General features: G+C 40.9%; 1 protein-coding gene across 4 annotated transcripts; it reads right to left on the minus strand.

Annotated features, from left to right (window-relative positions):
- Positions 1-908: 908 nt before the first annotated feature.
- Positions 909-76,619, minus strand: mapk10 (mitogen-activated protein kinase 10). 4 transcript variants are annotated; one of them, XM_060935358.1, is made up of 13 exons: positions 76,554-76,619; positions 69,906-70,075; positions 59,525-59,654; positions 58,307-58,365; positions 56,188-56,326; positions 52,896-53,061; positions 52,474-52,545; positions 43,465-43,647; positions 40,428-40,552; positions 39,006-39,029; positions 34,903-34,966; positions 33,912-33,989; positions 909-1,065 (listed from the first exon to the last, which is right to left on the minus strand). In XM_060935358.1, exons 1-13 carry the CDS (start codon positions 76,617-76,619, stop codon positions 923-925), a joined length of 1,419 nt encoding a protein of 472 aa, XP_060791341.1. In that variant the 3' UTR covers positions 909-922. The 4 variants fall into 4 exon arrangements, with proteins under 4 accessions (XP_060791341.1, XP_060791340.1, XP_060791339.1 ...); XM_060935357.1 differs by lacking the exons at positions 39,006-39,029; positions 52,474-52,545 and adding an exon at positions 48,454-48,525; XM_060935356.1 differs by lacking the exon at positions 39,006-39,029.
- Between the last annotated feature and the right edge of the window lie 67,560 nt (positions 76,620-144,179).

Consider the following 144,179-nt stretch of genomic DNA (forward strand, 5'->3'; position numbering starts at 1 on the left):
GGACACACATACACACACATGCGACCACTTCGCCAGCGTAAAACCCTTTCATTCGCTTCGCAGCTTCCAGCAGATTTCATTTTCTTACATGGTATACAAATATACTGGGTTATGTTTATATTTAGAGTTTCGTTTTGTTTTTTTCCCTCTGTTCATGCAAGAAGACTACAGGCAAGGGCAACTAAAGGTCAAAGTGGAGATGTGGCAAGGTGCGCAAGACAACTCCTGATACTGGCCATCAGTCCCATTCATGCCTTGCAGCTGTACAGAATTACATATATACAAGAGATCGAGGGGTTTTTTTCACGTTCGCACCCAGGGGAAAAAAAACAAACAAACACAAACCATCGTCTTCGGTCAAATTCCGCTGTTTAAAGAGGTTCAGGATAAATAAATCCGTCGTATAACGGGATGGGGGTGGGGTGGGGAGGAATCATATCATATTTATTTATATATATCCGAGTAGTGAGAAACACAAAAGCCCACCTTGCCACATCGACTGAAGGAGCACAGAAAGCTTGCAGTTTACTCAGGATCATCCAGGTTAATGTATTAACGTACACTTCACAGAGATGCCTCGGTAAGCATTAGGGTTTTTTTTTCATTCTGAAGGGAGTATAAAGCAAAGCAACTAGTGAGGGATTCATAAATATACACATACAGTACATCAGCAACTTTTTTTCCATTTTCTTAGTTTGCTTTGAACGATAATGCAGGCTTTATTATTTATTCCTAAATTTATCGTTAAACAGAATCCAATCTGCGGATTACAATGACAATATTTGAGCATCTTTCTTTTTGCAGACAGAGTAGTGGATCGGATAGGCGTCGGATAGGCTTTATTTATTTATTTATTTTTCGTTTTGTGAACTCATTCAGATCACCTCCTAAAGAAGGCGGGGTTGCGCAGGCAGGCGGTTAGTCACCTGCAACAGCCGAGCGGCCCGGCCGAGGTCTCCAGGCTGCTGTCCGTGTCGGAGGCCAGGGTCTGGTCGGTGCTCATGGACGAGATGTCGTTGACGGATGAGGATGGAGGGAGGCTTTCGCTGCTGTTCACGGCTGCACCTGTGCTACGGGGAAGGAGCGGAGAGAAGCAAATGGTTATAACGATAATAATGGAAGAGCTTCATGAGGTGGAGGGAGGACAAAGACACACAGTTGGGTGACGTGTTTCATGCCATCAGAGTGGTTTCGTTGCATCGAGAAGCATCTTAAATATGATTTGAACTCAACTAAATTGAAAAAACAAGTGGAAAACTGTATATTCTAACAACCTCACGAAATTTGACTTGGCTAATTAGTGAATTAGCATGTGTGTTCATGGAAACACATGAAATCATCCAAATACACGTTTTCCAACTGCTAATGCAGCGCCACCTGGCTGTGTAGCACACTCGGAGGAAAGCGCTATCTACCCTCTTCTCCATACATAAGATTACAGACACCCACGATTGCCCAGCGTCACTCTGAATGACAGGCTAGACAGTGGGAGGATGCCCCTCCCACTCAGAGTGCACAGCCAAATTTTTGCCCCTTTGGACTCCAGATCATGGATGGCTATAGCATCTTAGGGGTTTGTACTTATCACCTTTTGATGACAGTGCGAAGAGCAACTTTAGAGCCCATTCTTTTATTACTCTGAATATCCTCATGCTTTTCTTTCTTTTCCCCCAAATTGCTGAAATATTGTATGAGAGGCCTCATAATATTTTCATAAAAGACAACTACAAATATACAATACCGCACTTGTTATAGTGTAACAGTCAGTGATGTGATGAACGACAACGAATGACACGTGAGAAGAAAAACAGAGATGACTGCGACGATGAAGGACAAGATCACGGAACTCTGTGAATCATGGCTGCTCAATAAACTCTCAAAAGTTTGTTTTTTATCTGCTGTGTATTTTCCACCAATGCTAACTAGTGTTGTAACTCGAGACCGGTCTCAAGATCACTTTTTGAAGGTCTCGGAATCGACCGTATTATTACTCTGTCTTGTCTCGGTCTCAGACGTAGAGACTCGGGATTTTATTTCAAGACTGGTCAAGACCACAACTGTGGGATTTCACTAAGCTGCCTGTGTATTGTCTGATTTATTTGTTAACATCATTACTGTGATTGGATGGAAAATCTCCTGCTTCAAATGCAACCAATAATGTGACTCGTTGCAAATTCGAAATTTTCGTTACTGTTAACGTCCGTCACCCCTCCCCCTGCCCCATTCACACCCACTGGTCTGGTCCTGGTCTTGACTCGGTCTCACTCTGCTTTCATCTTGGTCTTCACTTGATCTCAACCCCTCAGAGTCTTGGTCTTGTCTCGGTCTCGATACACTCTGGTCTTGGTCATGATTCAGGCTCGGTTTAGGTGGTCTTGAGTCCAACACTATCACCAACATTCATCTTGTGTGTTTTGAACAAAAGATGCAGATCCCAACAGGAATTATGGCTCATTTCAGTGAATCAGTGAGTCAGATTAATTGACTCTGCTCACCAATAAAAGTTGACTCTTGACTCCAAAATGGCATCTTGCTATTTTGTTGTAAAACAGGCAAATTTTGAAAGAAGTGTGTCAAGGTGCAGGCACTTACGGATGCAAGCGCAGGGGAGAGCAGGTGTGTCGCAAGCTGGTAACCAAATCCAAAACAGCAAACTGAAATTGTAGTCGGGGCCAGGCAAGGGTCGGTCGATTTGCAAACAGAATGTCAAAGGGCAGGCAAGTAAACAAATGGCCCTTTTCCACTACCCTTTTTCAGCTCACTTCAGCTCGCTTCAGCTCACTTCAGCCCGACACGGCTCGCGTTTCGACTACCAAAGAACGGCACGACTCAGCTCGCTTCAGCCCTGCTTAGCACCCAAAACTCGCACGGTTTTGGAGTGGGGCTGAAGCGAGCCAAACCGAGCCGAGTGAGGCTGGGGGCGTGAGCAGACACTCCCCTGTGCACTGATTGGTGAGGAGGAGTGTCCTCACATGCCCACACATGCCCCGCAAGCACGCTGGGATCTGTAAACACCGTAAACCCGGAAGAAGAAGAATTACGAGAATTTCTGAAGCCTTATGCGCCTCGCCTCATCTATACGCTCTTGCCAGTATCTGTTGGCGTTCTCGGTGACAACAAGCCACAGCACCAAGACCAGCAACACTAACGACTCCATGTCCTCCTGTTAGGGTTTTGCTGGGATTCGAACCTGGTTCGTTGGTGTGATAATCCAGCAAACCCCCACTAGGCCACCAGGGGGATGACTCAAATGCAGAGGCGTGAGGCGGAAGTAGAAAAAGAATCAAAAGGTTTATTTAAACTATATACACTATATACAGGGCAAAACAAAAGACAAAAAAAAAACCAAAGAGTATAATCCAAAAGAAAAGCAAAGTGCAAAAATACAAAAGCTAAGAAGATCAAAAAACACAGTACAAAGGAAACTGGAGATAAACATAACAGCACAAAGACTCCGTGACAAGAGGACTGAACTCAGGGGTATAAATAGACAAACTAATTAAGGACACAGGTGAAGATAATTAGGCAATTAACACAAACACAAAACACAGGAACAGTGGCGGCCTCTAGAGGCCAAAATAAACACGACATGAAAAGGAAATAACAGCGGCCTCTAGAGGCCAAAACAGTCCTAGTCCTAACAGGACCCCCCCCTCTAGGAGCGTCTCCTGACGTTCCCAGGGCGATCCGGATGGGCCGAATGGAAGTCCCAACATAGTTCTTTATCAAGGACATCCCGAGCAGGAACCCAGCAGCGCTCCTCAGGACCATAGCCCTCCCAGTCCACCAGATATTGCAACCCGCCGCGGACCCGGCGGGAGTCAAGCAGGCGATTCACAGTGAACACAGTCTGCCCCTGGAAGATGCGGGGGGGTGGGGGGTTCCTAGGGGCAGGGGCATACGTAGACGTCAGTACGGGCCGTAACAGGGAAACATGGAAAGTGGGGTTGATCCTCAGAGTCCGGGGCAACTGGAGCCGGTAGGAGACAGGGTTCACCCTGCGCACCACCTTGAAGGGGCCAATGTAGCGAGGAGCAAGCTTGCGGTTCTCCACCCACAGTGGAAGGTCCTTAGTGGACAGCCAAACACGCTGCCCAGGGCGGAAAGCGTGTGCAGGTCTTCTATGGCGGTTGGCCTGAGTCTGGTTGGTTCTGGAGGTCTGTATGAGGGTCTTCCTGACCTTGCTCCAGGTCTTGCGACACCGTCTCACATATTGGTTGACCGAGGGCACCCCCGCGTCTTCCTCCTGGTCCGGGAACAGAGGTGGCTGGAACCCGAATTGGCACTGGAATGGCGACAGCTTGGTGGCCGATGACTGCAGGGTGTTGTGGGCGTACTCCGCCCATGGCAGCCAGGTGCTCCACGATGTCGGGTTATCCATAGCCAGGCCTCGCAGGGTGGTTTCCAGGTCCTGGTTGAGCCTCTCCGTCTGACCATTGGACTGTGGGTGAAACCCAGAGGAGAGGCTGGCAGTGGCTCCGATGACCTTGCAGAACCCGTGCCACACTCGGGAGGAGAACTGGGGCCCTCGGTCTGAGACGATGTCCTGTGGAAGACCAAAGACTCGGAAGACATGATTAAACAAAAGTTTCGCAGTTTCAAGAGCAGAGGGGAGTTTGCACAGTGGTATGAAGCGGCAGGCCTTGGAGAATCTGTCAACTAAGACCAAAATGACCGTGTTACCTTGTGACTCAGGGAGACCCGTGATAAAGTCGACTGCCACGTGGGACCAGGGACGCTGGGGAATGGTCAGAGGATGCAGGAGACCCTGGGGACGCTGTCGTGGGTTCTTGGTTCTGGTGCAAACCTCACAGGACAGGACAAATGACCTTACTTCCTTCTCCATGTTAGGCCACCAGAAGCGTCTTTTCAGGAAGTCCAGGGTCCTCCGAGCTCCCGGGTGGGCGGTGAGAGGGGAAGAGTGACCCCACTGGAGAACCTTGGCCCGGGCTTGATGTGGGACGTACAAGAGGCCTGGTGGCCCCGTCCCAGGACCGGGGTCCTGGCGTTGGGCTCGTCGGACAGCCTCCTCAATACCCCAGCGGACAGGGGCCACAATCCGGGACACAGGGATAATAGGCCCGACTTCATTCTCCCTGTTAGTGGCAGAGAACAGTCTGGACAGTGCGTCAGGTTTGGTGTTCTTGGAGCCGGGGCGGTATGAGAGGGTGAAGTCAAACCGACTGAAAAACAGGGCCCACCTAGCCTGTCGAGGGTTCAGTCTCTTGGCTTGCTGGAGGTACTCCAGGTTCTTGTGGTCAGTCCAAACCAGGAATGGATGTTGTGCTCCCTCCAGCCAGTGCCTCCACTCCTCAAGGGCCAGTTTGACCGCTAGCAGTTCTCGATCCCCCACATCGTACCGGGACTCAGCAGGACTCAGGCGGTGGGAGAAGTAAGCGCAGGGGTGCAGCTTTCCTTCCGAACGTTGAGAGAGCACCGCACCGACACCACTGTCCGAGGCGTCCACCTCCACGATGAATGGTTGGGAGGTGTCCGGGAGAACCAGAATGGGTGCCGTGCAGAAGCGGTCCTTGAGGTCTTTGAACGCCTTTTCTGCCTGAGGAGACCAGCCATAAGATCCACCTGTCCCTTTGGTGAGGTCAGACATGGGTGCTGCCACAGAACTGAAGTTCCTGATGAACTTGCGGTAGAAGTTAGCGAATCCTAAGAACCGCTGAACCTCCTTAACGGACTTGGGAGTAGGCCAATCCCGGACGGCCAGGGTCTTGGCAGGGTCCATTTGGAGTTGGCCTGTCCGTACAATAAATCCCAGAAAGGAGACCTCGGGAACATGAAATTCGCATTTCTGGGCCTTGGCGAACAGATTGTTCTGTAGCAGCCTCTGGAGAACCTGGCGGACATGGTGGCGGTGCTCCTGCACGGTCTTGGAAAAGATAAGGATGTCGTCGAGGTAGACAAAAACGTATAGGTTAATCATGTCCCTTAAGACGTCGTTGATTAGGGCCTGAAAAACAGCTGGTGCGTTGGTGAGTCCGAAGGGCATCACCTGGTATTCGTAGTGCCCAGACGGGGTGTTAAAGGCAGTCTTCCACTCGTCTCCCTGTCGGATACGGATGAGGTGGTATGCGTTCCGTAGGTCCAATTTGGTGAAGACGGTGGCGCCTTGGAGCAGGTCGAAAGCTGTGGACATCAGCGGAAGGGGATATCGGTTGCGCACAGTGATCTTATTCAGGCCCCTGTAGTCAATACATGGTCGAAGCCCCCCATCCTTCTTGCCGACAAAGAAGAAGCCGGCACCAGCAGGTGAGGTGGAGGGTCGAATGAACCCAGAGACCAGGGCGTCTTTGAGGTATTCCTCCATAGCCTTGCGTTCTGGCTGAGAGAGGGAAAACAGTCTGCCATGAGGAGGGGTAGTCCCAGGGAGCAAGTTGATGGCACAGTCGTAGGCCCGGTGCGGAGGAAGAACGGCGGCCCTGCTCTTGCTGAATACCTCCTTGAGATCCCAGTACTCTGTGGGAACTTGAGATAACTCGGTGAGATCAGGGGGCTCAGCAGGAGACACAGGAGAGCTAGAGAGCAGACAAGAGGCATGGCATGCAGGGCCCCATTCCACAACCTGGCTTGTTACCCAGTCTATGCGAGGGTTGTGGCGAGTAAGCCAAGGAAGGCCTAGAATAACTGGGAACTCAGGTGAAGGAATCAGGTGCAGGGATATTTCTTCCTTGTGACCTTGAGACTGGAGGAAGACTGGAGAAGTAACTTGGGTGACTCTTCCATCACCTAACGCTTGGCCATCGAGGGCAGACACAGACAGAGGGACTTCAAGAGGTGCAGTAGGTATATTGATGCTTTGGGCGAAGTGAATATCCATAAGGTTCCCAGCCGCCCCTGAGTCTATCAAAGCTTGACAAGAGTGGACAGACTCACCCCAGGAGATGGAGACCGGGATGTAGATTCCTTGGCCAGGGAGTCCGGGAGAGAGGGTAGGCCCCGTCACAACCCTCCCTCGGCTGGACGGGGCGGTCCTTTTCCCAAGAGTTCGGGACATGATGCTCGGAAGTGACCAGGCTTGCCACAGTAGATGCAGCACTTGTCCCTCCTTCTGCGCTCCCTCTCAGATGCGGAGAGGCGAGTACGACCCACTTGCATGGGTTCTGGACAGTCACTGAAGGAGGTAGACGGTCTCCAGGTAGAGGTAGGGAGGCTGGGGGGGCTCAAGGCTTGGTGGCGTTCTCTCATCCTGTTGTCCAGACGAATAGCATGTGAGATGAGGGTTTCGAGGTCACTTGGGCATCCAATAGAGGCCAGACCGTCCTTGATGGGGTCAGACAGACCATGGTGGAAGGCTGACACCAGGGCAGTCTCGTTCCATCCACTTACTGCTGTGAGTGTTCGGAACGAGATGGCGTAATCTGCGACGCTTCCTCCTTGCCGGATGGACATGAGCTTTCGGGCTGCGTCGGTACTGATGTCTGCCTGATCGAAGACCCGAAGCATCTCTTCAGAAAACAGCTGGAAATCAAAGCACTCAGGTCCCTGTCTTTGCCAGATAGCAGTAGCCCAGGCTCGCGCCTTACCAGCTAATAAGGTGATCACAAAGGCAATCTTGCGGCGATCCGTAGTGTAGGTGGTAGGCTGAAGCTCAAAGGTGAGTTGACACTGGGTAAGGAACTCTCGGCACTCACTGTGCTTGCCGTCATACCTCTGTGGTGCAGGAAGGCTGGGTTCGCGAGGTGAAGAAGGCAGCATTGCAGGAGGCACTGGAGCAGGAGTGGGAGCTGGATCAGGAGTGGGAGCTGGATCAGGAGCAGGAACTGGATCAGGAGCAGGAGATGCAGGCAGAGATGTCAGCTGTGCCAGGGTTTTCCCAATTTGCTGAAGCAGTTCCTCGTGGCGAGCGAGGGCCTCACGTTGGCTGGTGAGCGTACGTCCATGAGTGTCCATGGTCGCTCCGAAGCGTGTCAAAGCTGCCATAATTCCCTGAAGGTTGGCCGGGTAGACAGTTGAAGCAGCCTCTGCTGAGTCGGTCATGACGGAGTCTTTCTGTTAGGGTTTTGCTGGGATTCGAACCTGGTTCGTTGGTGTGATAATCCAGCAAACCCCCACTAGGCCACCAGGGGGATGACTCAAATGCAGAGGCGTGAGGCGGAAGTAGAAAAAGAATCAAAAGGTTTATTTAAACTATATACACTATATACAGGGCAAAACAAAAGACAAAAAAAAACCAAAGAGTATAATCCAAAAGAAAAGCAAAGTGCAAAAATACAAAAGCTAAGAAGATCAAAAAACACAGTACAAAGGAAACTGGAGATAAACATAACAGCACAAAGACTCCGTGACAAGAGGACTGAACTCAGGGGTATAAATAGACAAACTAATTAAGGACACAGGTGAAGATAATTAGGCAATTAACACAAACACAAAACACAGGAACAGTGGCGGCCTCTAGAGGCCAAAATAAACACGACATGAAAAGGAAATAACAGCGGCCTCTAGAGGCCAAAACAGTCCTAGTCCTAACACCTCCATGTTTATTGTTTACTATTCGGGTCGTGAGACTACCGCTTAAAAGCTCACTGATGTCACTGTTTGCGCTGCGTAACGACATCACGTGACGTCCATCCACTTTCGCTAACTCCACCCAATGTGTCCACCCACTTCCAGCCAGCACGGTTCAGCGCGGTTGTAGTCGAAATGCAACTCCAACAGCCCCACTCAGCTCGACTCAGCCCGACTCAGCACGGCACGGCTCAGCCCGACTCAGCCGCGTTTGTAGTGGAAAAGCGGCAAAAGTCGGAAATAAACGTAAACAAAGTCAAAAGCACTGGTAGTCAGGCAAAAAGCCAGAAGGCTCAGTATGATCAGGCACAGGGACACAGAACAATACTTCGCAGTGAGTGTTTGTGAATGCTGAGCTTATATAAGGAAGTGACTATGGGCCAATAGGAAACAGGTGCACTTCCTAGTACTCCGGAGCTGAGGGACCCTGTGGCGCTTGGGAATTGTAGTCCAGAGCGGCCAGGTTTGTAGGCTTCTCTGAACTCAGATTTTCAGTGCTATTACCGACAAAGGGATTTTTAGAATAAATGATAATGTAGAAGACATACGTCGCAAGTTTCTGCCACAACCGACACTCTCTTCCTTAGGCAGATGAAAAGCAAAAGTTTTATCTGATTTAATTAAAAAGAGCAGCATCAAATGACTTGAATATGAATGAATTCTAATACAACAAACGGCTCACGCACTGACACGAGTGTTCCAAACATTCTGATCAAATTCGCCTGCAGGAGTGATTTCAACTCAACATTAAGAGCTAATTCAAAGAGCTGACTCATTCTCGAATCTGCAGATCCTGAATCATCCTGAAATAGGAATTTCTGAAATGCTGCCGAGGCACAGAGACACTAGATGGAGCTGATACACTGCAAGATAAATATCAAGCCTAATCCAGAGCTCCACTGAGCTCTCAGAACAGCAGGACAGGAAAATAAACGAGGCTGGAAATGGGTCAGAAAATCAGTGACTGCTAAATAAACACAAGATCCTCACTGGAAACTAGGAAGAGGGTCACGGTTCTGGTTAAATAGGTTAAAATCATTTTTGCTGGTCAAATAAGCTAATTAAACGTGTCACTACTGCACATCATTAATTTCCTTTAATGGTGTCACATTATACTACACCTTATACTACTGAATCCTGGACTGTGATTGGTCAGGAGGTGTTGATTAATTTTTAATAACAGCAGTGCTGATATTCAACAAAGGAAAATATGGTATGTTTTCTATAAGGAGATGTTTACCGTGGTGCTTGAAAGTTTGTGAACCCTTTAGAATTTTCTATATTTCTGCATAAATATGACCTAAAACATCATCGGATTTTCACACAAGTCCTAAAAGTAGATAAAGAGAACCCAGTTAAACAAATGAGATAAAAATATTATACTTGGTCATTTATTTATTGAGGAAAATGAGCCAATATTACATATCTGTGAGTGGCAAAAGTATGTGAACCTTTGCTTTCAGTATCTGGTGTGACCCCCTTGTGCAGCAATAACTGCAACTAAACGTTTGCGGTAACTGTTGATCAGTCCTGCACACCGGCTTGGAGGAATTTTAGCCCGTTCCTCCATACAGAACAGCTTCAACTCTGGGATGTTGGTGGGTTTCCTCACATGAACTGCTTACTTCAGGTCCTTCCACAACATTTCGATTGGATTAAGGTCAGGACTTTGACTTGGCCATTCCAAAACATTAACTTTATTCTTCTTTAACCATTCTTTGGTAGAACGACTTGTATGCTTAGGGTTGCTGTCTTGCTGCATGACCCACCTTCTCTTGAGATTTAGTTCATGGACAGATGTCCTGATATTTTCCTTTAGAATTCGCTGGTATAATTCAGAATTCCTTGTTCCAACAATGATGGCAAGCCGTCCTGGCCCAGATGCAGCAAAACAGGCCCAAACCATGATACTACCACCACCATGTTTCACAGAAGGGATAAGGTTCTTATGCTGGAATGCAGTGCTTTCCTTTCTCCAAACATAACGCTTCTCATTGAAACCAAAAAGTTCTATTTTGATCTCATTTGTCCACAAAACATTTTCCAATAGCCTTCTGGCTTGTCCACATGATCTTTAGCAAACTGCAGATGAGCAGCAATGTTCTTTTTGGAGAGCAGTGGCTTTTTCCTTGCAACCCTGCCATGCACACCATTGTTGTTCAGTGTTCTCCTGATGGTGGACTCATGAACATTGGCTAATGTTAATGTGAGAGAGGTCTTCAGTTGCTTAGAAGTTAACTTGGGGTCCTTTGTGACCTCGCCGACTATTACACACCTTGCTCATGGAGTGATCTTTGTTGGTCGACCACTCCTGGGGAGGGTAACAATGGTCTTGAATATCCTCCATTTGTACACAATCTGTCTGACTGTGGATTGGTGGAGTCCAAACTCTTTAGAGATGGTTTTGTAACCTTTTCCAGCCTGATGAGCATCAACAACGCTTTTTCTGAGGTCCTCAGAAATCTCCTTTGTTCGTGTCATGATACACTTCCACAAACATGTGTTGTGAAGATCAGACTTTGATAGATCCCTGTTCTTTAAATAAAACAGGGTGCCCACTCACACCTGATTGTCATCCCATTGAATGAAAACACCTGACTCTAATTTCACCTTCAAATTAACTGCTAATCCTAGAGGTTCACATACTTTTGCCACTCACAGATATGTAATATTGGATCATTTTCCTCAATAAATACGTGACCAAGTATAATATTTTTGTCTCATTTGTTTAACTGGGTTCTCTTTATCTACATTTAGAACTTGTGTGAAAATATGACGATGTTTTAGGTCATATTTATGCAGAAATATAGGAAATTCTAAAGGGTTCACAAACTTTCAAGCACCACTGTATTTATCATTTATGGAAATCAGTTTCAGCGATCTGTAACAGCCTGACGTGAAGCTTCATCTTCGCTTTATCTTCTTTGCAGTTTCTCGGTAACAGGAAAAGTTGCGTCTTTTATTTTATTAACTCCCAGACAGAGAAGGAAGAGAGGCTGGTGAGGGAACGACTGTTTATAGCTGCTACAATGTGAGAACAGGAACTGATCTGTTTGAAATATAACTACTGTATAAATGGATAAAAAGTATGATGTATCACGCTCATAATAACTGATTGCTTGTGTTGAAAAAATCGCTGTGGTATAAGAGGAAATAAACATGCTGTTAGAGGAAAAGAATGAACGTCATAATGTTAACAGTAACTCCACTTCACTAATTACTGTAATCACCAAATTACTGTAAGATTATTGAACAGATATGTAGATTTTGGAAGCGGAAATAATGTTTTGTCAGTGCAGTAAGACAGTAAGATTTCTTAAATTAGTCAAAAACTACGTAGAGATATAGATTAAACAAGACCGTCAGTGATGGTGTAGCTCACTCCGGCCCCGTATAGTCCAGAAGAAATGATCTAAAGTGGGCCACCTTTCTTGCGCAATAAATGCTGCGAGCTATATACACTATATACAAGCTATGTAAGAATTAACTGGCCCAACAGCAGTGACAAATCTGCTTGGTCAGGCATTGATCATGATTTTGCAGTTATTCTCCGTCAAACTGTAAGTGGTACTGTTGAACAACGGATTGACACCTTCTGCAGGATAATGCATGAGTTCTGCTTGGAGAAATTTGGTCAGGTAGCTCGCAGAGAGAGCAAAAAGAACGGAAAGAAACCTAATCGGAGGCAGGTGGAAAAAGGCCAACTGTGTGCCCGGCAAAGATGGCTAAAGGCCCAGCTAAAAGCAGCTAGTCCATCTCAACAATCAGGATTGCAGGTCCTTCTGGACGACATCAAGAAAAAGATCTTGACGCTAACAAGGGCAGAGAACAGGTGTAGGAGGCAAAAGAAAAATCGAAAGCCACGGATGGCTTTCCTAAAAGACCCGTATACATTCGCAAAGGGCCTCTTTGAGGAGGCGAGAAGCGGGAAACTTGCGGTATCTAAGGAAGACCTGGAGACGCACTTAAGATCTGTTTACTCCGACAAATTATATAGTGTGCCATTGCCCCAAGTACAAGGCATCCCGCAGCCCTCAGCACCTGGAGTTCCGTTCGATACGTCGGAGTATCTTTTTTCAGAAGTTCAGGAGTTTGTTAGGAAGGCGAGAGCCAAAAGTGCTCCTGGACCAAATGGCATTTCATATAAGCTGTATAAGAACTGTCCATGTGTACTGCGTCAGCTCTTTCAACTCCTAAAGAGAGCCTGGAGCGAGAACAGTGTTCCTCGGTGCTGGTGTCTTGCTGATGGCATATGGATTCCTAAGGAAAAGGAGGCTTCTGGTATAGGGCAATTTCGTCCTATATCCATGTTGAACATGGAGGGGAAAATATTCTTTGGGGTGGTGGCGCGGCATGCAACGTTTTACCTCTTAAGCAATGGCTATGTCAACACCTCTGTACAGAAGGCAGGTGTTCCAGGCTTCCCAGGCTGCCTTGAGCATGCACAGATGACCTGGAACTCAATCCAAATAGCCAAACAATCCAAGAGCAAGCTACATGTGGTGTGGTTAGATCTGGCCAATGCTTATGGCTCAGTACCGCATGAACTCATGTGGAAAGCACTTGAGTTCTTTCACGTTCCTTTAAAGGTTGAGGCAATCCTAAGGTCATACTTCAGTTCAGTGTGTATGCGTTTTACAGCAAGTGAATATACAACAAAGTGGCAGCCTCTGCAAATTGGTATTATGATGGGGTGTGTGATCTCCCCATTGCTTTTTGTTATGGCGATGGAGCTCATCCTGAAAGGTTCAGAGGCTTCCGCAAAGGGTCAATCTCTGGGAGATGGACTTGAACTACCACCTAGCAGAGCTTTCATGGATGACATTACTATCTTAACACCATTACAAGCAGAGGCTGAAAGGCTGCTGCATCGCTTTGGCGAACTGTTTGAATGGGCTCGAATGAAACCAAAGCCACAGAAAAGCCATAGCCTATCCCTTGTTAAAGGTTCAGTAAAGGAGGTATACTTCTATATGGGTGGTGAGAGAATTCCAACAGTGAGAGAGAAACCTGTGAAAAGCCTTGGCAGGTGGTATGCTTTCCCAGTCACCGATCGCCATCGTGGTGTCGAGGTTGAAGAGCAAGCTAGAAGAGGGTTACAGGCGATTGATAAGACTTTACTTCCAGGCAAATTTAAATCCTGGTGTTTCCAATTCGGCCTTCTACCAAGAATTCTCTGGCCATTGCAGGTGTATGAAATCTCTCTGTCCAGAGTAGAGATCATTCAGCGTGTTATTAGTAAGTACTTGAGAAAATGGTTGGGTGTTCCCCCAAGTTTCTCCACCCCTGGTCTATACATGAAATCAGGAAAGCCGAGTTTGCCGCTGCCATCACTAACAGAGGAGTTTAAGGTCACTAAAGCACATTTCCATCTTATGTTGAGAGACTCACCGGATAAAGTAATTCGTGATGTGCAGTCAACGATTCGCACTGGCAGGAAGTGGTCTGCAGAGGCAGCAGTAGACTGTGCAGAAGCAAGCCTTCAAACTAAGGAAGTTATTGGAGCAGTGCAGGTGGGAAGAGCAGGATTGGGCACTGTTTGCCATGGATGGTTTTCCGAGCAAGGTGCTCAGGGTCGCAGGGAGATGGTGGTTGAAGAACTCCGTGAGTTGGAGGAGGAAGCCCAGCTTACAACTGCAGCAGGCTTCGCCAAACAGGGAGCCTGGCTGAGATGGGAAGGAACTGAACCCAGAAAAGTGGCATGGGCGGATTTGTGGCAGATGAGCCAGCCTGCAATTGCTTTCTTGCTGCGCTCAGTGTATGACCTTTTACCAACACCTGCAAACCTCAAGCTGTGGAAATACTCAGATTCGGACCTGTGCGCCTGCTGCGGTATCAAGCATGGAACCCTCTGCCATGTACTCTCTGGCTGCAAGCAGTTGTTACAGATGTACACATGGCATCATAATCAGGTTCTGGACATGCTGGCAACCTTAGTGAAAGATACAGCAGGAGGTAATAAACAAGACACCTGTGAAACAAGCATCCCTTGATGTCATCTTTTGTAAAGCTGGGGAGCGTCCTAGAGAAATGAAGGGCACTAAGCAAACAAGGCTTCTACATGGTGCTGCTGACTGGCAGGTCGCTATTGACCTAGAGAAATCTCTCAAGTTCCCTGCCCATATTGCTATCTCTAATGAAAGGCCAGACCTAATAATATGGTCAGACTCTGCAAAGAGTGTAATACTCATCGAACTTACTGTTCCTTGGGAGGAAAATATGCAAGAAGCATTTGAACATAAGAAAGCAAGATATGAGGACCTTCAAGCCACCTGTATTGAGAACAACTGGAAATGTTCAGTGTGGCCAATTGAGGTTGGCTGTCATGGCTTCGTTGGCCGCTCCATGATGACGTTTTTGTCCTACCTTGGCCTTGGTGGCCGTAAATTGAAGTCAGCAAAGAAATGCCTGCAAGCGATAGCGGAGCAGGGGTCGAGTTGGATATGGGCAAAAGCCCGCAACAGAAGTGTAATGACCACAACATAGTACCGTGTAACCATCTAAACCATCTTAGACGCCCCCCGGTGGCGTGAAGCTGCTGGTGGCACCAGGGATGGCAGTACCGCCTTAGCCACCGAAACTGTGTGATCATCCCTGGTTGGCGGCTGACGAGGGGGGCGTCGAGCAGCACACGCTGTATGTTTTTGAACTATATAGAAGCAATATCCACCCTAGGAATACCGACCTATTTGCCAGAAAGAATCCAAAACAGCGAGGAATTGACAGAGAAGAAGCGATTTTTGTTGAACCGCTGTTGAATTAAGGCTTAATTAGTCCATAACTTCATTAAAAATTGTAATTAAGCAAATCTGTGGAGAAGTTATATGCACCCTAGGTCCCCCTACCTTCATGCCAGAAAGAATCAAAATCGGTGAATTATTGAGGGAGAAGAAGCGATTTGTGTGGAAACTGCTCGTTAGGGATTGATTGATTACTCCAGATCTTCATTATTAATTGCAATTACACAAATTTGTGTAGAAGCTACTGTAAATGCACCCCAGGCAGACCTATCTTCCTGCCAAAAAGAATAAAAATCGGTGAAGAATTGCGAGAGAAGAAGCGATTTTTGTGAAATGTGGACGATGCTGGACAGACGGATGACGGACAACAGATGATGGCATAAACTCATCACCTGTCAGCCAGATGAGCTAATAATCTTATCATTCATTTATTACAGGGTCCTAATGACAATTATTAGCTAATTTTGCCAAAACACTGTCGCAAATAAGGGTACAGTAGGAGTCCATTTCTGTACCCAAGGGTACAATTTACACTAATGTACCCTTTAGGGCTCATTATTGGACCTCAAGGTAACTATGTGGACTTTTTAGGACCAAAATGGTACATTTATGTTCCCAAGTGGTATATAAAGGGTACAAATAAGTACCTTAGAGAGGGCACTGATCCAGTGTCAAGCTGTTGTACCATTAAAGGGACAATAATATACCTCATTTTCTGAGAGTGAAGGTGTTTGCATTTTTCAGTAAAATCTATCATCTAACGAGGGACGTAATAATAATAGATAGATAGATAGATAGATAGATAGATAGATAGATAGATAGATAGATAGATAGATAGATAGATAGATAGATAGATAGATAGATAGATAGATAGATAGATAGGGGACAATCTGGTTTGCAACCACTGAACTAAATCTAAACTGAAATTCACATCACTATCTGTTTCCACTCAACTAGTTTGATTTAAATCAGATTCGACACTTCAATGAGAGATCAGACCAAAGCACATCCAATCAGCGCAAACCAATTCCCCGTGTTTTATCTGTCTACCTCTCTTCCTCTTCCTCCATCCTGTCTGAATAAACGATGCCATATACAGGATGTGTACGGTGGCCTGACCCGGCCATAAATCTGCCGTTTTTATGAGTTCAGCGCCACAAGGGACACGAGATGCAGCGGCCCCAATAATATCCAAACGAGAAGCAGAATTTACGAGGGATGTCAGTTTTATTTGTGTGGTTTAAGAGCGTTAAACACACACTAGTGTTTAGTCGGGTTAACACATGGGGCAGAACTGACGCCAGAGGGGATACAGAACACCACTCTGCCTCCAAGCCTCAGGCAGCAGTGTTTGTAGAACTGACGCAAAAAAGTACGCTACAAGCCCATGATACGTCATAACTTGTCATATATGAGATATTATTAAGATATTATTTTAACTTAATATCTCCTTATTTTGGGCGGCACGGTGGTGTAGTGGTTAGCGCTGTCGCCTCACAGCAAGAAGGTCCGGGTTCAAGCCCCGTGGCCGGCGAGGGCCTTTCTGTGCGGAGTTTGCATGTTCTCCCCGTGTCCGCGTGGGTTTCCTCCGGGTGCTCCGGTTTCCCCCACAGTCCAAAGACATGCAGGTTAGGTTAACTGGTGACTCTAAATTGAGCGTAGGTGTGAATGTGAGTGTGAATGGTTGTCTGTGTCTATGTGTCAGCCCTGTGATGACCTGGCGACTTGTCCAGGGTGTCCCCCGCCTTTCGCCCGTAGTCAGCTGGGATAGGCTCCAGCTCGCCTGCGACCCTGTAGAACAGGATAAAGCGGCTAGAGATAATGAGATGAGATGAGATCTCCTTATTTTATACATTTGTAATTCAAAATACTGTAATGAGATAATAACATGTTGCTATGTCAACATGATGAGATATTCAATCAAAAATGAGACAGTGTCAGGAAAGAACAAGTTAGTAATTTGAAATAATGAGATGATATCATGAAAGAGAGTTACAGCAGTAAATCAAAATAGATTACTCAAAAAAATTAGACATAATGGTCAAAATGAGACTAATTTGAAATAATAAGATGGTATCTTGAAATAATGTGCATTATGTCAAAATGATGAGATGAGTTACTCTATCAGAGCAACAAGATGATGTCATGAAACAATGAGTTACTAAGTCAAAACAATGATGAGATAATGAGATAATATCTTGAAATAACAAGATAATAAGTTGAAATGAGTTAGACAGATTGATAGATGGATGGATGGACAGATAGATGTTCTTTATTGATCCCCAAGAGAAATTTGGGGGAAAAGCAAAATAATGAGATAATATTTTGAAAAAATGAGAAGTCAAAATGATGAGATGATAAGATCATATCTTGAAATAATGAGTTAGTAAGTCAAAATGAGTTTCAACAGATGGATGGATGGATGGATGGATGGATTTTCTTTATTGATCCCCAAGAGAAATTTGGAGAAAAAGCAAAATAGCAAGACAATATTGTGAACAATGAGATAACTCAAAACAATTCTGAGATAATGAGACAGTATCTTGAAATAACAAGTTACTTGGTCAAAATGAGTTGATCGAGACACAAAGTATTTTATGTGACTCGGCATAAATAAGTGACACAAGTCTGCACCGCAACATTATTACATTTACATGAAGATTTTGAAGTTTGAGAAAAATTATTGTTTTTAAATATCTCATCTCATCTCATTATCTGTAGCCGCTTTATCCTGTTCTACAGGGTCGCAGGCAAGCTGGAGCCTATCCCAGCTTACTATGGGCGAAAGGCGGGGTACACCCTGGACAAGTCGCCAGGTCATCACAGGGCTGACACATAGACACAGACAACCATTCACACTCACATTCACACCTACGCTCAATTTAGAGTCACCAGTTAACCTAACCTGCATGTCTTTGGACTGTGGGGGAAACCGGAGCACCCGGAGGAAACCCACGCGGACACGGGGAGAACATGCAAACTCCACACAGAAAGGCCCTCGCCGGCCACGGGGCTCGAACCCAGACCTTCTTGCTGTGAGGCGACAGCGCTAACCACTACACCACCGTGCTGCCCTGGCTCAGTGAATATTGGGAATTATTATACACATAGGACATTTTTTCCATGGAATAAAAACGTGTTCTATTCCCTTCCAGCGGGTTTCATTCATTTGGTTTGATAGCATGCAATATTGTTAGCATATCGCTTATCCTACGTGTATTACGTCACTCTACCCAATGGAGAATGAGTGTTGAATATGGTTTACGATCTTGCATGGTCGTCAAGACAACATGACATCACACGTCGGAGACATAAAACTTCCACACTAGCAAGTGAGCGACTGGGACAATTTGTAAACAAACATGGCCGCCAGGTTTGCTTCGTTAAATACAGAAGATTTTGAGAGAATTTTGAAAGAGAAAGACGTGTTGAACACCCGAAAGAAATGTGTAAATATAATAATAATAATAATAATAATAATAATGCACTTCAAAAAAGTTCACACCTTGAGTTTCAGGACTTCTATCAACAGGATGCGAGAGAGAGAGAAAGGGAGGTTTTTTTTTTTTTGCTGTGTGTGAAATGACATGGTCAATCAGGCAGTGAGTTCAATTCCAGCCTAAACGTTGCAGTGAAATACAGCCACGCTGGAGCTGTTGAGCTGCAATGCGTCTGCTCAGCTCAGCACAAGCCACATCCATCTGCTTAATTAAGGCGGGGGGAGTGAGAGTGAGACAGCGAGTGAGACAGCGAGTGAGACAGATGCTGAGAGTGACGCAGAAATGTGAGGATTTTAAAGAAAAGCCGCTGCACAATGAGGTTTGACATGCTCCTCCAGCCCCCTTATCATGACATAGAGGAATCGTGAGAGCACCAGAGCGAGAACGAGGACGGATGTGGAGTTTATCCGAGCTGCACAATGAGACACAGAGTCTCTTTTTTTTCCTGCAGCGCTGCAGCCATTTGAACAGCAGCCAAGAAATAATGCATTCGTCTTCAATAAAACAACGCCCTCCTCGGGCCACATGAGAAAACGCAGGCTGGTGATGAGCAAAGGTGATCAGAAATACTACAACCCCGATTCCAAAAAAGTTGGGACAAAGTACAACTTGTAAATAAAAACGGAATGCAATGATGTGGAAGTTTCAAAATTCCATATTTTATTCAGAATAGAACATAGATGACCTATCAAATGTTTAAACTGAGAAAATGTATCATTTAAAGAGAAAAATGAGGTGATTTTAAATTTGATGACAACAACACATCTCAAAAAAGTTGGGACAAGGCCATGTTTCCCACTGTGAGACATCCCCTTTTCTCTTTACAACAGTCTGTAAACGTCTGGGGACTGAGGAGACAAGTTGCTCAAGTTTAGGGATAGGAATGTTAACCCATTCTTGTCTAATGTAGGATTCTCGTTGCTCAACTGTCTTAGGTCTTTTTTGTCGTATCTTCCGTTTTATGATGCGCCAAATGTTTTCTATGGGTGAAAGATCTGGACTGCAGGCTGGCCAGTTCAGTACCCGGACCCTTCTTCTACGCAGCCATGATGCTGTAATTGATGCAGTATGTGGTTTGGCATTGTCATGTTGGAAAATGCAAGGTCTTCCCTGAAAGAGACGTCGTCTGGATGGGAGCATATGTTGCTCTAGAACCTGGATATACCTTTCAGCATTGATGGTGTCTTTCCAGATGTGTAAGCTGCCCATGCCACACGCACTAATGCAACCCCATACCATCAGAGATGCAGGTGTCTGAACTGAGCGCTGATAACAACTTGGGTCGTCCTTCTCCTCTTTAGTCCGAATGACACGGCATCCCTAATTTCCATAAAGAACTTGAAATTTTGATTCGTCTGACCACAGAACAGTTTTCCACTTTGCCACAGTCCATTTTAAATGAGCCTTGGCCCAGAGAAGACGTCTGCGCTTCTGGATCGTGTTTAGATACAGCTTCGTCTTTGAACTATAGAGTTTTAGCTGGCAACGGCGGATGGCACGGTGAATTGTGTTCACAGATAATGTTCTCTGGAAATATTCCTGAGCCCATTTTGTGATTTCCAATACAGAAGCATGCCTGTATGCGATGGAGTGCCGTCTAAGGGCCCGAAGATCACGGGCACCCAGTATGGTTTTCCGGCCTTGACCCTTATGCACAGAGATTCTTCCAGATTCTCTGAATCTTTTGATGATATTATGCACTGTAGATGATGATATGTTCAAACTCTTTGCAGTTTTACACTGTCGAACTCCTTTCTGATATTGCTCCACTATTTGTCGGCGCAGAATTAGGGGGATTGGTGATCCTCTTCCCATCTTTACTTCTGAGAGTCGCTGCCACTCCAAGATGCTCTTTTTATACCCAGTCATGTTAATGACCGATTGACAATTGACCTAATGAGTTGCAATTTGGTCCTCCAGCTGTTCCTTTTTTGTACCTTTAACTTTTCCAGCCTCTTATTGCCCCTGTCCCAACTTTTTTGAGATGTGTTGCTGTCATGAAATTTCAAATGAGCCAATATTTGGCATGAAATTTCAAAATGTCTCACTTTCGACATTTGATATGTTGTCTATGTTCTATTGTGAATACAATATCAGTTTTTGAGATTTGTAAGTTATTGCATTCTGTTTTTATTTACAATTTGTGCTTTGTCCCAACTTTTTTGGAATCGGGGTTGTAAAAAAAGAAAAGTCAGAGGAAATGTGTTCAAAAATGAATGCGGTGAAGTGTGTAAAAGTGACTGCGGGTCATAAATAAACCTGCAAGCCATAACCTTCGGTTTGAATTAAACATCATTCAAACAAATAAATAACAAATAAGTTCATTAGGATGCTTACATTTTAAATAATGAACCAAATAATAAAGAATGGAGCAAATAATGAAGACTTGCACAGATTTGAATAGAAATAATACTAGAATTAGTTAATTAATATTATTAATATTAATAAAATTAATTGCAGTGGTTAATCATCAAAATTCATAACTGAGCTTGAATCCCAGGTGCCAATATTTAACCACTGACCTGAGTTTTTATATGAAAATTTACTGTAATGGAAAATTAATATAGTCATTTAGTAAATGATTTTGAGGTGTTTACATGAATTATTAGAATTATCATGTCTTAATTACTGTATAATGATTTATGGGAGGGAGGGTTCATGTATTCACACAATTTTTTATTTTTTTTAAATCGAAGCAAATTTATCCAATTCCACATTCACATCAAATCTAGAATACAGGTTTGGTGTCTGAAATTTTTGTATCTGTTCAGCTGTTTGTTTGTTTGTTTGTTTGTTTGTTTGTTTGTTTGCTTGTTTTATTGTAAATGTAGCTAAAAAACGTAACGTATGTGTGGCTCACTCTAACTATTTTGTGTAAATTTCTTCCTCAAACCATATCCAGTTCGTGACTGATGTGGAAAACTTGTTACATAGGTGGCCATCTTGAAATCCTGAAATTCTGTCACTTGTTTTTCTCCACCCTTTTAAGCCCCACCTCCCAAAGCTTGAAAAGAACTGTAGCAGAAAGCTAGCTAAAATGTAGCATGAAGCGAACTGTATCTAATGATTTTTGCATATATGTTTAAATTATGTGAGGTAAATAATTGTGAAAAATATTAATAATTAATAAAAGTCTGTATTTACAAATTGAAGTTTAATAAAGGAGTTAATTTTTCATCTGTATTGTCTTCTGCTACTTTTCCACATGAGGGGACTCCAAGATGGCTGCCTACATAACCCTCCAGCAATCAGCTACATTGTGAAGTTTTATTCATGCTTATGGAGGACAGGAAGCTGTGATGTGTCCCAAACCATGCCACTGAACGTAAGTTACGAAGGTAACTATGGATCTGTGAGACCGAGGGATGACCGTCACGACGGTCTAAAAAAAGGAATGATCACCTTCGTTCTGCCTATCACTGAGACCATATGTCAACAAAGTCATGTCCATGACCTCCGGAAGCAGAACAACTCACGTTATAAATAGCAGAGATTGCTCCCGGTTCAGTCTCCTACCTTGAGCGCCTCAGGATGGTCCGAGCGACAAGGATAGTGACGGTCATCCCTCGGTCTCACAGATCCATAGTTACCTTCGTAACTTACGATCTGTTTCGACCTCGCTCTGATCGTCACTACGGTCTAAAAAAAGGGATGACACATACCAACAGAGTCACGAGGAACCCAGAATTAATCATTAGAACCTCGCTCGGTCATGGACATGAGGGCGGCATCGCCAACCGGAGCTGGGCGAGTTACGTCCACCCTGTAAAATCTAGTAAAAGTGCATGGCGTAGCCCATGAAGCCGCTGCACAGATATCGCCTGCTGCCACACCCCTAAGGGCAGCCCAAGACGTAGCTACACTTCTGGTAGAGTGAGCCCTCGTACCCGAAGGGACCGGTATCCCCTGAGCCCTGTAAGCGTGGGAAATAACCTCCATCAGCCAATAAGACAGCCTCTGTTTGGAAAGCGGCAGCCCGTGCTTCGCCGCCCCATAACAGACAAAAAGTTGAGAGTGCGTTCTCCTCAAGGACTGTGTACGGGCCAGATACGCCCTCAAGGCCCTGACTGGGCACAAAGTGAGCAACTTGTCCTGCTCTGCCTGCAAGGCAGAGGAAGGCTGGAATTGGGACACCTCCAGAACCTGGTTGATGGACTGCTGATTAAGAACCTTTGGCAGAAAAGCTGAATTTGGCCAAAGCGACACGCCAGTGCCTCCTGCCTGCCACCTTAGACAGTCGTCGCTAATGGAGAGAGCACACAGCTCTCCGACCCGCTTTGCTGAACAGAGTGCCAAGAGAAAAGCAGTCTTAAGGGACAAAGATCGTAAATCTGCGTCTGAAATAGGCTCATACGGAGCTTCAGTGAGCGATGTTAAGACTGTGGGCAGATCCCAGCTTGGCGCCCCCAAGGTGCGACCTGGACGCAACCAGCGGGCTCCCTTCAAGAACTGGCCAATCAAAGGATGCCTACCCAGGGGTCTGTTATCTGCGCCCTGGTGAAAGGCTGAAATGGCCGAAGCATAGACCTTTATTGTATTGACTGCCCTGCCTTGATCCAAATGGGACTGCAAGAAGCGTAAAACATGTGGCACAGGGCAAGCTGCTGGCTCACGACCCATGCCGGCACACCAATCTGAAAAGATCCTCCATCTGAGTGCATAGCAAGCTCTAGTAGATGGAGCCCTGGCGTTATTGAGTGTCTCTTGAACAGACTCGTCTAGCCGCTCAGTGATGGACTCTGCAGGGGCCAAACCCATAGACGTAGGGCACCTGGGTTCGGATACCAGAGCCGCCCGTCCGCCTGTGACAGAAGATCCGCTCTGCATGTTAACTGCCATGGCTGACCCTGCAGCAGCCGGAGCAGGTCCGGGAACCAAGGCCTCGACGGCCACCGTGGAGCAACCAGCAGGACTGAGTGTTGGCCCTCTCCGATCCTCCGGAGGACCTGAGCTATGAGAGGGAGTGAAGGAAAAGCATACAGCAAGCTTGTTGACCATTCTTGTGACAGAGCATCCAGGCCCAGACTGCCCCCCTGCCCCGTGAGGGAGTACCATTCCGGGCAGTGTGTTGTTTCTGCTGACGCAAAGAGATCCACTTGTGCAACACCGTGCCGCATCCAGATCTGGCTGATGACGGCCGTGTTCAGTCTCCATTCTCCCGGGAGTGGCCTCGTCCTGGAGAGAATGTCGGCCGCTCTGTTCTCTACACTCAGGATGTGCACTGCCCTCAATGAAGAGAGTCATGACCATGCCCATGTCAGCAACTCCTCCGCCACCTGGAGGCACCGCCGGGACCTCATGTCTCCTTGGTGATTCACATGATACACTGCCGAGGTGCTGTCTGTTCTCACAAGAACATGTTGGTATTGCAACACCGGCAGGAATCTTTGAAGAGCGAGATGGATTGCTTTCAGTTTGAGGATGTTTATGTGCTCCAACATCCATGGGGGTTGCCGCATGCCCCTCACCGACCATCCTTCCCAGACAGCTCCCCAGCCTGTCAGGGATGCGTCCGTCGAGATGACCTGTCTCCTGTGGGGAAGACCCCCCAGTGGGACACCTCGGAGCAGGAACTCCCGGTCCCTCCAAGGACGTAGAGCTTGGATGCAAGCCCGAGACACACACAGCCTCACCTGCCTGTCATCTTTCGGGTGGAGAGGGAAAGCGTTGAACCAGCACTGCAGGGGGCGTGTCCTCAGCACGCCAAGAGGAATTACTGCTGCTGCTGTGGCCATCAAACCCAGCAGCTTCTGGACTCTGTGAGCTGTAACAAGATTGCCCAAGCAGAAATACTTCAGCATTTCGATAAAGCTGTCCACTCTCCGTGGAGTGAGAGATGCAGTCATGCCGACTGAGTCGAGGAAGATGCCAAGGAATTCCACCTGTTGGCGGGGTTGCAGGTTGCTCTTCTTGTGGTTGACAGTGAAACCCAAGGATTGGATGTGGGCCAGAACTGTGTCTGTGTCGCGCACTACATGCTCTCGAGAGGGGGCGCAGATGAGCCAATCGTCCAGGTAGGGTAGGATTTTTAGACCTTGAGCCTGGAGGGGGGACAGCACAGCTGACACCATGTGAGTAAAAACCCTTGGGGCCAGGGAAAGGCCAAAAGGAAGGACCTGGAACTGGAACACGCTGCCCTGGAAGGCAAAGCGCAGGAAGGGCCTGTGTTCTGGGCAGATTGGGAAGTGGAAATACGCATCCTTTAGCTCCAGAGATGTGAACCACTCCCCCTGCCGGATGGACTGCATCACTACTCTTGTGTGGACCATCTTGAAAGGCAGCACCTTGAGATATCGGTTCAAGGGCCTGAGGTCGAGAACAGGCCGATGACCGCCATCTTTGTTGGGAACAATAAAATACTTGGAGTAGAACCCAGTGAGCTGTGCGCTGGGTGATACTTCTAAGATGGCCCCTTTTAGAAGTAGCTCTTGAACCTCCTTGATGAGTACAGACATCAAAGCTGGGTCTTTTACGGATGTTACCCTGACCCCTGAAAATGTAGGGGGTCACCATCGAAATTGCAATCGGTAGCCACAAGCCATCGTAGCCATGACCCAAGGGTCTGGCGCAATCCCCTCCCAGGAGGTCTGTGACAGCTGGGAAGGACAATCGACGGGCGACCCAAGACTCCTATGCAGGACTGCTGCCGCGGCCTGCACCCCTGCCTGTGCCCCGCTGCAGTCCTCTTCTTCCCCTGGGTCGGGGATTTGGGGCCGTACTTCAGTCGGGTGCATGAAATCGCCAGTCCCGTGGGGCCACCGGGTCATTGCCTGCTGGTGGAGGCCAGGTGGGCTGCCGCAGCCTATACCTACCCATAGGCGCCTGGCTGGCAGTTGAAGCCGACTTACGGCACACACACTGGACAGTTTCCCTAGATGCCACAGTGCGTTCAGCACGATCAAGCACCTCCTGGGATCTTGGGTGAAAGACATGCCCAGGGGAGGCTCAGCAGCTCCTGCTTGATGGCTTCCGGCAGGGAGGTTTGCGCCAGCCAAACCTGTCTGCGGCACAGCACCGCAGAGTCCATAGCGTCCCCCACGTCTTGTGTCAGCTGGGAGGGGGAAGAAAGAGCTGTGTCCACCAGGGCCCTGGCATCCTGATCATCTGGGCTCAGTGTCTTCCGTAGAGCCGCCAGGGTGATGGCTAGAGCATTACCCATTCAGGCCGCTCGTGCCGATGCATTAAAAGAGCGAGTGGCCAGGCGGTCCATCTTGGCGCACTCCTTACGAGGGCATCATGGATTGGGGGACACGCGGGCAAGGTCCAGGGACGTCAATGCAGCCATTGATGGCTCAACTGGTGGCATGTCCCCTAGTCCAGTCTCAACCGGGTAACCAGCTGTTGCCAGCTGGCGGCAGCCTGCATGAAACCAGGGGCATTGTGACGACTTATCCCATGTTGACTTGAGCATTGCTGCGTAATCATCTGCCACAGGTATAGGAGGTGGTGGGGTAGCGTGAGAGACGCCCTCCCAAACTCATCCCAAAGGAGCCAGGGCCGGTGCAGGCACCTGAAGGCCCAGGACTTTGGCAGCGCTCAGCACCCGTGACACCAGGGAGCTGACAGGGGCCTCTTCCGTCCCCGTGGAGCCATCAGCTGGTTCTGCAGAGCCAGAATGCAGGTCTCCCCGGAGGCTGTCCCCACCTGTTGTGTTGTCCATCGCTGTGTGGGGAGCGTAGATGGATAGCACATCCACATTGCCCCGCCCATCCTCCTCACCATCGCTCTCAGGTCTGGATGAGAGGGTACCCCCTGGCCCGGGGGCAGGGAAGTAAATGGCAAGCCCTGTTGACCTTCCAGCCTGTCCATCCTCTGTGACAGAGCCTGGAGAACCGAGAGGATCTGGAGCGACTCCGCATTACCACTTTCCGTTACCGTAGCTGAGGCAGGGCGTTTAGCAGGTCTGGGCACCTCTCTTTGGGCAAGCCTGTGGGGAGACTCCCGCTGCCGGTCACGTGAATGCTTGCGTTTGTGCTTATGCTTATTGGAGAGGGATGGCTGGTTGGGGGACTGTCGCCTCTCTCTCCGGCTCTCGCGCACATGGCCACCCACCTGGCTGGCCCGGTGCTGTCTTTCCCCCCTGGAGAGGTCGCAGACCGCACTGCAGGGGTTGTCCACGTTCTCCAGCACATGGGCAGCTCCAAGGCACATTGGACACTCCCTGTGCCCATCTCTGGAACTCATTGAGGCCCTGCAAATCCTGCAGTAGTGGGAAGCCATCATAGCCACACAGAGGCCTAGGCGATCTGAAGTCTGGAGTCCTCCTCTAGCAGTCCACCAAGGTATTATGGTGGCCCGCACCAGCGCACGAATGCACTTAATGGGTGCACACTAGCCCCACCGACTGTGAACAGCAGTATAGGGTATGCCACAGGATCACAATGGTGGCCCGCCCTAGCGTGCGAATGCACTTAGCGGGCGCACACTAGCCCCACCAGCTGCGAACAGGGGTATAGGGCATGGCAGAGGAGGGTGTCGCCGAGGAGCATTGTCATGGCCTACACTTGGATGCACCTGATGGAAACAGAAAAAACACAGTACACAGTATTATGATGGCCCGCACAAATGCAGTTAGTGGGCACATACTAGCCCCACCCGCTGCAGACAGTGGTATAGGGTGTGACATGGGAACACTGCCGAGGCCTGCACAGCATGCAAACGCACCTAGCAGGCTACCCCAGTGAACAACAACAACAACAAAAGCACAACACAATAACAGGTGCACACCAAAACACAGTCTGAAACTCAAATAACAAAATCCACTTACCGTGGCAATATAGGACAATACAAACAAATATAGTGCTAGGTGGCCTTTAACAGCAATCTGACGGGCTCACACGATTTCCGGCTGTGACAACAGCAGTAAAAAACACAGAGCATCGGTATTACGGTGGCTCACACCAGCGTGCAAACGCGCTTAGTGGGCTCGCACTAAGCCCACGGCTGCGAACAGCGGTATAGGCACACAGTGGTAATAAACTCAGATAAACTAGTGCATATAACGTAAACAAAAAGGATACCTGAAAAAACAAGCTTACAGCCAACCGGCAAATGTACATAGCTCAGAAATACCACGCAGGTTACAAATTAGTGGAATGTTAAACAAAGAAATCAGGATTTCGTACCTTACGGGTCTCTTACTTATGGTCTCGTATGAGGCGATCAAGGTGAGAGACTGAACCGGGAGCAATCTCTGCTATTTATAACGCGAGTCGTTCTGCTTCCGGAGGTCATGGACATGACTTTGTTGACATATGGTCTCGGTGATAGGCAGAACGAAGGTGATAATTCCTTTTTTTAGACCGTAGTGACGGTCAGAGCGAGGTCGAAACAGATTAACTGGATATGATTTTGACGAAGAAAAACCATGACAGATTTTGTCTGAGGTAAACTTCCATTAGCTTGAATAGCCTCATAGCTCGAGTGGAAAAACAAACAAACAAACAAAAATAACAACGAAAAAGCAATACATTTGATAAAATGTTCTTTTAAGGCAATGTGATTACAAAAATGCACTTGGAGACAAAAGCACATGATCCTTAAGTCGGCATATCAGGTGAAAATTCAAATATGTTTAATCCGTTCTTGAGATATTACAAATCAAAGATTGAAGAAACGACTTAATTTTTAGAAGATGGCCGTAATATTCTGTCTGTGGATCACATGGTCTAAAATGGGCCTCATTAACCAATGAGATCAAATGTTTTTTCTTCATAATTTTCTATTTTTCAAGATATTTACACGGAAATTGGCAGCACATAGATGGTTGGATACTGAATACAAAGTTTGAAAAATTTGTATAAACAAATTATACAAATTTGTATTTAATTAGTATGAATTATGCTAATTAGGTTTAAAAAACTGTTAAATCAGTACACTCAATAAAAAGGTAATAAAAGATTATTTCTAATCCCGTCTTTGTGCTCTGTAGGCCTTTGTATTTCTCAAAAGTAGGGCCTACTAGTGTTTATATGAAAGAATATAAATGATTATTTCTATTAATATTTACAGCTTTCAAGGCGAACCTCAAAAAAACTGTCTGATCCACATCCAATAAACAATTCACATTAACTCAACTGAAATCGACGCTCGCGTTTCCGACTTCGTTTTTTTTATCTCATTCCAACCACTAAGATCTCAATATTTTTCATCAAAACAACTCCAGTTCTATTCTAAAATATTTATTTATTTATAGTAATTAGTTTCATTTTAGGCGGCACGGTGGTGTAGTGGTTAGCGCTGTCGCCTCACAGCAAGAAGGTCCGGGTTCGAGCCCGTGGCCAGCGAGGGCCTTTCTGTGCGGAGTTTGCATGTTCTCCCCGTGTCCGCGTGGGTTTCCTCCGGGTGCTCCGGTTTCCCCCACAGTCCAAAGACATGCAGGTCAGGTTAACTGGTGACTCTAAATTGACCGTAGGTGTGAATGTGAGTGTGAATGGTTGTCTGTGTCTACCGGTATGTGTCGGCCCTGTGATGACCTGGCAACTTGTCCAGGGTGTACCCCGCCTTTCGCCCGTAGTCAGCTGGGATAGGCTCCAGCTTGCCTGCGACCCTGTAGAAGGATAAAGTGGTTAGAGATAATGAGATGAGATGAGTTTCATTTTAAAAAATAAGTAGGTAAAGCTATGAAAACTCATTTCAAAGTCTCCCATGAATCATAAAATCAAAACTAGCAGATGGAAAATTTTGCTGAATCCTTCATCAGAAACAGTGAGAGTGAGAGAACATCGCTATAAAAGTGATCTGATTGATACTGACAAGTAGTCTGGTTAACACCAGACCATATCACAAGTGAAATATGGTCTGGAATCCGCCTATTGAATTTCTCGTAGGGGAGGTGTGGTTTACGATTGTCAACGGCCGTTTATTGGACGTTGAGAATGTCTATCATTTGGCGTATGGCCAATCATGGCCCATGGCCAATCATGGCAGTTGTACCCGGTGACGTAGTTAGAGCGACGAAGAAGACGAAGAAGAGAAGGAAAGAGAAGGCAAAACAAAAATAGGAAAACAATGGCACCGAACGATTACTGCCGTTTTAAAACAAACTTTCGCTCTAAACTATTCAGAACAATGTCTAAAGCTTGATCGAAAGTTTGGTTCGTATCGCTCGCCGCCATGTTAAATGTGATCCGTAAACAGTCCCAAATAAACTACAAGCTTCCGTTTGTCGAGTAGTACGCGTCACCGTCTTTCCACCCCTCCCCACTCTCTGATTGGCTCCCTAACTCAGGCGAGCCTTTAGACCAGGGGTCATCAAACTAAGGCCCGCGGGCCGACTCCGGCCCGCCACCCCCCTTTGACCGGCCCCCCAGCCCCTCTGCCCCCCACCACTTGAACCGGCCCTATGAGGCAATCCCCAAAAGTGGTCATGGCCTATTTTTTTAAATTGCTTTTTGGCAAATAATAACGTCTGCATCTTGTATTTTGTTGATTTTATCAATTAAAATTGATATTTAGTTATAAAATGAACTATTCATATTTTCCGAATTTTCGTCATATGCTCGCGATCAAGCAGTGACAGGCAGCGCACGCGCAGAGAACTGTCAGTGTTCAGGACAGCAAAATGGCGAGCAGTAAACGAAAAGCTGACAGAGAGTGCAGAGTTTTTAAAGAACAGTGGACCACCGATTATTTTTTCATTCAGTGTAAGGACCGTGCAGTTTGTCTTGTATGTAAAGAAAGTGTGTCGGTTTTCAAAGAATATCATCTGCGTCGTCACTACGAAACCCGCCACAAAGAGTATGCTAGTTTGCAAGAGCAAACAAGAGAAGACAGGATTCGGAGGATGAAATGCGGACTGGCTGCACAACAGAATGTATTCCTTCGCCAAACCCAGATCAACCAGGCTGCTGTCCGAGCTAGCTATAAGGTAGCTCACCTACTAGCTACCCATGGAAAGCCGTTTACTGATGGGGACTTTGTTAAAGTATGCACGCTTGCTGTGGCTGAGGAGGTGTGTCCCGACAAGAAGGATGCGCTCAACGCGGTGAGTCTCTCCGCACCTACTATGACCAGGTGAACCGAAGATTTGGGGGACAACGTGTATGACCAGCTGAATGAGAAAGCAGCAGAATTCGAGTTTTTTGCTTTGGTCATGGATGAGAGCAATGACGTGCAGGACACAGCACAACTGCTGTGATCTATTGCTCATATTATAATTTCACTGTTTTTTAAAATGTATTTATTTTATAGGCCTATTTATTTGACCTTTATTAAGTGCTGCACACAATTATTATTAATAATATCAACAGGCCTACCTACAATTTATAATTTTCCACTCACCTTTGCCAGTGTCAATCACCTCAACTAGGCAGATGTTTCTTACCTTGACAGCTTTGATGTTATTTTTATTAGAAAATAAATAAATGGAATATCTGTGGTATTTCAAATTAAAACAAAGTGTGAAGACTCGATTACTACTTTTGCAAACCACTAGTAAAGATAAACAAATATGTGCCAGGAATCAAGTGTTGATATAGTAGTGTGGATATAGTAGTGGGGATATAGTAGCGGGGATATAGTAGTGGGGATATAGTAGTGTTGATATAGTAGTGGGGATATAGTAGTGGGGATATAGTAGTGGGGATATAGTAGTGGGGATATAGTAGCGGGGATATAGTAGCGTGGATATAGTAGTGGGGATATAGTAGTGTGGATATAGTAGTGTGAATATAGTAGTGGGGATATAGTAGCGGGGATATAGTAGTGTGGATATAGTAGTGGGGATATAGTAGTGTTGATATAGTAGTGGGGATATAGTAGTGGGGATATAGTAGTGGGGATATAGTAATGGGGGATATAGTAGTGGGGATATAGTAGTGTGGATATAGTAGCGGGGATACAGTAGCGGGGATAGAGTAGCGGGGATACAGTAGTGGGGATACAGTAGTGGGGATATAGTAGTGGGGATATAGTAGTGGGGATATAGTAGCGGGGATATAGTAGCGGGGATACAGTAGTGGGGATGTAGTAGTGGGGATATAGTAGTGGGGATATAGTAGCGGGGATATAGTAGTGGGGATACAGTAGTGGGGATACAGTAGCGGGGATACAGTAGTGGGGATACAGTAGTGGGGATATAGTAGTGGGGATATCGTAGTGGGGATACAGTAGTGGGGATACAGTAGTGGGGATAAAGTAGTGGGGATACAGTAGTGGGGATACAGTAGTGGGGATATAGTAGTGGGGATATCGTAGTGGGGATACAGTAGTGGGGATACAGTAGTGGGGATACAGTAGTGGGGATATAGTAGTGGGGATACAGTAGTGGGGATGGCTGTGCCAGGCTAGTAATCTCTGCTACACAATGAGGCCTGCTGGTGGTCATATTTGTCTGGGTCATCCAATTCTATGTTATATAGCTGACCCGACCCCGGCCCCCCATCACAGTCAGGAACGACAATGTGGCCCCCAGAGAAAACAGTTTGGTGACCCCTGCTTTAGACCATAGTTTCCATGCTGTCTTTTCAGATCGGAACGATTGTGCAAAGCAGCATGGGATTTCCCAGGCTAACTGACAAGTAATCCAGTGGGAAACCGATCAGAAGAGAGAGAGAGAGAGAGAGAGAGAGAGAGAGAGAGCCTGACCGCTTTCCAGTGACTCGAAAAGAAAAGCACCAGCAGTTTCCCGACATCCTGCGAGCAGAGTTTTTACTCTGTTGTACCGAATTCAACCTGCCGTTATTCCCAAAGTACTGAACAGATCTTAACCAGATCCATTCCTTTGGAAAGCAGAGATTATACGCTTTTTAATGATAGTATTCACGATAGAAAATATTCAAGAGTTAAGCAATGACAGGTTTAGAAGCTCAGATGAGTATCTGCATGGACAATTTTCACAGCACAGCCAGCGAACGTCTGATACGCCTAGCTTAAATGCTTCGGAAATATATTTTACTAGAAATGTACTGTAAGATCAAATGCCATTGGTCAGATCGGTCCCACTTTTCCATGTACATGATCTCCTCAAGTGTTTTATTCCACTTACACCACACAATTTACCTTTAAAAAAAATAATGTTCTACTTTTTATCCATTTATAGTTACTCAATGTTGTGGAACATACACAAAACATAACACCATGTTCAATAATCTGTTTATTATTAACCTCGCTGTTGTAGAAAAAAAAAGAATCACCACCTTCTTGACCAATCAGAATGGAGAATTCAACATGAAGACACTTAAAGTGGGACTGTAGGATCTCACTGTTGCTGCAGCTGCATTCAATGAGCCTTTAAATCGTTACGAACAGCATCTGGATCTTTTATTTCACACAATGAAACAGTGATGGTTTTGTGTGCACTTGGTATGTTGAGACACGACAGAACGAACATCTGACATGCTTCAGGCAGACAGAACAGCACAGCCTGGTTTCCTGCTTTCATGCTGAAAAAAAGACCCCCCCCCCAAGCTTTAGGTTCTTTACACGTACAGCACGACATGAATAAATAATGCAAATGTGTGAAAAAATCATTGACGGATTTAGCGCAACATTAATATTCACCTTACACGCAATGCAATTATGCAAGTTTTCAAAAAAAAAAAACAATCACGATGAGCTGGTGTTTATTCTTTTATTTAAAAAAAGGGGGTAAAAGATAATTTGGGGTAGATCCCATCCTGAGGAGTAGACGAGAACGTGGGGAGTTTCACTGCTTGGTTCAGGAGTTACTGAGACTCATATCAAGCTTCCTCTCTGATTCTTTTCCAGACGTTGTCTTTAAAGTCTAATCCTTATCGTTTTTGTTGCCTTGGGTTTTGAGACTTTGAGACACAAACTGAATGAGACTCCGCCAAGCCCCGATTGGTTGAATGCATTCCTTTCATGGATGACATATTAAGAAAATTCATCTCTGATGTGAATGTATTCGTTTACAGGATAGTCGTTAGAATAAATGTATTTCCAGATGGAAAAATTGTAAGAATAAACTGCACTGTACGCGTGAAGAGCTTCAGACCAAAAAATGCTTCATTCGGTTTAATCTGAGCGCAGGAAACCACGGTGGCCGTTGTGTCACAGGAAGACGGATGGAGGGAGGGAGGGATGGGATGGGATGGGAGGGATGGGATGGACAGGATGGAGGGATGATAAAGAGGAGGAGGAGCGCAAGAAGCAGCACTTACAGAGAGCTTAGGCTATGCAGTGAGAGTACCTGAAGGAGAAGGCTGTCCCTTCACCACGCCGTTCTTCGTTCGCTCCTCAAAGTTCATCACTTCTTTATAGATCAGCTCTGGGGGGGGTGGAGGGAGAGAGAGGGAAAGAGAGAGAGAGAGAGAGAGAGAGACATAGAGTGACAGAGAGAGACACACAGAGACAGACAGAGAGAGAGACAGAGATGGGGAGAGAGGGAGAGAAAGACAGACAGACAGACAGACAAACAGAGAGAGGAGACAGAGACAGAGACAGACAGATAAACAGAGAGAGACAGACAGACAGAGAGAGAAAGATACAGACAGAGACAGAGAGAGAGACAAAGAGACAGACAGAGAGAGAGAGAGAGAGAAATGGGAAAATCTATTTAATAATCACATCTTTGTTGCAAATAATTGCATAAGATCATTCTCAATCACACACACACACACACACAAAACTGGTAAAAAATACATCAGTCTGAGGTTTATCTAAAAGTGTGATGAGTTTATTGTATATTTTTAGCCTCAGCCTCATTTTATTCAAAAATAGCTTCCAATACTGCAATAAAAAAAAGTCTGTTTGCAAATATGGAATAAAACTGTGACATTAGCAGGTGTTGTATATCCATCCTGAGCATGACAAGTGTTTCTAGTGTTTTATAAAACAATACAATTAGTATTTTATTAATTAACAGGATAAGCAGCTACAGATGATGGATGGATGGATTTTATTAATTTTCATAGAACAGATTCATGAAAAGAGGATGAGCTGGAACAGGGAGCCCATCCCCGTCCTCATGCACTAATACAGATTTACTGCGTATCGCTCCTATTATTTCAGCTGGACTCAATCGTGTTGACATGCAGATCTCTTCTATAACGATTTATTGTGTGATTAAAATCATCTGAGATTTAATCCCTGACGTTCCAACGTGAAATTCCAGCATGATTAACCTGATCTGTGAGGGATTAGAGGAGTGGAGCTGACTCTCAAGCGGATTATGGGTTTACCTTTCCACTCTTCGATAGAGTGTTCTCTCTCATCCAGCTGCTTGTCGTAGATCTGAGGAGGAGGCTGAAGGGAGAGAAAAAGAGACGGATAAGACGCCAAGGTCATTTTATTTTAGCAAACTGAGCTTCAGATCTAAATCGTATTCCTGGGAATAGAAATAACATGGGAACATTGATTTTCTGCAGCATCAACAATGCTTTAATTTATGTTTTGAGATGAATTTTTTTGCACAGTATGGTTTATCACATAACAGGACATAAAATTTATAAAATGTCAAATACGTCTCTTATGTGACATCACTTCTATGCTTCAGTGCACCACTTAGCATAACATAACGGATTTGAGTTTAAAAGTAACTCAGTAAATTATACAGGGAACATAATAATAATAATAATATTCGGCTTGACTGTGCTAGCATTGGCCTGCGCTAACACTACACCGGCTGGAAGGTAACTGGACTGTCGCACTAACAGCACTGAGTCACGGGTAAGCTAGCGTTGGCCTTTGAGAATGCTGATATGAAGAGTGTGTATGTATAATAATAATAATAATAATAATAATAATAATAATATTGGTTGGCTTTTTATCGTGGTCTATCAGATATATTCCATTTGTCTTCAATGCATTCAGTATCATGCTAGCTGAATGGAATATATCTGATATACCACTCAACGCCAGCCAATATTATTTAAATATATTACTAACCTGTTAGCAAAAAACCCTGACTTAATAAAACAGTTATGATAATGCTAGCAAAATCTAGCGTCATTTTTCTTGCTAGCAAACATACTGTAGCTAGCTACTACTAGAGAGGTAAAAACTTTTGATAATCTATACTGGTAACTGATTAATATTAGTACAGTGTTGTGTTAGATAACGTTGAGATGTAATTTTTGCTAGGGATTTTATTCGAAACAGTTTTCCTCGTAAAGTCTAAGATGTAACTCTAAACGGTGGTGATGATGTCATGTGATGATTTACTGCAACTTTCTAATTATTCATTTATGATCTTCAAGTGGGGCGGCACGGTGGTGTAGTGGTTAGCGCTGTCGCCTCACAGCAAGAAGGTCCGGGTTCGAGCCCCGTGGCCGGCGAGGGCCTTTCTGTGTGGAGTTTGCATGTTCTCCCCGTGTCCGCGTGGGTTTCCTCCGGGTGCTCCGGTTTCCCCCACAGTCCAAAGACATGCAGGTTAGGTTAACTGGTGACTCTAAATTGAGCGTAGGTGTGAATGTGAGTGTGAATGGTTGTCTGTGTCTATGTGTCGGCCCTGTGATGACCTGGCGACTTGTCCAGGGTGTACCCCACCTTTCGCCCGTAGTCAGCTGGGATAGGCTCCAGCTTGCTTGCGACCCTGTAGAAGGATAAAGCGGCTACAGATAATGAGATGAGATGAGATGTTTTTTTATATGATCATAGTTTTTTCTTTAAATATATATCACTTTATTCCTTTTCTGGGTCTTTGATTTTCAGAGTCTGTAATAAACAGGTTAGCACACAGAGAGAATAAACAATACAGAATTTTACCACAAATCCCAAACAGTAAAATAGTCCTCCTTATTTTTTAACCAGCTCAGAAGCAACAGCCCCGCCCACTTGTTTTCTATTGGCTCACAAAACTATGGCTTGTGAATTCACAAGTCAAATTTCACAGAGATAAAGTTGGCACAAAGTGAAGGAAAAAGCTACCAGCAGCAGGTGGGTCTGAAACACCTCGCATCCATATCCAATGCTCCAGTTGAGACTGTGTTCACTGCACTGTTTGGGAATCGGGGTGTTTGGTTGATATTTGTTTGTATTTACTGCTGGTGACTGATGGTGAATGTTAGTGTTTGGTGTTTCATGGAGAAGGTTCGTTGGAGATGTGCTCATGAGTCGCAGTGTTCGCCTGAGATTTCTTTCTAGTTATTTTTGAATCTTGGTGTTTGATGGTTAAGGTTTGTTGGAGAGAAATGGTGGGTTTTGTTTGTTTGTTTGTTTGATTTTTTTGAGAATATTGTTTTCAATGGATAATATATACTAGTGTTACTCTAAAGTTGGTCATGAGAAACTACCATACAGTAGTTTGATGATGAATGGTGGTGAATGTTCAATGGTGAATGTTGGAAAATGTTGGTGTCTGATGGTTAAGGTTTGTTGGAGGGAAATGGTGGGCTTTATTTATTTATTTATTTATTTAGAGAATATTTTTCAATGGACTATACAAACTGGTGTTTTATATAAAGTTGGTGATGAGAAAATACCATAGTTTGATGGAGAATGTTGGTCTTTGATGCTGGATGGTGACTGGGGTGTGATGGAGAATGTTGGTCTTTGGTGGAGAATATTAGTGTGTGATGGAGAATGTTGGTCTTTGATGCTGGATGGTGACTGGGGTGTGATGGAGAATGTTGGTCTTTGATGCTGGATGGTGACTGGGGTGTGATGGAGAACGTTGGTCTTTGGTGGAGAATGTTGGCCTTTGATGCTGCATGGTGACTGGGGTGTGATGGAGAATGTTGGTCTTTGGTGGAGAATGTTGGTCTTTGATGCTGCATGGTGACTGGGGTGTGATGGAGAACGTTGGTCTTTGGTGGAGAATGTTGGCCTTTGATGCTGCATGGTGACTGGGGTGTGATGGAGAATGTTGGTCTTTGGTGGAGAATGTTGGTCTTTGATGCTGCATGGTGACTGGGGTGTGATGGAGAACGTTGGTCTTTGGTGGAGAATGTTGGTCTTTGATGCTGCATGGTGACTGGGGTGTGATAGAGAATGTTGGTCTTTGGTGAAGAATGTTGGCCTTTGATGTTGGATGGTGACTGGGGTGTGATGGAGAATGTTGGTGTTTGATGCTGGATGGAGAATGGTAGTGTGTGCTGGAGAATGGTGGTGTGTGCTGAAGAATGTTGGTGTGTGATGCTGGATGGAGAATGGTGGTGTGTGCTGAAGAATGTTGGTGTGTGATGCTGGATGGAGAATGGTGGTGTGTGCTGGAGAATGGTGGTGTGTGATGCTGGATGGAGAATGGTGGTGTGTGCTGGAGAATGGTGGTGTTTGATGGAAAATGTTGGTGTGTGATGCTGGATGGAGAACGTTGGTGTTTGATGGAAAATGTTGGTGTTTGATGCTAAATGTTGGTGAATGTTTGATTTTTTTTTAGAACATTGTTTTGAATAGACAACACATACTGGTGTTTCTCAGAGAAAGTTGGTGGTGCAAAAAATACTAAAGTTTGTAATCAATGTTGAATGGTGGTGTTTGATGGTGAAGAATATTCATTTTGATGGAGAAAGCTGGTGATTTTATAGAACGTTGGTGTTGAGGTATCGACAGTTTGATGACATGTTGGAGTTTGTTGAGGAAATCTCTGAGTTTGATGGAGAATGTTGGTGTTTAGTGGTGTATAATGAAGAATGATGGTGTTTTGTTAAAGTGTGATGAACGTTGCTGCTTGGTAGTGAATACTGTTGGATGCAGAATGTTGGTGTTTAATGATGAATTATGGTGAATGTTGGTGTTTGTTGGAGAATATTTCAATATACTCAATTTAACAGTAAACGTTCACATCACATTTTGATGATGAATGTTGAAGAAATTCTGGAGTTTGAGGATGAACGTTGGCGTTTTGAAATGTTAGTGAGCGTAGGAGAATCAGAGTAGGAGTCTTAAATCAATGGCATGAAGAGTAAAAGGTGCTCAATAATATTCTATTAGAAAGATAAAAAGTGGAGGGAAAAAAACCCAACTGCAAATTACCTTGAATTATTTACGTCAGTCTGGTAAAAGTGTTGTCGGTTAAACTATGCTTGATCTGAACCAAGTGAAAAATCATCTGTTCTTTTTTTCCATGGCTGCTACCGTACATATTCTACATCCATGTTCACCATGGCAACCAGCCTTTCCAGGATGATGTGAAGAGGGAGACACTTAAATTCCCAAAGGGGCAGAATTTTAGCTTAACACTTACTGTAAGGATTTTAGCTCTTTTACTTAATTCTCTTTGCCTTAAAACTCCACTCGATTTGTTTCACATGTAGTGTACTTTTATATATCTTTCCCAATCTGTTGGAGATGTGAGAGGGTTTGTGGGTGCAGAGTGTATTGTTGGACCAAAAGTTTTATTTACCATGGATATCTGAAGATCTTTGGCCTTCATCAGTGAAAGTGTGACAGTGGAGAAGGGGAGAGAAGAGTCAAACAGATGAGTTAAATTTTGTTAAATTTCTATTGACTGTATGTTCATTAAAGTTAGACGGCCTTTCGATTTCATAAAATCGGTGAAATTTAGTTCCCTCTGAAATGTGGTGATTGTGATATCTGTTTATTTCTGTAATATCTCACAAAATATCAGGCCATTCTGTGGCTGGGAAGTTATTTAATTTGAGGGGATTAAAGCAAATAATGTGCATGAAATCGCTCGCTTGGCGCAGTCAAGCAGACAGAGGAAGTCCGTGTGCGCATGCGCAGGTTTACCTTCTTCTTCTTCTTTTGGGTTTTACGGCAGCTGGCATCCACAGTGTTGCATTACTGCCATCTACAGGTTTCCCTTTGAGCGTGCACTGACAGTTCCGTCATTCTGTCACTAAATGAACAGCTGATCACACCGAGGTGCTCGCTGAGCGCCCATATTTATTAGTTTGGTCCTGCGTTTCCTTTCCTTCGTATATAACATAACGTCTTTTCTTCTCACTTTCTTTCCGTTACTGTAGTCGCTCTTTCACGTTTCATTCACACACTCACGTCCTCCATTTTTCTCTCCTGTTTCAAATTTGTATCCCACAATGCCTTGCGTGAACGGGGAAAGCCCACCACGTGATTCATGACGTAGTATCTTGAATTGGGTCATGGTGAAGCAGGAAAAAATAGCAGAGAATTTAGGGCCATGTGGTGTTAAATTCATTAATTGTTCTTTTTTTTTTAAACTAATAAAATTGGAAGTCTGTGATTCGAATTCAGTAGCTTTCGGTCACTAAACAAAAATAATTGAGTGTCGGGAAAATTCTTTTTATGACCTACACTTGAAAAATCTGAAAGGCAGTCTACCGTTAAAGAAATGGTACAGTTATAATAAATAAGCCAGAGTTCACACGAAAAGGTGACCATTTGCTTCCTCGGGCAGTGCAACAGAGACACGTTACGAACAATGAAACAACAAATCTCTGGCTTTGGTAGATTCAAAGAGAGCGGCTCTCCATCTCCACTTTCTCAGCTTGGTTTCAGTAAATCTCACTTTCACTGTGGTTTGTATTAGATTATAGAAAAAAAATCAAAGCAACTTCAGCTACCTTTCCATTTGCAATTAAAGCGGAACGTAGCCTGGGAGTCTGGATTGTGGATGACGTAACACTTTTATGATTATGAGTGAGTTTTCCTTCTTAACATCCAGCTAGATAGTTTGGGATTTTTGTGCTGCTGGTATGTGTATCAGTTGGCGAGTTTATGTAAAATCATCCCACTCTGTTCTGTCTTGAAGCCATTGGGTCAAATAACCGAGCTACGCATGACTCCAGGTTTACGATCAATAATTCTGTGTGGATCTGATACTCACCGCCTCCACCTCAGACGGATCGTACCACACATTGATGTAGGGGTGCTGGAGGGCTTCGTCCACTGATATCCGCTTAGCAGGATCGATGATCAGCATTTTAGAAAGCAGATCTCTGGCCTGACTCGCTGCAGAGACACAGAGAGAGATGGTAGAACGAACACACACACACACACACACACACACACACACACACACACACACACACACACACACACACACATCTATCTCACTGTACTGTCTATTTAGAGAAGTGTCCTCAGTGTGTCCATTTGAGACTAATCTACTGATCTGATGAATCGTTTTATTTTTATAAATTTTATAAATCTGGTCTGATATTTTCTGACAATTTAAAAAACATGGCACAGGAATATTATCAAGTGCTTATACGCATCAACACAAAAACACCAACACAAAGTCACGGTAAAATAAACCTGATTTTCTGTCTTAATAATATGAATCAAATCTGTGGGGTTTTTTTTTCAGGACTGTGTAGATACAAGTCTGATCTTTCATCCCATATAATATTTGAGTGGTGAATATATATATATATATCAGGAGTGAACAAAACAAATGAGTGAAAATGTTTTCAACACGAGAAGATAAACTTCTTATGTTCATGTCACCGTGTAATAGGGATGCGTACCAAAACCCACGTTCAGGTTCAGGTCCGGATTCGAATCCAGAAGTTTAGGTTCAGGTCCGGACCTAATAAGTCCAGACCTGAACCCATGGCATATTTGAATAATGTTATAACAGCATAACGCGAGCAACTTGGCAAATGTCTTGCAATGTTAGAAGTACCTCCAGCAGTGTGGATAACGCTCTCACAAAGTTTACACTTTGCCTGGTTCTGTGGGAGTTTTGTTACATGGTCCCATACCCTGCTGCTAGTACACCGCAGCATTGTGTGAACCAGGGAGGTCAAACAAACATGACCCCGTCTGCTGCCGAGAAAACACAAGACCTCTAAATGTCCAATATGGCGCCCACTGGCAGCCACGCGGTGTTTAGCCAATCACATCGCTAGCTTCCCTTGACGTCATCCAAATCTCACGAGCAGTTGCGACAACTTGCGAGACTTCGGAAATTCAGCAATGGCCGCCATACACAGTGATGCATGAGAATGTTTTCGTCTTTTTCCAGCGCAAATTTCGCGATCTATGGAAGGTTCAAGATGGTCTAGAATGAAAAGGATATATGTGAGTGCTAGATTTTTTACAAGTCCAGTACCGAATCACTGGGGTTTCGGGTTTTTTGGACCTGAACCAAAACGTTTTTACAAGTCCAGAACCGGTCCAGCGTGCTGGTACGCATCCCTACCGTGTAATGTTCTTTATATTATATGGACACATCCACCCACCAAAAAAAAAAAAAGATGCAAGTTAATCACAAGAATTTTAATTTTGAACCGGTTCACCATTTTGACAACGTACATCCAGTCAGCGGGAAAACACTGGAAGTGACATCATCAAAGTGAAATATCGGGAATTATTACACATCCAGGACACTTTTTCCATGGAATAAAAACGTGTTCTATTCCCTTCTAGCAGGTTTCATTCATCTGGTTTGATAGCATGCAATATTGTTAGCATATCGCTTATCCTACGTGTATTACGTCACTCTACCCAATGGAGAATGAGCATTGAATATGGTTTACGATATTGCACGGTTGTCAAGACAACATGACATCACAAGAGGAGATGTAAAACTTTTGCGCTAGCGAGTGACTGGGACAATTTGTAAACAAACATAGCCGCCAGGTTTTCTTTGCTAAATACGGAAGATTTTGAGAGAATTTTGGCTGCCAAGTCGCTCCGTTGTGTGTAGCTGTCAGTGCTGATTTTAAAAGTAACTAAGTAAATTACACAGGGAAATGAATACTGAAGAGAAGTGAAGTGTGAGTGAAAAATACTGTAGCGAGTGTGCGTGGAAACAGAAATCTTAGTTTCTTGGTCATTAGTCTGTGCTGCTTGCTCTCAGTAGCACTGGCTTGATTGCACTAGCATTGGCCTTCATTAACACTACTGCTGAATGCTACACTGGCTGGAAGGTAACTGTACTACCGCGCTAACAACATCAAGTCACAGGTAAGCTCACGTTGGCCTTCAAGTATACTGATATGAAGAGAGCGTGTATGTATAATAATAATCATATTGGTTGGCTTTGTTTCATGGTATATCAGCTATATTTCATTCAGCTACTCATCTTCGACTTGTTCAGTATCATGCTAACTGAATGGAATATATCTGATATACTATGAAACAAAGCCAGACAATATTATTTAAATACGTCACTCAGATCTGTGATGGATTTTGTACGAAAAATGCAAGTTTTTCAACACAGGAAGATAAACTTCATATCTTCAATCCAACATGTGATTTTCTGTTTTAGTATATCGACACAGTCACAAACAAAAAGTACCCAAATTTATCGAAACAACTCACTCATCGATTTCCTCACGAGTGACAGATAGAGATTTACATCACAGTTTTGGTTCTCCACGTCCCGGATGGAGCTCAGATGAAAAATAAGAGTGGCGTATTTCCCAGTAAAACACTTGTGTCTATGTAATATAACGGTGTATTGTGGATGTTAAGAATTTGAAATAATGTAGTTTTTACTTATAAAATATCCACCATGAAGTGGCAGTATGATGATCATGCTAATTTCTGATGGAATGGCTACAGGATTCTCAGTGTTAAGTAGTATAGCTTCCCATAACAAATCATCACATTACAATCCGGTTAATGCGCCAAATTTTAATTTAATATCCCTCAATACCTGATAAGATGCTTTATAAATATAAACATGAGAGATTCTCAAAGGTGCTCCAACAGGGAAAAAATCCCTCACACAGACAGAACTATTTAACGAGTGGGTGTTTGACGGTATTCTATTGTGTTAGAAATGTAATTAATGTTTGAGGTTCTTCATTACACAAGTGTTCATAGAAATGAGTGTTTTACACCCACAGACAGTCAACAAAGCGAACCGAACAGAGAAAAGCAATACCAGCCTCATGATCACACAGATGTACCTTTGAGTTTGTTGTGCTCCGAGTCTGCAGGGAACAGGCAGTCCGGGAACAGCTTAGGGAAAGTTAGGCCGGCATATTTAGGTCGGTTCTCCACGTAGTTCCTCACTGTAGGCTGGAGCTTCTTCATGAACTCGGGCGATGGCGTGCCGAGCTGCTCAATAACCTTATTCCACTGATCAATGTCTGAGCAGGACCACAGTTAGGGGAAAAAAGGCAAAGGGGGGTAAAAAAGCCTCAAACATCAATGCTTTACAAGAAGGACTAATCATGGAGACTTGTAGCCTTCACTGAGGTGAATTTCTTTTCTTCAGTATTCTTGAGAATAATGAGCTGATACACCTTCCACTTGTGAGGTTTGCAGTGCCAACAGGTCAACCCAGACTGCTCTACCCCCCAGTCACAGATTCCAGGGCCTCCTGAGGTAATCCCAAGCCAACTGTGAGATAATCTGTCCAGCAGGCCCTGGGTCTGCCCCAGAGTCTCTGTCCAGTAGGGCATGTCTTATACACCTCTCCTGGGAACCGACTAAGGGGCATCCTCAGCTGGTTCCTCTCAATTCAGAGAAGCAGCAGCTCTACTTCAAGGCTCTCTTAGATCGTCAACCTCCTCACCCTATCAGAGTGCCTAGCAACCCTGCAGAGGAACCTCATTTCTACTTGTGACTTTATTCTTTCAGTGACTGACCATAGCTCATTACCCAAAGGAGGTGATGCGGACGTAGATTGCCTTGCCTGGCAAATAGAAAGCTTCATGCCAAATAATCTGGCCTCTTTTGACTTGATGCCAAAAAGTATCATGTTCAAACAAATGGAAAGTATGTAGACTGGATTAGCATACTCGCATGACCCTTTATAAAGTTGTGCACAATTACAGTAACTATAGTCCAACGCTCAATGCCCTGGGTCGAAGGCTAGTTGTTCCTCTTCAATCCGAGGTTAAATTATCTAAATCCTAGGTTATAAATTGACTCTTCATGGGAGGCCAAGAAATACAAGTTCAGTATCATTGGAATACACCAATTATTTCTTTTTTTAATTGGGACCATCATCCATGTCTGCAAGTCCAATGACACTGCACCAGATCTCCATGTGACACTGAAGAGGTATGTCGAGTACACAACCCCAACCTTGTCCAACATCCAGCCTTTCCACTATTAAGTTTTTTAATTGCCATTGTAACCTTAGCCACAGAGATGGACTCCAAAACACCAGAGATTTCTGGCACTGCCTCCTGAAGGAGACAGCATGTCCACTTGGTAGTGGAGTTCCTGACGGTGCTCCTACCATCACTTAACAATATCCCCAGTAGACATCAACACTCCCTTGCACTTGCTCAGCATAGCTTGTGCATGGATTCATCTCCCCCTCCTGAGGTGTTAAATCTTTGGGGCCATCTCATGGGAATCACCAAACTCATGCTTCTGCAACTGCTTTTAAGCAACCCTTCTGGCTCCCATATTTGGAAGAAGAAGAAGAAACCTTTATTCGTCACATGCACACTTCAAGCACAGTGAAATTCATCCTCTGCATTTAACCCATCTGAAGCAGTGAACACACGCACACACACTCAGAGCAGTGGGCAGCCACACCAGAGCGCCCGGGGAGCAGTCAGGGGTTCAGTACCTCGCTCAAAGGCACCTCAGCCCAAGGCCGCCCCACGTTAACCTAACTGCATGTCTTTAGATTGTGGGGAAAACCGGAGCACCCGGAGGAAACCCACGCAGACATGGGGAGAACGTGCAAACTCCACACAGAACCTTGCTGGCCGCTGGGTTCAAACCTGGAACCTTCTTGCTGTGAGGCGACCGTGCTAACCACTACACCACCGTGCCACCCATATACCTCTCACATGAATCAGGAGAATCCTCCATTAGCATTATTCAATATTATTCTATTTGGCAGCTTCCCTACATTTATGGTTATCATCATCGCAGACACCAACAGCCTTCTTACAACTGTGTTTCCATTGCAAGGATCTAGACTATCGAAGACTGTCCAACATGTGCCTGCATCTTAACTGGCATTGCATCTGACCCCCTTGTAGGTGATGAGCCCACAAAATGGCTACATGTGGCCATTTTGGGTTGAGCATGAATGAGTTACCTGGATGGCATGGACACCAGGCCCCTGTCTATGGACACTACCCCCTGGTCTGGCTCCATGGGTGGGTTGGGTAACACTAATCTGGGCAGGGTTTAGTTTTTTGGTACCGTTTAATGGAGGTCATTAGGATCATTCTTTACATGACCGCTCCCTTCAGATCTACGTCAGCTCCTGGTGATTCTAGTCCGAGGGTTCACCAAAGTACATAAGCACCTTGATCCGCAAAAGGGCTTTGAGATGAATAACTAGAAAACAAGCCAAGATTTTACAGTTTTATGGGTTATGTTTAAGCGACTGTCTTTGGGATTTGACTTCAAAAACTTCTAGCATTGCCCAACAACATATTACACACCACTGCTCCCTGTAAACGCAAGGCTTATGCTTTTTTTTCTGTTACTCGAGTCACAACACCTTTATACAGCCTCAGAATGTGAATAAAGACTTTCACTCTGACTGAATTCCAGACACCCTGTAAACATTTTTCCATGACCGTGTGTTCACCGGGTCTGGGTTTCTTGGGCACAGATTCAAAATTTGCATATAAACGGGTAGATGAATGGCCCAGTACTGATGCCATAGCCATGGTAGATGCCATGCAGGCAAAAACTGGGCCAAATCAAGCATTCTGTAAGATTTATCCTGAGCTTCATCTGCATTGCTAATTTCCTTGGCTCTTTAAGACAGACCTTTTGTCGAGTTTCTGCTCTGACAGTTATTCAGAATCCTTCAGGACTTTCAATTTGGGAGAGAGAGAGAAAGAGAACGAGATAGAGAGTGAAGGAGGGGCAGATACGGTACAGAGCAAGAGAGGGAGAAGTTAAAAAAAACAGACTGAGAGAGAGAAAGAGAGATTAAGGGAAAAATCCTCCACTTGACATCGCTGCTGTTAAATGGCGGATTTTTGGTGAGGTGTGACAAACATGTCTGCTTAACAGAAACACAAAGAGGTATGTGTGTGTGTGTGTGTGGATGCCTAGCAACAGAAGGCCAGAATATACATTGCTAAGAAGAAGAGCGTTGCTGCAGGGATCTCGGTTCCCCTTGGGGAGTCACATGACTGTGTTTTTTATCTTGGTTTCCCATGATCCCACAGATGACACAGGCATCCGAGAACACATTACCTCATCCTGCCGGAATGCTCTCTCTCTCTCTCCCTCCCCCCTGCATCCATCACAGTCTGGTGAAGACATCACACAAATTTCATGCGAGCTGAAAGACATCATCACATCTTCCGCCTGATGGTTTTCTGACTATAATTATTAGCTGTTAATCGAGTTTTGCTGCCAAATTGACAGAAAATGACATAACCTCATATCTGTGATTAATTTCTCACAGAACTGAGTCCTTGGTATGTTTTATTTCTGTGAATCCTGATGTTTGTGTCATGCATGGTCACATGATCATTGATATATTCCTATCTTTATTTATAAAGGGCTTTGAGACACCAAGCTGTCTCTTGGATGCTGCTTGACTTGAAAATGCGAGCTATGCTAGTTTCTAAAACCACAAAATATCCTAAAAAGTCTTACCCCCACCACCACCACCACCACCACTTATACAATATACCAGTTAAATTCTTGATTCGGATTGGTTAGAGGATGTTGGTGAAGGTTACTATTAAATGATCTAGCCAGTGTTACAGGTTAGCTAAACATAAACTGCGAGATATATGGCTGGTGTTACTGAAACACAGTAATAAGATAAAGGTTTGTTATTAGAGCTGCTAGCACTAATAGTTTGATATTTAGCTGCTGTTATTTTTTAATAAGTAAAAATTTGCTAACTGTTTGATAAAGCTAGATAGCTTATTGTTAAATTTTCTCACTAGTGTTGCAATAAGGTTCTGTTTTATGTGTTGGTTAGGAAGCAAGAGTAGATAGCATTAATTGCTAAATAGCTAGCATTGGTATCCATAATATAAGGTATTAAAGCTGTACTGCCTTTCAGATTTTCCAAGTGTAGGTCATAAAAAGAATTTTCCCAACACCCAATTATTTTTGTTTAGTGACCGAAAGCTACTGAATTCAAATCACAGACTTCCAATTTTATTATTTTTTTTCTAATAGAACAATTAATGAATTTATCTCCACGTGGCCCTAAATTCTCCACTATTTTTTCCTGCTTCACCATGACCCAATTCAAGATACTATGTCATGCATTACGTGGTGGGCTTTCCCCGTTCACACAAGGCATTGTGGGATACAAATTTGAAACAGGAGAGAAAAATGGAGGACGTGAGTGTGCGAATGAAACGTGAAAGACCGACTACAGTAACGGAAAGAAAGTGAGAAGAAAAGACGTTATGTTCTATACGAAGGAAAGGAAACACAGGATCAAACTAATAAATATGGGCACTCAGCGAGCACCTCGGTGTGATCGGCTGTTCGTTTAGCGACAGAATGATGGAACGGTCAGTGCACGCTCAAAGGGAAACCTGCGCATGCGCATACGGACTTCCTCTGTCTGCTTGACTGCGTGAAGCGAGCGATTTCATGCACATTATTTGCTTTAATCCCCTCAAATTAAATAACTTCCCAGCCACAGAATGGCCTGATATTTTGAGATATTACAGAAATAAACAGATATCACAATCACCACATTTCAGACGGAACTAAATTTCACCGATTTTATGAAATCGAAAGGCCGTCTCGCTTTAATGAGGTACAGTCATAGAAGTTAGTTAGTTAAATGTACACAGCTAGTTATGTTTTATAGCACTGAAAAATAGAATAATGGTATGCTGTGATAGTATCTGAATCAGAATAATCGCAAAATCATGAAAGATTCCACTAAATCTAGCAAGTTTCAGTCAGAGGTCTGTCACGAAGGTTGATAAACATTAAGCTAAAGAACTAGCTATTGGTGTGTGAGTGTATGTGAAGGATACGATCAGTGCCGGGGAACAGCACACTCCCTCTTATCAGCTCTCCAAAGATACAGCCTACGGACCACATGTCCACTACAACACACACACACACACACGCGCGCACAGAGATACATGACTGACTAGCATGCACATCAGACAGGCTCACAAATGGCGGCCTGATCGGAAATGGCGCCTTCTGACTGAAAGTGACTCTCAAACACACTACTGCTAATCACACACTGCCTCTGCCTGCTGGGATAAATAGCACTGAAGTCGAGTTCACACCAGAAAGTGAAACGTCAATCATGTCTCATACGATTTGTGGGCAGTACAGTCATCAGATGTGAGAGTGTCCTTTTTTTGTCTACAGTTTTGAGGCAGATAAACTCAGAAACTAACCATCATCAGACAAAATTCAGCCAAATTTGTGTACACACACACACACACACACACACACACACACACACACACACACACACGCAGAGGTGTGACCTGGAATATGTGGATGCTATAAATCATATATATTCTTTCAGAAAAGCATTGGGATGATGAGACTTTCAGGAGTGTGTCTGCATGCGTATGTTTGAGACGCCACACACACACACGCAATTAATCCTGCATTACGTCGTATTGCCTCTACAATTACCTAATCACACAGGACCGTAATTAACACATTCCACCCAGCAGCAGGCTGCACTACACACGCAAACTGCTGTGAAAATTAAAAAAAAAAAATTAAAGTGCAGAAATAATCAGCGAGTGACTGGTCTGGATTTCATCCACTATTAAGAGGATTGTTTTAAAAGTGCAATTCGTAAAAATGCACCTTTTAAGATCGTTAAAGGAGCAGTCAGTATATTATAACCTTGGAGAATTTGAGATATCGGTAAAAATTTTCTTCATATTCAGGAACAATAGCTACTCAGCAGAAAAGCTCCGGTCCATTGAACAGCAGGTTGTAAACAGGAAACAAACAAAAACTAAAAACACGATGTGGACCACCAAAATCCAACGAATTGTGACAAAGTGGTGTCAATCATATTGTCAGTGAAATGTGGGTAGGGTGTGTTATGAGGTCTTTTTCGGGGGGGCTGGCTGGCTGGCATGACGTGTGGTGTATTCACAAAATAAATAAATAAATAAATAAATAAATGATGCTGACTGCACTTTACTGTAACGTCATGTACACTCCTAAACTGGCACGTTTTTAGTCGTCTTTTAATGAACGAATATCATTCGATATTGGTTTTGTACACTCTTCTGTGTGTTGTGTTCCCATTTCTACTCCTTTCAGTCAGGTTTGGATTTGTATTACCAAAGAATAATGGTAGTGTGTTAGAGAAATATGATTCGACAAAAATTGTTTTGTCTTTGGGAGCTGATGAAAGATGAGAACAACAGCCAAAAGCAGTACTGCAGAGAAAGACAGGATTAGACCGATTATATGCTAAATCTACAGCTTCAAATGAACTCTCAGTGCACTAAAGAGGGTCTGGAGTTAATTTAACACTAAATGAGTCGAGTTCATTAGTTAGCTATGGATGATAGTGGTGAAGCAGAGACAGAGGTGCTATATGCATGGACACTGATCAGCTATAACATTAAACTCACTGACAGGTGACGTGAATAACGTTGATTATTATACATACAGGACGTTTTTTCCATGGAATAAAAACATGTGTTCTATTCCCTTCTACTGAGTTTATTGATAGCATGCAATATTGTTAGCATATCGCTTATCCTCCATGTATTACGCCACTCTTCCCAGTGGAGAATGAGCGTGCAATATTGTTACAATATTGCACAATGTCAAGACAACAAAATGTCACATGGCAGAGATGTAAAACTTTCACGCTAGTGAGCGACAGTGACAATTTGTAAACAAACATGGCCGCCAGGTTTGGTTCGTTAAAAACAGAAGATTTTGAGAGAATTTTGGTTGCCAGGTTGCTCCATTGTGTTTAGCTGTCAATGTTCATTTTAAAAGTAACTAAGTAAATTACAAAGGAAAAAAATAAAATAAAATAAATAAATTAATAATAATAATAATAATAATAATAATAATAATAATAATAATAATAATAATAATAATATTCGGCTTGACTGCACTAGTGTTGGCCTTCACTAACACTACATCAGCTGGAAGGTAACTGGACTGCCACGCTAACAGCATTGAGTCACGGGTAAGCTAGCATTGGCCTTCAAGAATACTGATATGAAGAGAGTGTGTATGTGAAATAATAATAATATTGGCTGGCTTTTTTTGTGATATATCAGATATATCCCATTCAGCTACTTGTCTTCAACTCATTCAATATTATGCTAGCTGAATGGAATATATCTGATATATCACTCAACACCAGCCAATATTATTTAATTATCTCATCACAATGGCACCTGTCAAGGGATGGGATATGTTAGACAGCAAGAGAACAGTCAGTTCTTGAAGTTGATGTGTTGGAAGCAGGAAAAATAGGCGAGCTTAAGGATCTGAGCGACTTTTTTGGTAAGTGCCAAATTGTGATGGTGAGATGACTGGGTCTGAGCATCTCCAAAATGGCACATCTTGTGAGGTGTTCCTGGTATGCAGTGGTTAGTACCTACCAAAAGTACTCCAAGGATCTGAAGGACAACCGGTGAACTGGTGACAGGGTCATGGGTGTCGAAGGCTTGTTGATTTGCATGGGGCATGAAGGCTAGTCCATCATGTCCAATCCAGAAGAAGAGAAGAGCTCCTGTAGCACAAACTGCTGAAAACATTAATGTTGACACCTTTCTGTTTTAACCAGCATTAACTTTTTCAGCAGTTTGTTCTACAGTAGCTCTTCTGTGGGGTTGGACCATATGGATTAGCAGTCACCACCTTGGATACCCTTTGACCCTGTTGTTGGTTCACCGGTCGTCCTTCGGATCCTTGGACCACTTTTGGTAGGTACCCAGTCGTCTAGCCATCACAATGTGGCCCTTGTCAAAGTCGCTCAGATCCTTACACTTGCCCATTTTTCCAGCTTCCAGCGTGAATAATCAATGTTATTCATGTCACCTGTCAGTGGTTTTAATGTTATAGCTGATCAGCATATAAAGATGCTTGTTCACTTTAATAAGAAAGTAGAAAAAAAAAACCTAATTCACTCTGTCGAAGCAACGAAGTTTGGTTTTGCACTTAAGTAAGTTGCAACTGGTATTCGCTAATGTTGAACCAATAATCACCTGATTTATCTCCACTCCAGCAAAAACAATAGTGAGATAAAGATTTTTTTTTTCTGTGACCAAGAGCCTAATTTTTGTTCTCTAGGTCGCCAAGTGCACAACTCATTTCGCTCATGAATACAGAATGAACGTGTTCAACTACAATACGATGGACACAAGGATACATTAGCTATTTTAAAGGTATCGCCAACGTCACAGTATATGAACACTTCCACACTAGCAGTAGATAAAGTATAGCTGAGCTTACATTTATGCAAATGAGTATACATTGCTTTTAACCAATCAGGACAAAGTAAACAGGCTCAAGGTTTCAAAAATTAACTCAAAGAAACCTTATTAGGGTCCTTGCTAATTGTTCACATTAGCTTGGTAACTTGCCAGCAAGATCAAATAAGCTAGCCAGCCGAGGATACGGCTAATGAACTTTATAATCAAAACGACTTTCAAGTGCTTACAGATTTAAAAAAAAAAAAAAGGAAACTTCAGATTGTTTAGACCCAAAAATATGAGCCATACAGTTTGATAATATTTATTTGATTTCCATATAATAAAATTTATAAGCAGACTTAATTTAAAAGCACCTTGGTAGCTTTGATAAACTTTTCTACATCTGTCTAAATTGGAAGAAAACTAATTTAAAAAATGAGTTAAATTTTTATTTTCTTTGAAATCTCCATGAGCAACACTGGAAATCCAGTCACAGTTTCATCTAAACTAGCTATACCAGTTTAGCATACGGCTAACCATTAAATGATGTCAGTTTTCAGTATCACAGTATATCTTATAACAGCAATATTATATTTTTTTTGTTGTTGTTGTTTGTAAGGATACAGTCTCGGCCGGGGAAGAGGATTTTGTGGCGCACCATTTCACCCATAATGCAACCAACTGACCAAATATCCACTGCAGGGACAGAAGCAGGAAGAAGGCAGAAAAGAGGGAGAAATGAAGAGTTAGCGTTAGCATGTTAACCATGGGTTAGGATTAGCACTAGCATTAGCATGTCACCACTAAAACACAGAGTTAGAGTGAGATTTCTGAAGCAGCACTGATTTTAAATCAATTCAGTGAAATGGTTAATGAGGTTGGGAAAAGTCGGGGGCTAACGACTATTCCGCTAATTAAAGACAGTAGAGCAGTGAGACCTCCGGCGGTCTGGGTTTGACAGGAAATCTATACACCAACCGCATATGGAGCTAAACACACACACACTCAAATTTTACAAATAAAGAGCTAGCACTACTGTGTCCTACCATTCTCTTTATACCCCATGCCCAGAATGACCTCTGGGGCTCTGTAGTACCGCGTCACCACATACGGGGTCATCATGAAGCTGGTCCCGGCAGTCCTCGCCAACCCAAAGTCCAGAATCTTCAGCGTGCAGTCTGACTTCACCACGATATTGCTAGGTTTCAAATCCTACAATGTAGTGAAAGGAAGCTAGCTAAAGTTAGACAGTGAGATACCAGAAGTCTTGCTAGCACTAGTGCTAGGTCTACACTCCATCTACTGCTCTCGAGTGGTTCTTCAATTCAATTCAAATCCAATCCAATTTTATTTGTGTAGTGATTTTAAAAATAGGATTAGCAATATTTGTAAAGATTTTAATACAAAATGTCTACGACTGCCAGAACTTTGTCGTCAGCTGTCATTGGTCACAATGGCACCATGTTGTCCATGTGTTCTGAGACCACTGTTTTCAACTCATGACCAAATAATTTTTACTAAAAGGCAATTTCTATCTGCAAAAAAAAAATGATACAGCGTAAAGCCAGATAGAAAGGTTCTGTGTAGAATCCTTGACAAAAGCTATAACTCTAAAGAGAAACATTTTTTTTTTAAAGAGTGGACAGTCATAGACATTGATGACAAACCTAGTCTTGGAAGCCAGGGCTCCAGCCAGGTTTGTAGTACTCAAGTCCGACTCGTGGCCTAATTTTAAGGACTCGTGACTTGACTTGGACTTGAGCACTGATGACTCGGACTTGGACTCGGATTCGTGCATTAACTGTACTCAGACTCGTAAATTGGATATGGGGACTCTGATTTTTTGTTGATTTTTTGTAACGTGTCATAATAATTTGGTGTAAGGTATTTATTAATTTTTATACTAATTTTGTGCAAGAAAATGCACATTCACCTGTTCATACATCATGTTCAGGAACAAACTAACGTTAGTGGTGCTAAAATGCCTGGAGAGACGCCGCTAGGATTGTCCGCTTTGCTAATACAGACTTCTCGTGCAATGGGAAAAAATGCACTGCTATGTGTTCCGTATGTAGAAGAACTATCGAGGAAATGACGGGGACAACCTCGAACTTCAATCATCATTTGGTAAGACTCCACCCAGAGAAGGAAGTGACACGCTATGTTCATTGCTCTACTGATGGCGGGGCTTGCTAACCGATTAACTAGTTAACCCTCTCTCACGTTATTTGCCCTGTTGACAGTGGGCGGAGCTTGTGTCAGACTCGACTCGGATCAGTAGTGGATTCAACTCGGGCTGGACTCGGATCAGTAGTGGATTCAACTCGGGCTGGACTCGGATCAGTAGTGGATTCAACTCGGGCTCGACTCGGATCAGTAGTGGATTCAACTCGGGCTCGACTCGGATCAGTAGTGGATTCAACTCGGGCTCGACTCGGATCAGTAGTGGATTCAACTCGGGCTCGACTCGGATCAGTAGTGGATTCAACTCGGGCTCGACTCGGATCAGTAGTGGATTCAACTCAGACTGGACTCGGATCAGTAGTGGATTCAACTTGGGCTCGACTCGGATCAGTAGTGGATTCAACTCAGACTGGACTCGGATCAGTAGTGGATTCAACTCTGACTCGACTCGGATCAGTAGTTGATTCAACTCGGGCTCGACTCGGATCAGTAGTGGATTCAACTCTGACTCGACTCGGATCAGTAGTGGATTTAACTCGGGCTCGACTCGGACCAGTAGTGGATTCAACTCGGGCTCGACTCGGATCAGTAGTGGATTCAACTCAGGCTGGACTCGGATCAGTAGTGGATTCAACTCGGGCTCGACTCGGATCAGTAGTGGATTCAACTCGGGCTCGATTCGGATCAGTAGTGGATTCAACTCGGGCTCGACTCGGATCAGTAGTGGATTCAACTCAGACTGGACTCGGATCAGTAGTGGATTAAACTCGGGCTCGACTCGGATCAGTAGTGGATTCAACTCGGGCTCGACTCGGATCAGGAGTGGATTCAACTCGGGCTCGACTCGGATCAGTAGTGGATTCAACTCGGGCTCGACTCGGATCAGTAGTGGATTCAACTCGGGCTCGACTCGGATCAGTAGTGGATTCAACTCGGGCTCGACTCGGATCAGTAGTGGATTCAACTCAGGCTGGACTCGGATCAGTAGTGGATTCAACTCGGGCTGGACTCGGATCAGTAGTGGATTCAACTCGGGCTCGACTCGGATCAGTAGTGGATTCAACTCAGGCTGGACTCGGATCAGTAGTGGATTCAACTCAGGCTGGACTCGGATCAGTAGTGGATTCAACTCGGGCTCGACTCGGATCAGTAGTGGATTCAACTCAGGCTGGACTCGGATCAGTAGTGGATTCAACTCGGGCTCGACTCGGATCAGTAGTGGATTCGACTCTGACTCGACTCGGATCAGTAGTGGATTCAACTCAGGCTGGACTCGGATCAGTAGTGGATTCAACTCGGGCTTGACTCGGATCAGTAGTGGATTCAACTCTGACTCGACTCGGATCAGTAGTGGATTCGACTCAGACTCGACTCGGATCAGTAGTGGACTTGACTCGGACTCGACTCGGATCAGTAGTGGACTTGACTTGGACTCAACTCAAAATTTTCTTTAATGACTTGGACTTGACTCGGAATTGAACACTGGGGACTTGAGCCTGGACTCGGACTCAAGGTTTAGTGACTTGACTATAACACTGGTTCCAGCCAATCAGAGCAACACTAAGAAATCGTACACGTCTGTGAGATCATGTATGCGGAAGAGGGCAGATTTATTTATATTTTAATATTAAGCTTCATGTAAATTAATTCTGAAAAACCCATTTGGGAGAATTAATAAAGGTGTATTGCATTGAAAAAAAAACCCAGAAAGCACCTTCCTCCGAGTGTGTTACATCACGCTGTGATGCAGTTCGAATAAATCAACAGGCTGTCTGATTTGACGTGTCTCAGAGGAAGGATGTGTTAGCTAACATTTGGGATCATTTGTTTAAAAAGGTTTGGGAACCCCTGCTGTGTTTTTTTACGCAACTAGACTATGATTTTAATGGAAGTGTGAATCGTATAGAATGTTTGTTTAGGTTTGTAATTTCAGTAGATTTCTACAGTTTATGATATAGAGCTGAGATGCAAAACGACGGCAGCGTGATGATTTGACATGGACTGGAATGCGACATGAGGCTTCATGAATACTTCACATTTGTTCCTAAGTGTATAATCTGCTTCAGCCGCTAAGTGGGCTGTAGGTGGAGCATCTGAGACTCGTTTTGAACTTTTCATTCTGGTCAAACGGCCTGCTAGGTTTGGTTCTCTCACCCTGTGGATGATGCCGGCTGAGTGTAAGTGTTTGATGCCGCAGAGCATCTGGTAGAGCAGGTAGGACATCCTCTCATGGTCCAGCTCCATCTGAATCACCTGGCACAGGTTAGCATCCATCAGCTCCATCACCAGGTACCTACACCAGACAGAAGTCCATAAAAAGTCCATACTTTTATCTCTCATAACTCCCTGACAATCAGGTCCGGTTTGATAGCAAACTCCTGCTGTCTGTTTTGTTGCGACTGAAACGTCTTAATTTCTATCCTTATCTCAGCACAAAGCCCATGACGAAGATCAATAACGATCTTTATGGCCTCTTGATTTTTACGCCAAGAATGGAGCTGCTGATTAACGACTGTGACCGAGTCAGCAGTAACACGGAACGTCTAACACTGCTTCATTTACAGCACTTTTAAAATAACAAGTCAGCTGAAAATGGAGAGCGACCAATTTGTCTAGTTTCCAGTGGAGCCACAAGGCTCTTGCATGACTGTATAAACAAGTAATGGAAGCTTGAGGGATACTGACGTTACCTCTTGTATACTTCCCACCCCAAATCATACCTGGTGTCAGCTGTCAATCAACAGTATTCTTGGCGCACTTTGGTAGTCGCCTCAACAGCGTCACCTCAAAGTTGAGATTAGCTGAATTTGGGACCCGCCCACTTTGCCTTGCTACCGGTTATTTCACTGCTTATCACTACAAGTCAACAAATTTCACTGACATTCCCTAGTCCCTGGTGTCCCTAGTCTCTTTATACTCTTCAGTATCTTTATACCACAGCGCTCTTGAATTCTCCATTCTGATTGGTCAGAAGGTGTTGATTAATTTTCTTTAAAAATTAGCAGCTCACGGGTTTACTGCTCATTTATGATACATTTGTGGAAGGAGTCTCCAGTGTCAGCGCTTTCTCACATTCAGAGGTGAAAGAGTAAATTTACTCGTGTCATGGCTGTTCCATAATCTCATCTCATCTCATTATCTCTAGCCGCTTTATCCTGTTCTACAGGGTCGCAGGCGAGCTGGAGCCTATCCCAGCTGACTACGGGCGAAAGGCGGGGTACACCCTGGACAAGTCGCCAGGTCATCACAGGGCTGACACATAGACACAGACAACCATTCACACTCACACCTACGGTCAATTTAGAGTCACCAGTTAACCTAACCTGCATGTCTTTGGAGGAAACCCACGGGGAGAACATGCAAACTCCGCACAGAAAGGCCCTCGCCGGCCACGGGGCTCGAACCCGGACGCTTCTTGCTGTGAGGTGACAGCGCTAACCACTACACCACCGTGCCGCTGCTCTCATACTATAAGAGGAATAAAATACTTCAGGATGTGCTGTTCAAAGAACATAATCAACTTTGAGGCGGTAACAGTGACTCTGCTTCGTTACACCGGCCTAGTGTTGATTATGTTCCTGTAACAGCACAACACAGTGTTATTTCCTACAAGTGACCATTTCATAGCTCAGTTCTTCAAAGAGGCGTGACCTGAAATTTTATTCGGACGATTATTTTCTGCACAAATATTGTTAAACCGGTTGCTTTAAAACTTTCTGGCCACATTAGCATTGTAGCACGAGAACGATGTGTACATTTTTATTTTGCTAGCATCCATGGGAACATAATTGTCATTGTTAAATTGAACAATTAACATGTTTTCGAAACAGCGTTTCGGTTTTAAGCGTTCGATTGGAGCTGAAGTCATTTGTTTGGTCTCTAAGTGGAGAAGAGAAGCTTCCCTGATTCTGTGTGTCTACTGCGTGATCCTGTTCATTACCAACAGCGATCGATTCTGCTCTTGATTAAGTCTGAGAAGAATACATTAGTGTGTCGGTGTCGCCACACACATGCTAATGAACGAAGGAAGCGCAAAGACACACACACACACACAACTGTTGGAATAAACCTTTGTGTAAGTTCTGTTAGTTGTGAAGGGTTTATGTCGGTTTAACATAGCTCTGTGATCAATAACACTGACAGTAAACGATTGTGTGTGTGTATAATCTGTAGTTATGTAAATGTACGTGATTCGGGAGAGTTCATGAACGCTACGATACGAGCACATGAAGGTGTGTGTGCAGGAGGACACAAGTCTCTAATGTGTACTTACACATCCTGGAATTCCTCTAAAGATTTCTGTGGTGTGAAAACGTTTAATAAGCTGATGATCTGAAAGAGGAAAAGAGAGAGGGAGAGGGAGGGGAAGAAGGAGACCAAACAGGACCTGGTTAGTAAAATGTGAGAGCAAACAGCCTTCAGGGAGGAAAAAAAAGCTCTTCCTAAGTTCAATTGTGTCCTTTTTGCTATCACGTCTTTTACTGTTTCTCTGTTCTGAGCAAGTGAAGGACACTGCTGATTCATGGGGGAGGGAGGGAGGGAGAGAGAGAGAGAGAGAGAGAGAGAGAGAGAGAGATGGGGAGAAAATAACTGGTGCATTATGGGACTCAGAGAATTAGGATCTATGAAAAGCATGCAAAATTGCCTTAAATCTCTCTCTCTCCATCCATCTGTCTCTCTGTGCGTTTCTGTTGCTCTCTCTCTTTGTCTCTCTGTCTGTATGTCTCTCTCTCTCTCTGTTGCTCTCTCTCTCTCCATCCATCTCTTTCTCTGTCTCTCTCTCTCTCTATCTGCTTTGTTGCTCTCTCTCCATCCATCTCTCTCTCTCCGTCTGTCTGTCTCTATCTCTCCATCCATCCATATCTCTATGTCTGTCTCTCTCTTTGTCTCTCTCTCTGTCTGTCATGCTCTCTCTCTCTCTCTCCATCCATCTCTCTGTCTCTCTCTCTCTCCATCCATCCATCTCTCTGTCTGTCTCTCTTTCTCTACCTGTCTCTGTCACCCTCTTTCTCTCCATCCATGCATCTCTCTCTGTCTGTCTTGCTCTCTCCATCCATCCATCTCTCTCTCTGTCTGTCTCTATCTCTCCATCCATCCATCCATCCATCCATCCATCCATCCATCCATCTCTCTCTCTCTCTCTCTCTGTGTCTGTCTGTCTGTCTCTCTGTCTGTCTGTCATGCTCTCTCTCTCTCCATCCATCCATCTCTCTGTCTGTCCCTCTCTACCTGTGTCTGTCGCCCTCTCTCTCTCCATCCATGCATCTCTCTCTCTCTCTCCCTCCCCATCCATGCATCTCTCTCTCTCTCTCTCTCTCTCTCTCAGGATTGTAACACAATGCTTGTATCTGTATCTGTATATTACTCCAGACATTTCTGTGTCTGTATCTGTGTTTGGATTTACAGAATTCAGTAATTCAGAAACGGGCAGAATTACTGTTATTTATTTTTATTTTTTATTTTTTGAGAGAGAGAGAGAGAATTTACTCACATTTTTGTGATTGACACATTTCATGAGCACCAGCTCCCGGTAAGCACGCTTGGCATGGGTCTGGTTCTGGAAAGGTCTACTGAGCTTCTTTATAGCCACATTTCTGTCCAGAACAGCATCATATCCAGCACTGTCACACACACACACAGTTATCTCAGTATCAGACTTTTCAACACTTAGATCTCAGAAATGTCTGATCTGTAAACAAACAGTTCAGTCAACACAGAAATAAATCCCAGAGCATGGCACGTCTTCGCTGATCGACCGGATCAGGTGAAGGGAGACGTTCTTTGAATTTAATATTTTGCTGAATCTGACATGTTTATAAAACCATGGTTATTAAACCCCAAGATCTACAGTATTAGAAAAAAATGAATAAAACATGAAGGAGGCGTGTACACCACCGTGGGATGTTACAATCGCTCCGCTTCATCCCACCAGCCTAAAGTTGATTATTTTCCGAGAACAGCACATCCCAAAGTTAATTATTCCTCTTATCAATTTACTGTGGTGGAAAATGACAGCTTGATGATCCATTATGAAGTAAAGCAAAGGTGTAATTAATACACACAGGTTTGCTGTGATAACTTTAGGACTGCAGTCGTCATGAACAGTTTTACACTCAAGTCTCCGTCAATGAACAGCTGATAACTTCATGAAAACAGACTTCATGTTAAACTATAATGAATTTTCTGGTTACACAGTTGCACTTTTTGTCCATATAGGACACAGTTATAGAAGTGAGTTATTTATAATCATGCTACCTGTTACCACCCAGATGAGGATGGGTTCCCTTTGGGGTAAAAAGCCATGAGAAGCCATGGTCTAATGGTTAGAGAAGCAGCTTTGCGACCAAAAGGTGACTGGTTCAGTTCCCTGGACCTTGAGCAAGGCACCAAACCCCCAACTGCTCCCCAAGCTGCTGTGGGTATGCTGTACATCACTCCAGATAAGAGCGTCTGCTAAATGCCAGTAATGTAATGAGTCTGGTTCCGCTCACGGTTTCTTCCTCATGAAGTCTCAGGGAGTTTTTCCTTTCCACCGTTGCCTCAGGATTGATCGTTACAGATACATTTATAGAGAGAAATGTATAAATTCATACTTTTAAAATGTATATATTTCTGTAAAGCTGCTTTGCGACAATGTCTACTGTTAAAAGTGTGATAAAAATAACCTTAACGACTTAATGTCAAGAAAGAAAATTAGTTAATTAAGAAAGCAAATAAATAAATTGCAATAAAATAAATAATTGCTCCTGATGATTCTAAAATCTACCAAAAATGAATAAAAATAATTTTAACAAATAAACAAACAGCAACACAATAATAAATAATTAAAAAAAAAATTACAATTAATTTTTCAAACAGCATTATTTACTGACACGACACTTGACAAAGATGTAATTAAATATTCAGTTTGTTCAAACCCAGAAACTCCCTACCACCTCATTACAACCTTCATAAAATGGAACAAAAAAAAATTCACAAAAAGGGATTTTTATTAAATTTTCTCTTCGTTTTAAATTAAAGCGACGTCATTTTGCCAGAGTGGACTGTAAACGTTCTGTCTCTGACTGTAAGAGATAAAATTCACAAAAAGTGCTGCAGGATATCACATTTATTCATCGAGTTTTTGTGCTTGTGATGCAAAACAAAGGAATTTATACAAAGCGACTTTGTTATAACTATAGCAAAGGGCAAAATAACTCCAATAATCAATGTTAAATAAATAAATAAATAAATAAATAAAGCTGGGGAAAAATCTCAACAGCCTTCATTTTTTACTGTTATAATAATAATAATAATAATAATAATAATAATAATAATAATAATAATATAGTTAAGTGCTATACAAATTAAATTGATGATTTAATGTCAAGAAAGAAAATCAGTTAATTAAGAAAATAAGTCAGTAAGTAAATAAGTAAATAAATAGCAATAAAATAAATAATTGTTCCTGATTATTAAAAAATCTACCAAAAATTAATAAAAGTAATTTAATTTAGTTATGACTATAGAAAAGTGCTAAATAACTACAATAATCAATGTTTAAAGAGAGAAAGAATCCCAACACCCTTCAGTTTTTACTGTTAAGGTAATAATAATAATCATAATAATAATAATCATAATAATAATAATATAGTTAAGTGCTATACAAATAAAATTGATGACTTAATGTCAAGAAAGTAAATCAGTTAATTAAGAAAATAAATGAGTAAGCAAATAAATAAATAAATACTCCTGATGATTCAAAAATCTACCAAAAATTAATAAAATAATTTTCATAAATAAATAATTTGCAATACAATAATACATAATTTAAAAAATGACAATTAATTTTTCAAACCACATTACTTACTGACACGACACTTGACAATTTTTTTTAAATACTCAATTTGTTATATGCATATTAAATCACCAAGGGTAAAAACAAATAAAACCCAGAAACTTACTACCACCTTATTACAACCTTCATAACATGGAACAAAAAAAAATTCACAAAAAGAGTTTTTTAATAAATTCTCTCTTCATATTAAATTAAAGTGACATCATTTTGCCAAAGTGGACTGTAAACATTATGTCTCTGACTGTAAGAGATAAAATTCACAAAACGTGCTGCAGGATATCACATTTATTCATCGAGTTTTTGCGCGTAAAACAAAAAAGGAATTTATACAAAGCAACTTAATTTAGTTATAAGGAGAGAAAAGTGCTAAATAACTCCAATAATCAATGTTGAAGAAAGAAAGAAAGCCGGGGAAAAAATCTCAACATCCTTCACTGTTTTACGGTTATAATAATAATAATAATAATAATAATAATATATTTTTAATTCATTAGTATTTAACTACTTTATTAGCCACTACAGATTTCTGGCAGACCAAACAAAAAAAAAAATCCTCCTCTAAGAATAAAGCTCATGAAAATTTCACACACATTTGAATCTTTAGTAGATAAAGAGTTTAATTCGGAACCGTGATGAAAATCTGAAAGGACAGAGAGAGAGAGTACGCTAAAGGATCAGTGAGGTGACCCAGTAAACACTCACACTCTTTAACCTGAGAGCCATTGCTCATCAGAGGAAAAAATACCCCGATTAATATATTTCAGTACTTTTGAGTGAAAATATTACAGTAATTTCTCAGCAATTACAAAAAAAACCCCAAAAAACATCCGGTCTCAGCAACATCCTGTGAGTCTGGCAGGCAGGAAGATGGGAATGAAAGCCAGACGTCTGTGTGGTGGCCACATGAGGATATGGTGTGAGAGTCGAAAATGCACAATCACCACCCCATAATAAATCACACTGACGTTCTCACACACTTTCCCCTCGTACCTTTAACATTAAATATGAACAACGCTGGATTTAATAAAATGGAATAAATAAGTGCACGGTTTCCTAGTAATGTATCCAAACACTGTTTTCTGTGCCACACTGAGACTCTGACCAGCTGCAGTTAGTTATATCTCTCACAGTGCATTCCGTGAATATAAACACTATCTATACACTATGTGACCAAAAGTATTTATCCCCCTTGGTGTTTGTACTGTTTTGTCGTGTTACAAGCTAGAATTAAAATGGATTTTTGGAGGGATAGCACCATTTGATTTACACAACCTGCCGACCACTTTAAAGGTGAAAATTGTTTTATTGTGACACAAACAATAATTAAGATGAAAAAACAGAAATCTGGAGTGTGCATAGGTATTCACCCCCCAAAGTTAATACTTTATAGAGCCACCTTTTGTTGCAATTACAGCTGCAAGTCTCTTGGGGTATGTCTCTATTAGCTTAGCACATCTAGCCACTAGGATTTTTGCCCATTCCTCAAGGCAAAACTGCTCCAACTCTTTCAAGTTAGATGGGTTGCGTTGGTGTACAGCAATCTTTAAGTTATGCCACAGATTCTCAATTGGACTGAGATCTGGGCTTTGATTAGGCCATTCCAAGGCATTTAAATGTTTCCCTTTAAACCACTCCAGTGTAGCTTTAGCAGTATGTTTAGGGTCATTGTCCTGCTGGAACATGAACCTTCATCCCAGTCTCAAACCTCTGGCTGACTCAAACAGGTTTTCCTCCAGAATTGCCCTGTATTTAGTGCCATCCATCTTTCCTTCAGTCCTGACCAGCTTTCCTGTCCCTGCAGATGAAAAACATCCCCACAGCATGATGCTGCCACCACCATGCTTCACTGTAGGAATGGTGTTCTCAGGGTGTTGGGTTTGTGCCACACATGGCATTTCCCATGATGGCCAAAAAGATCAATTTTAGTCTCATTTGACCAGAGAATCTTCTTCTATGTCTTTGGGGAATCTGCCACACGCTGTTGGGCAAACTCCAAACATGTTTTCTTAAACAATGACTTTTTTCTGGCCACTCTTCCATAAAGCCCCACTCTGTGGAGTGTACAGCTTAAAGTGGTCCTATGGACAGATACTCCCATCTCCGCTGTGGATCTTTGCAGCTGCTTCAGTGTTATCTTTGGTGTCTCTGTTGCATCTCTGATTAATGCCCTCCTTGCCCGGTCTGTGAGTTTTGGTGGGCGGGGCCTTCTCTTGTCAGGTTTGTAGTGGTGCCATATTCTTTCCAGTTTGCTATAATGGATTTAATGGAGCTCCGTGGGATATTCAAAGTTTGGGATTTTTTTTTTTATAGCCCAACCCTGATCTATACTTCTCCACAGCTTTGTCTCTGACCTGTTTGGAGGCTCCTTGGTTTTCATGTTGCTTGCTCAGTAGTGTTGCAGAGTCAGGGTCCTTCCAGAACAGGTTGATTTATACAGACATCATGTGACAGATCATGTGACACTTTGATTGCACACAGGTGGATCTTATTCAACTAATTATGTGACTTGTGAAGTGAATTGTTGGGACCAGCTCTTATTTAGGGGTTTCATACAAAAGGGGGTGAATAGTTATGCACACTCCAGATTTCTGTTTTTTTTCATCTTAATTATTGTTTGTGTTACAATAAAACAACAATGTGCACCTTTAAAGTGGTCGGTGTGTTGTTTAAGTCAAATGGAGAAGACCCCCCAAAAAATCCATTTTAATTCCAGCTTGTAACGCAACAAAACAGGACAAACACCAAGGGGGATGAATAGTTTTGCAAGGCACTGTATGTACACCCCTGACCTTCACACCCATATGTCGTTCTTCCCCAAACCAAGAAATAAAAGACCCAAACCTGTTCCATCATGACAATACCCCTGTGCACAAAGCACAGGAGCGCCATGAAGACATGTCTTGCCAAAGATGGAGCAACAAACCACTTTTGAAATCCTTCCCAGAGGTCGTAGATGCAGCCATCGCCAGCTAGCTCTACCGTAAATGTTTATTTTAATGACAGATTTTTTTTTTTTTTTAGCATCATGATTTTGTATCATGTTTGTTTTTCCATTTGTGAACAGAATTTGTGCAGCCTATAGAAATTGTAGCACGGCTCTGCAGGATATGTCAGGCAGCAGATGGCTAAAGCTGTGTGCTTGCTAATTCTGGAGTGTATTCCACACACACACACACACACACTCAACACACACCCTCGCACTCAAACACACTGACGTGAATATATACACTGATGGAAACACACACACACACACACACTACAGTGGAAAAATCTGTCTAGCTTAAACAGAAACACTCGTGTCTCATTTGCACAATGGTGCTTTATTTATTCTGGATTTTTTTTTCTCCTAAATACTAAAACGTGTTCATGTTTAATATTTTTCTCTTTCTTACGTTGCAAATGTTACCCAAGTAAAACAATTAAAGGTCATTAATCAACCCAATTATAATAAAAACAACAGAAGTTTAATAATAAATAATAAATAAAAAATAATAAAATAGCTACAAAACCTCCGCTTATAAAACAGGAGATTGATAAAGAAACAGACTTGGTGTCCATGGAAACAGCAGAATATTCCAGAGAGTGTGTTTTGTGTTTTGTGTGTGTGTGTGTGTGTGTTTTTGGCATCCACAGTGACCCATCAGAGTGAAGTGGGAAGACGCCGGAGATGCTGCCACGTGTATGCGTTACCGTGTGAGGCGTTATGAAGCGTTCTGCTTTATGTCAAGCCGAGACGAGAGAACGCTGTCACGCTCAAGCCGACAAATCAAACCAGAACGCTGTGAAAATAACGGTGTAGAATTTAAAAATGAATAAGTCAATTACAGATTGATTTTTTTTTTACGCCTCAGACCTTGGAAATGCTCATTACAAATCTCAAACACCGTGATTCAGATATTTTTTCTCCTCCTGACTGAGATTCATAACGACAGAATATTAAGAATAAAAATGAGACCCACATCGTTTCGTCCAATGATCAGTTTCTCTCACTCTGTACATTAAAGCCAGTTTAATCTCTCTCTCTCTCTCTCTCTCTCTCCTTGTCTCTTTCTGTCTGTCCCTCTTTCTTAAACCCTCTCACTTTCAATCTTCTTTTTCTTCTTACCTCCGTCATCCTTAACTCTCTCTCTTACTCTCTCTTTCTTCCTTCCTTTTCTTCTTACATCCTTAACACTCTCTCTCTCTCTCCCTCTCATGACTCTTCCTTTTCTTCTTACATCCTTAACTCTCTCTCTCTCTCCCTTGTCTCTTTTTCTGTCTGTCCCTCTCTCTTAAACCTTCTCGCTTTCATTCCTATTTTTCTTCTTATCTCTTTCATCCTTAATTCTCTCTCTTTCTCTCTCGTTTCTGTCTCTGACTGTCTCTATCTCTGAAACCCTCTCTCTTTCCTTCTTCCTTTTCTTTTTATCTCCTTTGTCCCTCTCTCTCTCTCTCTCTCTCTCTCTCTCTCTGATGTGTTCATTGGAATAACCTGGCAGCCATTCAGAGTCATGTGACCGGTGCTGAGGAGACACTGCTAAACTAGATTATGTCTGTGTGTCCACCGAGTTGCTTTAGTCAACCTAACACACACACACACACACACACACACACCACTCCATTAGCTGTCCAGTCTGCTTTACACAACCACCAAAATGCCTGAGAAAGGAGAGCGAGAGAAAATTCAGTGTGACAGGGAGAAAAGGAAGCAATGAAGACGAGGAGGAGGACGAGCAGGAGGATGCTGCATCCACGTGATGGACATCTTCAAAGAAGCAGACAGTCAGTTTTCCCACGACTCTGTGGGAGGAAGTTCGGGGGCTTCAAATGTCATCGCAAGAAAAAAACAACAACAATAAAAGAGAGACGTGCTCGACTAGGATTTTTAAAATACGGTATATATATATATATATATATATATATATATATATATATATATATATACTGTATCTTTGTTAAAATTCTTTATAATAAACCTGCTGTCTCACAGTTATTACAAACACAAAGCAGCACATGCTAACGCTAACACAATACAAGCGTAGACACAATGCTAATGCCCTGTTCGTGCCAAGCACACCTACTGTAAAAACATGTTATAACATGTGCGTCATTTCACTGTAGCTTCATCATCTGCCAGAGGCGAAACAAAACACCACCCTACGCCCTGCAGCGAGGTGAGAACATGTGGGAAGGTGTGTGTGAGCACACTGCTCGCAGGCATTTAATGTTAAACAGTGTTAAAGTGTACAACAACCCTGAAGTCAATCAGAAGAAAATATGTTGAAGTAGCATTTTGATTTTCTGCTCCAAAGCTCTAGAACACACGACCCTGAGTTATCAGTTTTTCAAGAACAGCTCAAAGCTAAACGTTAAGTGGGGCTCTATAGTATGTTCCCAGGATCCTGTTTTCCCAATCTTCTCTGTTCCCAGTGCCTGTGTCCCAAGAACCTTAAGCTCTTACAGTTCTGTATTCCCAGAGTCCCTCTGTTTCTAGGATCCCATGTTCTCAGCATATGATAATCCCTGTGTCCTACATTTCCAGTGCTCTTTGTTCCTGGGATGTTCCAATGGCTCTGTGCCCAGGATCCTACATTTTAGGGTCCTATGTTCCTATGGGTCCTATCTTTTCAAGTTTCAGTGTTTTGGGTCTATCTTCTCAAGTTTGGGGTCTAGCTTCTCATGTTTTGGGTCTATCTTCTCAAGTTTTGGGTCTATCTTCTCACATTTCTATGCTTTGGGTCTATCTTCTCACATTTCTATGCTTTGGGTCTATCTTCTCAAGTTTTGGGTCTATCTTCTCATGTTTCTATGTTTTAGGGCTCAATGTTACTAGACTCCTATGTTCCTCAGGCCTTATATCCCTAGAAATCTACAATTCCAGGATGCTATTTTCCTACAACCCTATATTATTAGGGCCTAACTTTTGATGTTTCCATCTTTTATGGCTCTAGGTTTCCATTATCCAAGTTCAAATAGTCCAATATTCTCAGGGACCTATGTCATCAGTGTGACCGTGAGTTAGCCTAGTGGTTAGCATGTCTGCCTCTCGACTGGGAGATCACGAGTTCTACTCACGGTTGGGTCATACACTGTAAAAAGTCTTTCAGTGGTATTGTCCATTTTACTTTATTTTTAAAAGTATATTTATTCCAATAAATCAATTTTTTTTTCTTTTTTAGTTTTTTGAGTTATCTATAAGTAAAAAGTGTGAATATTTTCGTAACTTACTTTTTTATGTGATAAAATTAATTTTATTGGACTTCAACATAAACTGATTTAACAAAACTCATTTTAAACGTTAATATCAGACGTTCTGCAGCAACAGAAGAACAAGCCCGGGCAGGCAGGCCTCACCGTCGAATGTTCCTGAATGTGGATCTGTGAGTTGTTTAAGTTAAGATGCTTTAATATGATGTACACAGTAAAAAAAAACTGTACTCTGAATGTTCTACTAAGCAGCACATAATAATCTGAGGTCATGCATTCTTGTATGCACTAAATACTGATGTTCTTGACTGTTAATACTGTCCAGCTTATTGACACGGTTTGGATATGGCTTGTGAAAATGTTTTAATAATATGTATACGGTTAAAGAAAGAAAACTGTACTGTGAAGATGTTCTACACAGCACTTTAAAAAGTTGAGGTCATGCATTCTATGCACTAAATATGGATGTTGACTGTTCATACTGTCCAGCTCATTGCCACTGTTTTGATATGGTAATGATTTAATAAAGGTTGGAATTTGATATGTCTTGATTTTTTTATTATTATGCTAACTAATTATTTTAAGCAGTTTCCATTTTCACGGGTGGTGTAGTGGTTAGCATGGTTGCCTCACAGCAAGAAGGTTCTGGGTTCGAACCGAGCGGCCGGCGAGGGCCTTTCTGTGTGGAGTTTGCATGTTCTCGCCGTGTCCGCGTGGGTTTCCTCCGGGTGCTCCGGTTTCCCCCACAGTCCAAAGACATGCAGTTAGGTTGACGTGGGGCGGCCTTGGGCTGAGGTGCCCTTGAGCGAGGTACTGAACCCCTGACTGCTCCCCGGACGCTCTGGGCTGCCCACTGCTCTGAGTGTGTGTGTGCGTGTGTTCACTGCTTCAGATGGGTTAAATGCAGAGGATGAATTTCACTGTGCTTGAAGTGTGCATGTGACAAATAATAATAAAACAAAGAAAGGGTGAATTGTTCAAAATTAATAAAATAGAGTACAAAAATTATTTTTTTCATTTAAATGTTACTTATTTTAATTAAGTCTTGTGTGTTTAATATGCTGATGTTTTTTACATTGCTTTTACTCAATTTCTTGGCTTTTTCTGTAAACGCAACTTAATCTTTTTGCATACATCGAAATGCATATTATTAAGTTCTCCTTACTCAAAAATACCATTAGTTGACTAAACTTACAAAAAGTGGTTGAAAAATGTTGCCTTATTTTTATTGAGTTAGATCTAGGCAACAGCTTTTGCAGTGTACCAAAGACCATCATAAAAATGGTACCTACTGCTATCTGGCAAGGCATGCTGCAATACAGATGCGAGTGAGGAAATCAAACTCTCGTGGTTACCAGAAGACCTGAAATGGAGATCAGTGCCACACCCATGCGCCTTAAAGAGTTGGTTAGTACTGGGACAGGAGACTGCCTGGGAAGACCAGATTCTGGTGTGAGAGGGACTTTGACTTTTGACGTCATCGGTGTCCTAGGTTCCCAGGGTTCGTGTGTTTCTAGGACTCAGTGTTTCACTGGTCCAATATACCATAGACCCTGTGTGACCAGAGTCCTCCAGACCCAGGACCACATGTTCCCAGGGTTCTATATTCCCAGTGTCCAATATTTCCAAGGCTGTATCGCCCCAGAATTTTTTTTTTATGTTTATAGAACCCAATATTCCTCAAGTCAAATGTCATAATTAACTAATTAACCCTTAATCATGTTACATGTCATTATTTCTTGCACTATGACTACTACAGATGTGCTAAAAAAAATAAAATTAATAAAAACAAAAGCATGTCCAACCAAACAAGTATGTGTGGGAACTAAAGGGAACTATGTGTACTCACCATACTATTCCCTGAGCCCCAGAACCAATGGGTTTGAGGTTCTGGTACCGTTTCAGAACCGTGAAGGTGGAGTCTCCAACTTCCACGCTGTAGAACTGGTTGTCCACTTTGCTCTTGCTCATGTTGTAATGCTTGGCGATGTAAGACACATCAACTTGTTTACCAAAACCCTGTGAGGTAAAAGAAACATTCATTAAAATTACAAAACAATTCCTAAGGGTATATCACACCATACCTTTTTTTTTCTTTAAATAATGTTTTTCCTGTCATGAAAACTCCACTTCTCCACCAGAAACCTCATTGGTTTAGTATAGTTTTTGTCCTCTTAGTGTTGTTGTAGTTCAGCATTGCATCATTTTCTAAACTGAAGTGTTTGCTACAATCCTTTCCTTTGTTTGTTAGACTTGATGTCCTCTGGGCCCAGGACCTAATATTTCTTGGACCTTATGTTCCCAGCGTTCTATACTCTTACAGTCCAGTGTGGACAAGGTCGTATGTTCCCAGTGTCCCATGTTTCGAGGTTGTATGTTCCCAAATTCTAAAGTTTCCAGTGTCCTATGTTCAAAGGGTCCTATGTTTTTGGTACCCTATGTTCCCAGAATGCTATTCTACCAGTATCCTATCTTCAGTGTCTAATGCTTCAAGGATCCTATATTTCCAAAGTTCTATGTTCCTAGTGTCTTGTGTTCCCAGAGTCTGCTGTTCCAAAGACCATATGTTTATAGTGTCCTAAGTCCCCAGAGTCCTCTCTTCTTCTTTGCCCATCCATTGTGTTCTGGGTTGGGTCCCTTTCTGCTGCACTGCTTTTGGTCATGGACAATTTAGAGTACCCAGTTAGCCTAACTGCATGTCTTTGGGGGAAACCGGAGCACCCAAAAGAACCCCACGCAGATACAGGGAGAACATGCAAACTCCACACAGAAAGGCCCCTCGTCGGCTGTGAGGTTTGAACATGGAACCTTCTTGCTGTGAGATGACAGTGCTAACCACTACACCACCCCCAGAATCCTACAGTACCAAATTACTTTGTTCCCTTGCTCCTATGTCTCAGTGTCCTACAGTATGTCCTACTGTACGTTTCCTCTATATTTCCAGTATCCTTTATATAAAATGTTAAATTCTTCTGGTCTGACTATGGAATTTTCTTCCCATAACATTCCCATAATTACTGGAGTAGAACGTCTACCTTAAATACATTAATAAATAGGCATAATATGATTACGCTAAGGCAAACATTTACATGTATGATGCTTAGAAACTGCTCGGGGGGAAGATCTGAAAAACTCCTGAAACCAGTGTCTTTAAACCTGAATCAACTTTCTGGCATCTTTTATAAAGGTATTTGACCATCTACATATACAAATTATAGATTTTTTTAAAGCTTAGTTACCATGCATTTCTCTGCATGTATTCATGTGAAAATTTCTTTAAAGGGGATATGATGTGGAAAACGTTTTTCTTGTTGTTTTTGGAATAAGATATATCGATGAGACTTGTGGACATACCGGGCCTTTCAAACTGGACTGTTACCTTCCCAGTCTGTAACAGCCATAAAAAGAAAATAGGCGGAGAGAACGGGGCAGTTAGAAAAGTGCATGCTTCTTACGTAGAATCTCCTCTTGTTTTTTTTTTTTTTTATGGTACCACCCCGTCATTAACATATGACCGCTCTTGGCAAGCCAAATCAAGAAGACGGAGCCTTGTCAACTTGTTGGTGTTCTACAAATTATAAGTAAACTTTCAAAAAATAGATTTCTCCTTTTGGACTGAACAGTAGTTTGTCTGCATGACCAATCAAACCCCTCAGGTAACGTTAGCATTCTTTCCATGATGCTAAATTGACATAAAACATGTAGTTTGATATTTATACATACTGTAGTTTGCTAGGCTACATTATCTGAATTCACCACAGTATTGTTGAAATAAGTAACTTCCTGTTGTGTGATTTTGATCAATTTGTGAGCCGCCGTGCACCCAGGGTTCTTTTTCACCACTTCAGACAGTTAGCTGTTGTTAGTTTGACTTAGCTTAGCAAGATAGCTTACCCAATGCTGACAAAAAGAAATCAGAGAGACGCTATTTCCGTAACCGTGTTTCATCCTATAGCATTTTCATTCCATGCTAAAACAGCATGAGAACAAAAGAACCTGGAAAACTTTATGAAAGCATCTCTGGTAGTATTATAAAATGATTGAAGAGTGTACGACATCTAATATCTTATGTTAGCTTTTTCACATCATGTCCAGTGTTTCTTATCGTGTCACAAGCAAAGTTAGTTGGTTAGTTATTAGCTAGTTGTGTTAGCTTGCTAGATTGTTTAGCTAAACTTAATCAAATTGAAATAATTTACAATATCTAGTATTTTGTGTTGCTGTACAATTAAAATAATTCATTATGAGTATATGAGTGATGAACAGATCAATGAGGCGACTCAGAGAGACAAAGACACAGCGAACAAACAGCATCAACAAAAAAGACATACAGGATATTAAAAAGCTAATGAGTTATCCCCAGTGTAAGTGGTTAGCATCACAAGAGACAGAAGCGAAGTAAAATGAAAAGCGAGTATCAGGTCAGCTGGAAGACGGAGACTAAATATAAACTGCGAGCATGAAATATAGATAAACATACGTGGGTGTTGATGTGGACTTTGGCAAAGGCCATCCAGCATCTACAGCCTCACGACACACAAACACATGACACTGAATCACACCGGATCCTTTAAACACATTGATTTGGAGCAGAAAGTTTTAATACCTCGATTTATTTATTATATTTATTATGTTATATTTATTATATGGACGCTCAAGTATTGATTTGGGATGAAAGAGCACGTGAAAGCACGTGCAGATGCTACGTCGTGTATAAACGACAGGTTAAATGCCTCTATGGTTGTACGACAGCATGCCTGTGGGTTTACGATTGCTGAAGGAGAGAGAATATATTCATCCTGGGACTCATCCGTCACTGTGATGGACCGCCGCTAATTTGGTGGCCGCGCTAATTTTGCCCTGATTAACACACATTTTCTCTAAATGCTATCTCTTATTATAGCGCGGGGAAGGTGTGATTAGAATACAGGCCATAACTTTAAGAGATAACATTCATTACCTGTGGATATAAACAGGGTTTTAATGAGCAGAACTGCTTTGGGGTGCACACACACACACACACACACACACAAAACTTTACTGGATAATTACGCTCACTAACAAGAAATGTTACAATGAACGAAAACCAAAAACAAATAGTACACAAACCACACGGAAACTGTGTTGACCTTGCTGTGACCTTCAGGGTTCATAATCTAATCAGTTCATCTGCTGGTTACAATGAAAATTCTATATAAAGCCGACAAACTTTCAGTCTCTTGTTCTTTTAATCAAAAACAAACATAACGATGCGTAATTGTTCTAGAAAGAAAACGTTATTTTTTTTTAAAGTGTTTAAGCAGTTAATCATGTTGTGTTCCCATTAACATGATTTTAAGAAAAAGTACAAAACCTAAACCTTTTCCAAAAAAACCTACGTTGGGAATTCCTGTCCAGAATTCGTCACTTCCTGCCGCTAGCTAGCCGCTATAGCTGGAATTTCGAAAATGGAATTGAATATGATTCTGCAAGCAACAAATCAAGTAAAAGGATAAACTGAAAATATTTTTAAAATGTGTACATCAATCTATACATCTTTCTAGCTAAAGGCTATATTTGGTTTTATTTACCCCTGACTTCAAGGCAGAGTCGCTATTGTATGTAAATAACATTATTAAACATTATTACCTCCGCCAAGGAGGTTATGTTTTCAGTAGTGTTGGTTTGTTTGTTTGTTTGTTTGTCTGTTAGCAACATTACGGAAAAAGTTATGAACGGATTGCTCTGAATTTTTTTCCAGAGGTGTGACTGGGCACAAGTAACAATCCATTACATTTTGGCGGTGATCCGGATCACCGTCTGGATCCCGGAATTTTTTAAAGGATTCTTGGCGGAGGTCTGCGCTCTCCGAGTGCTTTTCTAGTTTTTATTTTTATTCTAACCAGTTTCCTTCTAAACCCGCACGAAATAATTTGGCTTGAATAAACCAGATTTTGGTCAGATCTAAATTTGGTTTAGTCCCTGTTCTTTAACCAAAATTAATACAAAATTAAGCCATAACCAGATTTTCGCTTGTGTCCCAAAGCCACATTTTGGTTTACACCCTCGCTCAGTTGACCAAATTTTGGTCTCGCTTATACTCTCAGGAATGAAAAGCAATCCCTTAGCCAAATTTTGGTCGAGAGAATTCTCCAGTCTGAGGTGAATCATTACAAGTCCAGAGTTGGAGGATGTTTCAGCTTGAAACATTTCTAAGTGCCACCACATGAGAAAATGAGAATTTTTAAATCAAAATCGAGCCAAAATTTTGCTAAAACTAGACCAAAATTAAGCCAAACTTTAAACCAAAATTCACCAAAGGACTCGACCAAAATTTAAACCAAATGTTGGTCAAGATCATTTTGATATTTTGGCTTGTTTTTAAGGTTTAATTTTGGTTAAAAGTTTAGGTTAAAATTTGGTTAAACCTTCGCCAACATATTTCATAAGGGTACGCTTATCATATTATCAATTATTCAGCCCAACTTTCACTATATTTCGTCTCCACTCAAGATCATTATTTTCGACTTAACCCCATTATTTCAGATATAATGACACGATGTGTAAAATGCACAACTCTACGTGTTGGTGTGTTGGCTCTCTTTGACTAACGAATGTTTGATTAAAGCATTATGAATAATATCTGCTCTTTTATCAGCACCTAAATAAAGCCAAACTTTTAAAAAATTTGCTGAAGGACTCGACCAAAATTTAAATCAAATCTTGGTCAAGCTCATTTAAATATTGTTGGCTTGTTTTTAAGATCTAATTTTGGTCACACCTTCACTGGAGTATTACGTAAGGGTAGAAAGACTGTGTGCTATGAGAGTAAAAATGTAAAAATATTTTTCCTCAATTGAAAAATAAATCTGTTCTAATCCCAGATGAATATTCCTGCACCACTCGTGGTACGCTGAGAGCCCCCTCTTTTAGAGAAGCGGTACTGTAAGCACCTGTAGGTACATGGTATATGAGTAAATACAGTATGTAGTGTATGTTTTACAGGTTTCACAGAAAACTTAACTGTTAAAATGGATAAAAGATTATTTAATTATATAATCATTTTATCTTGCATTCTGAACTTGCACCAGGGTTGCCAGGGTGGCCGTTTTTATACGTTAAATGGACCAGATTTGGAGAAAAAAACACAAGTGTGCATTAATAATCTCATCATCTCATCATCTCTAGCTGCTTTATCCTTCTACAGGGTCGCAGGCAAACTGGAGCCTATCCCAGCTGACTATGGGCGAAAGGCGGGGTACACCCTGGACAAGTCGCCAGGTCATCACAGGGCTGACACATAGACACAGACAACCATTCACACCTACGGTCAATTTAGAGTCACCAGTTAACCTAACCTGCATGTCTTTGGACTGTGGGGGAAACCGGAGCACCCGGAGGAAACCCACGCGGACACGGGGAGAACATGCAAACTCCACACAGAAAGGCCCTCGCCGGCCACGGGGCTTGAACCCAGGACCTTCTTGCTGTGAGGCGACAGCGCTAACCACTACACCACCGTGCCGCCCTGCATTAATAATGATTTTATTTTTAAATAATATAAATTTAATAAAGGAATCAAAGGGAAACTGTAAACACAGATATTGTATCTATTGATTCACACCATTGGCACACTGGCGTAAAATTTCATGATCAGGACGATTGCACTGATTTAAAAAAATGTGGAATTTGGGATGTAATTTGCGATACATCGTTTCAAACATCCTTGCATCAGTAAAATGTAATTTATTAATTTTTAATTATCAGTACAATGCTTTTATCATTTAAAATGTGACCAATAATTTTTAATTTGCACTAGCAGTGCTGGCAAAAATTGTTATTCTCACTCAGGATCTTTCTACATTATTATTAATTTGCTTCCTATTATTATTTTTTTATTTTATTTTTTTAAATTGGCAAAAAACACAGCCTTCCTTCTGTGAGTTTATTTTGGAGTTAGACTCGCTCCTCAACCCCCTCCGTGTTGAGGAGCGAGTCTCAAACATCAGAATTTTTCCCATTCTGATGTTTGAACATTGTGATCATTAACTGAAGCTCGTGATTTGTATCTGCGTGATTTGATGCATCAAGGGATCGGCTGATCAGAGAACTTCGTCAAACAGAACAGCAGATGGATTTAAGGGGGTTCCTAATAAAGTGGCCAGCGAGTGCATTCTTTTTTTTAAATAAAGACAGGATGTGAAATGAATACAAAGGAAAGTCACTTTTTTTTTACGTCAGGTGATTCAAACAATTACTTGCTTTTTTTTTCCGTCAACAAAAAGACGAATGTAATCTATACTCTATTTTCTGTCACGTCCCACCAGGTTTTTAGTGCTTTCTTTCTTTATTTCCTTTCCTTTCCTTGTTTTTAAGATGTAATCAGGCTGAAACCTGGCAACCCTGGTTCTCAGATACATGACCACTTCAGACAAAGACACACTGACAACAAAATGAAGCAGGAGAATGGAAGTGAATGAATACTGTACCTGTTACTTTACCTGTATGGAACACACACCTGACAAAAGGCAATCTTCACGTCCAGGATTGGTGCACTGCAGTTGTATAAGAAATGTCTGTTCATAAATACCTGAAAAACACACACAACACAAAGAATTCAAGTCCAGTGTGAAGCAGATGATTCTGTTTTCCCCACAGACCCGTCGGTGACCCGCCGTTTCTACCGCAGCATTCTGATTGGTCAGAAGGTGTCGATTAATGCTTAATAAAGTGATTAAAGTAGAACTTTTTTTTTTCAAAAATGTTCCACAACATTAACCGTAACTATAAATGGATAAAAATATGTAATGATGTGGTGTTAATTGCTGTGGAATAAGAGGAATAAAACGTTCAGGATTTCACAGATTTGTACACTCGCATTAAAAATGATCATCATTTTAATTTTGATTATTTTGGTAAACATTCAAAGAAACAAATGGATTTCTGTATATATTTTTTAAATTTTTAATCTTTACTGAGAAATCTGAAATTGTCTAATGCTTTCATTTTTTTTGTGAAAAAAAATTTTTAGTCCTCTTATTATGAAAAAAAACCCCTCTAAAGTATGTTCAAGGCATTTAATCAAAAATTTCTTAAATCATAACTTTAATTTTAAATCCACAGAAAATTATGGAGGTTTTTTTTTATGTACATCTAAAAAATTAAATGAATAAGTCCTGGGCAATATGATAACATAAAACTAATATTGTGATAAATTACATTACAGTTGGTTTCATCATTGGCCAACTACATTTCTGCTCTCAGTAACAGATTGAATGTTATGAATATATATTTTTTCATTATCTTCTCTACTGTTTTGCTGTTAGCGCAGCTACATTTAACAGTTATTCCACGTAATCGAGTCGTACATGAGCTGATAGCCGGCAAGGCGCGTAGCACCAAGTTGTCTATAATCCATGTATGACGAGATTGAGTGGAATAACTGTTTTATTCTATCCACATTCACTGGATTTTGAGAAAGAGAAAATTTTTTTTTTTTTTGCAAATTTGATCAATAAAAACTTTACGCAAAACGTCTGACAAAAGCATTTACGCTTAGAATGTAAACAAACTGGCAAAATGACGGGCAATTTTTGAAAAATTTTATAATAATAATAATTCTTGAAAAATAAAAAAAGATACATTCTTACCATCAAATACTTTCATTCCATATTTTGTTGCGGGGTTTTTTTTGTATTTTTTTGGGTTTTGTTTTCAAGTAGAGTTTTTATTTTGTCCTCGGTTGGTTCAGCCACACGCTCTGCCTTTTTATTTTTCTCTACTCACGGTATATGAGCTGATATCCTAGTCATAGAGTAGCCAGTCAGAGCATGATTGCTTATATTCAGTGAATGTGGATAGAATAATTTGGAATATTCTATATCAAAAATTGTGGTCACATTTTTCTCCACCAAGTTCAGCAATATCGATCGATAAAGTTTAAACGTTTGAAGAAATCGTGATTACTATTAAAATATGATGAATTACACATTCCTAATGTTCCATAACTGAATTACTCACATTATTTACTGAATGTAAAGACATTAAAGAAAAATAATACAAATGCACTGCTGTGTACAGTACACAAGTCAGCATGCATTCTGTTATCTAGAGTCGTTTTAAACAACAAAGTCACTTTCTTTGAGAAAGGGTAATGTTATTCCGTGCACTAGAAACGGTGTATATAAAATAAAAGACTGATAAATCTTGTTCTTAAACATTCAAAGGCAAAACAGACAAGCCCTTAGTGGAACAACGTCTGTAGACGTTTTCACAGGCCTTATCCCTCATGAGCGCTGGTGGAAGAAGCAAATTCCCCACTAAGTGTGAAAAAAAAACAAGAAAACACATTCGCTTCAAGCCACATCTCTGTTCTCTGAATCTAAATCCTTCTGGAATTAAAAAAAAAGACTTGTGTTTTATTAGCTTCATCATCATCAGAATGTAAATCAACCCTGCACAATGATAATAATGATGATGATGATGATGACGGCAATGAAGGGTCCAAGAATAGCAGTATGCTGATGACTTCCTTTGCGTTCCCTGAGCATTTCCTGCTACAGGAAGCCAATTTCTGATGGACTAAACACACGCTGCCTCTATAAAACACCCCATGGTTAGATTTTAAATATTAATCAGTGTTTTCCAAGCACCAGCAGAAGTTGCGTATGCATCATCGTCCTCAGCCAAAAGCACATGCTGTACTCGTCTTCCTGAGGAGGCGTTCGTCATGAACAGGATTACTCAGAGATGATTTCAAAAACATGATTGACAGATGCTGCTAAAAACGCTGCACAATAAGGAATTCAGCCATAGAATGGACATATTTATTAAAGATTATTGCACAGTATCGCGCTGTATACCGTAAGACTCGGGAAAGTGTCGAAGCTGATTTACGTACAGGGTCCATGGACGATTGTTGTTGTTTTTGTTTTCAAATGAACAGAATAGCTTTTAGTACGACATACAGGACCAAGTCAGTGCTAATAAATACATAAATCTTATTAAACCTAAAACTCTTTAGAAACAAAGATTTCATGTGCAAATTCATACGTCCAAAGGGCTTGTATTAAATTTGCATTCTGACTCGGTATCACAAAAAGGATCAAAAAGTGTTGTTTTTTTAAATAATGACTTTTTTTTCTTTTGCAAATTGTGGTGTATAATAGTCCTGATAATCATATAATTTTAAAGAATTAGCTCCACCCCCTCCTGGGACCAAAAGGCTTTTTGTTGGGTTTTTGTTGTTGTTGTTGTTGTTTTTCTTTTAACGTAAACAGATCTTATGAATAAGTTTTCATTCTCCCCTAGCCTACTCTATGAACACACACCCTCAGTTATTTTGTGTACATTTTGTGTCTTTGCGTATTGTTTTTACACACAGCCATTATATAATGTACATTATTCTATCCACATTCACAGGATATGAGCAATCGCACGCTCTGATTGGCTACTCTACTACTAGGATATCAGCTCGTATACCGTGAGGAGAGAAAAACAAAATGGCAGAGCGTGTTGCTGAACCAGCTGAGGACAAAATAAAAACTCTACTCGAAAACAAAACCCCAAAAAATATTTTTTTAAAAAGCAACAAAATATGGAAAGAAAGTATTTGATGGTAAGAACGTATCTTTTTTCTTTTTTCAAGAATTATTATGATTATTATCACAGTTTTCACAAATTGCTCCTGTCATTTCGCCAGTTTGTTTACATTCTAAGCGGAAATGATTTTGCTGGACGTTTTGTATAAAGTTTTTATTTATCAAATTTGCAAAAAATAAAAATAAAAATTCTCCGTTTCTCAAAATCCAGTGAATGTGGATAGAATAAAACAGTTATTCCACTCAATCTCGTCGTACATGGATTATAGACAACTCGGTGCTACGCGCCTCGTCAGCTATCAGCTCACGTACGACTCAATTTCATGGAATAACTTAAATATATTGGACGTGCAGTTATGCGTGCATAGCTAGGTTTTGTTTCACTTTTATTCTTATGGGTGTTTCTTAGAGATCTGAGTTCAGCACAGTGATCAAGAAGTCCTGCTTTTCCACCAACAGGGAACGGGTTCCGTTCTGGTTCATGCAAAAATCTGTGAACTATTCAGATGATTTTGACCAAAAATAAACTGGTTCAGAACCTGAAAAGTTGGTTCCCAGCTGGAACCAAAACATAGCTGTTTTTTCCAGCATGAACCGTGATGACATCAGTGGGCGTGTCATTTATTTTTTTGGTGAGGAAGCAGAAAAAAGTAATGGAGAATGCAATGGAAAAGGAAACATCTTCAGAAAAAAATGGACTGTAAACAAATTTGCAAAAACAGAACAAAAGTTCGGAGGTAATCAATGCACACCACCATCTTGCGACTACTGTTTTACTCCCGTTGTGAATTGTGCCACGCAAATTGGTCAAAATGTGGGCTGGATCACTAGCAGGCACCAAGATTCAAAGGATGCTGAACAGAACCGGGTCAAGAATGCATTTCCTGTTGGTCAAAAAGATGTAAACAAGTAGCACATGCAACACCAGGACACATCCAATCTGAAAACGACGTGCACTGTTTTGCTACAGGTTCCAGATTGAAGGACACGAGGTAGGTTTTCTCTCATTTTTTTGGGTGTGTCAGTGTCAAAGGTGTTACCCAATCAGGAGCGATGTGTAAATAAACCCCGTCATACTAAAAAGGCAGCGCGCACAATGGGTCCTAATAATGTTTTCTACAAGTGTAGCTTGGTGTCTGCAACATGAGAAGACATTTTTGTCACATTGTTCAGAAATGTTTCGAAAGCTGTGATTTGAACCAAAAACCTTCATCGCAGTAGGAGATAAATAAGAAACAAAACTCTCTGTGTAATGTTGTTATTGGAAAGTAATCAAGGACGGGGCGGGGTGATGAAGAAGAGTTTCTGCTACCAAAAAAAAGGATGATTTTCCCATAATGTAATTACAACAATTTTATTCATTTGTGATTGACACATCATACATTTTATCCATTTAAAGTTATGTTTAATGCTGTGCAGTGTCCATCAAACAAGTTAGCATTAATACGTTTGTACAGTGGTGCTTGAAAGTTTGTGAACCCTTTAGAATTTTCTATATTTCTGCATAAATATGACCTAAAACATCATCAGATTTTCACACAAGTCCTAAAAGTAGATAAAGAGAACCCAGTTAAACAAATGGGACACAAATATTATACTTGGTCATTTATTTATTGAGGAAAATGATCCAATATTACATATCTGTGAGCGGCAAAAGTATGTGAACCTCTAGGATTAGCAGTTAATTTGAAGGTGAAATTAGAGTCAGGTGTTTTCAATCAATGGGATGACAATCAGGTGTGAGTGGGCACCCTGTTTTATTTAAAGAACAGGGATCTATCAAAGTCTGATCTTCACAACACATGTTTGTGGAAGTGTATCATGGCACGAACAAAGGAGATTTCTGAGGACCTCAGAAAAAATGTTGTTGATGCTCATCAGGCTGGAAAAGGTTACAAAACCATCTCTAAGGAGTTTGGACTCCACCAATCCACAGTCAGACAGATTGTGTACAAATGGAGGAAATTCAAGACCATTGTTACCCTCCCCAGGAGTGGTCGACCAACAAAGATCACTCCAAGAGCAAGGCGTGTAATAATCGGCGAGGTCACAAAGGACCCCAGGGTAACTTCTAAGCAACTGAAGGCCTCTCTCACATTGGCTAATGTTAATGTTCATGAGTCCACCATCAGGAGAACACTGAACAACAATGGTGTGCATGGCAGGGTTGCAAGGAGAAAGCCACTGCTCTCCAAAAAGAACATTGCTGCTTGTCTGCAGTTTCCTAAAGATCATGTGGACAAGCCAGAAGGCTACTGAAAAAATGTTTTGTGGATGGATGAGACCAAAATAGAACTTTTTGGTTTAAATGAGAAGCGTTATGTTTGGAGAAAGGAAAACACTGCATTCCAGCATAAGAACCTTATCCCATCTGTGAAACATGGTGGTAGTATCATGGTTTGGGCCTGTTTTGCTGCATCTGGGCCAGGACGGCTTGCCATCATTGATGGAACAATGAATTCTGAATTATACCAGCGAATTCTAAAGGAAAATGTCAGGACATCTGTCCATGAACTGAATCTTACGAGAAGGTGGGTCATGCAGCAAGACAACGACCCTAAGCACACAAGTCATTCTACCAAGTTGTGGAAGGACCTGAAGCGAGCAGTTCATGTGAGGAAACCCACCAGCATCCCAGAGTTGAAGCTGTTCTGTACGGAGGAACGGGCTAAAATTCCTCCAAGCCGGTGTGCAGGACTGATCAACAGTTACCGCAAACGTTTATTTGCAGTTATTGCTGCACAAGGGGGTCACACCAGATACTGAAAGCAAAGGTTCACATACTTTTGCCACTCACAGATATGTAATATTGGATCATTTTCATCAATAAATAAATGACCAAGTATAATATTTTTGTTTCATTTGTTTAACTGGGTTCTCTTTATCTACTTTTAGGACTTGTGTGAAAATCTGATGATGTTTTAGGTCATATTTATGCAGAAATATAGAAAATTCTAAAGGGTTCACAAACTTTCAAGCACCACTGTACGTGTCAAGCATCCGCTGTACCTGTCAGTTCCTGGAAATGAGCTGTTACTATAGACAGCGTGCACGTGACGTCATGAGGTCACGTGATATTTGTTTATCTGCCATCTTGGACAGCATGGCCGCGCATAGAACTTAGACGAACCCGTTCTAATTATTAAGTGTGTGGGAGTAGATCTTTCGAGAATGGTTATGTCTTGTTCAGCATTTGGTTGTACCAATAGACAGGGCCAAAAGGAGGGCCTGTCATTTTATAGATTCCCCGCAGACAAGGAGAGACGCGCAAAATGCGTGTCCGCTGTGCGAAGAGAAAACTGGAACCCCAGTTCTACCAGCTGAATTTGTAGTGAACACTTCATATCAGGTAGGTGTAATCTTCTAATACATTTATATCTGATATTGAATAATAATTCTGCACAGATAAAGATAGCGGTGATTTGTGATATTTTTCAGCGCCCCTAGAGGTGTGGCATGTGTATTGCATCGTTTTCAGCAAGCGTTGCATTGCCATATGGACCTGATATTTTACTGATCGTTGCCCATTTGGACGCGATATATTTTTAAATAACATCTCGTTGCTGTTGTCGTGTGGATGTAGCCTGAGATTCTGAATTCTGAATTTATGAAGCATCTAAATAGATTTCTCTGGAGGTGCAGCTCAGTAATAACACCACTTTCTGCTGGACTTCGAGAAAATGTACTACAGCAAGTAATCATGATATAAAATAAATAAATCTTTTTGTATTGTCAGGCTTAAATAAACAGATTCCATACGGACATGGTTATATGAAATACTGTAATATTTCCAAAATCTAAAGAGAGAACATTTCAGCAATCTTGTCTCGTCTTCTTCCGCTTTATCCGGGGCCGGGTCGCGGAGGCAGCAGTCTGAGCATGGAAGCCCAAACTTCCCTTTCCCCAGACACCTCGGCCAGCTCCTCGGGAAGAACACCGAGGCGTTCCCAGGCCAGCTGAGAGACATAGTCCCTCCAGCGTGACATTTCAGCAATCTAATCTTATCAAACCTACAAAGGTTTCTTTAATATAAAAGATGCCAAAACGCAACCTTCATTACATCCCCTTGCCATCTGAAGTGCCCTTATATAGAAGATATTACACGGTGGTGTGAAGATATGACGTTTATCTTCGAGTGGTGACTGTATATATCACGAGTGAGCAAAGTGAATGTTCTTTAAATTATATGGACACACCTACAAAAAACCCTGCAAGTTAATGAAAAGAATTTTAATTCTGAACTGGTTCGCTATTTTGACAACGCAGCGGGAAAACACTGGCAGTGACATCATCGAAGTGAAACATCGGGAATTATTACACATACAGGACACTTTTTTGATGGAATAAAAACATGTTCTATTCCCTTCTAACAGGTTTCATTCATTTGGTTTGATAGCGTGCAATATTGTTAGCATATCGCTTATCCTACGTGTATTACGTCACTCTACACAATGGAGAATGAGCGTTGAATATGGTTTACGATATTGCATGGTTGTCAAGACAACACGATGTCACACATCGGGGACATAAAACTTCCGCACTAGCGAGTGAGCGACTGGGACAGTTTGTAAAGAAACATGGCCGCCAGGTTTGCTTTGTTAAATACAGAAGATTTTGAGAGAATTTTGAAATTGAAAGACACATTGAACACCCGAAAGGAATGTGTATTGATAATAATAATAATAATAATAATAATTATTATTATTATTATTATTATTATTATTATTATTATTATTATTATTATTATAATGGCTTTTTTTACGTGGTCTATCAGATATATTCCATTCAGCTACTCGTCTTCGACTTGTTCAGTATCATGCTAGCTGAATGGAATATATCTGATAGACCACGAAAAAAAAGTCAGCCAATATTATTTAAATCTGTCACTCAGATCCGTGATGTATTTTGTATGAAAAATGCGAGTTTTTCAACACGAGAAGATAAACTTCATATCTTCAAGCCAACATGTGATTTTCTTTTTATTATATCGACACAAACAAAAAGTCCCCAAATTTATCAAAACAACTCACTCACCGATTTCCTCACGAGCCACATATGGAGATTTTTGTCCCGGTTTCGGTTCTCCACGTCCCGGATGGAGCTCGGATGAAAAATACGAGTGGTGTATTTCCCACTAAAACACTCATGTCTACGTAATATTATATTATATATAAAATCAAGACTTGCGTTAAAACAGTGCTGACGCTGGAGACTCCTTCCATAAATGCTACATAAATGTCTCATTTTGTCTTCAGAAAAACAATAAGATGTAATGATTGCATTATATATGAATATATTTTCATGTCAGAAAATCAAGAATATACATTTAAATTATTATTATTATTATTATTATTATTATTAAGAAGAAGAATAAATGTTAAACAGTGTATGTTCAGGAAGTGAATTTATTTCCAGCACTGAGAGGTTCAGGTACCGTAGAGGATCATGAGAAGGTCAGGGACGACCTGATGGATCAGTGTATCATGGTGAGATCTGATAAATCAGACACATGGCTGTGAGTGTGTGAATTTATCACTGGTTTTAGAAAAATGGGGGAATGATGGAGAGAATAGGAAGTCCCTTTCCAAGGACTCGGACAAGGACAAAGATAAAATGAGAAGGAAGTGGATGAGTGGAAGAGTGTACCATGTTTGATCCCCCTTGTAGCCTGAGTTACCCACTGGTGTGTGTGTATGTGTGTGTGTGTGTGTGTGTTTTACTGAGACATACGAGAAGTTAATTTTGCTAAGTGGTGATGATCAGGTGACGTTGAATGATCCGTCACTCAGGAACCAACAGATGGAGAACGTCCGTCACCTAGACCACTACGTGTGTGTGTGTGTGTGTGTGTGTGTGTGTGTGTGTGTGTGTGTGTGTGTGTGTGTTAGCATCACATCACCTTCAGTGTCTCAGGTGGATGTGTATTGGTTTGCGACAAACAATTATGTTTCCATATGATGCTAGTTTCCACTCGCGTCTACCACAGCCCTGAAACAGACATCTAAAAACACCATATGTTCAGTTTCCCAGGGAAAAAAAAAATCTAAGCAGCTGTGTTGCTGGTGCCGTGCTGAAGTGGTGACAGACTCGATCACTGAATACACACCGTTTCCTGCTGCAGCAGGGCATTAGCTTTCACCACGCGCCCTCTCCACCTAATATATAATACGATTACTGAGACATGACTTGGGGAAAGAAAAAAAAACGGACGGGGTGGGGGAACGCCTAGAGTCTTCTCAAGTAGAATAAATCTCCAGTCAGGATTTGACATTCGGTGGATGCAGCGTTTCAGGGCTCAGATAAACGAATGCATCACTAATAAGACTCCAAACACTTTGGTTAAAAAAACCACAAAAAAGCAATGCAAAAAGGAACACAGACAGAAATGAAAAACGGCTTTAAACAGTTCCACAGGGTTTGTTTTACCACAAATTCTCATCTTCATTTCTGTCAGAATTAAAGGTGCAGTTTGTCCTTTTTTTAAACGTTTCTAATCATATAACAATGACTTCATTTCAAACATTTCTGAGAAAAAAAAACTGTTTTGCAAAATCGCATGTATTGGATTTTATTACTTTGGTCATTTTAGACTTTGGTTTCCATTTTTTCTGGCCCTGAAATTAGCTCAGTTTGCTCCGCCCCCCTCTGGAAGAGTGCAGCTCATTTCCAGCACTTTCTTTTTTCTTTAAAAGATGTGTATATGTTTCAACAGTAGAAGTCTGAATGGATGACGGAGGGGTGGTTTTTTTTTTGCAATTTTAGTTCTACAGCAGCAGAGGACTCTGAAAATGACAAACGGCCACTTTAAAGTCTTCATTTTGACTCGTAGGGCAAATCTGTTTTATTTATGAGGACATGTTTGTAATGAGACACGGGTCACTTGGTGATTTAAATGATAGTGAAATATTTTAATTAAGGTAAACATTTATTATGCAGGCATTTAAATTACAAATCATGTATGCAAAGCGCCTTGTGGTATGCACACGTCCCAGGTTTTACGAATAAATGGAATGTGAAGTCCTTCTTAATCGGAAAGTCAATCTTCCATATTTCATACGATTCCATAAATTCTTCCTCAAGGACTCGTAACTCAGCTGAGCGTTAGCTTTCAGACAGACGGCATATCAATCACCTTCGTCACCCCCGTTTGGCCAGAAACCCCACTGAGCTCCTCGGCGCTTATTAATCAACTCATCACAGTGTGTAATTACATGAATATGCAAATGAGGGGCGCGGAAAAGGAGGTGAGGTAATGTGGCATGAAACGAGGAGTAAAGGGGGAAGTGATGATGATCTTCGTACAAAACCGTCTTTGTTGTCTTCCTGACTTTTTCGAAAAGCTCATCCAGCTCAATTTTTTCTATTGTTCTCGTTCTTTATGTGTGTAACGTCATCTCATCTGTCGTACAACAAAAAATGTGGTGGAAAAAAAAGATTGAAATAAAAATACATTAAATGAATGTTAAGAGAATTTCCCCCTTGTTTGGTGTGATAACATATTAATGGCTGCCATCTTGGGCACCCGGACTGTTCAGTTTGATATTTGATTAAACTCATATTATTTTATCCACATTGACTGGATATGAGCAATCGCACGCTCTGATTGGCTACTCTACTACTAGGATATCAGCTCATATACCGTGAGTAGAGAAAACAAAATGGTGGCGCGTTACTGAACCAACCGAGGACGAAATAAAAACTGTACTCGAAAACAAAACCCAAAAAATATGAAACAAAGCAATAAAATATGGAATGAAAGTATTTCATAGTAAGAACGTATCTTTAAAAAAATCAAGAATCCTCTGCTCTGCACATTTTACTGAAGACTCGTGCGAGACCTCTGATCTGTTGAGGAGCGTTGGATATAAGCCCGGATTGAAAAAGGGTGCAGTATCAACAATTAAAGAAAAAGAAAACTACAAGTATTTATTTATTTTTTTTTAAAAGGAAAGTGAGTTCAGTTGCACCAGTTCTCCCAGAGTGAGCCGAGGGTTGTTGCTAAAACCCGGGACGGGACATATCACTCAGGCAGTGACCTCCCCGCAGTTGTTGCTAAAAACAGTGACATCCCGTTCCGTCCCGGGTTTAGCAACAACTGAGCCTGAGCTGAGCAGTAATGGCGGACTACACAGTATGAAGAAAACAGTGAATGAGTGGACCAGCCGTCTTATTTCTAAACTGGATATCGCTGCCATCTCGCTCTTACGTGGAAGAAGCGAATGAACGGAGAACTGAACAAACAACTGAAAGTCAGATTGTTTCAAAACAAATGGCCACAAGGTCGGCCTTCAAGAAGCGAGAACACAGACGGGTAAGCTCCAACTCTCATTTGGATTAAAAAAAAAACAAAAACGTTGTTTACCTGCATTTAGATTAATACATGTAACTTGTATTGTGTGTTTAAGTTACCGGTATGAGATTATTTAATTTGCTTCAGAATGTGATTGTCTCAGTTCATCTGATTATTTAATGAGCCTTTTACGTTTTATCAGTGAAAATACATGTATGTACATGTATGTTGCGTAAGTTATAAATCCTGTTTTAATGAGAGTCAACCCACAATCAATGAAGTCAAATCAGTCTTAGTTGAGCGAGTCGGTAACGGTATTTCTTACTTTCACCATAAATTTTTATTTATTTGACTTTGGTCTATAGCTGTCAAAGGCCTCAGCCTTAAAACTGGTTACCGCTGTGATGTCACGCACTCAGGGCTGGCTGGCTCAGCGGGGCAGCTCGAATGCCAACTTTACGCTTGATTTTAACTCTCAAAAATATATATTTTTTATTCCCATTTATGCAGCATACAAGAGTCAAGGATGGAGATACTATCCACTCAGAAATGTATTTAAAAATAAAGGTTCTGTGTATCTCCTTTAACCCTCTGGGGTCGAGAGTTTCTCCAGCGAAGCTCAACAGGTTTAGAATGAGTAGGTCATGTATTTAGATAAATATCTTCATGAGTTTTTATCATACAAGCATGATAAACATCTCATCTCATCTCATTATCTCTAGCCGCTTTATCCTTCTACAGGGTCGCAGGCGAGCTGGAGTCTATCCCAGCTGACTACGGGCGAAAGGCGGGGTTCACCCTGGACAAGTCGCCAGGTCATCACAGGGCTGACACATAGACACAGACAACCATTCACACTCACATTCACACCTACGCTCAATTTAGAGTCACCAGTTAACCTAACCTGCATGTCTTTGGACTGTGGGGGAAACCGGAGCACCAGGAGGAAACCCACGCGGACACGGGGAGAACATGCAAACTCCGCACAGAAAGGCCCTCGCCGGCCACGGGGCTCGAACCCAGACCTTCTTGCTGTGAGGCGACAGCGCTAACCACTACACCACCGTGCCGCCCCCATGATAAACATATTGACAGAAACTTTATACTTTACACTTTCCTACAGTATGTGCCCACTGCCACATAATATTATAGTTTTAAAATTACCTAAATTAGATTAAACATAAAACTTGTCACCTTACTCAGTCACACCGGAGTCGGAGAGCTGATCGCGCACTTACACATTCATAACAGACTATTCACATGGTAATGCCATGATAATCACTTTCATGCTTTCGGTTTTGATTAGTTTCTCTTTCGCGGTGGGAACGCCCACTGTAAACAGGATAAAATCTGTCAGCCACAGTTTAGGCTATTTGGAGGTAAAACTTGTTACGAGATTTTTATGCGCTTCGGATTCAATTCATGATTCATTTCATGATTCAGGACAGCAATTCAATTTCAGGACAGTGAATCAGTTCATGATTCAAGACAGCGATTCAATTCAATCTTGAGAACTGCAACATTGATGATGAGCAGTGCCTTTTTTTTTTTTTACTTAGACTCGATCCAGTTGAAGATCAACTCAAGTAGCTAAGTGTAAATATTTATTCTATTTATTATGAGCAGATTGGTTGATATGGGTGCACTGTAGTGCATACACAGGAAAAATGACTGAGCAATTTTTCCAGAGTTAAAAGTATTTTCCTCAAAAATAGTTAATTTTGCTTGACTTTGAGTTTAGAGAGTAAAATTTGGAGTTCGAGTAGGAGCAAAATTACAGAGTAATTGTGTAACAGATTAACAGAGTTGGTTGTGGCTCTGAATTGAGTAAAATAGTAAAATAGTAGAAAATAGTTAATTTCAAGACACACTGAATAGAGTCAAATACTAAAATAAGGTCAAATACCAGATAAATGAACATGTTGTAAAAAGCGGTTTTAGAACTGTGTTGGAATGTGTGAAAAAACATTTCCTTACCCATTGTGACGAACCGTTTTGATCACTTGACCTGATGGGATTAAGAGATGGCAGTGGGAGGGGTTTTCACTCTTCTCTTTGAATGGAATGGAAATTTTTACCCTTCTCATTGAATACCCCTCCCACTGCCAACTCTTTATCCCAAAAGAATAGAAGATAAATTTTTTGATGGCTGGTTAATTGTCCAAATCAATGGAGCAGATTTAAGTTTTTGTGCTTGATCCATTCCTAAGACTGAACAGGATCACGTCAAGTGATCAAAACGGTTCGACAGAATGGGTAAGGTCATGTTTTTTTCACACATTCCAACACAGTTCTAAAACTGCTTTTTACAACATCTTCATTTATCTGTTTCTTTTTAAGTACAATCATGACATAAATATTGCAGGTATATTATTGTAGCTGAACGTGTGCTGAAGACAAAAAAAAGTAATATGACTTTGAAAATACTGCTTAGATTTGTTGAAATTGACAACAAAATCAGAGCATGCCAACATCATTAGAGTGCCAGAAAACACCCTCAGACCCCAGAGGGTTAAGGACACGCTGAACACACTGATTTTCCACTAAATCATTCCTTTCATTTTATTTGGTTGATGTTGGTATAAATTTTAGTACCCCATCAATACCATTTTTTCCAGCAAAGAAATTAATAACCTCGCTTCCTCTATGCTTTGTGTGATGCCAAGAGCAGAATAAACAGGCCGGGATGGGGGGGGCTGTGAAACGTCAAAGGTCAGAGAGATAAAAGCAAGCGCGAGCAGACGAATGAAGAGAGATAAGAAAGCACAAGGACAAAGAGAAATCACTGAATCTCCATCTCCAAATACCGCTTTCGGTAAAATTAATGTAACCAAAATGTTATGTAATTTTTTTTTTCCTCGTAAGTCGAAAATTGAAATAAAATCAGGATTTTTCAAAAGAGAAAAAAAATAAGAGAATTTCAACAAAATGGATTTCACTCCAGCAACGAAGCAAACTCCGTCTCTGTTATCGAAACAGTGGCTTGATTAACGCTTATCTCTGATCCAGAAGTAGCAGCTCCATTTCCTTCATCTTCGGTCCTCTCACTTCATACATCATAACAGGAAATGACCTCATCTCAAGGCCTGGTACAGCTCACACAGCTCACACACTCAGGCTGGTATAGAATTCGGACGAGATTGTACAATGTAATCCTGACTTTAGACTAAACGTAATGCACGATGAAAGTGCAAATGAATTTTGTTGGTATAATGTGCTACAAACATTACTCGTGATGTAGGTATAATGGGTTACGAATGCATTATGAATGTAGGTCTTTATTCATGGAGCCTTCAGAGAAAGTGTAAGAAGATTCAAAAACTGCACCATTTTTATCAGATTTAAACCATCACTTGTGTTGGCATCAATGAAGACTGGGGAGGCCACCATAGGGGACCTCCTGCCATCTGCCTCATTTTGTGTGTGTGTGTGTGTGTGTGTGTGTGTGTGGTGTGTGCGCACACGTCTGGCTTACTGATGACTCCCAGATCATAAAATACACCAAGTTACACACAAGGAAATGTTGTGAGACACCAGGCCCGTGGCAGGTGTAGTGCAAAGGGAGGATCATTAACGGAGACAGCTTGAAAGGGTGGGAACGCCCAATCCAATCCAACCCCAACCCAACCCCCCATTCCACTCCATTACACACACACACATACACACACACACACACCAGTGTGACTAGCGCTGTGGTGTGAAATCCCTAAGCCTGGGACAAAAGAGGCCCCGCCTCCTCGAACATACGGCTGTTTTTGTTTGTTCTTAAGGCTGTTTATTTCTTCATTCTTTAAAGAACGTGATACTTTTTATCCACTTATAGCAACATTTAATCTTGTGTTCTCACTTGGCATGAGAGGAACCTGTCATTTCCTCACCACTAAAAAAAAAACAAACGAAGCTTGTCACGTTACTGAGAAACCACACAAAGCATAAACACCTTACAGAAAACGTCACCATATCGATTTCTCTGTTAATTTCTTTTATTCATATTTTATTAGGATTAGATTACATGTATTGACTGCCACCCCCAGCCGCTGCTATCCACCCCCCACAAAAAAGAAATTATTACTCTTGAATGGTTTTTTTTGGGGCTTTTTGCACCTTTATTGGATAGGACAGTGTAGAGACAGGAAATGAGCGGGAGAGAGAGACGGGAAGGGATCGGGAAATGACCTCGGGCCGGAATCGAACCCGGGTCGCCCGCATTCATGGTATGGCGCCTTAACCACCTGAGCCACGACGCCCCCACTCTTGAATGTTTTAAATGTGGAGGCAAATTAAAGGGCAGGCTGACAGGCTACAGTTTACGGTTTTCTGAATTGAATTTCACTATAAAACTCAAAGGGCACTCAGTAGATCGCATACCTCCGCCAAGCCACATATTAGAAGAGCCAGATGTTTACTAATCCCTATCCGGATCAACATGAAAATCAAATCACTTGAACCTAGGGTATTACTAAAGCTGTCCACCAAATTTCATCCAAATTCGTTCACTACTTTTGGAGTTACGTTGGGAAAAGACAAAAAAAAAAATCCTGAATCCACATACATATCTGGATCCTGGATTGGCATACATTTCTGGATTTGGATCAAAATCTAATCAATTGTTCCATGGCCCATGGATCATCTTTCCGCCAAATTTCATCCAAATCTGTTCACTACTTTTTGAGTTACACTGGGAACAAACAAACAAACGGAGGTGAAAACATAACCTCCTCTAAGATATTTGGCAGAGGTAATTAAGGGAAAGACAGAAATCAGAATTGGAAAATAACTACTGTATATAGTAACTTCATTATAAGTTTTGGTCCAGGTCCCAGTTTGTAGAAACCCTCTATGAATGTCATACAGCGTGTTAGATCACGGCAGGTAAAAAAAAAGAAAAAAGAAAAAATTCCAGGAAAAATCCAACAGCATCCACCTCCATGAAGCCTGAAAAGCCTGAATGCTTGACATTTCTGGCAATATTGTGCTCATTATATGGAGCTTATTATGGCTGTAGGTCAGTGTACGATGTGCAGTGTATCGGAGCACAGCAAATACCCCCTTCCCCCTCTCTCTACCCCCGCACCTGTCCCCGGTTACCTCACTGAGAGGTAAATATATCCACATAGACTCAATCTTCTGTCTGTGGAGTCTGATATTCTATGGTATAGACGTATATTACCATTTTATCGCGATTAGCATAAACGCCATGCCCAGCAGACTACTCTGTAAATGTCAGTGTAATAGTCGAGCTATAATTATTTAAAAATGTCTGTAAAATGGCTCATAAGGAAACGTTCTGGATTCATTATCTGTTCGTTAGCAGGATCTGTTGGATAGTGCTTCAGTACGGATGCTGTATTCCATCTACTCAAATAGAATTCCATCTACTTTTCTATTCTAGCTATTTTTAAATAGCAACCAAAGCCAATTCATTATCTATATATTGTTCGTTTAACCACATTTAACCAAACTTATAATAATTATCTTTATATGTATTATTGTATGCATAGTGAGGAGAAGTTTGTTTCTGATCTACGGTGCAAGAAACTGTTCATCATTTAGTCCAAACAAAATCTAATGCTAACAATTCAACAACAATACAAATATTAAATTCAGCAACTGTTCTAACCATTCTATCAGATATAACTAAAAAAAAAACTAGAAATACCAACAAAAATAATTACCTATGTTTGAATAACTAGAAAATAAAGATTTAATTTTTTAACAATTTTAAAATAACAACCAAAATCTATTCTAACAATTCTGGAATAACTAAAATAGAATAATAATTAAAAATATTTGTTTTACAAATTTAAACAATTGTAAAATAACTAAACAAAATCTTTATCTAGTCATCATCATCACCATCATCATCATGCAAACCCTGGCAAGACTCAAGTCTGCGTGTTCCATCTGAACAACCATCAGGCCCAACGACAGCTGAACATCGCTTGGAATGGTAAGAAACTGGTCAACGACAAATTCCCGGTTTACCTTGGAGTAACCTTAGACAGAACTCTATCTTACAGAGAGCATGTAAGAAAACTCAAGGAGAAGATCGCTTCTAGAAACAATCTCCTCAACAACCTAACAACTCTCAGTTGGGGAGCTGACGCCAACACCTTGCGATCTACTGCTCTGGCGTTATGCTACTCTACAGCAGAATACTGCTCTCCAGTATGGGAAAGGTCATGCCATGCTGGAAAAGTGGATGCTGAGCTTAATACCTCTTGCCGTATCATAACAGGGGTGCTGAAACCTACACCCCTATCAGCACTATACCGGCTAGCAGGTATTGCACCACCTTCCATCCGACGAGAAGCTCACTCCTGAACCCAGAAGTTTTGCAAGAGCAAGACCCAAGACATCCTCTACACCATTACCAAGATATAAGAAGAAGACTCAAGTCCAGAAAGAGCTTCATGGTTGTACAGAATCTAAACCCTAAGGACTCTGCCAAATACTGACTAGACCGTTGGAAAGCTTCCGACACTCTACCACCAAATGAAGCTCTTCAGAGTCCTTGTGAGTCCCTGCCTCATGGTACTCACCTGCCCAGAAGGGAATGGGTTGCCCTGAATAGAGCCAGGAGTGGAGTAGGTAGAACTAAAGACAACCTACTGAAATGGGGACGGGTGAACTCAGCCGAGTGTCGATGTGGTCATCCTAACCAAACTATGGGACACATTCTCCGTGAGTGCGAACTGGGTCCAAATGTCACCAATCAAGACCTATATGAAGCTAACCAAGAAGCCCTGAACTGGCTGCAGTACTGGCACGACAAGATATGACCTAGTCTATGAATTCCAGAAAAGATCAAATAATTCAGTATCTTTTCCAACCATTTTTAATATTGTAACAAAAAAGAAAAAAATTACTATCTATTCTCAGAATTCTAGAATAACTAGGACACAGATTCAAGTACCTATTCAGGGATTTTAAATTTCTTTCTTTCTTTCTTTCTTTCTTTCTTTCTTTCTTTCTTTCTTTCTTTCTTTCTTTCTTTTTCAGAAAATCTAGTCTCTATATCAGTATCAGTTTCTATCAGTGTCTATTCTTGGAATTATGAAGTAATTAAAAACAATTACAATTCAGCATCTTCTCTGACGCTAGACAAAATTCATATTTATTCTAAGATTATCCATTCTACCAATTCAACAAAAATTCTAAAAAAAAAAGTATTCTAGAATATGTAGAAAAAAATTCACATCTCTTTTAACAATATTGAAAGAAAGAAATATATAATTTTTATTTTTATTATTAACAGGGGCATGTTATCTTTAGAGGAGAACACATTAAGCAAAACTGGGAAGAATTTGATTGATACTCAACTCAAAATGCAAAAATTGAGAGCATTAAGAGAGAAAATCGTATGAATGTGTTCTGATTTCATGATCTTGATTTACAGTACAACCCCGATTCCAAAAAAGTTGGGACAAAGTACAAATTGTAAATAAAAACGGAATACAATAATTTACAAATCTCAAAAACTGATATTGTATTCACAATAGAACATAGATAACATATCAAATGTCGAAAGTGAGACATTTTGAAGTTTCATGCCAAATATTGGCTCATTTGAAATTTCATGACAGCAACACATCTCAAAAAAGTTGGGACAGGGGCAATAAGAGGCTGGAAAAGTTAAAGGTACAAAAAAGGAACAGCTGGAGGACCAAATTGCAACTCATTAGGTCAATTGGCAATAGGTCATTAACATGACTGGGTATAAAAAGAGCATCTTGGAGTGGCAGCGGCTCTCAGAAGTAAAGATGGGAAGAGGATCGCCAATCCCCCTAATTCTGCACCGACAAATAGTGGAGCAATATCAGAAAGGAGTTCGACAGTGTAAAATTGCAAAGAGTTTGAACATATCATCATCTACAGTGCATAATATCATCAAAAGATTCAGAGAATCTGGAAGAATCTCTGTGCGTAAGGGTCAAGGCAGGAAAACCATACTGGGTGCCCGTGATCTTCGGGCCCTTAGACGGCACTGCATCACATACAGGCATGCTTCTGTATTGGAAATCACAAAATGGGCTCAGGAATATTTCCAGAGAATGTTATCTGTGAACACAATTCACCGTGCCATCCGCCGTTGCCAGCTAAAACTCTATAGTTCAAAGAAGAAGCCGTATCTAAACACGATCCAGAAGCACAGACGTCTTCTCTGGGCAAAGGCTCATTTAAAATGGACTGTGGCAAAGTGGAAAACTGGTCTGTGGTCAGACGAATCAAAATTTGAAGTTCTTTATGGAAATCAGGGACGCCATGTCATTCGGACTAAAGAGGAGAAGGACGACCCAAGTTGTTATCAGCGCTCAGTTCAGAAGCCTGCATCTCTGATGGTATGGGGTTGCATTAGTGCGTGTGGCATGGGCAGCTTACACATCTGGAAAGACACCATCAATGCTGAAAGGTATATCCAGGTTCTAGAGCAACATATGCTCCCATCCAGACGACGTCTCTTTCAGGGAAGACCCTGCATTTTCCAACATGACAATGCCAAACCACATACTGCATCAATTACAGCATCATGGCTGCGTAGAAGAAGGGTCCGGGTACTGAACTGGCCAGCCTGCAGTCCAGATCTTTCACCCATAGAAAACATTTGGCGCATCATAAAACGGAAGATACGACAAAAAAGACCTAAGACAGTTGAGCAACTAGAATCCTACATTAGACAAGAATGGGTTAACATTCCTATCCCTAAACTTGAGCAACTTGTCTCCTCAGTCCCCAGACGTTTACAGACTGTTGTAAAGAGAAAAGGGGATGTCTCACAGTGGGAAACATGGCCTTGTTCCAACTTTTTTGAGATGTGTTGTTGTCATGAAATTTAAAAATCACCTAATTTTTCTCTTTAAATGATACATTTTCTCAGTTTAAACATTTGATATGTCATCTATGTTCTATTCTGAATAAAATATGGAATTTTGAAACTTCCACATCATTGCATTCCGTTTTTATTTACAATTTGTACTTTGTCCCAACTTTTTTAGAATCGGGGTTGTAGTACTTCAGGCTCGTGTTGAAAATTAAATAAAAATATTATTTACGTGGCCTCTTCAGAACTCCGTAGTTCTAATTCATAGCTATAGGGCATTATTGGCCTTTAATAAAATAATAATAATAATAATAATAATAATAATTATTATTATTATTATTATTATTATTTTCGTTTCCTTTATTAATGCAGTTCCGAATTTCTCAGTCGAGATCCATTGTGTCGACCCAAGCAGACAGACCAGGGTCTAAAACAAAAGACAACAAACCTATTTTTGAAAAAATTATCAAACAAAACTCACAATGTCGAAATCACTGAAATGTGTGACTGGAAAAACAATAAACAGCTAAACAATTATGCTAACAATTCTAGAGAGTTATATTATAGCTAACAAAAGTCTATCTATTTTGAACAATTCTAGAATAACTAGAAAACATGAGAGATTTTTCCAGCTCACCGGGCGAGCGTTTCTTATCAGCGTTTATGCTCTGAACTTCACACAGCCATTTGTTCATTCGACATCCTGAGACAGAGGTATGAATGCAATCCGCAAAAAAAAAAAAATCTTCAAAAACAGAACACAGCTGCAGAAAACACAACAAACAGAATGCACGAGCAGATTAATTAACCAATAAATCAATAGCGTCTGCTTGATAAACTGGGGCTTCTCTCTCGGATTGGAACAGATCAATTTTACTGAAGCGTTATTTAATTAATTATTTACACAAACCAGCTTCAGCTAGCATCAAACAGGCTAAGGCTACATCCACACAACAACGGCAACAAGATTTTATTAAAAAAAATATTGCGTCCACATGGGCAACGGATCAGTAAAATATCAGGTACGTATGGCAACGCAACGCTTGCTGAAAACGATGCAATACACATGCCACACCTCTACGTGCGCTGTAAGACGGTCCCATCAGAGACACCAGAACAATAGAAGAAGTAGGACGCATGCGCATAAACCCCTTCTTCTACCCGGTGTGAAGCACTCTCAGGAACAAACACACAACAAGAAGAAGATGGCTGCGACTACGTGAGGAAATCGTGCCTTCTGTGTGTACAAATTAGTTTTATTAGTGTGCATAGTTTTAATAATAATAATAATAATAATAATAATAAGTTAAATTTATATAGCGCCTTTCAAAAAACCCAAGGACGCTTTACAATTATAGACAAGGAAAGAAAAATAAATAAATAAATAAATAAATAAATAATAAGTAAAAAGTCCACCAAGTAGGGGTCAGGATGTAATTCCCATGGTGTAGCAGCCACAGTCCCACCAATAGGCGCACGAAAACAAGTCCCACATCTCTAGCACCGCCGCCGTGACGCCGTCAGCAACATCGCTCGAACACCACGCCGTGGATCCACACAGCGAGCAGAGAAGCTCCTCCACGCAGAGCGCTGGTGTGTCCCAAACCGCCTGCACAGCCGCCACGACGCCACCGAGCAACATCACTCGGAACATCACGCCAAGCGTTAAAGCGCAGAGCGCTGGACAACCACGATGTAAAATGAGCAACAGGCTCACTGCAGTCCACAGCTGGGAGCGCAGGCATCACCCACAGCGAACCAAGGCCTGGAGGGAACCGATGCCCCAAACTGGGTCCGGAGCTACACCACAACCAGCGGACAAAACACTCAAACAAACACCAAACTACACAAACACACAGGAAAGAAAAAAAAATAGAAAAAGAAATAAAATAAGAGCTCCGGTGAGAAGCGGCAGCCAGAACGCGCACGACGTACTCTCAACCGGAAACGGAAACGAAAAAGACGAAAAAAAAAAGCTTTATATAACTTAATTTTCTTATTGTGTGTGAACATTTTGAAAAGCATTTTTATATAATTTATATAACTTTTTATATTGTGTGTGAACATTTTGAAAAGCAGTCTTATCCAATAAAAAAAAGAAATTCAAGAAATGGTTCAGTTACTTGTTTATTTAAAAGAAAAGCTGTATACAAAAGTGAATGCAATGCAGTGGTTCATACAAAACAGCGAGAGTGCTGCTTGTTCTAGTCATGTGGTTGTGATGTCATCGTAAACAAATCCGTTCTACTCATCCAGACGACTTCGCAACGGCGCCGTTGCCAGATTTTTCCACTCTGGAACCCGTTCTCAAAAAATATCGTTTTGGGGCACCTAAAACACCGGTGCCGTGTGGACGCCAGGCCGAAACGATAAACAATTTTATCAGATTCACCTGAATCCGTTGCCGTGTGGACAGCCTCTAAAGCTCTGTTCCGATTGCGAAAAAGTGTTCCAGCGTAAAACTAGCCTTTAACATGCTAATTGTTCAGTAATGTGTGTAAAGTGTTTTCAAAAAGAGGTAGCTTCATGTTAATGTTTTGAAAAGATGCTAATATGTCTGAGGAAGATGAGGAAGATGTCAGCGACAAAATGGTTTCTTGTTTTCTTAGATTTAAAAGACATGGACTGAAAAGTGTATCTGATCTGAGGTAGCTGGCTAACAGTGCTAAAGTTGTTAATATTGGATTTAGGACTTTCTTTTGAATTTTAGCTTTTAGTTTGTTGTTACTATTGTATATATCTATACGTTATCTAGCATTAGTGCTCAAGCTGCTGTGCTAAATAAGGGAAGCTAGCCTCACCAGATAGTAGCATGATTAGCATAACATGTTAATTAGCACAACATGTTGATTAGCAATCTGCTACTGCAGGTAGAGCGACTGCAGAATTCTGTTGATTCTTTGATAGTTTATAAACGAGGACCTGTAAATGACAAAAAACAAAGAGAGAGAAATAAAAGTTTAGAGAAATATATCAGCTAGCGAGAGCACGAAGCACAAAGAAGAGCATGAGAAGAGCACTTTCACTCATCAAATCCCTGAGATTCTAATCCTGAATCATGGATTAGCATTGTGAATTTGAGCCATGGATTCATTATCAGCCTGTCCACAACTGCTTCAGCGCTTTCATTAAGCCCTGAGTGTAACCACTGCTCAAAATTTCATCTGACCAATCCGACACGCGCTGGGATTTTCAGCTCGGTTTGATGCTATTTATATAACACTTTTCATAATAGGCGTGATCACAAAGCAGTGTTGAGGGACAACTCGCTGAGACGACATGAAGAAGAAATCTTGACTCAAAAGGGAAGTCATCATCTGTCCTTTGGGAGACACCAGATAGCGGGATTATTAGGTGTAGCAGAGTCAAGCAAACAGTACTTAGTGTGTGGAAAACATGTTTGGCCTGATTAAGAGCGGATATATTATTTTTGGAAAGTTCTTCATATTCAGAAATGGCTTATGCACCTGCTTAAGTCGGATTTAGAGTGAACCATTCAGATTAATAAAATCACATCTCCAAGACTGCCAAATTTTCCTTGAGTAGAAGCATCCTGAAAAAAAAAATTGGGAAAAAAATAGGGATAGAAAATACAGACTGAAAATGAAAATGTTTTTTCTTTTCTTTGCTGAAAAAAAGACCCCAATGTAACATAAAAGCAAGAGACAATTTAAATATGCTTAAAAAAGCACTAATATGTAGACATGAATAAGAAGATGGTGAGTGTTGAAATAAATCTAATACGAGTCTTCCATCTCATTTCATTATCTCTAGCCGCTTTATCCTGCTCTACAGGGTCGCGGGCGAGCTGGAGCCTATCCCAGCTGACTACGGGCGAAAGGCGGGGTACACCCTGGACAAGTCGCCAGGTCATCACAGGGCTGACACATAGACACAGACAACCATTCACACTCACATTCACACCTACGCTCAATTTAGAGTCACCAGTTAACCTAACCTGCATGTCTTTGGACTGTGGGGGAAACCGGAGCACCCGGAGGAAACCCACGCGGACACGGGGAGAACATGCAAACTCCGCACAGAAAAGCCCTCGCCGGCCACGGGGCTCGAACCCGGACGCTTCTTGCTGTGAGGCGACAGCGCTAACTACTACACCACCGTGCTGCCTAATAGGAGTCTTATATGTTGCTATTATGTTGTTATATATTTCCAAAATGTCTAGCTGTACTTATCACATTAATCACTATTTTAATAAATTATTTAGCAATTTTTTTTAACTTAATGAAACCGCAAGCTACTAAATCACTATTATGATTTGTCAAAATGATCAAATAATCTTTATTAATTACATGTGCTCTCCTGTTAAAAAAGGATAAGCTGACCTAGCGTGCATTTCTGAAACTTACAGCTCAATAATTAAATGGATCATTTTATCCATAAAAATTAAGATGCATCTCAGATTAAGATGTATCTCCTCCCACGTACTCCATGCGAATTAAAAGTGCATTGTGCACTTTAAAGGGACAATAGTAGTATTTAGTATAAATACAGTGGTGCTTGAAAGTTTGTGAACCCTTTAGAATTTTCTATATTTCTGCATAAATATGACCTAAAACATCATCAGATTTTCACACAAGTCCTAAAAGTAGATAAAGAGAACCCAGTTAAACAAATGAGACAAAAATATTATACTTGGTCATTTATTTATTGAGGAAAATGATCCAATATTACATATCTCTAAGTGGCAAAAGTATGTGAACCTTTGCTTTCAGTATCTGGTGTGACCCCCTTGTGCAGCAATAACTGCAAATAAACGTTTGCGGTAACTGTTGATCAGTCCTGCACACCGGCTTGGAGGAATTTTAGCCCATTCCTCCGTACAGAACAGCTTCAACTCTGGGATGTTGGTGGGTTTCCTCACATGAACTCCTCGCTTCAGGTCCTTCCACAGCATTTCGATTGGATTAAGGTCAGGACTTTGACTTGGCCATTCCAAAACATTAACTTTATTCTTCTTCAACCATTCTTTGGTAGAACGACTTGTGTGCTTAGGGTTGTTGTCTTGCTGCATGACCCACCTTCTCTTGAGATTCAGTTCATAGACAGATGTCCTGACATTTTCCTTTAGAATTTGCTGGTATAATTCAGAATTCATTGTTCCATCAATGATGGCAAGCTGTCCTGGCCCAGATGTAGCAAAACAGGCCCAAACCATGATACTACCACCACCATGTTTCACAGATGGGATAAGGTTCTTATGCTGGAATGCAGTGTTTTCCTTTCTCCAAACATAATGCTTCTCATTTAAACCAAAAAGTTCTATTTTGGTCTCATCCGTCCACAAAACATTTTTCCAATAGCCTTCTGGCTTGTCCACGTGATCTTTAGCAAACTGCAGATGAGCAGCAATATTCTTTTTGGAGCGCAGTGGCTTTCTCCTTGCAACCCTGCCATGCACACCATTGTTGTTCAGTGTTCTCCTGATGGTGGACTCATGAACATTAACATTGGCCAATGTGAGAGAGGCCTTCAGTTGCTGAGAAGTTACCCTGGGGTCCTTTGTGACCTCGCCGACTATTACACGCCTTGCTCTTGGAGTGATCTTTGTTGGTCGACCACTCCTGGGGAGGGTAACAATGGTCTTGAATTTCCTCCATTTGTACACAATCTGTCTGACTGTGGATTGGTGGAGTCCAAACTCTTTAGAGATGGTTTTGTAACCTTTTCCAGCCTGATGAGCATCAACAACGCTTTTTCTGAGGTCCTTAGAAATCTCCTTTGTTCATGTCATGATACACTTCCACAAACATGTGTTGTGAAGATCAGACTTTGATAGATCCCTGTTCTTTAAATAAAATATGGTGCCAACTCACACCTGATTGCCATCCCATTGATTGAAAACACCTGACTCTAATTTCACCTTCAAATTAACTGCTAATCCTAGAGGTTCACATACTTTTGCCACTCACAGATATGTAATATTGGATCATTTTCCTCAATAAATAAATGACCAAGTATAATATGTTTTTCCCATTTGTTTAACTGGGTTCTCTTTATTTACTTTTAGGACTTGTGTGAAAATCTGATGATGTTTTGGGTCATATTTATGCAGAAATATAGAAAATTCGAAAGGGTTCACAAACTTTCAAGCACCACTGTATGGAGGCGATTATAGGAAATCGTGCGTGCTGATTGGTCGAGAAATTCTGACTATTTCTCGATAATCACCTCAAGTGACTCGGCAAAATGGCAGCCAATTGTTTTGTCACCGTAAGTGAGGAAGAATTACAAATGATGGAAGAAAATGCTGTTCCTAAAAGCACTAAAGATGCTCCAAAGTTTGATCTAAAACTATTCAAAGGTAAGGTGGAGTTGTGGTTTATCAATTTCAAAATAAGTATTTTATGTGACTCAGTGTAGATAAGTGACACAAGTCTGCGCAGCTAAGTTATTATATTTACATGCCACTTTTGAAGTTTGAAACAAATTCTTTTTTAGTACAATTTTGAAAAAAATGTAATAATCACCAGTGTATTTATACTAAAACAATTATCTGCCTCAGGCTCAGTGAGTATTGGTGGTTCTTCTATCTACATTGACTGGATATGAACAATAGCCTGCTCTGATTGGCTACTCTACTACTAGGATATCAGCTCATGTACAGTGAGTAGAGAAAAACAAAATGGCGGAGCGTGTTACTGAACCAACTGAGGATGAAATAAAAAACTACCGGAAAACAAAACCCCAAAAATAAAAAAAGACAACAAAATATGGAATGAAAATATTTCATGGTAAGAAAATATATTTTTCTTAATTTTTCAATAATAATAATAATAATTATTATTATTATTATTGGATTTTTCACAAATTGCTCCTGTTATTTCACCGGTTTGTTTACATTCTAAGCAGAAATGATTTTGTCAGGTGTTTTGTATAAAGTTTTTATTTATCGAATTTGCAAAAAAAAAATGCTCCATTTCTCAAAATCCAGTGAATGTGGATAGAATAAAACAGTTATTCCACTCAATCTCGTCGTACATGGATTACAGACAACTCTGTGCTACGCACCTCGTCGACTATCAGCTCATGTACGACTCGATTTTGTGAAATAACTGTTAAATAATCACTTCGACTTCGACTTGGCTATTATTCACCGATATTCACTTTGCCTTTGGCGAATAATTGGTAATTAATTAATAATGTTATATTTATGGATTTAAAATCAGTTTCCGTCGTTTTCTGAACGTATTTATAACCCAGCATTTGGCATATTGTGGTTACATCAAAGTATCTGAGACACGCCTGTATTTTACTCAAACTCCGCCCCTTTTGGAGTGAGTCTATAGTTACGTCAGAAGTCGGAATACTGATATTTTTGCAATTTGAGTATTAAATCCTGACTGTGTGCTGAACTCGAGTCTGAACGCAGCCCCTAGTGAAGTTCTTTAATGATTTATAATCACACGCTGCAGCCAGGAGACTTATGACTTGCTGAAATGTGCTGAAATTTGAGTGACAGACAGACAAACAAACAAACGGGCAGACAGACAGACAGACAGACGGAAAGATGAGAGTGCATTAAATGCAAAACCAAAGAAGCAACGAAACACATTTCGGCTAATTTTGACGCCGTAGTTTGGGTTTTATTTTTTCTGTATTTCTTACAAAGTGGATGAACTGATTTTCACGTATAAATGTCACAAGTGTTAATTTGAAAGCCTGCACGTAATCCAGCCCACTGCATTCAGCCTCCTCCACATCCACGAGAGAATAAGAGCAGAGCTGAACAGACTCCTTCACACAGACGAGCATCTTTTCAGCGCACAAAGCAAATGTCAATCCAGGCCGCCCACGGGCTCTCCGTTAATATCAGACTTCCTCTACACTCTGTGGCAACAACGTGGCTCGCCTGTCGCTGGGCTCAGCCAATCACGGCACGGCTCACTCAGAGCGGGGGGCCAGAGCCTGAGCGGCCAATGACGAGCCTTCATCAGCACTGCACCTGTCCTCCCAGGGGGATGTGAGTGTGTGAGTATGAATTTAAATATGAGCATATCATCATCATCATCATCATCATCATCATCATCATCATCATCATCATCATCAGCCACTCTCCTCTTTCACAGGATGAACAAATAGACCTATTAAATAAAACATCTTTTTTTTTAATCTGTAGTACTCATTATTTAACAGGTATCCAAGTGCAGTTGAGTGTCATATCAATAAATTTATGTCAAATGTATGTTTTGTAATATTCTTCAGCTAAAGAACTACATTTAAAGATGGAACTACTTTTTCAGGCGGAAGAATCACGCAGGCTCTGATGCCTACCAGAAAAAGGAAATTAATTTTTGACTGTACTGGAAAATTAAAAACATTATACCACAGTGAGGGTGAATTCTGATTGGTCAGAAGATGCTGACTCGTTTTCTATAACAGCAGCTCAGACAGTCGTTCCAGCTGCAAGGCAAACCGCAGGCGAATGTTCAAACGCATCCTCGTTTCTATGGTCATTCACAGGGACTTGTACGTACGGTAGACGCTCCATAGAGACAGATTAAAATAAACCGATGATACGGTGAAGTTTTCTGTAAGGAGATGTTTATTTAACATTTATGGAAGGAGTCTCCAGCGTCAGCGCTTTGTAACAGGCTGAAGTAAAGAGTAAACAGGGTTTATGTTGTTTACACTCTATAGATAGAGGTAAGAGTGTTTCTTTAAGGAGTAACACAGGAGAGAGAAAGACAGAGAGAGCGAGAGAGAGAGAGAATTTTTAGAGAATATTATCCCACAAGGCCCAAGCTATTTTAACTGACCCTTTATTTCCACTCTGTAGGATTTAGTGTGTAGTGCAGCAGCGCTCCATTTTACTGTGTGTGTGTGTGTGTGTGTGTGTGTGTGTGTGTGTGTGTGAGAGAGAGAGAGAGAGAGAGAGAGAGAGAGAGAGAGAGAGTACGTGCACGCACTTCATCTGGAGTGAGTCTCTCTCTCTCTCTCTATCTGTGTAAAGTCTATTTTCCACTGGTGCAGATAAAATAAAAAATAAATAAATAAAATAAAACATACCATATAGGTGCATTATAATCAGCTTGGGCTGTGTGTGTGTGTGTGTGTGTGTGTGTGTGTGTGTGTGTGTGTGTGTGTGTTTTCTGTCCTTCACTAGAAGCTTTAAGAGGATATATACATCACTTTATGGTAGAATCTCTCTCTCTCTTTATTTTATAAGTGTTTCTCACACCAGCTTGATCCATGCTAATGCAAGAGGCCATAATTCTTCATTTTTTCAGCTCTCTCTCTCTCTCTCTCTCTCTCTCGTCAGTATTTCATACAGGAGCGCCTGAATCCTAATGCACTCTACTCTTCACTAAATTTGCTTTACGCTTCACCTCACACACAGCTCTAACGTTACTAAAGACTAAAGCCCGGACTACTGTATATTATTTTCACAAAAGCCCTATACCAAATATCGAGCTGCTAGTCAGCTGCTAACAATACTCTTTTTCTAAATAGCTAGCTGCTAGATAACTGCTAACAATGCCCTTATTTCCAAATAGCTAGCTGGCTAGTCAGCTGCTAATAATATTCTTTTTTGAAACAGTTAGCTGGTAGTTAACTGATAACAATGCCCTTATTTCCAAATGGCTAGTTGCTAGTTAGCTGCTAATAAGACTCTTTTTCTAAATAGCTAGCTGCTAGATAACTGCTAACAATGCCCTTATTTCCAAATAGATAGCTGGCTAGTCAGCTGCTAATAATATTCTTTTTTGAAACAGTTAGCTGGTAGTTAACTGATAACAATGCCCTTATTTCCAAATGGCTAGTTGCTAGTTAGCTGCTAATAAGACTCTTTTTCTAAATAGCTAGCTGCTAGTTAACTGCTAACAATGCCCTTATTTCCAAATAGCTAGCTGGCTAGTCAGCTGCTAATAATATTCTTTTTTGAAACAGTTAGCTGGTAGTTAACTGATAACAATGCCCTTATTTCCAAATGGCTAGTTGCTAGTTAGCTGCTAATAAGACTCTTTTTCTAAATAGCTAGCTGCTAGTTAACTGCTAACAATGCCCTTATTTCCAAATAGCTAGCTGGCTAGTCAGCCGCTAATAATATTCTTTTTTGAAACAGTTAGCTGGTAGTTAACTGATAACAATGCCCTTATTTCCAAATGGCTAGTTGCTAGTTAGCTGCTAATAAGACTCTTTTTCTAAATAGCTAGCTGCTAGTTAACTGCTAACAATGCCCTTATTTCCAAATAGATAGCTGGCTAGTCAGCTGCTAATAATATTCTTTTTTGAAACAGTTAGCTGGTAGTTAACTGATAACAATGCCCTTATTTCCAAATGGCTAGTTGCTAGTTAGCTGCTAATAAGACTCTTTTTCTAAATAGCTAGCTGCTAGTTAACTGCTAACAATGCCCTTATTTCCAAATAGCTAGCTTGCGAGTTAGCTGCTAATAAGACTCTTTCGAAACAGCTAGCTGCTAGTTAGCTGCTAACAACACTTTTTTTTTTCTAAATAGCTAGCTGCTAGATAACTGCTAACAGTGCCCTTATTTCCAAATAGCTAGCTGGCGAGTTAGCTGCGAATAATACTCTTTCAAAATAGCTAGCTGCTAGTTAACTGCTAACAATGCCCTTATTTCCAAATAGTTAGCTGGCTAGTTAGCTGCTAATAATACTCTTTTTCTAAACAGCTAGCTGCTAGTTAACTACCAACAATGCCCTTGTTTCCAAATAGCTAGCTGGCTAACTATTTACCAACAGTCAAAGCTATCAATGTTACAATAACAACCAAGCCTATTGTGTTCATCAGAGATATTATCTAGGTTAGCTAGCTAGCTGGTTCTGCAGCTAAAAGTTTCCACAGTACCACGTCCATCATCTTCTAATCTTAGCTGATACATAACATCATATTCCAGTTTTATCAGAATTAGCTGATTACAACCCCAATTCCAAAAAAGCTGGGACACTGTGTAAAACATAAGTAAAAACAGAATGTGAAGATCTGCGAATCATGGAAACCCTATATTTCATTGAAAATAGTACAAAGACAACATATCAAATGTTGAAACTGAGAAATTTTATTGTTTTTTGAAAAATATTTGTTCATTTTAAATTTGATGTCAGCAACACGTTTCAAAAAAGTTGGGACAGGGCAACAAAAGACTAAAAAAGTTGTGTAATGCTAAAAAAAAACCCTAATTTGGTTAATTGGCAACAGGTCAGTAACACGACTGGGTATAAAAGGAGCATCCCAGAAAGGCGGAGTCTCTCAGAAGTAAAGATGGGGCGGGGTTCACTGCTCTGGGGAAGACTGCATGGGTAAACAGTGCAACAATTTAAGAATAACGTTCCTCGATGTAAAATTGCAAAGAATTTGGGGATCACATCATCTATGGTACATAATATCATTAAAAGATACAGAGAATCTGGAGAAATCTCTGTATGCAAGAGACAAGGCTGAAAACTGACACTGGATGCCTGTGATCTTCAGGCCCTCAGGAGACACTGCATTAAAAGCAGACACGTGTCTGTAGTGGAAATCACTGTATGGGCTCAGGAACACTTCAGAAAACCATCGTGTGTGAAAACAGTTAATTACTACATTCACAAATGCAAGTTAAAACCAGATATAAACAATATCCAGAAACACCGCCACCTTCTCTGGGCCCGAGCTGTTTTACGATGGACTGAAGTGAAGTGGAAAACTGTCCCAAGGTCTGATGAATCAAAAGTAGAAATTCTTTTTAGAAATCATGGACACCACATCCTCCAGGCTAAAGAGAAGAGGGACCATCCGGCTTGTTATCAGTGTGCAGTTCAAAAGCCAGCATCTGTGATGGTCTGAGGGGGCATTAGTGCACATGACATGGGGAGCTTGTACATCTGAGAAGGCATCATTAATGCTGAATGATATAAACACATTTCAGAGCAATATGCTGCCATCTAGACAAAATCTTTTTCAGGGAAGGCCTTCCTTCTTTCAGCAAGACAATGCCAAACTGCTTTCTGCACATATTAAAACTGCATGGCTCCGTAGTAAAAAAGTCCAGGTGCTAAACTGGCCTGCCTGCAGTCCAGACCTGTCTCTTATTTAAAACATTCGGTGCATTATGAAGAGCAAAATATGACAAAGGAGACCTCAAACTGTTGAGCAACTGAAACTGTATATCAGGCAAGAATGGGACAACATTTCTCTTTCAGAACTATAGCAATATTGGTCTCCTCAGTTCCCAAACGTTTACAGAGTGTTGTTAAAAGCGACACAGTAGTAAACATGCCCCGTCCCAACATTTTTGAAACGTGTTGCTGACATCAAATTCAAAATGAGCATATATATAAAAAAACAATAAAATTTCTCAATTTAAACATTTGATATGTTGTCTTTGTACTATTTTCAATGAAATATAGGGTTTCCATGATTTGCAAATTTTTGTGTTCTGTTTTTATTTACAGTTCACACAGCATCCCAACTTTTTTGGAATTAGTGTTGTAGGTTCAAGAATAAAAAAAACAACAACGTTATAACATGGACACATGATGAAGGGATTACTCAGCAATTCAGATTAGCGTATGCTAGCTAGACAGTACATACAGTAGCTAGTTATGTTCTGAACACACTTTTATGCTAACACTGATGGCTAATAACTCAAAGAAAGATTAAAAAGCACAGAAGTGAGAGGAAGGATGGAGATGAGGACAGGATTTGTGACTTAGCTGTCCATTTTATGTGTAATTTTATTTGTACAGAATCTTTTCCTTGTAATTTACATCTCTGTTGTTGATTATTTTCCTATAACAGCATGACATGGAGTGTTTTATTCTTTCAAAACACAGTCGACCTGTTTGAGTGATAGTCTGCAGGTGAGTGAGACCAATTATCCCCGTGACCCCTGCTCTGTCTGTCTGTCTGTCTGTCTCACACACACACCTACCACAAACACAACACACAGACTGAGACACAGTTTGACGCAGTAAAGGTTTAACTGCGATCCCGCTGGACTGATCTTTCCTCGTTACACAAGTACACAAGGTGACTCACAACAGCTCATTAGCATCAGGAGGACAAAAATAAAATGCTCTGTTGCATAACTGGCTGCATCGATTTTACGATTAAACGGCTCATGCTAATGCATCCATGTACAGAATCTTTTCCTTGAGAAAAAAGGAAAATGTTGACATTCCTCAAGGTTTTGTCTCATTTTCAGTCATAGTGTGTTTACAAAAAAATGGCTATGTGTTAGCTAGTTAAATCAATCCGACACTAGACTCGGGTTAAAAGTTTAGAGTTTAGAGACAAAGGTGAAGTGAAGAAATCTGTTGTTTCAAACAGCTAATGGATCACATTTGGGATAAAAGAACCGTGTTTAAATTTAAAATGCTCACCAAAACAATCACGGGAATGAAAAAGAACAACAACAACAAAAAAAGAGGGACAGGCCACGCCCACAGGCAAGGTATGAATCTTCGTTTAACCTTTTTCCTCAGTGTGTGAATTAAAATAGAGCGCACGCACACACACGCGCACACACACACACACACACACAGAGATATGATCAACAAGCATCATTAACCAAATATTGCTCAGAGATTTAAAGAATTAATGTAATGCCCAATACACACACACACACACACACACACACACACACACACACACACACACACACACACACACACACACACACACAGGGTAGCGTGCTGATGCTGCATCAACTCCGTGAAACAGTTTACAGATCTCTGCAGTGCTACTTGTTCAGTTTCTCTCGCGTTCTGTCTCCATTCAACCTTCTCTCCATCCCTCTGTCTCCTCTCATTCTGATCAGCACAACCAAAATCACATCACGTGTACACACACACACACACACAAGCCTCCAAGCTATTCTGACAGCAAACTAACCTCCCACTCTCTCTCTCTCTTTCTCTCATTTTGTCTCCATGGCTGTCTCTCTGGAAAAAACCTCAGAACCCAGAGAAAACCCACATGGGGACATGGGGAGAACATACGAAACTTGAACTCAAGATCAAACCCAGGACCCTGGAGTTATGAGACAGCAATATTTCTCAATTTCTAGATTGTTCCACTTTGACACGTAGCGCTGCAGAGCATTAATGAACCATGAGGCCTCAAATGTAGAACCGTTCAGATAAACGACAGTCGGTCGTACACCTTGTAAATATTTTACAACATCATTATTATTTGGACATGTAATAACATCCAGATCCATTGTAATGATTTTTTGGTACTTTAAATAAGACTTTTGTGATTGCAGACTTTTGGCAAACGTTTGGCTTTCTATCTGCTGAGAGAGAGAGAGAGAGAGAGAGAGAGAGAGAGAGAGAGAGAGAGAGACGCTGAGATACATATCTAACAAGCCTCCATTATATTTCCATATCTAATTAAGCAGAGAATAGGTGATGTTAATGACATTAACAAAACACTAGCCTCAATTCTAAGACTGATTTGGGCTGTGCTCTAATACACACTGACACACTGACTTTCCCTCATCATGTGCCCTTGACTGAACCCTCACCTCCACCTTAAAGGTTTAGGAAAACAAAAGTAGAATCATTTTAATCACAGTCTTCCAAGTGCTAATAAATGACAGCTAAAATGACTTTATTGCCTTCTTTTGCGAGTTAGCAAACTTGCTAACCGGCACACTAGATAGTTACACATTAGACGTTAGCTAGTCAGCATGCTAATATGACTAATCCAAGTGGAATCTGTGAAAGCATGCTTTTGACACAAACATAAAATCTGGTATGCTCAAATGACAGCACTGTTGCTAGGCAACTGAGAACTATGGACACAGAGTAAGTTGGGTAATGGCTAACTAGCACTTTCGGCTAGCTAGCGCATCCCACAAAACTGTTACTGACAATATAACAGCATGTCACAGAAACAGAAATGACACAGAACTGCAGAGAAGACCAACATTTTCCTCAGATATGTTGTTAAATTCAGAAGAAAAGTCTTTTTTACAAGGAAAATTATGCTTCAATAAACTTAGCATCAACCGCTATTCAAAACCACATGGTTCCACCAGTTTGAGGGAGAGAGGGTGCAAAACCACACAGTGTCTAAATCTGTAAATGATAACAGATTGGTTAAAGGGCAAAACTGATCCATATAGTGTCTAATAAACCAGGAAGTTGGTGTTTTACAGTTTTAAACACTCAAAAATGTCTTATAATTTGCACAATTTCTGTGATAATGTCCTGAGGTAATGTTGATTTTAACGTTTTATAAAGAAAATATACAGGTGTTTATTGGCTTTCAATACCTCACTGAAACAAGATGAATATACAGTAGCCTAGAAATAGCATTGTGATAGTTATTACAGAGATGTTAATCCGTTATTAATTATATTAAATGTAAGCATAATAAATATGAATGACGTTGTATGGAAATTTATTATATAATCATGAGTGTTTTACTGGGAAATACGTCACTTGTGTTTTTCACATGAGCTCCATCTGGGACATGGAGAACCAACACTGGGACATAAATCTCTGTATGTGACTCATGAGGAAATCCATGAGTGAGTTGTTTTGATAAATTTGGGGACTTTTTGTTTGTGAATGTGTCGATATAATAAAAAGAAAATCACATGTTGGCTTGAAGATATGAAGTTTATCTTCTCGTGTTGAAAAACTCACATTTTTCATACGAAATACATCACGGAACTGAGTGACATATTTAAATAATATTGTCTGGCTTTGTTTCGTGGTATATCAGATATATTCCATTCAGCGAGCATGATACTGAACGAGTCGAAGACGAGTAGCTGAATGAAATATATCTGATAGACCACAAAAAAAAGCCAGTTGATATTATTATTATTATTATTATTATTATACATACACATTCCTTTCGGGTGTTCAACGCGTCTTTCTCTTTCAAAATTCTCTCAGAATTTTCCGTATTTAACAAAGCAACCTGGCGGCCATATTTGTTTACAAATTGTCCCAGTTGCTTGGTAGCACAGAAGTTTTATGTCTCCGACATGTGACATCATGTTGCCTTAACAACCATGCAATATCGTAAACCATATTCAACGCTCATTCTCCATTGGGTAGAGTGATGTAATGCACGTAGGATAAGCGATATGCTAACAATATTGCATGCTATCAAACCAAATGAATGAAACCCGCTAGAAGGGAATAGAACATGTTTTTATTCCATGGAAAAAACGTCATGTAGGTATAATAATTTCCTGATATTTCCATCCGAAGACGTCACTCCCAGTATTTTCCCGCTGACTAGACACGTGTTGTTAAAATGGAGAGCCAGTTCAAAATTAAAATTCTTTTGATTAACTTTTTTTTTGTGGATGTGTCCATATAATATAAAGAGCATTACATGGTGGCGCAAAGATACGAAGTTTATCTTCTCGTGATGAAAATATTTTCATATATATTCATTACTCGAAAATAAACTTCATATCTTCGCGCCACCGTGTAATATCCTCTACATATAATAACCTGGTAAAAACAATAGGATCTGGTTTAGCCAATCTCAAATCACAGATTTATATTAACGCATTCTTTCATATGCCATCGTTTCAATAGTAACGATTTATCTTAAATGTAATATAAATGGATGAAATGTGTGACATGTCATTCTTTAATAAGTAAGAAATTGTTAGCATTGGCAAACTGCTGTAGTACAAGAGGAATAAAAATATTTCAAGACTCACTTTAGAGTTATAATGGACTTCGGTTTGACTCTGTTTTTTTTTGTGTTTTAGTCCTTAAGTGTGTTGTGATATCCATAAAATTTTACCTTGCATGCTAGCTTTTGAAAGGTTTTTTTTTTACATCATTGTCAGTCGTGTTATAAACATCTAAATATACAGTATATATACTACATATCTAACAATATCTCTGATATACTGATATATTGTCCTATTTATACATCTCTAACAGCAAATTAGATGTTTTGTTAGTATTAATTATGTAGCTACTTTCCAGCTACTACGCAATTATACAAAGACCTGATTAGCCCAAGTAAGAACCTGAAAGAATAATTCACATCTGAAATGCTCAAAAGAGTAAACTGAAATGATATGATATCCTTCATGAATGCCCACATAGAAGCATTTTCTAAAATACACAATGATTACTGAAACGCCTTACTACAAAACGTAGAATGCTCTCTAGTCCAATTTAACACATTACACCACTTCCTGGTCACAGAATTTGGTCAATCCTACTCCAGCGATCTCCATGAGTGTCTTGTTTACGAAAGGGAATTTGGGGGATTTTTACTGTCGACTTTCAGTTTGAAGCAGAGGTCCATTATGCGCTCAGTTGAGACAGTGAGTCCGTCTATGGCGAGAGAGGTCAGTTTGACGAGGGAGAGTGTTTGCGGAAAACCTCGAGCCACATGCATTAAGGAGCCCCTAGTTAGGCCTTTAAATAATTCATACTGACACATGCTTCACTCACACCGACTTCCATCACACACTGGGACAATAAAGGAATGCTAACTGCTGGGGGGGGAGAGAGAGAGATAGAGAGAGAGAGAGGGAGAGAGAGGTTTGACTGGTAAAGGGTACTGAATGAATGTGATGAATGTGTTCCATGTGGTAGTAGCATCCATCCATCTATCTATCTATCTATCTATCTATCTATCTATCTATCTATCTATCTATCTATCTATCTATCTATCCTGAATGCTAACTGCTGGGAGGGAGAGAGAGAGAGAGAGAGAGAGAGAGAGAGAGAGAGGTTTGACTGGTAAAGGGTACTGAATGAATGTGTTCCATGTGGTAGTGGCATCTATCTATCTATCTATCTATCTATCTATCTATCTATCTATCTATCTATCTATCTATCTATCTATCTATCTATCTATCCAGGGCCAGATTAACATGGCCAGGGGCCCCTAGGCTACAAGTTGCTGTAGTCCCCCCGGCCACCACCACCCTCACCAGAGCTAGTAGTACTACTGGCTGCAGCTGCAGCTAACATAACGTTTGCTACGCTAGTGTCATGATGACTTGCACTTGCCAGTTGGGTTTCATTAGGTTTAAAAAACCCTGTTAGTTTTGGTATATTGCTCAATAGAGCTTTGTCACGTTGGCCTTTTTGCCGTTGCGCCTTGCGCTTTTGAGCACCGCTCTCTTATTTTCTGTCACACATGTTCACTGTTCAACTGTGGAGTGACGTCGTGCGTGACATCTAACGTTTATATATGGAAGGCGGATTTGCCTCACCCAATCAGCGTCCGTTTATTTAAATATTCATTTTGAGCCAATGAATATGAAGTTTTTTTTTTTCTTTTGACCAATTGGGGGCCCCCCTGCGAGGCGGGGGGCGTGGGGGCCCCTAGGCTGAAGCCATATGAAGCCTGTGCGGTGATCCGGGCATCTATCTATCTATCTATCTATCTATCTATCTATCTATCTATCTATCTATCTATCTATCCCAAATGCTAACTGCTGGAGAGAGAGAGAGAGAGAGAGAGAGAGAGAGAGAGAGAGAGAGAGGTTTGACTGGTAAAGGGTACTGAATGAATGTGATGAATGTGTTCCATGTGGTAGTGGCATCCATCCATCCATCTATCCATCTATCCCAAATACTAACTGCTGGGAGGGAGAGAGAGAGAGAGAGAGGTTTGACTGGTAAAGGGTACGAATGTGATGAATGTGTTCCATGTAGTAGTGGCATCTATCTATCTATCTATCTATCTATCTATCTATCTATCTATCTATCCCGAATGCTAACTGCTGGGGAGAGAGGGAGAGAGAGAGAGGTTTGACTGGTAAAGGGTACTGAATGAATGTGATTAATGTGTTCCATGTGGTAGTGGCATCTATCTATCTATCTATCTATCTATCTATCTATCTATCTATCTATCTATCTATCTATCTACGGTATCTATCTATCTATCTATCTATCTATCTATCTATCTATCTATCTATCTATCTATCTATCTATCTATCCCAAATGCTAACTGCTGGGGAGAGAGAGAGAGAGAGAGAGGTTTGACTGGTAAAGGGTACTGAATGAATGTGATTAATTTGTTCCATGTGGTAGTGGCATCTATCTATCTATCTATCTATCTATCTATCTATCTATCTATCTATCTATCTATCTATCTATCTATCTATCTATCTATCTATCTACGGTATCTATCTATCTATCTATCTATCTATCTATCTATCTATCTATCTATCTATCTATCTATCCCAAATGCTAACTGCTGGGGAGAGAGAGAGAGAGAGAGAGGTTTGACTGGTAAAGGGTACTGAATGAATGTGATTAATTTGTTCCATGTGGTAGTGGCATCTATCTATCTATCTATCTATCTATCTATCTATCTATCTATCTATCTATCTATCTATCTATCTATCTATCTATCTATCCCTCCCCCCAGCAGTTAGCATTCGGGATAGATAGATAGATAGATAGATAGATAGATAGATAGATAGATAGATAGATAGATAGATACCACTACCACATGGAACAAATTAATCACATTCATTCAGTACCCTTTACCAGTCAAACCTCTCTCTCTCTCTCTCTCTCTCTCTCTCTCTCTCCCGAATGCTAACTGCTGGGGGGAGGGAGAGAGAGAGAGAGAGAGAGAGAGAGAGAGAGAGAGAGGTTTGACTGGTGAAGGGTACTGAATGAATGTGATTAATTTGTTCCATGTGGTAGTGGCATCTATCTATCTATCTATCTATCTATCTATCTATCTATCTATCTATCTATCTATCTATCCCGAATGCTAACTGCTGGGGGGAGAGAGAGAGAGAGAGAGAGAGAGAGAGAGAGAGGTTTGACTGGTAAAGGGTACTGAATGAATGTGATGAATGTGTTCCATGTGGTAGTGGCATCCATCCATCCATCCATCTTGAAAACACTACACTTTGAGGATTCTCAAGATATTATGGGCACGTTTGAAACGAAACGTGGAAAATGCTGCCTCATGAAGCTGTCTAACATTCTTTATCCACTCCTCCTTTTTTATCCATTCCTCCACATTCCCTTTGATGTGTCTCTTTATCTCTAAAAGGTCTCGGCTTTAGTGTAGCCTTACAGTAATTTTTACTAAAACACACTAGAAGCCTAATAGAATAATTTAAAAGGGCACAAATAATAAAAATAAATTTCATCAAACTTCTAAATCTTATAAACATTTCAAATATTCAGTCTTGAGTAGCTATCCCATATGGGTGCATATCCCACAGGTCAGTAATGATGGGCCGTAATCCAAGCACCCAGTGAGGATTTCATGTTGAAATTGAACACATGAGTATTCAGACCACAAATTTAATGATACACCTGAGTGCTAATAAGACAGCTGGGCGGGATTTGCTGAAAAAAGAGGCGTGTCTCAACTACGCAGGATTGTAGATTCCTATCCTTGAGTCTCTTGGCTACATTGTGTTGTGAGTACCATTGAGAACACAAAATAACAGCGTGCTGGATCAAGTGCTGTTTTAAAAGCTGATGAATAATGAGTTTGGAAGCCATTTAGTTAAATGAAACCAAATTCAGGACATCAGTGTATAAGTAGACTCCTATTAAATTTATTTCACTGCTTGCCATCTTCTAGTTCATTCTCATTATATTACATTTGACAGCAAGAAAATCTGGGCGGCATGGTGGTGTAGTGGTTAGCGCTGTCGCCTCACAGCAAGAAGGTCCGGGTTCGAGCCCCGTGGCCAGCGAGGGCCTTTCTGTGTGGAGTTTGCATGTTCTCCCCGTGTCCGCGTGGGTTTCCTCCGGGTTCTCCGGTTTCCCCCACAGTCCAAAGACATGCAGGTTAGGTTAACTGGTGACTCTAAATTGAGCGTAGGTGTGAATGTGAGTGTGAATGGTTGTCTGTGTCTATGTGTCAGCCCTGTGATGACCTGGCGACTTGTCCAGGGTGAACCCCGCCTTTCGCCCGTAGTCAGCTGGGATAGGCTCCAGCTTGCCTGCGACCCTGTAGAAGGATAAAGCGGCTACAGATAATGAGATGAGATGAGCAAGAAAATCTGCAGTCCGTATTTTCTATTCCAAAGATTTTTGGTGAGCTTAAAGGCAAGTGCTTGTGTTTAAAGGTGGTGATCTGGGTCACTATTGGTAACATTTTTACCTGATGTAAAAATCTGATGTTTCTGTTCAAGAAAAATCTGGAAAAAAGGCGTTTATTGCAAGCAGGTGATTTTAATAATCTTAAAGCTAGACGGCCTTTGAATTTCATAAAATCGGTGAAACTTAGTTCCCTGTGAAATGTGGTTATTGTGATATATGTTTATTTCTGTAATATCTCACAAAATATCAGGCCATTCTGTGGCTGGGAAGTTATTTGATTTGAGGGGATTAAAGCAAATAATGTGCATGAAATCGCTCACTTGGCGCAGTCAAGCAGACAGAGGAAGTCCGTGTGCGCATGCGCAGGTTTCCCTTCTTCTTCTTCTTTTGGGTTTTACAGCAGCTGGCATCCACAGTGTTGCATTACTGCCATCTACAGGTTTCCCTTTGAGTGTGCACTGACAGTTCCATCATTCTGTCGCTAAACGAACAGCTGATCACACCGAGGTGCTCGCTGAGCGCCCATATTTATTAGTTTGGGCCTGCGTTTCCTTTCCTTCATATATAACATAACGTCTTTTCTTTTCGCTTTCTGTTACTGTAGTCGGTCTTTCATGTTTCATTCGCACACTCACGTCCTCCATTTTTCTCTCCTGTTTCAAATTTGTATCCCACAATGCCTTGCGCAAATGGGGAAAGCCCACCATGTGATGCATAATGTAATATCTTGAATTGGGTTATGGTGAAGCAGGAAAAAATAGTGGAGAATTTAGGGCCACATGGCCTTAAATTAATTAATTGTTCTATTTTTAAGAAATTAATAAAATTGGAAGTCTGTGATTTGAATTCAGTAGCTTTCAGTCCACTGAACAGAAATAATTGGGTGTTGGGGAAAATTATTTTTATGACTTACAGTTGAAAAATCTGCAAGATCATATAGCTTTAATGTGGCATTTATAAAATCAACTGTGTAACCCTGAATATGACAAACGTCCCTGATAAATTATATTAGTATAAATTTTAGTTGCTGACGCTGACTGCAGCCCAATACAAATTAATTCTGACTATCATAATACTAAAACACAAGGACCTTATGTTAATCAGTAATGTTCATAATATAATAATATAACAGATGGTGTTGTGTGGTGAATAGAAGAATGCAAAAAAAGCTTGTTCCAAGGCTCCAAGATTGAACAGGATGGAAAATAGGTAGTAATCAGGCACACCGCAATAAAGCCAGAGAAGAAAAACACCAGGAGTTCAGCTCATCTCTCAGGAAAATGCTCAGGATCCCATAATAAACTTTCAGCATAATCTTTATTATTATACCTAAATGTAATCCAAACAGACAGGCTGTTAGAATGTTTTTGAAAAGGTCCACCACTTAACACATCTCTGTCATCTTTCATTTTGGCACCCTGCAAGCACTTGACCTCTCGTGTAGCGTTTAGGCCAAACGAACACAACGGATGCAGAGGGGGGGAAAAAACACACACTCACGGTGCAGGAAAACATCAGATGCAGCAGCAGCATCACCGAAAAGGAATGAAAAAATTTCCATGATTACAATTTCCATAATCCTTAATAAATTTGTTATTTTTATTTTGCATTTGTATTTGCATGGATAATCATATAATAGAAGGTTTGGTGGATTTTGTGATACATCATACCGCAGGATCATACCGGGAATATCACGATGACGCCAAACATACGATATACTGTTCATGACTTAGAAATAATGACGACGCACAGATTCACCATCATGTTCTGGATTTAGAGGATTTAAAGGCACTAGAACTGCAGGAAACATGTTTAACCTTCAATCAGCATCTACAGAGCAAAAGAAGCAGCATCACCCCACCCTTCATCCCCAGCATCAGCACCACATCAACATCAGCACCACATCAGCATCAGCATCATATCCACCTACCATTCCGCGGCAGCTGATCCTGGTCCCCTCTCTCTCTCTCTCTCTCTCTCTCACACACATACACACACACACTCACTCACTCACTCACACACACACACACACACACACTCTTATTCACAACATCCCGGTTGGACTACATGGATCAACACCACGATGATGTGAAAAAATAGGACAGATTGATGAAAAACAAGGATTAAAGAACAAAAAAAGACAGAGAGAGAGAGAGAGAGAGAGAGAGAGGTGGCTGAGAAAGGCGATGCTGAATCACACAGTCCGCTGTCTTCTTGTGACCATTGTGCTGCAGGATGCTGGATGTACCATCGGAAAGAAAGAAACAGGGGGAGACGAGGAGGGACCAGGGGTTGCTGTGGCAACAAAACAGAGCTGTTTGTGACGCCAGAGAGAGACTGAGTGTATGAAAAGCCATAAGAGTCAAAACTCCTGGAATGATTTGGAAGTCGAAAAGGGTCAACTTTCTGTAATTAGGGCAAATAAGATACAGGAAGTGGAAAGTCTCATCTTATCTCATCTCATCTCATTATCTGTAGCCGCTCTATTCTGTCCTACAGGGTCGCAGGTGAGCTGGAGCCTATCCCAGCTGACTACGGGTGAAAGGCGGGGTACACCCTGGGCAAGTCGCCAGGTCATCACAGGGCTGACACATAGACACAGACAACCATTCACACTCACATTCACACCTACGGTCAATTTAGAGTCACCAGTTAACCTAACCTGCATGTCTTTGGACTGTGGGGGAAACCGGAGCACCCGGAGGAAACCCACGCGGACACGGGGAGAACATGCAAACTCCGCACAGAAAGGCCTTCGCCGGCCGCTGGGCTCGAACCCAGGACCTTCTTGCTGTGAGGCGACAGCGCTAACCACTACACCACCTTGCCGCCCAAGTGGAAAGTCATAAAATAAATTAAAAAATATATAAACCGAGTAGATCTTGTTTTGCTGGCATCCAACAATTCTAAGTGGATGAATACGACATATGTTTATTTAATAAAGGATTAAAAAATGGTTTAAAATGGTTGTTATGAAATTCCTGTAGTGTAAGAGGAGTAAAAACAGTTCAGGACGTGTTGTTAAAGAAAAATCATCAACTTACAGGAAGTAACAGCAATGATGCATCATTGCACCACCCTGTTGCTGATTATTTTACTTGTATAACTGCTTTTATACAGGAAAGAGCCATGTACATTGTATGGGAATTTTAGCATTTTAGGGGGAGCCATGGCCTAATGGTTAGAGAAGCAGCTTTGGAACCAAAAGGTCGCTGGCTCGATTACCTGGACCAGCAGAACTGGCTGAAGTGCCCTTGAGCAAGGCACCTAACCCCCAACTGCTCTGGCAAGAGTGGTGGCGTACCTTGTGTCTGATTAATCAAAGAAAAACTGATGATGTGATTATAAGTTTGGGTGGAGCCAGGCTAACACTAAACTTGGGCCATGTAAAATATTTTTTTTATTAAAAAATGACATGTACACATTATAATCACATTATAATCATATGCATTATCATTTAATTAATAAATAAGCTATATTATACTTATTACCGCGAGCTGGCCTAGTTGTTAGCATGTCCGCCTCTTGACCAGGAGATTGTAAGTTCTACTTGCGGTCGGGTCGTAGCAAAGATCGTCATAAAAATGCTGCCTACTGTCATCTGATGAGGCATCACAATACGGATGTGAGTAGGGAGTCAAACTCTCATGGTTACCAGAGGACCCGCCCCTCACTGTAACCCTGGCTGTGTAACAGGCGAGAGGCCGAGGGTTGTGGAAACAGAGATCAGAGCCACCCAGTGCACCTTAAGGGCCTGGCCTGAGTTTCCCAAAAGCATGGCAGCACAAAGATAATCATTAAATGGTAGAGCGAGCAGCACAATGAACTCTCTCCTAGTTAAGATGCTCTTAGCGTTAAGAGGCTTTTGGGAAAACCAACCCTGGTTAGTACCGAGACAGGAGACAGCCCGGGAAGACCAGGTTCTGGCACAGGAGGGACTTTGACTTTGATTATATTTATTATTTTTTGAAGTTTGACTACATATAATTTTTATCCATTTAGTTGTATAATTACACTTAATGTTGTGTAACATCGGTGAAACAACAGCTTCTCTTTTCTCTTTCTCTTAAAAAAGTTAATAAGACAAAAAAGAAAGCTTTTTTTTTTGCTGCTGAAAAAACCCACAAAGAAGTGTAAACTCCTCTGTCCTGAAGATGTCAGAAAACTTCTGACTGTTACAAAGCACTGACACTGGAGACTCCTTCCATCAGTGTGAAATAAACATTTCTTTACAAAGAAAAGCCTTCACCATATCATCGATCGCACGTTTCTATTTGCTCAGTAAATTATATGGAATGTCTGCTAGGTGGCTACAGAAATGCAAATGTATTTGAACAAGCGTGTTATTACAAACCTGCGATTCAACACGACATCATAGCCATGCTGTTACAGAAAATTAATCAGTGCAAGTAATAAAGCTGTTAATTTAATATTTAATATTTGATTGTGTTACTTTTTATTCTTCCTCTTTTTAACTGTAAGATAATGATTTATACACCTCCTGAAAATGGAAGCCGTCATTTCTAGATATTAAATAAGGAGAGAGAGAGAGAGAGAGAGAGAGAGAGAGAGAGTTTAATAAAATGTTGAGCTTCTTTATAAGGTCTTTTTCATCGCCCCTCTGTGAACACTAAAATCCTAATTACTCACATAAAACTGATTTGTTAAAGCGAGCGGCTCAGTGCTGGTGATAAAAACCTTTACACAAAGCTGTCAGTTGTTTTTAGATGCATTTCTTTCAAAAAATTATAACCAAATTTAAAATTGCCAAGAAATTTGGGTTTTTTGTTTGTGAAAAATATATATTATGAATATGTATTGAAAAATCTAAAATATTTTCTCAGTTTTTTAATATTTATAAAATGTAATTGACTTATCAGTTTCAAAAATCTGAATTAAAAAAAGAAATTTGAATTTTTCTAAGTGAAGACATTTAGGGATTAGCAAAAACTAAAAATAAATAAAAACACCCTTCTTAAAAGACTGACAGTGAAAATTTTTAACATTCTTGAAAAGTTAGACACATATCCCATAAAATATTAAGTTAAAAATGTTGTTTTAAAAAAATGCAAACATTAAAAAAAATGCAAAAATAAAAAGAGATAAAGATAAAAAGGGATGAACATTTATGGATTTTAGACTGAAAAATATAAACACCTTATTTTATTTTGTATTTGTTTTTTGTGTGTTTGTTTAGTAAAATATATATTAGAAACTATTTATGTTTACGTTTTTATAAAGTTAATATTAAACATTTTTAAAGGTTTAACTGTTTATTAGGTTTTTTAATGTAATTTTTTAAAATATTTTTTACATTTTAAATTTTGGGGAGAAAAAAATCATTCTGCTTAAAAGTTTAGAGTTAAAAAAAAAGAATGTTTCTATAGAAAACTAATACATGTACAATATAAAATTTAGAAATTTTAATTTAATAAGGAAAATATTTGAAGCAAAAATGATAAATGCTAAGAGAGAGAAAGAAAAGTAAGAAAGGACATGAACAGAGTTTAGACTGGAAAGCAGAAATACTTTAAATGGTTAAAAATGATCAAAATGATAATTTGATTTAAAAAAAAACCAAGCAAACCAAATTTTAAAAACTATTTTTTTAATGGCATCATTGATCTTTTGATCTGTTTATAGTCACAGCTTCATTTGTTGAACAAAAGGCCAAATTCTTGGGTTTCATGTGAGGTCACATCCGCCTCATTAGTTATTCAAAACTTTAGCTGGTGGTCTACCAAAGCTCAGTTGGCAAAGCATTTGTACGGAGAAGGTGCATTGCTTGCATGAAAAATGCCTTACGCTTGCATTGTTTTAGGTTGCTCGAATTGATTAAACCGTGAAACTGATAAAAGTTTCTTCAGGGCTCGCCATGAACTAATAAAAAAGGGTGAACAAACACAGGATTTCACAAAAAGACGTGGAGAAAGATGGCTTTTCATTGAACCTCTCAGTGAAATCGAAGGGAGCCGAGTCGAAGCCTGCTCGAGTTTGCAGTGATCACTTGGTGAAAGGTTTGTATTTCCCTCTCAGCTCTGTCCTTAGTGTTTTCCAAGTACTTTTCTTGCTATGTGTCGTTATTTTACGGTACTTTTTTTTAGTCACGAAGCGCTAAAGTCCCCAGCTGTTTCTTTGTTTCCTCCTCACAAAGTCCATATGCATGAAGGTCGCGACAAAATTCTTCCCCAGCCGTACAGTTACAATGCGCCATGATCACTTCTCCGTCTTGTTTAACTCAGATCCAGGTCTTTAAAGGGGTTTCTGATGATCTTTGTGAATGATTTAGCTGAGAGATAAGAGCCAACACAAGTGAGAATCAAGCAAGCTGTTGTTTGTTTACACTTCAACTTGCAGCGCTTCCTTGTAAAGGCATGAACAAAAAGCTTAAAAAAACCCCGCCATACTTACACGGGCAAAAACAATCCAGGATTCATTGGGTAGCAACTTGATAGCGAGGTCCTTTACCCAGCCACATACACGGTGTAGAAGGACGTCTGCAACACCAGATAGTTCGAGATGTCGGGGAACTTGACTGAAGGGTAGTTTACGAGCTCGTATGACAAATCCTTCTTTCCCAGACTGTAGGGGTCGATTCCACTGCACATAGCAATCTTCTCAATATATCTAAACCAAGCAGTGGCTTCTAGATTACGAGCGTACGCTGATAAGTTATCGCTAGCTGTTTGCACTATGGCAGCCATTTTGGTTTGCTAGACCACCAGCTGTTTTACCGGAAGTGAAATCACTAAGAAAAGTCACGTGACTGAAACCCAAGGAATACGAAGACATTTTAGATTCCACTTTCACTCAAGTTGCTGCTGAGAATATAATTTATAATAAATATTTTTTTTGTATTGAATTAGTAAAAAATGTGAAATTGAAGCATTTCCTGTCCTGTTGGACTCCGCTGTAAAGGCCTCAATGCAAAGGGACTCTAAAGAAGGTGACAGAGTTTCTGTGTGAGATGAGAAGTCCTGGACTCGCCGGGCCCTGAAGCTCATCCCTGTAATAACTCTTCAGTCCCACTAGATGGAGAGTAGTGCACTAGAAATGTAGTGGACGTGGACGTCACTGAGGAAGGAAGCACTTGGGGTTTAATTGCTTCCTGCTTCATGAACAAGCTGGTCTGGTCTGGACTCATTCCAAACGCTGCTCAAGTCACACTGATAAGATCAGCTTTAACCCTCAGATTCAGTGCTGTTTGAGTTTAATCACTTTATCCACGTGGTGTTACAGAACTGACGGCTGGGATGATTAATGATACGTCACCATTCAATGTGTGTTCATTTATGGATAAAATTACACTATTTATATCATGTGTAATAGTGTGTGTGTGTGTGTGTGTGTGTGTGTGTGTGTGTGTGTGTGTGTGTGATTATGTTGTTTTATCATATTTATCCATTTAACGTTTTTGTTTTACAGTGCCAGGTGCAAAAGTTTGCATCCCCTGTTGCAACTACAGTAACAGTTAATATTTGGTGTTTTCCTCCTGCTAGTGTTGTAGTCAAGACCACCTGAACCTGAGGGCAAGTCATGGTCTAATGGTTAGAGAAGCAGCTTTAGGATCAAAAGGTTGCCAGTTCAATTCCCTGGACCTGGCTGAAGTGCCCTTGAGCAAGGCACCGAACCCCTAACTGCTCCCCAGGCTGCTCTGGGTATGTTGTATGTCACATCTGCTGTATCCCTGTAATGTAAACTGAGACCAAGTCATGACCGAGACCAGAGTGTATCAACAAAACAAGACCAAAACTTTGACGGGTTGCAATCTAGTCAAGACCAAGACCAAAGCAGGGCGAGACCAAGTCAAGACCAGAACCAGACCAGTGTGTGTGAACTGGGGTGGGGGAGGGGTGGTGACTGTTAAGAGGAAGAGAATTTTCAAATTTGCAATGAGTCACATTATTGGTCATGTCACAACGATATTAATAAATAAATCAGACAGTTTAGTGAAATCCCTACAGTTGTGGTCTTGACCGGTCTTGAAAAAAAATCCAGAGTCTTCTACGTCCAAGACCGAAACAAGACCGAGTAAAAATGTGGTCGATTCCAAGACGAGATGAGACGAGACCTTCAAAAGGATCAGTCTCGAGTACGACAGTACAGCCTCCTGTAACCTAATGGACACTGTGATAGTCTAATGGACATTTGTTTTATTTTGTTTTGTTTTGTTGTTTATCATCAACGACAAGAAATTAATTTAACCTTCCTGAAATAAGATAAAGAACTGAACTGTTAATGTGTAAAATTAGCAAACAAATTTTATTGTCTGATGGCTGTACACATCACTTGGATATTGTCAGTCGCCTTTTGTGTTTTTTTTTTTTCTGTTATTGACAAGCCTTCTACTTCCTGAGTTCCCAAAGGGGTAATTAAAGCATTATGGTGGAGTTTTTTTTTTCATGTGTCACAGACGTCATCATGTTACCCAAGTTTTATCAGGAAAGAAATGACACAGGGTGGCACGGTGGTGTAGTGGTTAGCGCTGTCGCCTCACAGCAAGAAGGTCCGGGTTCGAGCCCCGTGGCTGGCGAGGGCCTTTCTGTGCGGAGTTTGCATGTTCTCCCCGTGTCCGCGTGGGTTTCCTCCGGGTGCTCCGGTTTCCCCCACAGTCCAAAGACATGCAGGTTAGGTTAACTGGTGACTCTAAATTGACCGTAGGTGTGAATGTGAGTGTGAATGGTTGTCTGTGTCTATGTGTCAGCCCTGTGATGACCTGGCGACTTGTCCAGGGTGAACCCCGCCTTTCGCCCGTAGTCAGCTGGGATAGGCTCCAGCTTGCCTGCGACCCTGTAGAACAGGATAAAGCGGCTAGAGATAATGAGATGAGATGAGATGAGATGAGATGAGATGAGATGAGATGAGATGAGATGAGAAATGACACATGACTTGTTTGGTTTTTTTCATCACAAATCCAGGGCTCAGTAATGGAAGTCTTCAGCTACAGTCACACTTCTGTTTAAAGGCTTTGTGGAGTTGTTCGGTATCTCAGGGTTTTTTTTTTTTCTGTTTTCTTATACTGGTTATTTATTTATTTTACAGAGTCAGACGTATGACTAATCTTTTTGTGAGATCATTTTGAAGGTTAATTGCCATCATTGTTGAAGTCATTATTCAGACTTCAGATATGAGGACTCAGGAAAGAGCATATTTTTGGTATCTTAACTAGACACCAATCTCTATGTGGAGCCTGTGTTGGAGAAACCGGAAGGGTGTAGACGAAGTAAAGTTATCTACAGTGACTCATCGAAAGCGCTGTTCATTACAGTGTGAGAGTCTAAAGGTCACAGGTTCAGTCCCAGCTCATGATTACGTCCCGTATAGCCTCGACTAGTGCACTTCATCACCCTGCTCTCGGAGCTACGGGGCAAAAGCACCGGAAAATGATTCATTGTAAATGTGAAAGTGTTGAAATCCAAGTGTGTGGCTATCGGTGTGTGATTTATTGAGATGGAACAAGTCAGTGATGTTAATTCTGATACTGATCCACTTTTCCTGCTGGGGTTTTCTCCTGGTGGCTTGGTTTCACTCAGGAGGTTTTGCATGTACAGTTCAACTTCCTGCTCAGGTAAATTGTCTCAGTAAACGCTCCAACAACTGCTGGCGTGGTTATAACGTGTTTCACGACACTCGTAGCATCTTTATCGTAACCATATGGAGTATTTTCAATACCATTAGTATGACTTGAGGATTTTGATATACTATCAAAAATAGGCCTTTTTTTAAATTTGCACTAGAGCACTAACAAATTTGATTCAATCATATTTCTATAACCGCACAGCAATGATGTATCACAAGTTGTGATTCAGATCACAGGTTTATATTAATGTGTTCGTTCTAATACATTATTGTTTCTATAGTAACAGCTCATTCACAGGGACTTGTATGGCAGATGCACATCATCAACCATTTGTTTAAAATTCATGGAAGGAGTCTCCAGTGTCAGCGCTTTGTAACAATCAGAGATAAAGCTGGAATATAAGTTTAGGTTTTCAGACATTCTTCGGACAGAAGATTTTACGCTTTGTGGTTCCTCGGAAACATGATAAGCTGCTTTCTTGATGAAGGAACAACTCTTTTGTTTATTCTATCCACATTCACTGGATATGAGCAATCGCGTGCTCTGATTGGCTACTCTACTACGACGCTATCAGCTCATATACCGTGAGTAGAGAAAAACAAAATGGTGGCGCGTGTTCTTGAACCAACCGAGGATGAAATAAAAACTCTACTCGAAAACAAAACCCTAAAAAGATACCAAAAAAAAGCAACAAAATATGGAATGACAGTATTTGATACTAAGAATGCATCTTTTTTTATTTTTCAAGAATTATCATTATTATTATTATTATTATCGCATTTTTCACAAATTGCTCCTGTCATTTCACCGGTTTGTTTACATTCTTCATCTTTAAGCATTAAAATGTGTTGAAATTTTTTTTAGACTGGTTCAAAAGCTCCAAGAAGTTTGAAAATTACAGAACTGAAATGTCCAAGGAAGAATTAAATAAATGTCTGAAGCTATTCTATACCTCGGCACGACAACAAGATGGCACTTTCTACAAAAAAACCCAACAACACTAAAATCAATTCGTGCCGCCTTCGATAGGTTTTTAAGAAGTCCGCCGAAGAGGAAATGATTTTGTTGGACATTTTTAATAAAGTTTTTATTTGTTGAATTTGTAAAAAATAAAAATAAAAATGCTCCGTTTCTCAAAATCCAGTGAATGTGGTTAGAATAAAACAGTTATTCCACTCAATCTCGTCGTACCTGGATTAAAGACAATTCGGTGCTACGCAGCTCATGTACGACTCGATTTCATGGAATAACTGTTAAATAGCTGCTATAAAATAAGTGTGAACAGGAATTATTGAACACAGACTTGTAACAATGCAACTAGAAAAGGATAAAAAGTACATGTTTTTTTAATGAATAAAAATGTAGCTTGCAAATTGATGTGGTATAAGAGGAATAAAACACCGGTGCGGTTTGGTGTTAATAATCAGTGAAAATAATTAACTTCCGTTATTATTGTACATATTGTAACAGTAACTCAGCTTCATCACACCATCCAGTTGTTGGTTATTTTCCGATAGCAGCATGAGACAGAGTGTTTTATTCCTTCCATACTGTAGAAACAAAGGAAAAGTTTGGCGAAAAATACAACACACTCCCCGGCCACTTTAATAGGAACTTGTTGTTGATTCTAAGATCCCTGTTCTTGGCTGCAGGAGTGGAACCCAATGTGTTCTTATTTCTCCTTTTGCATGCTGAGATGCTTTTCTGCTCACCACGGTTGTAAAGAGTGATTATGAGTTACTATATCCTTCCTGGCAAAAAAGCTCAAACTGCTTAATCTGTCCATTTTCTTTTGACCCTCTCTTATCAACAAGTCGTTTGTTTCCACCCACAGAACTGTCGCTCGCTCACTCAACTCAGTGTTTTTTGTTTTTCGCACCATTTTGTCTGTGTAAACTCTAGAGACTGTTGTGTGTGAAAACCCCAGGAGATCAGGAGCAGTTTCTGAAATACTCAAATAAACCAGTTCATCTGGCTCAAACCAATACCCATGCTACAGTGAAAGAAAGTCAGATTTCACTGTCAGATCACAATTTTTCCCATTCTGATGTTTGAACATTGTGAACATTAACTGAAGCTCTTGATTTGTATCTAATAAAGTGGCCGGTGAGTGTACACCTTAAATGTCGTTGATTTAGTTTTGCACCAGAGAAACAAGGCTCCTGGTGATAAGTGGTGGAAGTTTATAGCGAGCAGTTTAGCAAAAATGCTGTAGTAGTGCATAAATCATCACAAATACTACCGTACATTGCTGTTAAAAGGCTTTGTGGAGTTGTTTAGTATATCAGGTTTGTTTTGTTGTCTTGCCTCATCTCATCTTATCTCATCTCATTATCTCTAGCCGCTTTATCCTGTTCTACAGGGTCGCAGGCAAGCTGGATCCTATCCCAGCTGACTACGGGCGAAAGGCGGGGTACACCCTGGACAAGTCGCCAGGTCATCACAGGGCAACACATAGACACAGACAACCATTCACACTCACATTCACACCTACGCTCAATTTAGAGTCACCAGTTAACCTAACCTGCATGTCTTTGGACTGTGGGGGAAACCGGAGCACCCGGAGGAAACCCACGCGGACACGGGGAGAACATGCAAACTCCGCACAGAAAGGCCCTCGCCGGCCACGGGGCTCGAACCCAGGACCTTCTTGCTGTGAGGCGACAGCGCTAACCACTACACCACCGTGCCACCCAAAAGATCAAACTATACGTTAAAATAAAAGGTTATTACTGTATATGAAACTGTGTAATAAAATAGCCAGACAATGTCTGTTGAGTTGCTGGTAGCTATGAATCTTCCTGACTTTTTGACACATTTCACTGTATAAATTTCATTTTGCTCTTTTAAAGCTATGAAGTGATAAAAAATGTTAATATCATAATGTTAAGAGTAGCTCAGTATCTCTCTCTCTCTCTCTCTCTCTCTCTCTCTCTCTCTCTCTCTGTTCTTTATCTGTGACTTTTCTCCTCGAGGTTAACTGCTGTTTTAACTTCATGTTCTTCAGAGCAGCAGGAAAAGTGCTGACTGAAGCACATTTGCAGAGCCAAGACAAGCCAGTTCTGAGTGCACCAATCACACGGCTCGGTCTCCTCCTCCGCTCTTACCCGCTTTTTTCCTCCCCTCTGGAGGTTTTCGTGTTCTCGGCCCCTGGCCAAACCTGTGCTATGTTACCTCCCCCAAGATACCGACCTGCACAGCCTTCTGGGAAACGGCCCGCCTGCTCCTAACGCAAACACTGTATTGGAACTGAGAGAAATGAGTAAGACAGACCATTTCCTGCCGTAAACAGAGCAACCGTGATGAGCAGAGCTGCGGTTTATGAACCCGAATCATTCTGGCAGGAATCAAATTCAACACTGAGCCAATAATATTAAATAATATGGATTAAATAATGCAAATAAAAAGCTACACTATATTGCCAAAAGTATTTGCTCACCCATCCAAATTATCGGAATCAGGTGTTCCAATCACTTCCATGGCCACAGGTGTATAAAATCAAGCACCTAGGCATGCAGACTGTTTTTACAGTTTGGAGCTGGCCCCTTCCTCTTCCAACATGACCAGTGCACAAAGCAAGGTCCATAAAGACATGGACGACAGAGTCTGGTGTGGATGAACTTGACTGGCCTGCACAGAGTCCTGACCTCAACCCGATAGAACACCTTTGGGATGAATTAGAGCGGAGACTGAGAGCCAGGCCTTCTCGTCCAACATCAGTGTCTGACCTCACAAATGGGCTTCTGGAAGAATGGTCAAAAATTCCCATAAACACACTCCTAAACCTTGTGGACAGCCTTCCCAGAAGAGTTGAAGCTGTTCTAGCTGCAAAGGGTGGACCGACGTCATATTGAACCCTATGGATTAGGAATGGGATGTCACTTAAGCTCATATGTGAGTCAAGGCAGGTGAGCGAATACTTTTGGCAATATAGTGTATTATTCAAATTAATTCAATAAATAATTATATATAATAATTCTAAATATTTTATAGTAAGTTATCATTTTATTAATAATGAAAATAAAAATTATTTTCTAAAATAATTTGTCAGAAAACATAGTATTAAACCAATAATAATAATAATAATAATAATAATAATAATAATAATAGTTACTTTCATTTTTGTATTATTTATTTGTTGAATTTCTTGGATTTGAAGTTTAAAAACAGCTCCCTCATGACAAAAACACCGAGTGCACTTTTTGCATACTAAACCCTTATTATACTTTATTTTAATATTATACTACATACAGTGCAATACTACATAACAGCATGCTGTACTATACGGCACAGTGCAGTGCTATAATGTAATATACTGTACTATACTCTACACTATACATGTTGAACCAGGGCAAATACTATCCCCCTTTATACATTAATATAAAAGTGCTGTATCCTATATACAGTAAAGTACTATACAGAAGTGTATTATACTGTACTGCACTATACTAGACATTTCATTAAATTATTTAGTATTATTCAATAATATAATACATTATACTATATCTAATACAATACAATGCAATGCAATACAAGTGCACCATGCTATACTGAACTATACTACACACTATACTAAACATTCAGGCATTTCAGACATGCTGTACACTATACTATACTATACTATACTATACTATACTATACTATACTATACTATACTATACTATACTATACTATACTATACTATACTGTTTTGTGCCTTAATGCATTGTACTACACACTAGGGTGCATCGGTTGCCCTCACTTTCATAAAATCTGATGCATTTTTGTTCGGGTGTTCCTTTTCACCAATAAAGACATCCTGTAAAATTTTTGACCATATTCAAAAGTCTAATGGTGGCACCATGAGATTCATTTTTTGCCAAAAAAACGCTTATTTTATGTTTTCGCATAAGGTTTGAATCACAATGTTGGACTCCATTTATTGATTCCTTGTGAGCCAGAGGTCATGTTAAGAACCTTTAAGAAGCATTAATGTGATTCATAATACATTTGTATTGTTTAAAAGTAGTTGAACAATGATTCAATGAGCAGCTAAAACTCAAACTGTGCTTGATAATATATTTAGAATATGGACTAAAAATGTGTATCTAAGATATTTGGTAGACTCTATAAGATGCCATAATGTTTCATGAAAAGTGATCGAAATTTTGTCATAAAAGTCATAAAATAGCAGCTTTTTCCATAACTTTGAGCTCCTGGTGCCACCATTAAACTTTTGAATTTTGTCAAAATATTTCACCCAGTGTGTTTTCTTACCAAAAGGAACATAAAAACAAAAATGCATCATGATCGGAGGAACTTTTCATTTTTAGGGGGCAACTGATGCACTGTACTACACACTATACTAAACTTTCAGTCATTTAAGAGATGGTCTGTACTATATTGTGCAGCATCCTGCTATACTGCACTATGCTATACTATTCTATGCTGTACTTTACAAAGCTATACTATACTGTACTGCATTGTACTGTACTATATTATAATGTACCGTGCTATATTATACTATTCTATACTGTACTGTGCTATGATATGATATGCTATACTGAGCTATGCTATTCTATACTCTTCTGCACTGTATTATAATACACTATACTTTTTATACTATACTATTCTATAATGCACTGTACTATGTTATCCTATACTACACTGTACTGTATGTGGCTACACTATACTGCACTGCATTCTGCTGTACTATACCATAATGTGCTATGTTATACTATACTGTGCTGTGCTACACTATGCTATACTGTATTGTGCCCTAATGCACTGTACTAAGCATTTAGTTATTCAACAGACACTTTATACTATATTTTACAGTATCCTGCTATACTATACTATACTATACTATACTATACTATACTATACTATACTATACTATGTTTCATTATACTATTTAGCATTATTCTCTTATCAATTCAATATGTGTGTACTATGGTATGCTATGCTATACTATACTGTGCCCTGATGTACTGTGCTATATTATACACTATACTAAACATTTAGCCATTTGAGAGACACTCTCACCAGGGCAACGTATCATATTAAGCAAAACTATACAATACTACACATTACTACACTTTATTAAACTATTCCATTGCTGTAGTATACTGTAATATGCTGCACTGTACAGTACTATAGTGAACTGTACTATTCTGTACTGAGTATTATACTTTTGTATATTTTGTGTATTGTTTTGTATACTGTTCTATATTATTATCCTCACAGTGTCTGCTGTTATAAGAATTGTGGTGTAAATATAAAAGAAAAAAAAGTTACTCTGGACTTGTATAACAGGATGTTTAATATTAAAGGCCAAAGTTAATGATGATGTTTAAATGTTCCTAACAAAACGGGAACTAAATATTGCATTGATTATTCAGATATTTACATTGGAAATCTGGCCAAAAAAAACCCCAAACATAAAAATGGAGAGAAAATGGGGGGGGGGGGGGGGTTGTGGCAAAGAAGCTTTAGAAAAGAGGTGATTCTGAAATAGATCTGCATCAGAGGAAAAACCGATCAAATCTTGGTCCATAATCACGTGTTGTTGCTTTTCCTTCGCCATCTTTTCTTTCCTCTGTGTCTTTCTGCGGTTGGGTTTAAAATAGGCCGTGTTTGACTCGGCTCCGAGTTCTGCTCCAGAGTGCGATGTTTAAAATCCTGCCTACCCTGCCATTTGTGGCCAGAAACGGCATTTTTCCTCTTTTAGTCATCCACACAGTGCCAACACACTGTAGCACACACACACGCTGAAACTACATTTCCTGAGATGCACATCTGATTTTCTTTGTCCATTTCTGTGGAAACGTTGTGATATCAGCTGCCATTTTCGCAACTTCTCATTAATCTTTAGTCCTAAAACACACCATATCTTTGAAAGTGTGGTGTATTGAGACATCTTGAATGAGGAACCTCCACAAACATGCAGAAAAACCTGAGTGTGCAGTGGGCTGATACATGAGAAAGCATGCCTTCTCTTTGAAACGGAGATGATGTCAGTGATGCGAGAGAAAGCATGCGTTACTCAGACCGCTGGTTCAAAGGTGAACGAAGGGGCGAGAGATGGAGAGGACGAGAGATGGGGTCGTTTGAGACGTGGCCAAGGAATTCAGAGGTTGAATGCCTATGTCTCATTCCTGAGGACATCTCTGGCAACAGAGCAGAGACAAGAGAAGGAGGGAGTGTGACTCTGAATACCGAGATCTTCACTCGAGTTGTGCAAACAAATATTACACCACATTACTGAAGAAGTTTCTATAAGAGCAGCAGCTCTGACTATAGAGTAGCGTGTCTACAAATCACAGGTTTATATTAATGCGCTTGTTGTAGTAGGTTATCGTTTCTATAGCAACAACTTGCGCAGAGACATTAATAATAGACAAACCAAAGAAAAATGTTGATACGGAACAAAGATATACGTATAATTGCTCGCATTCCATCCACAAAGTGATGGATATGAGCAATCGTGCACTCTGATTGGCTACTCTACTACTAGGATATCAGCTCATATACCGTGAGTAGGGAAAAACAAAATGGCAGAGCACATCAAGTTAGATATATCATTTTGTTATCAAGTATTTAAAAGAAACAGAAATAGCTAAAAGAATATAGTTGTTTTTTTTTCTCCTCCCCAATATCTCCTATTCCACACTCCAGCCCAGTTGGTGGCAGTAATGCACCTTTAAGTTGGTTTGCCAACCACCAAAAAACCCTGAAGAAGAAGAAAATGGCGGCGCATGTTACTGAACCAACCGAGGACGAAATACAAACTCTACTTGAAACAAACCCTCCCAAAAATACAAAAAAGCAACAAAATATGGAATGAAAGTATTTGATGGTAAGAACATAACTTTTTTTTATTTTTCAAGAATTATTATTATTATTGCATTTTTCACAAATTGCTCCTGTCATTTCGCCGGTTTGTTTACATTCTAAGCAGAAATTATTTTATCGGACAATTTGTATAAAGTTTTTATGGCTCAAATTTGCAAAAAATAAAAATGCTCCGTTTCTCAAAATCCAGTGAATGTGGATCGAATGAAACAGTTATTCCACTCAATCTTGTCGTACATGGATTACAGACAACTCAATGCTGCGTGTCTAATTGGCCATCAACTCATGTACGACTCGATTTCATGGAATAACTGTTAAATATGGTGACATTTTTTAAATGGATGTGTTTATGTAACATTTATGGAAGGAGTCTCCAGTGTCAGTGTTTCAGTGCTTTGGAACAGTCTGTAGGTTTTTCCACCACAGGAAAGTCTTCAAGAATGTACATTTTGTCATGTTACTTTTTTTTTAAAATTAATTCAAGAGAGAGAATGAAGAGACGCTGGTGAGGGAACGACTGTTTATCGCTGCTATAATGTATCTGAGAACAGGAACTAACTTGCTCCATTAAATGTAACTATAAATGGATAAAAAAGCGTGAAGTGGCAAATCGCTGTGGTACTATAAGAGGAATAAAACATACTCTGTACGTGTCTCTGGGTGTTGAAGGCGAATGAGTTTGTGTTCTTGAAACAGAAGAAGACAAACTAAGACAAAAAGTCCCAGTGGACGCGACACTTCAATACCTCCTTGTTGTGTTTCGCTCCCGATGGAGAAGCGGTTTCTATAGAGACGCTGCCTGTGTGTTGTGTGCTGTGGAAGAGCTGAAGTGAAAAAGTGAACGTTGATGTTTTACAGCCTGTACACACTCACCAGCCACTTTATTATAGAAACACCCATCCATCCACCTGCTGTTTTAGAGGCTGTCCACACGGCAACGGATTCAGGTGAATCTGATAAAATTGTTTATCGTTTCGTCCACACGGCACCGGTGTTTTGGGTGCCCCAAAACTATATTTTTTGAGAACAGGTTCCAGAGTGGAAAAATCTGGCAACAGGCCATTGCGAAGTCATCTGGATGAGTAGAACGGATTTGTTTACGATGATGTCACAACCACATGACTAGAACAAGCAGCACTCTCGCTGTTTTGTATGAACCGCTGCATTGCATTCACTTTTGTATACAGCTTTTCTTTTAAATAAACAAGTAACTGAACCATTTCTTGAATTTCTTTTTTTTATTGGATAAGACTGCTTTTCAAAATGTTCACACACAATATAAAAAGTTATATAAATTATATAAAAATGCTTTTCAAAATGTTTACACACAATAAGAAAATTAAGTTATATAAAACTATGCACACTAATAAAACTAATTTGTACACACAGAAGGCACGATTTCCTCGCGTAGTCGCAGTCATCTTCTTCTTGTTGTTGTGTGCTTGTTCCTGAGAGTGCTTCACGCCGGGTAGAAGAAGGGGTTTATGCGCATGTGTCCTACTTCTTCTATTGTTCTGGTGTCTCCGATGGGACCGTCTTACAGCGCACGTAGAGGTGTGGCATGTGTATTGCATCGTTTTCAGCAAGCGTTGCGTTGCCATATGTACCTGATATTTTACTGATCCGTTGCCCATGTGGACGCGATATTTTTTTTAATAAAATCTCGTTGCTGTTGTCGTGTGGATGTAGCCTTATTTTCTGCAGTTCTCTAATCAGCCGATCCCTTGACAGCAGCACGATGCATCAAATCACGCAGATACAAATCAAGAGCTTCAGTTAATGTTCACAATGTTCAAACATCAGAATGGGAAAAATTGTGATCTCAATTTTTGTCTGACTTTCTTTCACTGTAGCATGGGTGTTGGTTTGAGCCAGATGGACTGGTTTATTTAAGTATTTCAGAAACTGCTGATCTCCTCCTGGGGTTTTCACACACAACAGTCTCTAGAGTTTACACAGACGGAATGGTGCGAAAAACAAAAAACACTGAGTCGAGTGAGTGAGCGACAGTTCTGTGGGTGGAAACAAACGCCTTGTTGATAAGAGAGGTCAGAGGAAGATGGACAGATTGAGCAGTTTGAGCTTTTTTGCCAGGAAGGATATAGTAACTTAAATAAACACTCTTTACAACTGTGGTGAGCAGAAAAGTATCTCAGCATGCAACAGGAGAGAGAAGAACACACTGGGTTCCACTCCTGCAGCCAAGAACAGGGATCTTAGAATCAACAAGAAGTTCCTATTAAAGTGGCCGCGGAGTGTATATATGTTATGTTGATTATAAATATATTATTAACTCATTAATATTATAACAAGTAAGATGACTATACATAAAAAAGGATCACTATAGATAAATATACAAAATGGCACTCGGTCTCACTGCTCCTTTTCTAAGCCTTTTGTATTTATTTATTTCCTTAATTGATCATAAATTTATTTTATTTTGATTTTCACATTCACTGATTAACTCTGTATTAATTATATATTCATTTCTGTATTTTCTTGTCCTCAGGATAATGAGGCTAAACATGTCACAGTGACTCTGTGCTCTCATTGGTCGACCGACATCAGGCTCAGGAAACATCAGAAGGTTGCTATAGAAACAGGTTGCTATGATGCTTTGTTGGCTATATTATTATTATTATTATTATTATTATTATTATTATTATTATTATTAATAAACAAATAAATTAGAGATACTTAATTATATAATTGCAGCCATAAATAATATGTTTATTTTTCAATAATTAATGATACAATTAAATGTTGTTGGAGTCATTTGTTGAGTCAATAATTTAATCTTATCTTTTCTTATTTTTAATCAATACTTTTTTTTTATTGCCATTCCGCTCTGTGCTCCTGCATTACAGCAAACACTCAGCAGTCAATGGCAGGAAGGTGTCTCATTTCTCCTCATCTCCTCCCAGCCAGGAGCAGCAGCCAGGGATGCCAGATTCACAGTTTAACCCCTTTTTAAACCACCTTTGACGTCATTCCAATAGATACCATCTGGTCTGCTTTTCTGTCTTCTGATGTTTTTTTTTTTTCATAATAATGTCCTCTGTATTATTATGCAACTAAAAAGCAGCTAAAATACGAAATCTTTTATTAAAATGCATTTTATTCTATTTTCGAGGAGGGATTATGGGAGAGCAGTCTGAACTGGCTTTCAAAGATAATGAAATGGAAACATTTCAAAATTTCCAAGTAGATAAACAAATTTCAGTTTTGTTAAAGATTCTGACAAGATGCCAAAGCTTGCTATTCTAAAGGTGTGTATCTTCACGTATGTGGTGTTTATTATATTTGAAAGGAACTTTCTTGAGTCAGGTGATCAACACTGGGGTCGGAGAACATCTGAGTGAGGTGGACTCAGTCCCAGCTCATCTCATCTCATCTCATCTCATCTCATCTCATCTCATCTCATCTCATCTCATTATCTGTAGCCGCTTTATCCTGTTCTACAGGGTCGCAGGCGAGCTGGAGCCTATCCCAGCTGACTACGGGCGAAAGGCGGGGTTCACCCTGGACAAGTCGCCAGGTCATCACAGGGCTGACACATAGACACAGACAACCATTCACACTCACATTCACACCTACGCTCCATTTAGAGTCACCAGTTAACCTAACCTGCATGTCTTTGGACTGTGGGGGAAACCGGAGCACCCGGAGGAAACCCACGCGGACACGGGGAGAACATGCAAACTCCACACAGAAAGGCCCTCGCCGGCCACGGGGCTCGAACCCGGACCTTCTTGCTGTGAGGTGACAGCGCTAACCACTACACCACCGTGCCGCCCTCAGTCCCAGCTGAGAAAGAAATTTGATTCTGAATTGACTTCTCTGTAGAAAATGAATCAAATGTCCATCCATCCATCCATCCATCCATCCATCAGGGTCACAGCGTTAGATGGACCCAATCACGGTTCACCCTGGAGCTGGTCGCCAATCTATCGCAGGGTTACACAGACATGAACAACCATCCCATTCACTTATGGGCAGTTTAGAGTAGCCAGCTGACCAATCAGCATGTCTCTGGACTGTAGGAGGAAACCAGAGGAAACCTGCATAGGTATGAGGAGAACATACACACAGAAAGATCCCAGTCGACTGCGAGGTTCAAGCCCAGAACTTTATTGCTGTGAGGTAACAGTGCTAAACCCTGCACCATCGTGCCACCCTGAATCAATCTGGCCTTGTTTTGTTTGTTTGTTTGTTTGTGTTTATAGATGTGAGCTGCAAAACTGAGCCATAGCACAGAACCGTAATACTGCAATGATGCAAATGATGTATGTTCTGTAGATTTGGATCGATAAACAATAAGAGAAACTAAATACTAGATGTGATGCACAAAATGTTTCAAATTAGGCATTAATATAATGATCTAATCATTAATCTCGAGTCAGCTTTGGGATGTTTTCAGTTGTACAGACCTCATTTTTTCAAATTCTACTCAAATAGGTCAAACAATTTGGAGCTCATGTGATGATTTCAGTTTCTCTGCAAAACGTCTAACAATGTTTCTGTAAAGCAGATTGAACAGAAGAATGATTCTGTTGTGGTTTCCTTGTCTGTCTTGCTCCAAATATCTGTTGCACACTGATTCTATAAATTGAATAGAAATAAAAGGATATTGAGAAGTTACTTGTTAGCTTTGCTTGTTTGCAAAGTGTGTAGCATCACATCATCTGGAATATGAAGAAGAATTGCACAAAAATGTTTGATTTAAACACATAAATATCACAACACGACAGTTCCTTGTCACTGGAAATCCTATATTTCTGACTAGACGTGTGTATTTTCCTGAATAAATGTATTAGAGGGGATTGAACTCCATGCAACGTACCTCCAGCAAGGCTGATAAAACTTTGCTGTGGTACAGAAACCATAAGGTGATGGGATTGAATCATTTTTATGAACATGTTGAGGTTTTGATAAGACATGGACTTGTTGATATCGATGTAAACAGTTACTTATGTCCTCATGATAATACTGGAGTCAGGACCTGTTCAAGTCATAATTTTAAGTTCAAACAATACAAGGATACGAAGGATGTTTATTTTTATTCTTTTTTCCCCTCAAAACATTAGACTTTGGAATTGTCTGTCGTGAAACATAGTTGAATGTAGTTCTTTAGAGACATTTAAAGTTAAGACTCTTCAATACTTAATTGATTAATTTGTCATGGTACAACCCCGATTCCAAAAAAGTTGGGACAAAGTACAAATTGTAAATAAAAACGGAATGCAATGATGTGGAAGTTTCAAAATTCCATATTTTATTCAGAATAGAACATAGATGACATATCAAATGTTTAAACTGAGTAAATGTATCATTTAAAGAGAAAAATTAGGTGATTTTAAATTTCATGACAACAACACATCTCAAAAAAGTTGGGAAAAGGCCATGTTTCCCACTGTGAGACATCCCCTTTTCTCTTTACAACAGTCTGTAAACGTCTGGGGACTGAGGAGACAAGTTGCTCAAGTTTAGGGATAGGAATGTTCACCCATTCTTGTCTAATGTAGGATTCTAGTTGCTCAACTGTCTTAGGTCTTTTTTGTCGTATCTTCCATTTTATGATGCGCCAAATGTTTTCTATGGGTGAAAGATCTGGACTGCAGGCTGGCCAGTTCAGTACCCGGACCCTTCTTCTACGCAGCCATGACGCTGTAATTGATGCAGTATGTGGTTTGGCATTGTCATGTTGGAAAATGCAAGGTCTTCCCTGAAAGAGACGTCGTCTGGATGGGAGCATATGTTGCTCTAGAACCTGGATATACCTTTCAGCATTGATGGTGTCTTTCCAGATGTGTAAGCTGCCCATGCCACACGCACTAATGCAACCCCATACCATCAGAGATGCAGGCTTCTGAACTGAGCGCTGATCACAACTCGGGTCGTCCTTCTCCTCTTTAGTCCGAATGACACGGCGTCCCTGATTTCCATAAAGAACTTCAAATTTTGATTCGTCTGACCACAGAACAGTTTTCCACTTTGCCACAGTCCATTTTAAATGAGCCTTGGCCCAGAGAAGACGTCTGCGCTTCTGGATCGTGTTTAGATACGGCTTCTCCTTTGAACTATAGAGTTTTAGCTGGCAACGGCGGATGGCACGGTGAATTGGGTTCACAGATAATGTTCTCTGGAAATATTCCTGAGCCCATTTTGTGATTTCCAATACAGAAGCATGCCTGTATGTGATGCAGTGCCGTCTAAGGGCCCGAAGATCACGGGCACCCAGTATGGTTTTCCGGCCTTGACCCTTACGCACAGAGATTCTTCCAGATTCTCTGAATCTTTTGATGATATTATGCACTGTAGATGATATGTTCAAACTCTTTGCAATTTTACACTGTCGAACTCCTTTCTGATATTGCTCCACTATTTGTCGGTGCAGAATTAGGGGGATTGGTGATCCTCTTCCCATCTTTACTTCTGAGAGCCGCTGCCACTCCAAGATGCTCTTTTTATACCCAGTCATGTTAATGACCTATTGCCAATTGACCTAATGAGTTGCAATTTGGTCCTCCAGCTGTTCCTTTTTTGTCCCTTTAACTTTTCCAGCCTCTTATTGCCCCTGTCCCAACTTTTTTGAGATGTGTTGCTGTCATGAAATTTCAAATGAGCCAATATTTGGCATGAAATTTCAAAATGTCTCACTTTCGACATTTGATATGTTGTCTATGTTCTATTGTGAATACAATATCAGTTTTTGAGATTTGTAAATTATTGCATTCCATTTTTATTTACAATTTGTACTTTGTCCCAACTTTTTTGGAATCGGGGTTGTAGTTTTGGGGATGTTTTTTTAAATTTAATTTTTATGGTGTTTGTTTATAGTATGTATTTCTACAATTATATAGTACCTAGTATGTGAATAGTATCTAATATATATATATATATATATATATATATATATATATATATATATATATATATATATAAATTAATATCCACATTCACTAGATATGAACAATCAGGCGCTCTGATTGGCTACTCTACTACTCGGATATCAGCTCACATACCGTGAGTAGAGCAAAACAAAATGGCAGAGCACATCAAGTCAGATATATCACTTTGTTATCAAGTATTTAAGAGAACCAGAGATAGCTAAAATAATTTTTCCCTCAATATCTCCTGGTCAACTCTCCAGCCCAGTCGGTGGCAGTAATGTACCTTTAAGTTGGTTTCCCAGCTGCCAAAAAACCCCAAAGAAGAAAAACAAAATGTCGGAGCGTGTTGCTGAACCAACCAAGGATGGTCTTAGAATGTAAAAACTCTACTCGAAAACAAAACCATAAAAAATACAAAAAACAAAGCAACAAAATATAGAATGAAAGTACAACCCCGATTCCAAAAAAGTTGGGACAAAGTACAAATTGCAAATAAAAACAGAATGCAATAATTTACAAATCTCAAAAACTGATATTGTATTCACAATAGAACATAGACAACATATCAGATGTCGAAAGTGAGACATTTTGAAATTTCATGCCAAATATTGGCTCATTTGAAATTTCATGACAGCAACACATCTCAAAAAAGTTGGGACAGGGGCAATAAGAGGCTGGAAAAGTTAAAGGGACAAAAAAGGAACAGCTGGAGGACCAAATTGCAACTCATTAGGTCAATTGGCAATAGGTCATTAACATGACTGGGTATAAAAAGAGCATCTTGGAGTGGCAGCGGCTCTCAGAAGTAAAGATGGGAAGAGGATCACCAATCCCCCTAATTCTGCGCTGACAAATAGTGGAGCAATATCAGAAAGGAGTTCAACAGTGTAAAATTGCAAAGAGTTTGAACACAATCATCTACAGTGCATAATATCATCAAAAGATTCAGAGAATCTGGAAGAATCTCTGTGCGTAAGGGTCAAGGCCGGAAAACCATACTGGGTGCCCGTGATCTTCGGGCCCTTAGACGGCACTGCATCACATACAGGCATGCTTCTGTATTGGAAATCACAAAATGGGCTCAGGAATATTTCCAGAGAACATTATCTGTGAACACAATTCACCGTGCCATCCGCTGTTGCCAGCTAAAACTCTATAGTTCAAAGAAGAAGCCGTATCTAAACATGATCCAGAAGCGCAGACGTCTTCTCTGGGCCAAGGCTCATTTAAAATGGACTGTGGCAAAGTGGAAAACTGTTCTGTGGTCAGACGAATCAAAATCTGAAGTTCTTTATGGAAATCAGGGACATTGTGTCATTCGGACTAAAGAGGAGAAGGACGACCCAAGTTGTTATCAGTGCTCAGTTCAGAAGCCTGCATCTCTGATGGTATGGGGTTACATTAGTGCATGTGGCATGGGCAGCTTACACATCTGGAAAGACACCATCAATGCTGAAAGGTATATCCAGGTTCTAGAGCAACATATGCTCCCATCCAGACGACGTCTCTTTCAGGGAAGACCTTGCATTTTCCAACATGACAATGCCAAACCACATACTGCATCAATTACAGCATCATGGCTGCGTAGAAGAAGGGTCCGGGTACTGAACTGGCCAGCCTGCAGTCCAGATCTTTCACCCATAGAAAACATTTGGCGCATCATAAAACGGAAGATACAACAAAAAAGACCTAAGACAGTTGAGCAACTAGAATCCTACATTAGACAAGAATGGGTGAACATTCCTATCCCTAAACTTGAGCAACTTGTCTCCTCAGTCCCCAGACGTTTACAGACTGTTGTAAAGAGAAAAGGGGATGTCTCACAGTGGGAAACATGGCCTTGTCCCAACTTTTTTGAGATGCGTTGTTGTCATGAAATTTAAAATCACCTAATTTTTCTCTTTAAATGATACATTTTCTCAGTTTAAACATTTGATATGTCATCTATGTTCTATTCTGAATAAAATATGGAATTTTGAAACTTCCACATCATTGCATTCCGTTTTTATTTACAATTTGTACTTTGTCCCAACTTTTTTGGAATCGGGGTTGTATATGATGGTAAGAATATATTTTTTTCAAGAATTATTATTATTATAGCATTTTTTCACAAATTGCTGCTGTCATTTCACCGGT

This window comes from Neoarius graeffei, chromosome 12, assembly GCF_027579695.1.
Source record: "Neoarius graeffei isolate fNeoGra1 chromosome 12, fNeoGra1.pri, whole genome shotgun sequence".
NCBI lineage: Eukaryota > Metazoa > Chordata > Actinopteri > Siluriformes > Ariidae > Neoarius > Neoarius graeffei.

Excerpts from the sequence above, each read along its gene's own strand:
- mapk10 (XM_060935358.1), bottom strand. The coding sequence starts at position 76,619 with ATGAACAGACATTTCTTATACAACTGCAGTGCACCAATCCTGGACGTG. Across the intron at positions 52,546-52,895 it reads CATGGGGTATAAAGAGAATG|TGGATATTTGGTCAGTTGGT; the intron begins GTAGGACACAGT and ends CTGTCCCTGCAG. Across the intron at positions 43,648-52,473 it reads CCTCTTCCCCGGCCGAGACT|ACATTGATCAGTGGAATAAG; the intron begins GTATCCTTACAA and ends GGTCCTGCTCAG.